Source organism: Salmo trutta, chromosome 14 (genome assembly GCF_901001165.1).
Source record: "Salmo trutta chromosome 14, fSalTru1.1, whole genome shotgun sequence".
Taxonomy (NCBI): Eukaryota; Metazoa; Chordata; class Actinopteri; order Salmoniformes; family Salmonidae; genus Salmo; species Salmo trutta.
Window position 1 is genome coordinate 13980078 of NC_042970.1, and position 144179 is coordinate 14124256.

The 144179-nt window shown below is 42.9% G+C and overlaps 5 protein-coding genes and 2 pseudogenes across 6 annotated transcripts; 1 reads left to right on the forward strand and 6 right to left on the reverse strand.

Moving 5' to 3' along the window:
• Positions 1-529: 529 nt before the first annotated feature.
• LOC115207441 (ras-related protein Rap-1A-like) lies at positions 530-21811 on the reverse strand. 2 transcript variants are annotated; one of them, XM_029774514.1, is made up of 8 exons: positions 21675-21811; positions 16289-16377; positions 14243-14311; positions 14056-14112; positions 13714-13854; positions 3023-3166; positions 2788-2911; positions 530-1368 (listed from the first exon to the last, which is right to left on the reverse strand). In XM_029774514.1, the coding sequence occupies exons 2-7, from the start codon at positions 16343-16345 to the stop codon at positions 2822-2824; spliced, it is 558 nt and encodes a 185-aa protein (XP_029630374.1). In that variant the 5' UTR covers positions 16346-16377; positions 21675-21811; the 3' UTR covers positions 530-1368; positions 2788-2821. The 2 variants fall into 2 exon arrangements, with proteins under 2 accessions (XP_029630374.1, XP_029630375.1); XM_029774515.1 differs by having other exon boundaries at positions 2780-2911.
• Positions 21812-24766: 2955 nt separating this feature from the next.
• On the reverse strand, positions 24767-33387 carry LOC115207443 (mitochondrial import inner membrane translocase subunit Tim17-A). Its single transcript, XM_029774516.1, has 6 exons — positions 33327-33387; positions 31870-31969; positions 28996-29059; positions 28749-28877; positions 25779-25889; positions 24767-25647 (listed from the first exon to the last, which is right to left on the reverse strand). The coding sequence occupies exons 1-6, from the start codon at positions 33350-33352 to the stop codon at positions 25574-25576; spliced, it is 504 nt and encodes a 167-aa protein (XP_029630376.1). The 5' UTR covers positions 33353-33387; the 3' UTR covers positions 24767-25573.
• Positions 33388-39359: 5972 nt separating this feature from the next.
• On the reverse strand, positions 39360-45231 carry lmod1b (leiomodin 1b (smooth muscle)). The gene is made up of 3 exons (XM_029774517.1): positions 44696-45231; positions 40322-42118; positions 39360-40221 (listed from the first exon to the last, which is right to left on the reverse strand). The coding sequence occupies exons 1-3, from the start codon at positions 44954-44956 to the stop codon at positions 40195-40197; spliced, it is 2085 nt and encodes a 694-aa protein (XP_029630377.1). The 5' UTR covers positions 44957-45231; the 3' UTR covers positions 39360-40194.
• Positions 45232-48120: 2889 nt separating this feature from the next.
• Positions 48121-56136, reverse strand: LOC115207445 (protein shisa-4). Its single transcript, XM_029774518.1, has 5 exons — positions 55858-56136; positions 51875-52052; positions 51289-51425; positions 50265-50468; positions 48121-49754 (listed from the first exon to the last, which is right to left on the reverse strand). The coding sequence occupies exons 1-5, from the start codon at positions 55931-55933 to the stop codon at positions 49705-49707; spliced, it is 645 nt and encodes a 214-aa protein (XP_029630378.1). The 5' UTR covers positions 55934-56136; the 3' UTR covers positions 48121-49704.
• A 5341-nt stretch (positions 56137-61477) lies between these two features.
• On the reverse strand, positions 61478-85773 carry LOC115207446 (importin-9). The gene is made up of 22 exons (XM_029774520.1): positions 85552-85773; positions 82979-83040; positions 82741-82827; positions 82401-82602; positions 81995-82290; positions 81764-81864; positions 81495-81553; positions 78858-79009; positions 77748-77846; positions 75919-76025; positions 74266-74405; positions 73837-73999; positions 73366-73592; positions 72862-73010; positions 72374-72502; positions 71952-72227; positions 71277-71443; positions 70940-71073; positions 70660-70779; positions 63021-63137; positions 62618-62694; positions 61478-62399 (listed from the first exon to the last, which is right to left on the reverse strand). The coding sequence occupies exons 1-22, from the start codon at positions 85748-85750 to the stop codon at positions 62289-62291; spliced, it is 3174 nt and encodes a 1057-aa protein (XP_029630380.1). The 5' UTR covers positions 85751-85773; the 3' UTR covers positions 61478-62288.
• A 9363-nt stretch (positions 85774-95136) lies between these two features.
• On the reverse strand, positions 95137-140650 carry LOC115207447 (guanine nucleotide-binding protein G(s) subunit alpha-like; annotated as a pseudogene).
• Positions 140651-142870: 2220 nt separating this feature from the next.
• LOC115207449 (glutathione peroxidase 2-like) overlaps positions 142871-144179 on the forward strand; it is a 1343-nt pseudogene continuing 34 nt past the window's right edge.

Below are 144179 nucleotides of genomic sequence, written 5' to 3' on the forward strand. Positions count from 1 at the left end.
TTTACTACAAACATAGAAACACGCCATTTTCACATGATGTTGGGCTGGTGCTGAAGATGAATATGAAGTTGAAAAATGTCACTTTAAAACAATATTATTGCACACAGTGTGTCCATGCAACTTATGTGACTTGTTAAGCAAATGTTTAGGCATCCCATAAGAAATGGGTTGAATACTTATTGACTCAAGACAATCTAACTTTTCATTTTTAAATCATTTGTAAACATTTCAAAAAACAATCCCAGTGACAAAAAAAACCTCAAATGTAATCCATTTTAAATTCAGGCAGTAACACTAAATGTGGAAAAAGTCAAGGGGTGTGAATACTTTTCTGAATGCACTTACAGGCCAATATGGCGCAGCCCTTTTACACCCACACAGTACCCCCTGGTGGTTGTTGCAGACACAGGATTTGCACTTTTTGTACACATCCGATTTAACCCCATGATTATCATAGAGTTGGTTTTACATGACACTGTATGATTTAAGTCAGATGTGTTAAATCCACAAAATACAATGACCAAAATAATTAAAATGTACTAAATTTAATAATCCATAAAAGCTGGAACATCATTTGACAAAAACACAAGAAGCATTATTAAAGTTGGTTTAGTATATATTTCAGCTTCAAGAGACAGAAATTAATCCTTCCCCCCCATATTTCTTCTATAAAATACCCTTTCTCAAACATTATTATGCAAAAAATGGCATTAGAATATATTACGGGAACTATGAAATCCCAGTGACTGAGTATAAAATTAAGTCACAGAGATATTTGCAGAAGAGAAAGTCCATGGACTTAAGCGAAACCAAAATACATATGGTCCACTATTGACATGACTGGCATGGGGAAATGGGTGTACGGCTATAAAAAAAGTTGTTACTTCCACTTGAAAGTTCTTACTACACTTAATACCAGATGTGATCATGCTGTCTGCAGATATTTATACTCATACAACTAAAGTCAACTTCCATGTCTTCAAATATGATATATTGCAAAGATGTAAAATACTGAAGTATTTTTTTCCCTTCGTAGGTAATCGTTTTTAAACTCTCAAAAAAGGAGCAGGGGGCTCTCGGTTGGCCAGACCATTGACATTTCCATTTCAGAGACTTTCAGAGAGTTTATGGTGGTTCAGCATGTGGGAAATGAAGATTGTCCTTCAGGGCTCACTGATGTCAGATCAGAGAAGTCTGAGTGAGATAGACACCAGTCTTCTCTCTCCTTGTGTCCTGCCTTGATATCTTGATACTAGCGAATCAGCAGGCGTCTGTTTGTGTCGTCACCGTTTATGGCTGATGGGGGAGGCGGGGCTGTCAGAATGCTGGCACGGTCCAATCTGGGCAACAGTTCTTCATTACAGCATTCTATAGGCAGAGAGAGGATTAATGCAGTACATAAAACTTTCGATTTCATTCAAGGAAATGTCCTATACTATATCACCTAGCAAGTGATATTTATCTGCCCTATATACTGGTCACCTTAATAATGGAACACTAGTCACTTTAATAATGTTTAAATACTGCTTTACTCATTTCATATGTATATACTTTATTCTATTCGACTGTATTTTTGTCAATGCCACTCCGACATTGCTCATCCTAATATTTATATACTTAATTCCATTCTTTTACTTTAAGATGTGTGTATTGTTGTGAATTGTTAGATACTACAGTACTGTTGAAGCTAGGAACACAAGCATTTCACTACACCCGCAATAAAATCAGCTAAGTGTGTGTGACCAATAAAATGTGATTTGATGTGCTGCCCTCTCCTGGCCAGTTGGTGCAGTGCATATTTCTGCTTTTCATTCAAATCTAGTTTTACATGCCCCGAACACAACAGGTGTAGACTTTACAGTGAAATGCTTAGTTGCCTGCCCTTTCCCAACAATGCAGAGTTAAAAAGCGAGAAATTTGCTAAATAAAAAAGGAAATAACAATAACGAGGCTATATAGTCCATTAGGCGTGGAGGCAAGGCAAGCTTGGTAAAGAAGCTGGGCCAGGTGTTAGTGAGTAGAGGGACATGGAGACAACTGCCCTAATCGTTCAGAACTGAAGGGACCAGAGAGGAACAGGAAATACAGCAGATGTTCCCCAAGCCCATCAGAGACATTACCATATTGCTCACTCCAATCCAATTCCTTCAGACTTAAACACCTACGGGTAGGTATGGATAACTGTAGGGGTTGTTTTCAGACCAGCCTGAGAGCTACGGGGCCTGACACCGCCCTCCCAGCTCGGCTGTTCTACCCCAGCCTGGCAGCTCCTGTAGTCTGAACAGTGGGTCTGTAATCCCGTTAGTGCCAGTCCAGTGCTCTTGGCGGCGTGGCCAGCCGAGGACAGAGGGGACAGACACTGCCTGGGGGCTGCTGGACTGGCTGGGACCCCTCACTGTGGGACTGAACAACAAATGAAACACAGTCTACAGTTACTGTAGCATAGTCCCAGACCTTTCTGCTTTGACGACTACCCTACAAACTGGATAAAGACTGAGCAATATGGACACAGTCACACCAGGCTACCAGCAGATGTAGCCGTTTCCTTCCAGCTCTAATGACAGGAAGCAGTCAACTCTCCATGAATGCTCTCAGGCCATATCAACTCCATCAATGACAAGACAATGTACTGCCAGAGTTGTAATAATAAAGCGTGTATAAACTACTGATCAAACAAATCCCAAACTGTGTGTCCGTATCGTGAGTTGAGAAGGGGTTTGTGCTCTGCAGCAAGGCCGGAGGCGTACCAGTCAGGGTATTAGAGGAGCGTGTTAGTTACCTACTCACCTGGCTCAGAGCTGCTGCAGGGTGGAGGGGACCTTTAGAGCAGGACACAGTTTGATTTCTTTTTCGCCTTCTTCTTTTCCACAGGTGTTTTACTATTTATCTGTCTGACCAAGTCGTAGAAGATCTGCAGGGCAATACCATTGTTTAGTGCTTTGACACATTAAAAAGCCCAATCTAGCCATATAAATCCAGTCCTTTAGCATCATCGGTCAGCAATTTGATTATAAGTACTCACGTCGAGGACGTTGATCTTTGACTTTGCGGAGGACTCTAAAAAGGCACAGTGGTTCCACTGTCTGGCCAGGTTCTGACCCTGCTCCTTGCCCACCACCCGCTCATCCTCCAGATCACACTTATTACCCACCAGGATCATAGGCACCTGGGAGAGGAGAGAACAGGGATGAGACAGAGACAAGAGAACGGGATAACATCAAAATGTTACTAAAGCATTTCACTGGGACCAGATGAAAAACACATGGATGTGTGTGTCTGTGTGTGTCTGTGTGTGTGAGAAAGAGTCTCTTTCAGACACATCCTGACAGTTTGTTCTGGCTGTCTAGGGAGGTAGGTAAAAGCGGAAACTATGACAACCCCACCCACGCAGGATAGAAATCAGCTTCCTGCCTGCTTCTCTGTGTTTACATTGCATTCCATGCTCCAGCTGCTGCATAGAATGATACCATGGCAGGCTGTGTGTGTGTGTGTGTGTGTGTGTGTGTGTGTGTGTGTGTGTGTGTGTGTGTGTGTGTATGTATGTATATATATATAACGGTTTGGGTCTCACGGTGCGTCCTTTTCAGATGGTGAAGCATTGCACCTGTACTATCATTACTGTACCTCATTTTCACCTCACAAAGTTGCCATTTCCTTCTCATTTAACTTCTCAAAGTGTTGCCATACAGGACTTCACTGCTGTCGCTTGCCTTTCTCTGCCATTTTCCCAACTGCTAATGACGATGACGTAGTAGAGGAGAGTCAATTCCAAAATAATGGATTCCTCGAATCCTTGCACGTCGACTCCCGGTGTCGACTCCCATTCGTGTCAAGATGACTCCTAATATTCAGTATTTTTGGAATGAAGAGACTGATTATGTTCTTTGAAGTACGGCACCTAAACACTTGCATCTTTCATAGCGAGCTAGCGAGGAACAGAGAGGGGGAGAGTATAGGCAGGTCAGCCACCAGGCAGGCAGACAGACAGAAAGAACCGTGCACTAGGCCTATCAGCAATCAAAGGCTGTACCTCGCAATTCCTTGGCTTGGAATGTCTCGCAACTTCAGTAAAGCTGGGGCTGTCATCAATGAACAGTCTAGGATACTGAGATGAGGGAGATGCAACACTTGGCTGTCACCCAGTCACACACAGTATCTGCGCATGTGTACAGGTTTGCTTCATGCTGTTCACAGCATGGTAGCCAGGGCACCAAAACAGTGGAGAAGTTGAGCCTCGCACTTTAACGCTCTTAGTTGTTTCGGAAACTGACCCACTGTTTACTTTCTGCATCTACGTAAAAAAATTGAAATATAATTGGTTAGGGGTTTTTCTTAACATTAAGAATCCCAATTTCGTTTAAAACTTCACACCTCTACTAGAAGAAGCAGCTCTGCGTAGAAGTTGCTATATATAAGCATAGGTCTAGGTTCAGTTTTTCGTTCTCAGATCCTAACTTTAAGCATTAGAGGAGCAGTTGTTGCAGAAATGCAAGAACAGCATTTGGGGGCAACTTCACCCTTTCTCAGGGTGGTATAAAGTGCCCTCTCCCACAGGGCTGTAGGCCAGAGGACAGGAAGCAGATGTTTGGACTTGCTCCATAGAGGTAGCGCTGAAGTTTCAAATCCAAACAAACCCTCAGACTGGGCTGTTGAGCGACGGTTTCCCTAGAGTCCGAGTGGAGCCTAAGGTACGCATTTCCAGGCTAGCAAATGCCAGAGAGGGAGGAATGTAGCTGAAGAATGTCCCCAGTCAGCAGCATGGAGACAGGCACGTTAAGCTGGCCTTGTCCAAGACCCACACTGAGACGTACACATGGAGAAATCACAAGTCAGGTATTAGCCTACTACTCCAGCTGAACAGACGAGGGCTTAGACAGCAGGAGTCACAAGATCTCTTACATAAGTAAGTATTGTGACCAAAGGAAATACAAATGAGAGAAGAGCCTTCACTGGTCCCATCACGTCATTCACCACCTTATGAGACTGGTTTAAATGTTAGGAAATGGCCTGTGGTGTCCAGGTTCATTGTAGTGGCCAGGTTTGCACTGGTCAATTATCTACTGATTAAAACACTTGCAATTGCATTTTGATAAATCGTATGGTTACATTGTATCACATTTAGCCTTTAACAAATCCTACCAAGACTCCTCAAAGCTTATTATAGTGGGACATCTAAGCACCTATTTCAGAGCCTTGCTGTGTTCTGTTTTGTAGCTTGTGTCTTCTCTGTGGACAAAGTGTCTGTAATCGAGTCGGCATAGACCATGAGCCCTCAGTGTCTCCACATTCTCCAACCCTGTGGTAGTAAATGGTGTGTGGCATTCCCATCAAGCACTTGGAGCAGCACTGGACTCACTATGCACAAACTCAACCAAGAATCCATCGAGAGAGAGAGAGCGAAAAAAAGAAAAAAAAACAGAAAGCATTTCCGTTGGTCATGCATTCCTGCAAGTGGCAATGAAGGATTAAAGAGTCTTAAAAAAAGCTTTAAATGCAACTGAAAGCAATTAACAACTTATCTGATAGAACGGCCTGTGAGGCATTGATATTAGTCAAACATTTATTGCGGTTTCCCCCCCAAAAAAGTCAAATTGACTACAAAGTGTAAATAGGAGAATTTTGGTCATAAAGTCAGTCTCGTCCAAAACAGAGGTTTGTAAGTGAGACTTACTTGAGGGTTGGGTTTTGATTGCAACAATGCTCACTTTCCCACTAACACAGGATACACAACTCTATCCAATCCTACCACAGAACACTTAGACAGTGAAACAGACTTGGTCCCAGTTTTCCGATGGAACTTAGGCTTGCAAAGGTTTTAATGATGCATCTTTCCTACAACGTCCGAAGATGTAACACGCTTTTCCCAAAAGCTCACAGAGAGAACTGTCGCTATGTGCGTTGTTGGAGCATGTGTCGATACTGATAGGATCGGGGGAAAGAGACAGCACTTCTTTCGGATCAGCTTTCTCAATTCAAATCTTACCTTAGAATAACTTCACAATACTGACGATGGATATATTACCACCAATATGGCTGCAAATATTGAGGCAGCTTATTCTAAATCTGCCTTGTCACCGATTTGGCACGTCATTGCACACATGACAAATTAGACAGTAGCGAAATATAACTACATTTATTGAACATGAAATATATTTCAATTAGAATAAAATTGACCTATAGCATACTGTAAACTTTTCATATTTTAATGCTGTCGTATCGGTTTTCATTTGAAGCATCTTTTTATTCAGCGCCTTAAGAAAGTATTCACACCCCTTAACTTTTTACACATTTTGTTTTGTTAGACGGAATTTAAAAATGTATTAAATTGAGATTGTCGTCGTCGTCACTGGAACTACACACAATACTCATTAATGTCAACACGGAACAATGTTTCTCAAAACTTTTACAATTGAATTAAAAATGAAAAGCTGAAATGTCTTGAGTAAATAAGTATTCAACCCCTTTATTATGGCAAGCCTAAATAAGTTCAGGAGTAAAAATGTGCTTAACAAGTAACATAATAAGGTGTATGGACTCACTGTGTGCAATAATAGTGTTTAACATTATTTTTTAAATGACTACCTTCTCTTCTACTCCACACACATCTGTAAGGTCCCTTAGTCGAGCAGTGAATTTCAAACACAGATTCAAACACAAAGACCAGGGAGGTTTTTCCAATGCCTCACAAAGAATGGCACCTATTGGTAGATGAGTAAATAAAAAAAGCAGACATTGAATATCCCTTTGAGCATGGTGAAGTTATTAATTACACTTTGGATGGTGTATCAACACACCCAGTCACTACAAAGACACACGTGCCCTTCCTAAGTCAGTTGCCGGAGAGGAAGGAAACCGCACAGGTGACTTTAAAACAGAGTTTAATGACTGTGAAAGGAGAAAACTGAAGATGGATCAACATTGTAGTTACTACAAAATACTAACCTAATTGACAGATTGAAAAGCAGGAAGCCTGTACAAAATATTCCAAAACACACATCCAGTTTGCAACAAGGCACTAAAGTAATACTGCTAAAAATGTGGCAAAGCAATTCACTTTTTGTCCTGATACAAAGTGTTGTTTGGGGCAAACCAATATATCACATTACTGAGAACCGCGCTCCATGTTTTGAAGCAAAGTGGTGGCTGCATCACGTTATGCGTATGCTTGTAATCATTAATGACTGGGAAGTTTTTCAGGATAAAGTTTGGGGTCACTTACAGATTTGCTTGTTTTTGAAAGAAAAGCAAATTTGTCCATTAAAATAACATCAAATTGACCAGAAATACAGTGTAGACATTGTTAATGTTGTAAATGACTATTGTAGCTAGAAACGGCTCATTATCAGGCCCACTTTCAGCAACCATCACTTCTGTGTTCCAATGGCATGTTGTGTTAGCTAATCTAAGTTTAGAATTTTAAAAGGCTAATTGAGCATTAGAAAACATTTTTGCAATTATGTTAGCACAGCTGAAAACTGTTGTGCTAATTAAAGAAGCAATATAACTGGCCTCCTTTAGGCTAGTTGAGTATCTGGAGCATCAGCATTTGTGGGTTCAATTACAGGCTCAAAATGGCCAGAAACAAAGACCTTTCTTCTGAAACACAGTCTATTCTTGTTCTGAGAAATGAAGGCTATTCCATGCGAGAAATTGCCAAGAAACTGAAGATCCTGTACAACGCTGTGTACTACTCCCGTCACAGAACAACGCAAACTGCTCTAACCAGAATAGAAAGAGTTGGAGGCTCCGGTGCACAACTGAGCAAGAGGACAAGTACATTAGAGTGTCTAGTTTGAGAAACAGGCCTCACAAGTCCTCAACTGGCAGCTTCATTAAATAGTACCCGCAAAACACCCGTCTCAACATCAACAATGAAGAAGAGACTCCGGGATGCTGGCCTTCTAGGCAGAGTTGCAAAGAAAAAGCCATATCAGACTGGCCAATAGTCAACTTTGTAGTCAACTTCGTTCTGAAGTTATAGGAGGTCATAGCGATGGATAAACAATGTTAATGCGAGTGTAGCGAAATGCTTGCGCTTCAAGTTCCGACAGTGCAGAAATATCTAACATTTAATCTAACAATTCCCCAACAACTATCTAATACACACACATCTAAACGGGTGAATGAGAATATGTACATGTAAGTATATGGATGGGCAATGGCCGAGCGGCATAGGCAAGGTGCAACAGATGGTATAAAATACAGTATATACAGTTGAAGTCAGAAGTTTACATACACTTAGGTTGCAGTCATTAAAACTCGTTTTTCAACCTACCACAAATTTCTTGTTAACAAACTATAGTTTTGGCAAGTTGGTTAGGACATCTACATTGTGCATGACAAGTAATTTTTCCAACAATTGTTTACAGACAGATTATTTATATTTCACTATCACAATTCCACTGGGTCAGAAGTTTACATACACTAAGTTGACTGTGCCTTTAAACAGCTTGGAAAATTCCAGCAAATGATGTCATGGCTTTAGAAGCTTCTGATAGGCTAATTGACATCATTTGAGTCAATTGGGGGGGGGGGGGATACCTGTGGATGTATTTCAAGGCCTACCTTCTAACCCAGTGCCTCTTTGCTTGACATCATGGGAAAATCAAAAGAAATCAGCCAAGACCTCAGAAAAACCACGCAGCTGTCATACCGCTCAGGAAGGAGACGTGTTCTGTCTCCTAGAGATGAACGTACTGTGGAGCGAAAAGTGCAAATCAATCCCAGAACAACAGCAAAGGACCTTGTAAAGATGCTGGAGGAAACCGGTACAAAAGTATATATATATATATATATATATATCTCCACAGTAAAACAAGTCTTATATCGACATAACTTGAAAGGCCGCTCAGCAAGGATGAAGCCACTGCTGCAAAACCACCATAAAAAAAAGCCAGACTACAGTTTGCAACTCTGGTCTGATGAAACAAAAATAGAACTGTTTGGCCATAATGACCATCGTTATCTTTGGAGGAAAAATGGGGATGCTTGCAAGCCAAAGAACACCATCCCAACCGTGAAGCACGGGGGTGGCAGCATCATGTTGTGGGGGTGATTTGCTGCAGGAGGGACTGGTGCACTTCACAAAATAGATGGCATCATGAGGTAGGGAAATTATGTGGATATATTGAAGCAACATCTCAAGACATCAGTCTGGAAGTTAAAGCTTGGTCGCAAATGGGTCTTCCAAATGGACAATGACCCCAAGCATACTTCCAGAGTTGTGGCAAAATAGCTTAAGGACAACAAAGTCAAGGTATTGGAGTGGCCATCACAAAGCCCTGACCTCAATCCTATAGAAAATATGTGGGCAGAACTGAAAAAGCGTGTGCGAGCAAGGAGGCCTACAAACCTGACTCAGTTACACCAGCTCTTGTCAGGAGCAATAGGCCAAAATTCACCCAACTTATTGTGGGAAGCTTGTGGAAGGCTACCCGAAACGTTTGACCCAAGTTAAGTAATTGAAAGGCAATGCTACCAAATACTAACTGAGTGTATGTAAACTTCTGACCCACTGGGAACGTGATGAAAGAAATAAAAGCTGAAATAAGTCATTATCTCTACTATTATTCTGACATTTCACACTCTTAAAATGTACATTTCAATTTTAGTAATTTAGCAGACGCTCTTATCCAGAGCGACTTACAGTAGTGAGTGCATACATTTCATAAATTTTTTATTTTTTTGTATTGGCCCCCCGTGGGAATCGAACCCACAACCCTGGCATTGCACACACCATGCTCTACCAACTGAGCCACAGGGAAGGCCAAAATAAAAATAAAGTGGTGATCCTAACTGACCTAAGACAGGGAATTTTTACTAGGATTAAATGTCAGGAATTGCGAAAAACTGAGTTTAAATGTAGTTGGCTAAGGTGTATGTAAACTTCCGACTTGTACTGTACATGTGATATGAGTAATGTAAGATATGTAAACATTATTAAAGTGGCATTATTTAGAGTGCATTGTATAAAGTGTCGAGTTATCCATTTATTAAAGTGGCCAGTGATTGGCTCTCAATGTAGGCAGCAGCCTCTCTGAGTTAGTGATAGCTGTTTTTCAGTCTCTGTCCCAGCTTTTATGCACCTGTACTGACCTCGCCTTCTGGATGGTAGCGGTGTGAACAGGCAGTGGCTCGGGTGGTTGATGTCCTACATCAGGTGCTGTAGGTGTCATGGAGGGCAGGTAGTTGGCCCCCGGTGATGCGTTGTGCAGACCGCACCACCCTCTGGAGAGCCTTGTGGTTGAGGGCGGTGCAGTTGCCATACCAGGCTGTGATACAGCCTGACAGGATGCTCTCGATTGTGCATCAGTAAAAGTTTGTCAGGGTTTTGGGTGACAAGCAACATTTCTTCAGCCTCATGAGGTTGAAGAGGTGCTGTTGCGCCTTCTTCACCACACTGTCTGTGTTAGTGGACCATTTCAGTTTGTCTGTGATGTGTATGCCGAGGAACTTAACTTTCCACTTTCTCCACTGCTGTCCCTTTGATGTGGATGGGGGGGTGCTCCCTCTGCTGTTTCCTGAAGTCCATGATCATCTCCTTTGTTTTGTTGACGTTGTGTGAGAGGTTGTTTCTGACACCACACTCCAAATGCTCTCACCTCCTCCCTGTATGCTGTCTCGTCGTTGTTGGTAATCAAGCCTACAAGTTTGTAGACGACACAACAGTAGATGATTGAGTTGGAGGTGTGCATGGCCACAGGGAGTACAGGAGGGGGCTGAGCACGCACCCTTGTGGGGCCCCAGTGTTGAGAGTCAGCGAAGTGGAGATGTTGTTTCCTACCTTCACCACCTGGGGTGGCCCGTCAGAAAGTCCAAGACCCAATTGCACAGGGCAGGGTTGAGGCCCAGGGCCTCCAGCTTGATGATGAGCTTGAAGGGTATATTGGTGTTGAATGCTGAGCTGTAGACAATGAACAGCATTCTTACATAGGTATTCCTCTTATCCAGATGGGATAGGGCAGTATGATGGCGATTGCGTCAGGTCGTCTTTGAGGACGCGGCTGGGCCAGCAGCCTTGCGAGGGTTAACACGTTTAAAATGTTTTACTCACGTCAACCATGGAGAAGGGGGGGGGGGGGGTCCTTGTTAGCGGGCCGCGACAGTGGCACAGTATTATCCTCAAAGCGGCAAATAAGGTGTTTAGTTTGTCTGGAAGCGTGACGTCGGTGTCCGTGACGGGGTTGGATTTCTTTTTGTAGTCCGTAATTTCCAGTAGACCCTGCCACATGTGTCTTGTAGAACTTAGATATTCTACGAGTGGTCTGAAGCAGGTGTTAGATTATGAGCGTTTTCAAGTGCAACGTTAAAAAACGCTGCCTTTAAAAAACACAAATCCCTTTAAAAAAAGGCCTGTGTGGCATCGATACAAGTCAGAAACAGCGATTTGTGTAAATGTTGACTACAAAATGTAAATAGGACAATTGGTCATAAAGCCAGTCTCATCTAAAACTAACTTCGGAACATCATGCGTCACAATGGGTAAATGAAGGTTGGGTTTTGATTTGACGATGTCCATTTGTCCACTAACATAGGGCAAACAGCTGCTGTGAGAGCGCAGACCTGCCCAGCAGCTCCGACTGTTTACATAAGACATGTCGCACATTTTTTTACTTGAGAAACACAGCACCAAACACCTCAGTTAGGTAGAAAATTGCACTACTAAAACAGTAAACTTCCTTGTCAAAATTACAGATTTCTTGAGTCATCTTAGATTCATCCTGGGGATTTTGAGGAAGTGAATTAGGCTTCCGCGTCTACAGTGTCATATGGAGGACAATCCAAATGGGAATCGATCAGCAAACACACCAAGACTGAAATCAGTTTTTTCCCTAATGAGCAATATTAGAAAGTGGCTCTTTAAGTGGCTCAGTGGCTCTTTAATAATGCTGTTTCCCAAAAAGATCTCGGAGATTTAACGATGCGAAGATTCTAGCGATGAACTTAGTCTTAAGACGCTTTAGAGAAAACAGGCCCTGCCCAGCGGATTGGAATTATTATTTTTTTTTACTTGATAAATACTGCACTAAACACCTTAGGTAGATGTACAATTGTGTGAATAAAACCTTGTAAAAAATGTCAATTTATTACAGATTCCTTGAGTTATGTTGGATTCATTCTGACTAGTTTGAGGAAGTCATACTGGCTTTGTTCCTATGGTCTCATGTGGGACAAACATCAGTAACTGCCACATCGAACCACACCCCCAAGGCCAGACCACACGGAACAGCAAGCCAGGGGGGAAACAAAGCCTCAAGCCAGGGGGGAAACAAAGCCTCAAGCCAGACCACAAGGAACAGCAAGCCAGGGGGGAAACAAAGCCTCGGGCCAGACCACACGGAACAGCAAGCCAGGGGGGAAACAAAGCCTCGGGCCAGACCACACGGAACAGCAAGCCAGGGGGGAAACAAAGCCTCGGGCCAGACCACAAGGTATAGCAAGCCAGGGGGGAAACAAAGCCTCAGGCCAGACCACAAGGTACAGCAAGCCAGGGGGGAAACAAAGCCTCGGGCCAGACCACAAGGTACAGCAAGCCAGGGGGGAAACAAAGCCTCGGGCCAGACCACAAGGTACAGCAAGCCAGGGGGGAAACAAAGCCTCGGGCCAGACCACAAGGTACAGCAAGCCAGGGGGGAAACAAAGCCTCGGGCCAGACCACAAGGTACAGCAAGCCAGGGGGGGAAACAAAGCCTTGGGCCAGACCACACAGAACAGCAAGCCAGGGGGGAAACAAAGCCTCGGGCCAGACCACACGGAACAGCAAGCCAGGGGGGAAACAATTCCTCAGGCAAGACCACAAGGTACAGCAAGCCAGGGGGGAAACAAAGCCTCGGGCCAGACCACACAGAACAGCAAGTCAGGGGAGAAACAAAGCCTCGGGCCAGACCACACAGAACAGCAAGCCAGGGGAGAAACAAAGCCTCGGGCCAGACCACACGGAACAGCAAGCCAGGGGGGAAACAAAGCCTCGGGCCAGACCACACGGAACAAACAGCAAGCCAGGGGGGAAACAAAGCCTCGGGCCAGACCACAAGGTACTGCAAGCCAGGGGGGAAACAAAGCCTCGGGACAAACCACAAGGTACAGCAAGCCAGGGGGGAAACAAAGCCTCCGGCCAGACCACAAGGTACTGCAAGCCAGGGGGGAAACAAAGCCTCGGGCCAGACCACACAGAACAGCAAGCCAGGGGGAAACAAAGAGCAAAAGGCAATGAAAAGAGTCAATCACAACAAAGTCCAGGGACCCTATTGGCACACACAAAGTTTAGTCCCGCCCCCAGAGGGAGAGAGGGAACAGGAAAGAGAGAGAGGAAAAGAGAGAGCAAGAGAGGAAAGGGATTCTACAGATCACCAAAAAAGGGCATCCTCCTCCTGAGAGAGTATCTGTTGAGGCCAGTTCTCTCACTATGCTACTCCAAACACAAGGAGGTAATACCAAGACATGGGACTGTGGTTAATGTGGAGGGGTTGCAATAATAATTGTATTACATTTCCTTTTCTCATTCTTTCTGTATGAGCTCAGTTGTGATTACACCGCAAAGACTAGTTCATGGGAAAATGGTATATCGTGCTGTGGCAACTATACTGGTTGGTTTTAACTAGCGGCAGGAGTTTTTACTGATCATCTGGCCTGATTAGGAATAAAGCTAGGTACTTGTTATAAACCAAGGGGAACACTGGGTGATATGCTACGTCATCTCCTGTAGATACTCACATCTTCTGTGTCCTTGACTCTCAAGATCTGTTCCCTCAGGTCTTGCAGGTCGTTGAACGTGGACTGTGCTGTGATGGAGTATACCAGCGCAAAACCCTGTCCGTTCTTCATGTACAGATCTCTCATGGCAGTGAACTGCTCCTGTAGGACGGACAGACACACCATAAGCTCCGCCCTGTCTTTATAGTTCAACACGTCTCTAGCCTCCTCTCAAAGCCTCTTCATTTCACCATAAGTGATGCCTTTCTATAAATTAATTTATCAGCTGCTGATAATTTTATCTAGTCTTGGAAGTTCTGAGAAATTATTAATAAAAACACAGACTGAGAAAAAGTAACTTACTGTGCCGGCTGTGTCAAGGATTTCAAGCATGCACTGCTGTCCATCTACTTCCACTTGCTGCAGAGGAGAAGAAAATACAATATTAGAGGAGGTACAGAGAAAGCACAACACAACATGTTTTTGACGCACAGACCAGCTGCTAGCAATCAGCTTATTCCTGGCCCTTCCTCCCTTACGGGACACATACCTTTCTGTAGGAGTCTTCTATTGTTGGGTCGTACTTTTCCACAAAGATTCCCTGCACAAACTGGACTGTCTGTAAGAGAGGACACGGGCCACAACAAGTCAGATCAACAAATCACAACCCATCACTAGCGCAGGAATATGCAATCATGATGCTGTGGATCTTCAGGCCTAGATTTGAATTACCCTGGCTTGTGCTTTTATTTACTTATTTAACCTTTATTTAACCAGGCAAGTCAGTTAACTTCTCTAGGGTAGGGGGCAGTATTTTGACGTCCGGATGAAAGGCGTGCCCAAATTAAACTGCCTGCTACTCAGGCTCAGAAGGTAGGATATGCATATTATTAGTAGATCTGGATAGAAAACACACTGACGTTTCTAAAACTGTTTGAATGATGTCTGTGAGTATAACAGAACTCATATGGCAGGCAAAAACCTGAGAAAAATCCAACCAGGAAGTGTGGAAATCTGAGGTTTGTAGTTTAAGTGATTCCCTATCCAGTATACAGTGACTTAGGGTTCATTTTGCACTTCCTAAGGTTTCCACTAGATGTCAACAGTCTTTAGAACGTTGTTTCATGCTTCTACTGTGAATATGGAGCAAACAAGAGGGCCTGGAAGTTGATGAGTGAGAAAGTTACATGAGCTCAGAGGCGCGCACTCACGTGAGAGTTAGCTGTGTTCCTTTTCTTTTCTGAAGACATTGGAATTGTCCGGTTGGAATATTACTGAAGATTTATGTTAAAAACGTCCTAAAGATTGATGCTATACATCGTTTGACATATTTCTACAAACGTAAATATAACTTTTTTTGACTTTTCGTCGTGACATTTTCGTGCGCTTCCTGCATTTGGAGTAGTGGACTGAACGCATGAACAGGTATTTGGACATAAATGGACTTTATCGAACAAAAACAAACATTGATTGTGGACCTGGGATACCTGGGAGTGCATTCTGATGAAGATCATCAAAGGTAAGTGAATATTTATAATATTATTTCGGAGTTTTGTTGACTCCACAAAATGGCGGGTTTGGTTTCGTGTCTGAACGCTGTACTCAGATTATTGAAATTTGCTTTCGCCGTAAAGCTTTTTTGAAATCTGACACAGCGGTTGCATTAAGGAGAAGTGTATATATATATAATTCTTTAAATAACTGTTGAATATTTTATCAACGTTTATGATGAGTATTTCTGTAAATTGATGTGCTCATTCACCGGAAGTTTTGGGAGGCAAAACATTTCTGAACATTACACACCAATGTATAATGGGTTTTTTGGATATAAATATGAACTTTATCGAGCAAAACATACATTTATTGTGTAACATGAAGTCCTATGAGTGCCATCTGATGAAGATCAAAGGTTAGTGATTAATTTTAGCTGTATTTCTGGTTTTTGTGACACCTCTCCTTGCTTGGAAAATGGCTGTGTGGTTTTTCTTGTTTAAGTGCTGTCCTAACATAATCTAATGTTATGCTTTCGCCGTAAAGCCTTTTTGAAATCGGACAATGTGGTTGGATTAACGAGAAGTGCATCTTTAAAATGGGATATAATAGTATGTTTGAGAAATTTGAATTATGAGATATGTGTTGTTAGCGTGCCACATACCCCAGAGAGGTTAAGAACAAATTCTTATTTACAATGACGGCCTGACCCCGGCCAAACCCGGACGACGCTGGGCCAATTGTGCGCCGCCCTATGGGACTCCCAATCACGGCCGGATGTGGTACAGCCTGGATTAGAACCAAGGACTGTAGTGACGCCTCTTGCACTGAGATGCAGTGCCTTAGACCTCTGCGCCACTTGGGAGCTAGTTGTGCTAGTTGGTACACAAATAAAAAACAGACAGCTGGACTGAGCACTAAGCAGACAGCTTTATGCTGTCACCCAGACTCACATCTGTTTAGCTATAGCACACAGTGGGTTTTCAAAAGACCATAGAGTTAAGTCTGCTTTATGCTTTCTTTTTTACCAAGGAAAATCTGGTATCGTTGTATCGCGGCAACAGTAGCAGGAACAGAGTGGTCGGGGCCAGAGTAAAATACTCACCAGAGCGGACTTGCCCACGCCTCCCGAGCCTAGCACCACTAGCTTGTATTCACGCATGGCGGGATCTCTTCACGGGACAGCCCAACAGTCTGCACAGACAAGAGAAAAAGACAGAAAAGTATTGTAAAACAGAGTTTTCCCCAGTAAGATCGTAGGCGTTGGTTTTAGTATGGTTGGGACAAGTAGCAACATAACAATGGGAACATCCATTAGTGGAGCTCCAGGGCGGAGGTGGTGAGGAGTATATGACCCCAGATGACCCCACCCTTTAGCTAACACAAACCAGCTGTGGGTGTGAATGGAGATGCTTGGGTTTTAGGCCGCCTGCTCCTATGACACAACCATCTGGCCGTTATGCATGCAGGCAGCACACCCCGTAAGATTCAGTTTATGAATACAGTAACTGAAATCCATTGCCGTACGTCACATGGGCTTGACAACTGGGTCTATATGCAGGCCTATATTTCTGCTAAAGTAAAGCGAAGAGGCTAGCTGGCAAAATCTGTTGGCAGATAGCCTAGCAGTTAGAGCGTTGGGCCATTAACTGAAAGGCTGCTAGTTTGAATCCCGAGCTAACAAGGTGAAAAATCTTTAGTTCTGCCCTTTAGCAAGGCACTTAACCGCCCACAACAGCAGCTCCCCGGGCATCCAACGTGACAGCCCCTGCACCTCTCCAATTCAGAGGGGTTGGGTTAAAAGCGAAAGTTAAGTTTCGGTTGGGCCTTGTGTGCGCAAGATGATAATAATAAATGAATACTTTATTATTGTCAATGTAGAAGCACAACACCACCCATCTGGGTTGCTCCTCGTGGTTTCTTTTGACAGCACAAGCCCTCTAGGACTAAACACTGAGGGGAGGGGAGCTCCTTGACCTTCAGCACCCGTCTCATTGGATATGCAACCAATCATTTAAGGATATACTAAATCCTCCTCACCCTACAGGAGGTACGTTCTTTGGGGGGGGGGGGGGGAGCAAGGGAAAGCGCACACACCTACGCTCAGAAGAAACAGTCTACCCGTCAGTGGAGTTTCTGTTCCACACATTGTAGTCCTCATGAGCCATGCGAAAACTGTAATCCTTATAAAAGCAGAGGGGGACAGAGACTTAGCTATTAGGATTATTATCGCTGAGGCATGCTGAAGATGTGGATTTAATGTCACTGGTAGCGTAATACACTTTTCAGTTCAAATGACGTGTGAAAAACTGTCAACTAACACTAGGCCTACTTTCAAATAGATGTGACCAAATCGAATAAAATTTCATTCGTCACATGCGCCGAATACAACAGGTGTAGACCTTAACGTGAAATGCTTACATGCCCTTAACCAACAATGCAGTTAAGAAAAACAAGTGTTAAGAAAATATAAACTAAATAAATTACAGTAAAAAAACAACAATAATGAGGCTATATACTGGGGGTACCGGTACCGAGTCAATGTGCGGGGGTAAAGGTTAGTCGAGGTAATATGTACATGTAGGTAGGGGTAAAGTCACTATGCATAGATAATCATAAGAAAGTCTGCTCCAGTACTGATGCTTCCTGACTCCACTCCCAGCTTTCATACTGGGACGACCTACTGACTCCACTCCCAGCTTTCATACTGGGACGACCTACTGACTCCACTCCCAGCTTTCATACTGGGACGACCTACTGACTGCACTCCCAGCTTTCATACTGGGACGACCTACTGACTCCACTCCCAGCTTTCATACTGGGACGACCTACTGACTCCACTCCCAGCTTTCATACTGGGACGACCTACTGACTGCACTCCCAGCTTTCATACTGGGACGACCTACTGACTGCACTCCCAGCTTTCATACTGGGACGACCTACTGACTGCGCTCCCAGCTTTCATACTGGGACGACCTACTGACTGCACTCCCAGCTTTCATACTGGGACGACCTACTGACTCCACTCCCAGCTTTCATACTGGGACGACCTACTGACTCCACTCCCAGCTTTCATACTGGGACGACCTACTGACTCCACTCCCAGCTTTCATACTGGGACGACCTACTGACTCCACTCCCAGCTTCCATACTGGGACGACCTACTGACTCCACTCCCAGCTTTCATACTGGGACGACCTACTGACTGCACTCCCAGCTTTCATACTGGGACGACCTACTGACTGCACTCCCAGCTTTCATACTGGGACGACCTACTGACTCCACTCCCAGCTTCCATACTGGGACGACCTACTGACTCCACTCCCAGCTTCCATACTGGGACGACCTACTGACTCCACTCCCAGCTTCCATACTGGGACGACCTACTGACTCCACTCCCAGCTTCCATACTGGGACGACCTACTGACTCCACTCCCAGCTTCCATACTGGGACGACCTACTGACTCCACTCCCAGCTTCCATACTGGGACGACCTACTGACTCCACTCCCAGCTTCCATACTGGGACGACCTACTGACTCCACTCCCAGCTTCCATACTGGGACGACCTACTGACTCCACTCCCAGCTTCCATACTGGGACGACCTACTGACTCCACTCCCAGCTTCCATACTGGGACGACCTACTGAAGTCCCTCAACTGCATACACGTGCACTGCAGGCCATGTAAGGACATCTATTTAACAACCTCAATCTCTCACTCTCTACTCGTCCTCAATATAATCGCTCATCACAAAACAAATAGCCTAAAGATCACAGGTGGTTGGTGGCACCTTAATTAGGGAGAACTGACTGGTGGTAATGACTGGAGCGGAATAGGTGGAATGGTATCAAATACATCAAACACATGGCCTCCATGCCATTCACGCTGTTCCAGACATCATTATGAGCCGTCATCCCCTCAGCAGCTTCCACTGCTTAACAGTCTTTCCCCTCACAGTAACTAAGAAATAAGGAGAGTGAGCCACACACCACAAACATGCTGAAACCATGACATCACCAACATATAACTCACTCTATGGACAGAGGTACGTCTCCATGTAAGGCTTAAACTGGGAAGACGAGTTGCACAGACAATGTCTTAGCCATGTCACAAATTAGTCAAAACAGTATACAGATTATTGGTGGACACAATCCAAATTTCATTAATAGCCACACTGTAGTAGTAGATAGGTACTCTGACATTTAGCCTAGACTTCAGCAGGCTATTTGGAGTGGGGGGGATTTCCTATGATGTCGCTGGTAATCCAGTGACAATGAGAGTGAAGCTGTCACTGCGCCTGACTCAGCAGCACACTGACTGGCAGGTTCCTCTTTCTCTCCAGACCAGCAGAAACCACACTCCTATAATTTGAGGCACCACTTTGCACTTACATAGCAAGTATCTGTTCATTACACTCCCCTCTTACCCTCTGCTAGCAAAGGTAGCACTGAATACAGTTGGAGTCAGAAGAATTATGGTCAACCACTTGTGGTTCAGGAATTAATGGTGCTAAAGAATGGGCAAAATCTACAAACTGATATTATTCAAATTGCCACGATAAGGTCACGTCTTCCATTATTACTCATTCAAACAACTTCACCCTGAAATCCCCCTACTAAGATGTCAGGAAATTACAGAAAAATACCCCACAGTCAGCAGCAGCCAGAGAGACAAAAATCACAAGGTTAGATGAGCAGAGAATTTATCCTATTATGAGCTAGTTTTTATTTGCACAATTCCATACTGGCACTTTGTTTTTGACAAGAGAAGAGTCCCATGGTAATCCTGTGAAAAATGGGATTAGCATAAATTAACATTGAAACATTTGTCTGAAGCGTTAGCCCAGATGTCCTTCTCTGTCGTCTCGGCTACATTCTAATGTGGTGACTATCTTCTGGCTCACAGCAAGTCATTAATTGAATTTAAACCAAATCTGCAACAACTGTTGGAAGTAAACGTTGTGAGTTGAGTCAGAGGGTCTAAGCAAACTGCTGATGCAATCACTGACTGAGTGAAACTGCCAGTTGAAACTACCACAACTCAAAAACCACATGGAAATTTGACATATTTGTACATCACTGGTTAGAGGACAACCTGTAGAACACAGTCAGCTACATTTAGATACAGAGATCCTCAAAACTGAGAGAGAAATGCAACACTCTTGTCATTCACTCATCGATTATCAAGTTGAAATCAATTGTTTGAGAGGGGGAGATGAGGTTGTATGTCCTGTTAAAACTATCACATCTCCGGCCTCCCGAGTGGCGTAGCGGTCTAAGGCATAGCATCGCAGTGCTTGAGGCGTCACTACAGACCCAGGATCGATCCCAGGCTGTGTCACAACCGGCCGTGACCGTGAGTCCCATAGGGCTGCGCACAATTGGCCCAGGGTCGTCCGGGTTAGCGGAGTAAAAGTAGCCTATACATTGAATTATTTTCTAATTAATCTGTACTTAACATGATAGTAAATCAAGTAAACGTACAGATTTATTCAATATTTACACATTTCTCCCTAGTTTAACCATTTAGAGATGTTGAAATAATGCGCTCTAGAAAGAGTTTTCCAAAGGGACCGTGCAGCAGCCCATTCATTAACTTCCCTACTGTAATCCCTTCCAGTGACACACATCTAGCTGTTTTACAGCAGCGAGTATCTTGGCTACATCAGGAGAACCAACAGACATCCACATGTCAACCTAAACATAATTGTTATGATGCTATGATCTGGCCTCTTGCACCGTGGTCAGTTAACATCCCATGAGCGGACAAACAGATAACTAACAAGTCAAGTACTACAGACTAACAATCAACAACTAACAAGGTAATTTCTCTAGCTAGCGTCAACTGTTCGCAAGTCAAACTAACGGTAGCTAACTATTTAGAATAAACTTGATTAACTCAAATTAATACATAACGAACGTTAGCTATACATACGGTAACTAGCAAGCACACTTGTATCGTAGCCTTCAAGTAGGTCTAAAACGAATTCAAAATACAAATGCCAGCTAATGTTACCTAACTAGCTTAGTAATAGCTTGCTAGTACGCTAATAGTTAGCAAACTAGCAGGCGAATGATGACTGGTCGACGCTTCACGAGTTAACGTAGCTAACTGTAGCTCCCTGCATTCCTGTGCCTCTGTACACAATACAAAATATAGTACACATCTTTGGATAAAGTTATTATATTTTAAATAGCTAACAAACGTGTAATGTATCTTATCTAGTAACATATGTTTTCCACAACCCTATAGTTAGCTAGCTACTGACTGTTAGCTACCTGCCCTTCCGCCTGGCCTTGACTAAAATGGGAGTGCACTGCATACAGCTTCTAGTGGGCGTTTAAATTCCTCATCTCAGTAGCTAAATGCAGCATATTCACTGACAATGTGTCATGTTTTTCTTTCTAACTTACATAAAATTGTTGCACCGACATTTTTTACGCAGGTGGCTTTTTTACGGCCAAATAAAGTAAGCCTTTTTACTCTCACCGTTTCTCGCTCCACTCCGCCAGTCTGTGTATATCCAAAGACGTTGGATAAATGAAGATGGCTCACTCAGGCCATTTACCATAGGAAAAAAATGTGTCAGTTCCTGTCTACTTAAAGGGGTGTCTCTTCCATAGAAACCAACGTGTACTTGCTGTCATTGACTTCCATTGAAACAATAAATGAGAAAGTGGGATGTCTCGCTTCCTTTTGCGTCTCTGATATCCCCGGTCCGGCCCTGGTGCGCAGGAGACGTCATTCCTATCTATTTCTCGGTTTTCTTATAATGGAAATGTGAAATGTTGCACGTGTTCCGTTTGTGGTAGCAGTGTATGTGCCATATAAGGAACAAAAACGTATCTTTTTTTATAATCAACATGGCCCCTTGGCCCATGACAGTCCCTGGCAAACCCAATCAGTAAACTCGGCAAAAAGCATTTAAGCAAATATGTCAACCTTATTATCAAACCATCTCTGTTAATTGACCCTCCTTTGACTTCCTCCTCACAGACTGGGTCACCGCACCTATGTAACTGACTGTGTGAACCAAGCTCGTTTTGAACATTGACAATAGAGTCAAATTGGTGCAAGAGGCACACCCACACATTGTGTGCAGATGCATGTTAAACGTTTTTGAGAGAATGGAGATGGCATGTGACAACGGTGACTGACAACTTTCCATAATGCTCCTCCAAGAACAGAAACATTTTTTTCCAACTGTTATTGGGCTGCATTGCCTTTACAGAACCCCATTTCAGATTTCCTGTAGCTGAGGACAGGTTTGTGTTTTGTGTAAATGAAGGAAGAAAAATGCTCACATGAGTTAGTCTCCAACAACCCCTGGCAGTCAATGTTCACTGAAAAGAAAACTGTGAGACATGGGCAACTCTTTCAGGATATCTAGTGTATACTGCCCTCTAGAGGGTGACATGTTTTAGGTTTTATGGTTTTATGCCTTGAGAGTTCTCCAGGCTGAGATAGCAGTCTCTTGAATAACATAAGCAACACAACACCAAAGCAAATGGTGTAAAAAATACATACTGAGGTTACATAAGATCAAGTGGTATGGTGAGGGTGGCCACCACCTGGTATTGAAAACTTAGATGAAAAGCTAGATGATAGCGGACTATATTGCCACTCCTATTTGTCATATCTTTAATCTGAGTCCTGGAGGGAAGCAAAAGTCATTCTGCTACCTAAGAATGGTAAAGCACCCTTTACCTTTGTTTGACCAGATACAATACCATTTCACTGTAAACAAATTAACAACAGACTTTCAGGGTTGCTAACAAAGAAAGGGCACTCAACATGTACTGCACTGACACAAATGGCTGATGATTGGTTGGAATAAATTGATATTAAGAAGATTTTGGGAGCTGTACTGTTAGATTTCAGTGCAGCCTTTGATATTATTGACCATAACCTGTTATTGAAAAAACGTACAGTATGTGTTATGGCTTTTCAACCTCTGCCATATCATGGATTCAGAGCTATCTATCTAATAGAACATAGAGTTTTCTTTAATGGAAGCGTCTCTAATGTTAAACATGTAAAGCGTGGTGTACTGCAGGTGAGCTCTCTTGGCCCTCTAATGTTCTCTATTTTTACTAATGACCTACCACTAGCCTTAATAAGTAAAGCGTGTATGTCTATGGATGCTGATGATTAAATATTGTACATGTCAGCAACCACGACTAGTGAAATCACTGCAACCCTAAACAAAGAGTTGCAGTCAGTTTTAGACTGGGTGGCCAGTAATAAACTGGTCCTGGACATCTCTAAAACACTGTATTTGGTACAAAACATTCCCTAAGTTCTAGACCTCATCTGAATCTCATAATGAATAATGTGACTGTTGAGCAAGTTGAGGAGACTAAATTACTTGGTGTTACCTTGGAATGTAAACTGTCATGGTCAAAACATATTGATTCAATGGTTGTAAAGATGGGGAGAAGTCTGTCCTTGATAAAGAGATGCTTTGCTTTTTTGACACCACAAATCAAGTTTTGCAGGCTCTAGTTTTATCTTATCTTGATTATTGCCTAGTCATATGGTCAGGTGCTGCAAAGAAAGACCTAGCAAACTGTTTGCTGGCCCAGAACAGAGCAGCATGTCTTGGTCTTCATTGTAATCAGAAGGCCAATATCAATACTATGCATGCCAATCTCTCTTGGCTAAAAGTATATAGGCTGAATGCATCGCTTCTTGTTTTTCTAAGAAACAAAGTGTTGAAAATTCCAAATAGTTTGCAGTCAACTTACAACACTGACACACAAGACATGCCACCAGGGTTCTTTACACAGTCCATAACGTACGTACAGTATTATATAGAGCCATGATTGCATGGAACTCCCATCTCAGATTGCTCAAGTGAACAGCAAACCTGGCTTTCAAAAACAGATAAAGCAACACCTCACGGCACAATGCAATCCCCTATTTGACCTAAATATTTTGTGTATATTGACATATATACTGAGTGTACAAAACATTAAGTTCACCTTCCTAGTATTGCCCTCAGAACAGACTCAATTCATGAAGACATGGACTCTACAAGGTGTCGAAAGCATTCCACAGGGATGCTGGCCCATGTTGACTCCAATGCTTCCCACAATTGTGTCAAGTCAGCTGGATGTCCTTTGGGTGGTGGACCATTCTTGATACGCAAGGGAAACTGTTGAGCATGAAAAACCCAGCAGCGTTGCAGTTCTTGACACAAACCAGCGCGCCTGGCACTTACTACCATACCCGTCGAAAGGCACTTAAATCGATTGTCGATCACCCTCTGAATGGCACACATACACAATCCATGTCTCAATTGTCGAGGCTTAAAAATCCTTCTTTAACCTGTCTCCTCCCCTTCATCTACACTGATTAAAGTGGATTTAACAAGTGACATCAATAAGGGATCATAGCTTTCACCTGGTCAGTCTCATAGAGCAGATGTCTAATCTTTTGTACACTCAGTGTATACTATATGTAACTGAGCCTAGACACTACTGATGATTTGTATGGACCCCAGGAAGAATAGCCGCACAATCCACACGATGAAGTTGCACTCCGTGATATTTGGAAGGTTAAATTAAAGCTACAAAATATTTGTATTTGACCAATTTTATTCTTGTTTAATTCAACCTGTCATACAGATACGTTGTATCAACCCCTTGCATGAGGACCATTGAGTAATCGGTGAGGTTTGTCCTGTTCATCATCCTTCTGTCTCAAACATCATTTGCCAGCAGTAATTTGTGCCTCTTGGTGTAAATTTATAAAAGCATATAATTATCAACTACTAAAAAAATAAACAAGTCACTATAAAACCTAAGATTTCAGGGACAGCATAATGAATTGTTTGCCTTTTATACCATTCAATTAAGGCAATTCATAAAATGCCCACTTACATTTTAAATTTCTAAAATGGCGAGCACAAGCACAGGATATGATGAACAACAAGGCAAATAAGCAAAACATGTCAAATGCATGCAGGAAAGCCTATATATACACACATACGAAAAACATGATACAAGTTTGGAAGAGTCCATCTTTGACTTGATATTGACATAACCATGGCAGTGCCCTTGGCTCAACATCAGCTTCAGTGTATCTGGCACACTTGCAGGGTAGGGTATTACATGCATGTATGATTGTACCAACCACAAACTTTTCCCTCGTCTCCAGTTCAGATATTTTAACCAATGTAGGGTGAACTACGCACAACTGACAAGGCTGAGGATGGTAAAAGGCAAATCTGTACAGGCTCCGGGGGGGGGGGTGAATTTGCCATTTAGTTCTGACCCAGTCCATAATGTTAGGTTCAAGTGCGTATGGTGTAGTATTAATCCTCCATTTCACCAGTGTAAATTCAGCAAGGAATTCAAAAAGGCCTAGAGACTGAGAGGGACCTCTCACTGGTACTGTCTGTAGTCTCCTCCAAAGGAAGGGGCAGGCATGGGGGCTGGCTCCTCAGCAAACTGGGGACCTGTATAAAGAGGAGAAGAGGTGAGATCAGGGATAATCTATTGAAAAGACAACTGGGCAGTCATTTGCATTCTCTATAAGCCTTCATTGCAGCCCTGAGAATCATCTATAGCATAGCTCAGTGACACTCACCAGTTGGAAACTGTGATGAAGCAAATCTAGTGAGCAGGATCCCAGCACCCTCTATCAACGCCAGCAGTATACCTCCCATTGCTGCAGAGCCCACCATGGCCACAGGTCCATCTGAAGAGAACAGTAGAGAAATCAGAAAAACAGACTAGCCTTGACAGTAAACCAAAACACAACATTTACAGTGCATTGTGAAAGTAAATCAGACCCTGTTCCCTTTTTCCACATTTTGTAACGTTACAGCCTGATTCTAAAAATGGATTAAATCTTTTTGTTATCTACACACAATACCCCATAATGATAAAGCGAATGTTCGCAAATGTATTAAAAACAAAAACCAGAAGTATTCAGATCATTTGCTATGAGACTCGAAATAGAGCTCCGATGCATCCTGTTTCCATTGATGATCCTTGAGATGTTGCTACAACTTGGTTGGAGTTCAGCGGTGGTAAATTAAATTGATTGGACATGATTTGGAAAGGCACACACCGGTCTATATGAGACCCCACAGTTGACAGTGAGGTCGAAGGAATTGTCCGCAGAGCTCCGAGACAGGATTGTGTCGAGGCACAGATCTGGGGAAGGGTACCAAAAAGTGTCTGCAGCATTGAAGGATCCCAAGAACACAGTGGCCTCCATCATTCTTAAATGGAAGAAGTTTGGAACCACCAAGACTCTTCCTAGAGCTGGCCGCCCGCCCAAACTGAGCAATTGGGGGAGAAGGGCCTTGGTCAGGAGGTGACCAAGAACACGATGGTCAATGACAGAGCTCCAGAGTTCCTCTGTGGAGATGGAAGAACCTTCCAGAAGGACAACCATCTCTGCAGCACTCCACCAATCAGGCCTTTATGGTAGAGTGGCCAGACAGAAGCCACTCCTCAGTAAAAGGCACGACAGCCCGTTTGGAGTTTGCCAAAAGGCACCTCAGACTCTCAGACCATGAGAAACAAGATTCTCTGGTCTGATGAAACCAAGATTGAAATCTTTGGCATGAATGCCAAGCGTCACATCTGTAGAAAACCTGGCACCATCCCTACGTTGAAGCATGGTGGTGGCAGCATCATGCTGTGGGGATGTTTTTCAGCGACAGGGACTGGGAGACTTGTCAGGATCGAGGGAAAGATGAACAGAGCAAAGTACAGAGAGATCCTTGATGAAAACTTGCTCTAGAGCACTCAGGACCTGACTGGAGTGAAGGTTCTCCCTCCAACAGGACAACGATTCTAAGCACACAGCCAAGACTATGCAGGAGTGGCTTCGGGACAAGTCTCTGAATGTCCTTGAATGGCCCAGCCAAAACCCAGACTTGAACCCGATCGAACATCTCTGGAGAGACCCGAAAATAGATGTGCAGCGACGCTCCCCTTCCAACCTGACAGAGCTTGAGAGGATCTGCAGAGAAGAATGGGAGAAACATCCCAAATACAGGTGCGCCAAGCTTGTAGCGTCATTCCCAAGAAGACTCGAGGCTGCAATCGCTGCCAAAGGTGCTTCAAAATACTGAGTAAAGGGTCTGAATACTTATGTAAATGTCATATTATTTTTTTTATATATTATAAATTAGCATCATTGTATAAAAACCTGATTTTTGCTTCGTTGTTATAGGGTATTGAGTGTAGATTGATGAGAAACAAAAGTGTTAATACATTTTAGAATAAGGCTGTAACGTAACAAAATGTGGAAAAAGTCAAGGCGCCCAAATACTTTCTGAATGCACATTGAGTGAAAAAACACTATGCCTACGCAAATGTTCAGAATTGAAATGCACATAGTGGGTATATTTGAGAGGGGAATAAGCATGGGAAAATACATAGCTGTGTTAAACAAGGAACAAACGGTGCAAATGTTCTTATAAGATACCGTACGAGGGCGTTTTGTTGCGAGTATGATGTGGGATGGAGAAAAATATGAAGGTCCTTCACAGAAATGCTGTCGCTTGTGAACTTGAAATTAGAATTATTACGCCGGCGCTAGTCTGTGTGATTAACGGCGGCTGAGCTAGAGCAGTGTTTGTGAGACAAGGGCGGATCCCAAAACCGGGTCTTTTTACAAACATTTCTGTAGAGTCTGAATGGTTTGAGCCACAAACTATTAAAATCTAGCTATGAAAAGAAGAGACATGTTTTGCTCTATGACGCTCACACGCTACACAAGAGTCATTAGAAGGGGTTCATCTACATAAAAGATCATATTAGTGTCTATAATACTGTAATAAACTCACAGTTGCCGTCACAAACTCCTACAATTTGTCACTGACTAGTTGGATATTAATTTCCCAGTGAGCAAACAATTTCTGTACTTACAGCATTCATATAAATTCATTTTTATCAGGTTTTTGCTTTGGTTGACCTTGTTTTTTTATTGACACTTGTTAATAAAACTCATGAATGCAATTATATATGTCAAATTGTTTTGTGTTCTACTTGTAGCCCTGATTGTCCTGTAAAGAAAATGGTAAAACACTTAATTGGGAGTCTAAATATAAGGGCTGGACATGCAGATACCAACTAGACTGTGCGCTAATGTTGAACATCTCTGGTTATGTTTGAGGAGTGTGTGAGATGCCCTGCAAGGCAAATTTCACCCATCTAAATATTAGTTTGAGTTTCCATTGAAATGTATGGACAAATATAAGCACCCACCAAATTATTTTTATTATATACTGTATGCTTACTATTAATGGGTCTTTCGCTTGAATGTCTTTTTAATAGTCTTGGCATATTATAAAAAGTATTTAAATGTTTTATATTGTTTAGTTGTATTATTAGAAAATTGTATTATTATAAAAGGTAGCCTTTGTGTTAAAAATAGGTGACCCATTTTTCCCGTATCCAAGTGCATTGAAATATTTGATATTGATTTATACACTTTGTTCTGTTGGAATTTAGAATTCCCAAACCAAAGCTTTTGTAAGTCAGATAAAAGTGATTTTTGCTGGGGTCTTGGGACTGATAGGGTTAAATTATCACTCACTTCTTGCTGCGAGGATAGCTCCAGTCATGGCCCCGCTTGTGATGGAGTTCCAGGGGTCCTCTTTCTCCCTTACCTTTACCAACCCACAGTCAATCATGGAGAAGAGTCCTCCCCATACTGCAAAGCTACCTACAATAAAAACAGAATCCACATGGTTTCAGACAGAGAAAGCAACAATGCATTACACTCAGAGAATAAAATAAGGACCTAATATGGCAAATACGTTTCAATTTGAATGTGCACTCACCCCCCAACTGTGGGGCTCTGGTTTTGATGGCAGTCATGCTACCTTTCAATCGGTGGCTCATCCCCTGAGAACAGAAAGAAGATGCATCAAAACTCCTCATTCATCATGCCTCACCTAACCCCTTTTCATGACTCCAATTTCATTCCATTGAACCATTTGAGGTCTCCATTAGCCATGTGTGGCAAATGACAGAAGGCTGCACAAATGCTCTGTTTAAAACGCAAATAGAACTAATGTGCAATACCGTTTAGGAAAAATGTGGAACTTCACTCATATAAGCGAGAAACAAAATGTCAAATACAAAAGGCACACTTACTGTAAGCAGTTTAGGAACGTTGCACCCGGCTGTATTTTAAGAAACACAGAAAAGTGGAATGGAACAATAGAAATGCGAGCGCAAGGTGAGAGGATGTGTCATAGTGTAACAGTCGGGTGCAACTTTGCTAAACTGCGCAAAGTATGTATATCTTTTGTATTTGAAACATTCTTTCTCGCTTATATGAAAGTTCCAAAGATTTCCAAACCGTAACTTTAGCACAGATTAACAATGTTTCTAAATGTTAAAACAATGATTTGGGATTGTAGTTCACATGGAGCCAGCTGTCCTCCAAACCATCCATCACCAGAAAACCCAAGACGGGGAACGACTGTATACTAGAGGTCGACCGATTAATCGGAATGGCCGATTAATTAGGGCCGATTTCAAGTTTTCATAACAATCGGAAATCGTTATTTTTGGACGGCGTTTTTTTACACCTTTATTTAACTAGGCAAGTCAGTTAAGAACACATACTTATTTTCAATGACGGCCTAGGAACGGTGGGTTAACTGCCTTGTTCAGGTGCAGAACGACAGATTTTTACCTTGTCAGCTTGGAGATTCAATCTTGCAACCTTACGGTTAACTAGTCCAACGCTCTAACCACCTGCTTTACATTGCACTCCACGAGGAGCCTGCCTGTTACGCGAATGCAGTAAGAAGCCAAGGTAAGTTGCTAGCTAGCATTAAACTTATCTTATAAAAAACAATCAATCATAATCACTAGTTAACTACACATGGTTGATGATATTACTAGTTTATCTAGCCTGTCCTGCGTTGCATATAATCGCTTCGGTACACGTTGCTCCAACCATAAACATCAATGCCTTTCTTAAAATCAATACACAAGTATATATTTTTAAACCAGCATATTTTGTTAATATTGCCTGCTAACGTGAATTTCTTTTAACTAGGGAAAATGTGTCACTTCTCTTGCAACAGAGTCAGGGTATATGCAGCAGTTTGGGCCGCCTGGCTCGTTGCGAACTGTGAAGACTATTTCTTCCTAACAAAGACAGCCAACTTCGCCAAATGGGGGATGATTTAACAAAAGTGCATTTGCGAAAAAAGCACAATCGTTGCACGACTGTACCTAACCATAAACATCAATGCCGTTCTTAAAATCAATACACAGAAGTATATATTTTTAAACCTGCATATTTAGCTAAAAGAAATCCAGGTTAGCAGGCAATATTAACCAGGTGAAATTGTGTCAGTTCTCTTGCGTTCATTGCACGCAGAGTCAGGGTACATGCAACAGTTTGGGCCGCCTGGCTCGTTGCGAACTAATTTGCCAGAAGTTTACGTAATTATGACATAACATTGAAGGTTGTGCAATGTAACAGGAATATTTAGACTTAGGGATGCCACCCGTTAGATAAAATACGGAACGGTTCCGTATTTCACTGACAGGAAAAACATTTTGTTTTCGAGAGGATAGTTTCCGGATTCGACCATATTAATGACCTAAGGCTCATATTTCTGTGTGTTTATTATATTATAATTAAGTCTATGATTTGATAGAGCAGTCTGACTGAGCGGTGGTAGGCACCAGCAGGCTCGTAAGCATTCATTCAAACAGCACTTTCGTGCGTTTTGCCAGCATCTCTTCGCTGTGATTCAAGCATTGCACTGTTTATGACTTCAAGCCTATCAACTCCCAAGATTAGGCTGGTGTAACCGATGTGAAATGGCTAGCTAGTTAGCGGGGTGCGCGCTAATATCGTTTCAAACGTCACTCGCTCTGAGACTTGGAGTAGTTGTTCCCCTTTGCTCTGCATGGGTAACGCTGCTTCGAGGGTGGCTGTTGTCGACGTGTTCCTGGTTCGAGCCCAGGTAGGAGCGAGGAGAGGGACGGAAGCTATACGGTTACACTGGCAATACTAAAGTGCCTATAAGAACATCCAATCGTCAAAGGTATATGAAATACATATCGTACAGAGAGAAATAGTCCTATAATTCCTATAATAACTACAACCTAAAACTTCTTACCTGTGAATATTGAAGACTCATGTTAAAAGGAACCGCCAGCTTTCATATGTTCTCATGTTCTGAGCAAGGAACTTAAACGTTAGCTTTCTTACATGGCACATATGGCACTTTTACTTTCTTCTCCAACACTTTGTTTTTGCATTATTTAAACATGTTTCATTATTTATTTGAGGCTAAATTGATTTTATTGATGTTTTATATTAAGTTAAAATAAGTGTTCATTCAGTATTGTTGTAATTGTCATTATTACAAATAAATAAATAAATAAAATTGGCCGATTAATAGGTATCGGCTTTTTTGGTCCTCCAATAATCGGTATCGGCGTTGAAAAATCATAATCGATCGACCTCTACTGTATTCCACCTTGGGTTCTCCAGAGTCACGCCTCACTATGTCCAACTCATTCAGCAAAGTGCCAAATTATTAGTCAAACAAGGGCTGTAATTGACAGGCATTTTCATAAGTTAAAATGTAACTGTTCCTTCAAATAACAAAGGCTGTATCAAACATAGCTGTCAACTTAATTTTTCACATGGGTGAATTTATTTACATGGCTTTACATACTGAAGGTGAATTTCTGAAGCCCTTGACTGCCTGGAAGATCCCTCCTCCAATGGCCCCCATGGTGAAAGCACCTCCACAGTCGTCCACAATTCTCCACGGACTGCAAAAACACGGTGTGTTCAATAAACACAGATAACCACACCACAGATCTCTACCAGTTTTTCCTTCAGGGTCATGGGTGCATTTAACTTTGATGCAACCAAGATAGTTTTTACACTGTGCTGGAGAGTCCAGCACAATGTAAAAACTCTAAAAACTCTTGGATCGAAGCTAGAGTGCATTTAAAATGCATGAAAAATGTTTCGATTGCCACACTGAGTAAATACCGGTAGGCTAACCATAGATACATACTGCTTTACTCATCTCATAGTATATACTGTATTCTATTCTATTTAGTCAATACCACTCCGACATTGCTCGTCCTAATATTTAAATATTTCTTAATTCCACTTTTACTTTTTAGATTTGTGTATTGTTATACTACTGCACGGTTGGAGCTAGGAACACAAGCATTTTGCTACACCCGCAATAACATATGCTAAATATGTGTATGTGACCAATACATTTTATTTGATTAAGCTAATGTAGTTGCTTGAAACGTAGCTAAACTGTGCTAGCAGCACATACCTTACAAACTACTAATAGCTAGCTATCCCTTACAATTGCTAGCTGGCATATCACATTTTTTTCAGCTTAAACTAGGCAAGTCAGTTAAGAACAAATTCTTATTTACAATGACGGCCTACCGGGGAACCGTAGGTTAACTGCCTTGTTCAGGGGCATAACGACATATTTTTACCTTGTCAGCTCGGGGATTTTATCCAGCAACCTTTAACCACTAACGTTAGGCTCCCTGCCGCCCCACTAGGCTACCTTAACGAGTAGAATAACGTTAGTGAGATAGCTAGTTAGTTACTATTACCCTTAATATGATATATATATATAATATATATATATATATTAGGTAGCTATGCTTTCTCATGTGGATGGAACATGCAGACATTACATCACACACTATGAAATGATTGAGCAACCACAATCCATATTTAGCAGGCTAGTCACGTAGCAGGGCTAGCTAGTTACTTGTGAACCGTGAACGTGGGAAATATCTAAAGCAACTAATTTGTGGTGAATAGTGTGGCTCACACAACGTATGCGTGAAATTATACGATTTTAACGTCGTTACCACCAACAACATTTAAACGTTCAACAAGGTCATTGAAGAGTGCTTCCCAACAACGAACATGGCTTGCTTGCTTGCTAGCTGCGTTAGCAAGATAACTAATTTAATTAGTTAGCTTAGCTGAATATCTTCGGATTTGGGGGTTTAAAATATTCGTTTTGATGAACAATATATTGATTGTATATTTTAACAGGTTATATATGATGTTCGGACACCATAATAACAAGACCGGTAAAGCTGTCTTGTACTTTAGCTAGCTAGCTACAAGACTCACCATGGCTCCCGTGCGTATTCCTCCATTTTGTTATTTCAATGGTCCTCCGTCACTAGTTACCACAGCCACAAAGTCATAAGCCCCGCCCATTTCTACCATTTCTCTTCATAACATGGGATTTTAACCATAACCTTAACCACACTACTAACCTTATGCCTAACCCTAACCTTAAATTAAAACCAAAAATAAATGTTTTACTATATAGCCACTTTTGACTTTGTGTCTATGCTTGTTCCCCCTGATGTAAATGCCAACAACAACCGGAGAAAGTCATCACTAAATAAATTACATTTACCATTACATTACATAAATAATGTAGCTATTGCATTATTACATTTTAATTTAATGTTTTATCACAGAGTTTATAAACCCAGAAGTGCAACATCGCAAAACATCCAGGAACACTTGCGAAGCAGACTAAGCAGACCAGGCAGGGGTTTGAGAAGTCACTCTACTGTTCTGAGAGGGATAGCATCAAACCCGTGATGTATCATGGGTCAATTGTGACTGACTGATCTACAAATAATAATGAGTCATTATTTATGATGCAAGGTGATTTGTATATCAGTCAGTCGGCAGTCACCTGCACTGTCAGCTGCAATACTGTCAGCTGCAATGTCAAACAAGGCGAATCAGAGAAGTGAAAAATGCTTCCCAGCTGTTCATTTTCTCAAAATCTAAATGCACAACTTAGATTTGAGACAATGTCTTATGTAGTTTAACATATTATTACTCCAATAATGCTCAGCGCTCAACACCATAGTGCCCACGCATCACTAAACTAAGGATCCTGGGACTTAACACCTCCCTCTATAACTGGATCGAGGATTTCCTGACGGGTCGCCCCCAGGTGGTAAGGGTAGGCAACAACACGTCTGCCACGTTGATCCTCAACACTGGGGCACCTCAGGGGTGTGTACTTCATCCCCTCCTGTACTCCCTGTACACCCACGACTGCGTGGCCAAACACGACTCAAACACTATCGTTAAGTTTGCTGATGACACAACAGTGGTAGGCCTGATCAACGACGAGGCAGCGTATAGGGAGGAAGTCAGAGAACTGGCAGTGTGGTGCCAGTGTAGTAGAGTGATGTTGTTCCCCTAGATTATGCACCAAGTTGCACACAAGGACAGTTCAAGTAGGCCAGGTCAAGAGGTGATGTTAATAAGTTAATAACAAAAATAATAATTCAATGTATTTTCTTTATTTAATTACAGCTGCATAGTTAATGTTATTTTTCGGTGTACAAACATTTTGTTAATATCTATATTGTAAATACACCTAATTGTAAAAGTTTGTATATTTTGCTTTGGTCCATCGCGGGTTATCCGTACTTACGTACCCTCTTATTGTTCTCTTTTGCCTGACCTTCAACTAGCAAGGTATGTTGTCCTTGGCGCCGTAATTTGTCAATATAAAACTGTGGTAAAGTTACATAAAGTGCTGTTACGCAACTATAGGTTTTGTTACAATGTGGACAATTATAAAGATTTATGTTAACAACTTTCACCGGGCTCGCTAATTAGGGTACCTATTGTAACTCGGGAGTATTTGGGACCGTGTTTGAGTGAGTTTCTATGTGCTCACGCAGGTGCCCGAGAGCTGTGACTGCACCGAGAGCGAACATATTGTGTGTTGTCTCTTCGTGTGCAGGTATGTCTTTTATTTTGTCCGAATATGTTGTATATCATTTTACTTGTATTGTATAGTGTGCTGTTGGGCACTGAATGTGTGCATGCAGTTCCCGCTCTCTTTTGCCTGACCTTCAACTAGCAAGGTGCCCGAGAGCTGTGACTGCACCGAGGGCTAACATATTGTGTGCAGGTCGAATAAAAATGATTCAACCATCAGAATTCCAGTTGTGGCAGTGTCCTAAATAAAAGTGCACAACGCAGAACGAACCACGCTACCCCAGGACAACAACCTTTCACTCACTGTGAGCAAGACAAAGGAGCAGATCGTGGACTACAGGAAAAGGCAGGCCGAACAGGCCCCCATTAACATCAACAGGGCTGTAGTGGAGCGGATCGAGAGTTTCATGTTCCTTGGTGTCCAAACACACCAAGACAGTCGTGAAGAGGGCACGACAAAACCTTTTCGCCCTCAGGAGACTGAAAAGATTTGGCATGGGTCCCCAGATCCTCAAAAAGTTATACAGCTGCACCATTGGGAGCATCCTGACCAGTTGCATCACCGCCTGGTATGGCAACTGCTCGGCATCTGACCGTAAGGCACTACAGAGGGTAGTGCGTATAGCCCACTGGGACCAAGCTTCCTGCCATCCAGGACCTATATAATAGGCGGTGTCAGAGGAAAGCCCATAAAATTGTCAGAGACTCCAGTCACCCAAGTTATAGAGTGTTTTCTCTGCTACCACACTGCAAGCAGTACCAGAGCTCCAAGTCTAGGACCAAAGGCTCCTTAACAGCTTCTACCCCCAAACCATAAGACTGCTGAACAATTAATCAAATGCCCCCCCTCCATTTGTTTTGTACTCTGCTGCTATTCGCTGTTTATTATCTATGCATAGTCATTTCACCCCTACCTACATGTACAAATTACCTCAACTAACCTGTACCCTGCACACTGACTCGGTACTGGTATCCCCTGTATATAGCCTCGTTATTGTTATGTTATTGTGTTACTTTTTATTATATTTTTATTATTTTTAACTTTATTTATTTGGTAAATATTTTCTTAAATTCTTCTTGAACTGCACTGTTGGTTAAGGGCTTGTAAGTGAGCATTTCACGGTAAGGTCTACACCTGTTGTATTTGGAGCACGTGAGAAATAAAGTTTGATTTGATTTGATCTTGTGAACATGACAAACTGACACGTTTACATTTTTCATAAAAAACAACTTTATATCGAAGGAGTGTCTTTGATTTGACAACTTGCACTTGCACAGTTCGGCGCGGAACAACCATTAGACCCTTTTTATAGGGCTTGTTCGACATTGCAGCCGACAGTGCAGGCGGCTGCCGGCTGACTGATCTGCAAATCACCTTGCGTCATAAATAACTACTCATTAATATTTGTAGATCATTCTGTCAGTCACAATTTACCCGTGATACATTACGGCTTGTATGCTCTCGAACACGGCCACAGTCCATGGTTAGACCCGACTACGTTTTCTTCGCACGAGTTTAGCTAGCCAACGTGACGTCGCCATGAAATCGCGATCGGGGATTTCAATTGGAGAAGCAGTTTCTAGCTTCATACTGTACTGTAGTTACTACATACTGTAGTTTTATCTTCATCGATAACTCTTCACTAAAATAGAAAGTCAAGACAAACTCTGGGCCCTATTATGGTCAGAAAAAACTCTTGGCCCTTTAAGATTTTAATAGATTATCTGGAAACTAGTTTGTCATCTAGCTGTCCAAAGACTATTTTTGGTTAAAGACTCCACAAAGACCAAACTCTTTCTATATAATCTAATTTCAATTATTAGTACCCCAAGTTTTTCCTGAGCACGTGACCTGACCAGGAAAAAACGGTCAAATCACATCAAAGACTCTAGGCCTACAGGTCAGATTTTCCATCCAATCTGGGGTGGCAGGTAGCCTAGCGGTTAAGAGCAGTAACCAAAAGGTTGCTGGTTCAAATCCCTGGGAAGACTAGGTGAACAATCTGTCAACATGCCCTTGAGTAAGGCTCTATTCACTCTGGATAAGAGCGTCTGTGTCACGTCCTGGCCAGTATAAGGGTTAATTGGTATTGTAGTTTGGTCAGGACGTGGCAGAGGGTATTTGTTTTATGTGGTTCAGGGTGGTGTTTTGGTAAAAGGGTGTTTGATTTAGTATTTCCGGGTTTTTGGTTTATGGTCTATGTTTATGTATTTCTATGTGTAGTCTAGTAAGTGTGTTTCTATGGTTGGTTAATTTGGATTGGGATTCTCAATTGAAGGCAGGTGTTTTCCCTTTTGCCTTTGATTGAGAGTCCCATATATGAGGGTGTGTTTGTCACTTGTGGGAGATTGTTCTGAGTTTAGCCTTGTGCCTTGCCAGACTGTCTGTAGTTCATTTCGTTTTGTTGTTTTGGAGTGTTCCTTTTGATTTAATAAATGTTCAAAATGAACAACCGCATGCCTGCTACGTTTTGGTCCTCCTTCACCGACGACAACCGTGACAGTCTGCTAAAATGTCAATCTTGTCAGATCATATGGAAAAACTCATGGCCCAAGTTATAAAGTGTAATTACACAAGCTGATCATTTCAGGAATAGCCCACTGTTTGGGCTATTACACAAGCTGATAATTTTCAGATTCCTCCCTACCCCACTCCCCATCAGACCAGCGTTCATGGGGAGAGCCAGACAGACCGCTGGCCCACTTCCCATTATTAGGAACGAGAAAGGAATGAATCACAGTGCAACTCCTCATTGAGAAATGACCAAATATAGGCATTTCATGGATGCAGAGGTTTAGGCCAGGCAGTCGAGATGTAAACTGACCTGTTGCTATCCCTCTCAACCCCAAGTGCACTGGCCAGGAGAGAGCAATGCTTTTCCACTGCCTTGAACATGATGTCCTTAAAGGAGCCATCTCACAACTTCTCAAATGTTGTCAGAGCTAGTAGCAGTGCTTGACTTGGACTGAAATAGGTGCCGGTACTCCTTCGGGTTGCCGTTACTGTTTATATTTAGGCACTTTTGAGCTAATATTCAATAAGAGGTGCAGGAGCTCTAGCAGTAGAAACATTGAGGTGCCGGTACTCCGCTCCAGTGAGCTCCCACCCAAGTCAAGCACTGGTAGTAGACAGTCCTCTCTCTTTTGTTGGTTGTGTGAAGGACATGATCTTGTGGGAGAGAACTTGTAGAGTATACTGTACTGTACTCTCCAGCTAAAGTTCACATTCCATTTAGTCTTGTCCGCCAGCCATGTGTACAGAAATGGAAATCAGATTGACATTACAGTATACACACAACAGTGCATTAGATCATTAGCTTTCTGTTCCCAAGGAACACTTCAGTGCTCTCTGTGTGTGTACACAAACATTTTATTAGGATCCATTTGACATTGTATACTCGGCATGGCACACAGAATGGTCCATTCGGTCACAAAGCTTCGATATCATTGCAGGTTACAGGGCTCTACCAAGACAACATATCTTATATAGATGCTGGAAATGATTCCTGATTCTGTCAACCAAGCAATAGACAGACGTAGCCTACTGAATACTTCTCAAGCAGAAGAAATTGTATTAAGATTAAAAAATGGGAATGTCCCCCTGAAAGGAAAATATTTTTTTAATAGATGTTTAACATTAAAACAAAATACAGTAAACGTATCCCTAGCATTTTCTTTGTATCAGTACTGTACTATCAAATAATGGACAGATATTACCTCATCCTGTATCTTATTATTAGACAAAGTATTTTTACCATTATTCTTGTTGTACTTCATTGCAAAGTTGTTAAAATAAAGTTTATTATATTACACTTTCAATTGCAAACATATCAGTACTTTTTATTAAAGGTATACAAGCTCTGTAAGTAAAGTTAGTGAAGTCCAATATGACAGAGAAACCACATTATGCATACAAATAGTCAATAGTCACTTTTAGAGCAGTGAGACACTCTGTACAACAACACATCCAATTTTTTTAAAATTTTTAAATGTATTATTATTTTGTATTCTATTTAACCAGGCAAGTCAGTTAAGAACACATTCTTATTTACAATGACGGAATACCCCAGCCAAACCCTCCCCTAACCCGGACGACGCTGGGCCACTTGTGCGCCGCCCTATGGGACTCCCGATCATGGCCGGTTGTGATACAGCCCGGGATCGAACCAGGGTCTGTAGTGACACCTCTAGCACTGAGATGCAGTGCCTTAGACCGCTGCACCACTCAGGAGCTAGTATTGCATAGCTCAACAAGGCTGCTCTGACATGTTAATAAAATAAACTGTTTTGACATCCTTAGTCGTAAGACGCCCAGCCTAGAATATATTTGCATTGTTGTTGCTGTAAATAGTATTCTGTGATTTGTTCTCTTTGCTTTTGACAGTGTCATTTTTTTTCTTCTGTTAGAATTATAATTTTTTGCACTTTAAGCAAAATGTATGAAAATAGCTTTATACATAACGTTGTTATTACTAAAAGGGCGACCATACATCCAAATAAGACTGAACTTCCTTACTGAATCGTTCAAAGAAGACTGGGATTATAGGTTGCTTTTTATGTGAAAACTTTGCCTGAGATGTCAGTCTTGAGATTTGGCAATGACACACATTACAAACCACCTTCTCTCCTCCCCCTGTGAATTTTCGAAGTCTAACCCCATTTTAATTCCCTGATAATATACCATGGAGAATCAGCAGTTTTGGCAAAATTCTATGTCACAAGCCACGAGGTGATTCCCTCCACAAATAAATAAACTGTCAAATTACAGTCCAATTTTTCAATGAATGTTAAAGTAGATTTGTATAGAATTTACAGAAAACTGTTTGACCTGCTTATCAGTTACCACGCCCACACATTATACTGTACACATCATGCCACATATGCTTGTCAACATACCATATGAACGACTTCATAATCTAGTGCAAATAACAAGCAAAGTATCAACACAGACAAAGGCAGACATATAGGACCTCAGGGCACGTCCTGCTGAAAAACTCGCTCCACAGGGTCCCTGCAGTCCAGTGTATAGCTTAAGGAGAGAACTCACGGCACAGTGGAAGCCGGGCATCCAATAGAAATCATCTGTTCATTCTCTGCTTGCCTGCCTTATCAACCTCGCAGCACAGTGGTCAGACTGTGTGTCTGTCTATGCATGGTATGTGTAGGAGTTTTGATCCACGTTCAAGACCACCTGTGTGGTTCCTATTTCTTGGGTTATGGTCTCGATTCCAGAGGACTACTGTAACAGCTTTGGTACCGCAACCTGTAGGAAGAGAGGGGATGGTGTATGGATAGGCATATAAATATATACATGTGTTACAACTCTTTCTGTCTATCAGCAATTGATCCTTGCCCCATCTTACCTTCTTCAGTTTCTTCATATTGGCATTCCTAATGGAGTCCAGCAGTTGGTCCCTGGAGTTAACACCGGTTTTGTTGGCCTTATCATCCATCTTCCTCTGTGATGCAGGCGTCAGGGAGTTGCGTAGGGAGTCGATGTCCAGCATGGGGGGTGGAGGTGGGGGTGGTCCTCCAGGAGGAGGGGGTGGAGGAGGTCCCGCTCCTGGTCCTCTTTTAGGAGTCAACTTTGGCGAGGGCATTGGTGAGGGATGTGGGGAGGGTTTAGGGGAAGCCTTGGGGGAACCCCGGAGGAATCCTCCAGCAGTTTTGGGGACCTCTAGTGCCCCTTTCTTCTCACCATTGGCCTGGGCCAGCTTCTGCTCCTGTAGGCGCCGCTGTCGCTGCTTGTCCATGTTGCGGCTCAGGATGTTGGTCATGGTCATGCGTGGGCCAGCAAGCTCAAAGCCATAGCCCAGCTTCAGGAGGGTGGTGTTGTCTTTCAATATCTTGGTCATTTCCATTTCTGTCTTTCCCCCACAGATGTGCCTCTGGTTGTGGAAGCGCAGCTCTGTGAGTGTAGTGTTTTTCTGCAAGGCCTGGATCAGGGCCATTATACCCTTGGGGGTGAGAAGGTTCGAGTCCAGGTTGATGCTTGTGATGGATGTGTTGCTGCGCAAGGTGCCCGCGATGGCGTAGGCCACGTGGTCGTCAGCACGGCAGTTGGCCAAGGCGAATGTCTTAATGTGGGTGTTTTTATTCAAGGCCTCTGCAAACTGGATGAGTGTTTTAGCCTTGATGACCTCAGAGTTGTTGACGTTGAGCTCGGTCATGGTGGGGTCGTTGCTGCGAACCTGCTCCATGAGGTCATCGAACATGCTGGAGTCCTCGTCTTCTTCCTCCTCTACTTTGGGCTTGCTAGGTGTGCTCTTGTTCGCCACAGAGTTCCCACGTTGTTCATCACCCTTGATGGATTTTAGTCCTTCATTCAAATCTTTTCCATGTTTCTCTTCTGTTACCTTATCTGTGATACTCCTATCTTTCGCTTTCATACTGTCCTTGCGTTTTAACACCATGTCTTTCTCATTATCCTTACCATCTTCTTTCACTTTCTCCTTAGGATCTTCCTTCTCCACTTGCTTCTCACTTCCGCTCTCCTCCTCTTTTGGCAACTTTTGACGCTCAAGTTTCAAGTCAAACTTGTCTTTATTGGGCTTGTCCTTCTCTTCCACTCTGGCTTTCTTATCTTCTGGTTTACTCTCTTCAACATGACTTTGCTTTTCCACCAACTTTGACACAAGTCCCCTTGTCTTGTTTTCACCTCTTTTCCTACTCTCCTCCTTTCTTTCTTTCTCCTTGATCTCCTCTTTTTCCTTTTTCTCCTGTAACTTCGAGATCATTTCTTTTGTCTTATTACTGGTGCTCAATCTATTGTCTCTTTTCTCCTTAAGCTTGCTGTCCTCAGTTTTCTCTCTTTCTTTGGCATCCTCTTTCTCTACAATGTCCCTACTCTCCCCTCTCCCGAATCTGTCTCTAGTTGTATCTTTCACGTCAGCGTCGCTACTCTCAACTCTTTTGAAGCTTTCTCTAGTGGTCTCTTTCACGTCTTTTTGTTTGCTCTCCTCTCTCCTGTATCTACTGGACAGGCTGGCTCTGTCCTCTTTAGTACAGTCCGGACCTTTGTTATTTCTCTCCACCATCTTGTTCTCTCGTTCAGTGGAGATACTTGATTGCCTCCTGATCCCTCCTCCTTCCTTCCCCTCCTGACTCAGGCCCATCTTCCTCAGGTACTCTTGTTTCCGGCTCTCCTTCTTGGGTTCTCCCTGCAGGAGAAGAAACATTACATAGGGATGTTTCCAGAGTGAAATTAATCTGAATAGTATACTGTACACACTGACAAGACTTTCAAGAATACACACAACAATCCAAACAGTAATATACTGAACAAAAATATAAACACATCATTAAAATGTTGGTCCCATGTTTCATGAGCAGAAATAAAATATCCCAGAAATGTTCCATACGCACAAAAAGTGTATTTCTCCCACACTTGGAGAACAAATTTGTTTACATGCCTGTTAATGAGCATTTCTTCTTTGCCAAGATAATCCATCCACCGGAAAGGTGTGGCATATCAAGAAGCTGATTAAATAGCATGATCATTACACAGGTGCACCTTGTGCTGGTGCCAATAAAAGGCCACTAAAAATGTGCAGTTTTGTCACACAACACAATGTCACAGATGTCTCAAGTTTTGAGGGAGAGTGCAATTGGCATGTTGACTGCAGGAATGTCCACCAGAGCTGTTGCCAAATAATTTAATGTTCATTTCTCTACCATAAGCCGCCTCCAACGTCGTTTTAGTGGAATTGGCAGTACGTCCAACTGGCCTCATAACCGCAGACCACGTGTATGGCGTCGTGTGGGCGAGTGGTTTGCTGATGTCAACATTGTGAACAGAGTGCCCCATGGTGGCGGTGGGTTATGGTATGGGCAGGCATAAACTACGGACAATGAATACAATTGCATTTTATCAATGGTCTTGAGGCACTGCCCCATGTCGCAAGGATCTGTACACAATTCCTGGAAGCTGAAAATATCCCAGTTCTTCCATTGCCTGTGTACAAACCAGACATGTCACTCATTGAGCATGTTTGGGATGCTCTGGATTGATGTGTACGGTTCCTGTTCCTGGCAATATCCAACAACTTTGCACAGCCATTGAAGAGGAGTGGGACAACATTCTACAGGCCACAATCAACAGCCTGATCAACTCTATGCGAAGGAGATGTCGCATTGCATGAGGCAAATGGTGGTCACACCGGATACTGACTGGTTTTCTGATCTACGCCCCTACCTTCTTTTTAAAGGTATCTGTGACCAACAGATGCATATCTGTATACCCAGTCATGTGAAATCCATAGATTAGGGCCTAATGATTTTATTTCAATTGACCGATTTCCTGCTATGAACTATAACTCAGTACATTTTTCTTAATTGTTTCTACGGTATCATCCAATTCGAATCAAGATATTGTGTTTCATGTGTGTTTAATTTGTCAATGTGCCTTGCCTGTTATGGTCATCCCCGCATGGCCACCATTCTATGATGTCAACTAGCAACAGCCCTATTAAGATGATTAATCACAGGCCTGTCCTCCAGCTCCAGCTCCAAATCCAAATCAGTCTGTATCCTTGATTATGTAACCCTGTAAGCCGTTGTTTACCAATGATTTACACAAAAACATGCATTTGCTCATTCATGTTCTCTAGAAATATTAATATTAAATATTAAAACGAGTCTTGGTAATACCAGTCTACTTTTATTTCAAGGCTATTTATGAAGAATAACATATTGGCTCCCTGAGAGCACAGTATGACATAAACTATGATATAATCCCACAGCATGTAAAGTAAACTTGACATTATATACCATGTGTTTACAGTGTGCATGGGGGAGCCTTTGTATAGTGCAGAATACATTTGCAGAGCAGCTAAGTGTTTGATTTGTGAGCCTTGCTCCATCTGTTTTGCTGTGCAAGGCTGCGGCCCTGGCAGATGTGTCCTTAAAAGGCGGTAAGGAACAATCAACCAAGGAATTCCATCAGGCCGGGATTAAGAAGCTCCACAGAGCCCAGGCTCCATCATCTGAAGTGCCCATTTTTTATACACTTCCAACGGCTACCTCATGGCTTGGTTTCCCCCTACCTGGTAGGGGGAAACATTAAAGCTGTCAGCTACAAAAACAACAAATATTTGACCTATAAACTACAAAGCTACTACAATCTGACATCTCTGTATCTTTAAGCATTTCCTCTGTTTACCAAAAGAGACTTGAGCGAAGAATGTGAAAGCCTCTGAGGGGTATACAATAATGTTTTTTCTGGCATTAGAACTAGCAGCAGTGGAGCATGATTTATGTGGAGCATGAGCTGCTGGAATCTTTTCCAAGGTCCCGTTGGCAGGGGAGTAAATGTCAGAAGTATCATCAAAATACCTGTTCAAGAAACACTAACCTAAATGAACTATTAGACATTTGTGAATTGTAATTTGTTTCTCTTGCTTCCAACAGCCAGTCCTATTAACCAAAATGTGTTTATTATAGTATTATAGTATAACAGTTACGTGAAACGGGTGGAGCTGATGTGAGGGGGTTGAAAGTAGTCTCGATCTGAAAGGATGTGATCAACTTCCACCACTATCAGTTTTGTCAACATCGCTGAGATTCAACAGATTTATCAGTTAAGGGATAAACCAGGTAGATAAACATAGGATAAACACCTAAAGTGACAGATTGTGTCAGTAAAGCATCTCAGAAGGCAGACGTTAGACCGTCTCAGTCTCACACATAATAAACATGAACTGTGGGGGTTCCACTGACTTGATGTTCAGTTATCATACCTCAATAGACTGTTCCCTTTGGCTGAGCTTCCCTGGACGCTCTCGGCTGTCCAGCTTAGCATCCCGGTCCCGGACAACGTTAGTGGCAGGCTGTTCTATGACTGTTCCCTCGTTGGGATCCTGGTCCGGGATCACCAACACCTCCTTCTCCAGCTCCTCCATCTCCTCAGGGGACAGGTTGGACAGCAGGTTGTCCAGATCAGGGTCCTCGCTCACCTGCCTCCCCGTTCGCGTCAGTCCCCTAACCTTCCTCCTGGACATGGTTACCTCTGGCTGGAGAACACTCAAAGAAAATACCCTCGGAGCAGAACAGATGTAAAGGGTTTGTAGCCTATGGTATCTCCTTTAGAATATTGTTCTTTCCTAGTGTAGGAGCTTGCAGAATATCCCCATGGGCCGAAGGTGGTGTCTCTCTCACTGAGACGCCACCAGAGGCATCAATTCTGGTGCTAAGAGGGAGGACTAGAGACTCAGCTTGCAGTCAGGTACCAGTATGGAGTGTTAGCCTATGATGAAAGTTGGTGTGTGAGGCTGGGACATTCTTTGAAATCCTGTGAAACTGCATGTCCATATTTAGTGTAGGGTACATAGTCCTTTAAAGGCAAAGGGAAGGGCGGTGGTTTACAGAAATGCCAAAGCATAGTATAACACAGAGCTACTTCCTCTTTCATGATTACAGCATTACTTCAAGAGGGTTCTGTGTTTAATCAACACAGACTTCATGAAAACAGACTTGTAAAGTTGAATTTGTATTATAAGATGTGTCCATGCTATTGAGGTGTTTTATTACATAGTTTCGTGAGATAACTAATAACGAGCTAATGACTACAAAAACACATATGAAACATTGTTCCAACACGAAAAGTCTAACACTGTGCTGAAATACTGTACATTCAAAAATCGCATTTTGAACTAAAAGAAGAGGGATATTTCACTTGGTGGAAAAGTAACAAATTGAGGACATCTACTGGTCACAATAGTAAACTTCCATCATTATCATGACCCCTTTCATACATTCAGTGATAGATTGACTTAACATCAGTGGCAACCCGTAATTCAGGGCAGGGGCTGCCCACCTTTTTATCTTAAAGAAAAACAAATAACATTTGTGGCCTGTTTGGCATGTTATTTTGGCATTAATACGTGTCACATATCAGTTTGCAAACAGTGTAAAAAGATAATAAATAATCATTGACATAATAAAGCTGCATACAAACATGGTCTCTTTTTTGCTTTTTTGAGTAAGGCAGCTTCAAAATGCAGGTGTTTCAGCCTAGCTCAGTGCTTTCTGCGGTGGTGGGGCAACCAGCGGAAAATACGGAGCATAAGGGTTGGTAATGTTCTCTAGTTGCACCGTGATTGGTTCAGTGTTCTGTCACTCATGGGGATACTACGTCACCACCAAATCTAAGGGTAGAGCTAAAAAATTCAAGCCCCTTGGATGCTGCCATAGAGTTTATTAGAAGTGCACATCCAAGAAGGCTCAAGGTCATTGGCCACAGATACAAGGACGTAAAATCACGTTATATCTACAGTAGCTTTGATTGGACTGATCATGTCAACATCATAGTTTCAAAATCTTAGCTAGCAGTCATCATGAATCAAGTCGACAATCTACTGGCAAATCATTTTTAATCGTTGTCATATGAAGAGAAATAACTAATCGAAAATATACATAAAACATATTGGTGCTCATCGGCCATTGGACATTAACATTACACAACAAGTTGGAAATCACAAATTCAACAATGAGTGGTTTGGAAGGAATCAGTGGCCAACTGCAAGCATTGCAAAGCAATCACTAGCCTGCTATTCAGTGGAGTGGGTGTGTGGTCTCAAGTCTGGGTTTAAGGGTCTCTTTTCCAAGCTTAAAAGGATAAACATTCAATATTGGCCATGCTGTCAATCCAGCATGAATTCTGCTGCACTCAAAACAACTGGAAACTCGGAACTAGGAAATCTGAGTTCAGGACAACTGGGAACTCTGGGGAAAAAAACGAGCTCCGACTGGGAAAATACATTTTGAACAGTCATCCAACTCGGAATTGTAAGTCGGGAACTCAGGCCTCTTTCTAGAGCTCCGACCTGAAGATCACTGAATTCATCATGATTCGACCTTGATTTTTTTCCAAGTTACCAGTTGTCTTGAAAGCACCATAAATCCAGAGAATGCCAGACTTTGATGACAAAATTTGCCCACGAAGGACCGTCGCGCTACCTTCCTGTTCAACTGAGCACAGCACAAGGTGAGTCCAAAAATATATTGTATGCTGCTGATGACGTAATGTGCCAAATTATGTAATATGTAATATGCCAAGGAGATAGTATTACTTTCTTAGCTACAGTATACTTAAGTTTATGTTGTGTAGTAAGATGTTAGTAGCCCATGTGCCTGACCCTAATAATTTGGTCCCTTTCCCCCCCTCTTAATTTTGCCTACTGTTCTGAGTTGGTGGTGCACATGTAGCCTATAGTCTGTTTTAGAGAAATGTAACCATATAATATTTTAAGAGCTTTCATTGCCTGCTTATATGCCCTCTTTATTTATTCTGCGGTTCTGACTTGGTGTACAGGGAGAATACTGTAAGAACGGCCCATGTTCTGAATTCTGTCGCTGTACATTTCAAAAGTGCTGAACAAATAGTTATATTGACTACGTTCGTCCTAGCTCGCTCATTAATGTCTTAATCAAAATTACGGATTGCCTCTTATCCATCGTCATCCCCTTATGTCATAGTTTGTACATCTCAATTGTCAGACCACATTTGTTTAAGCAAGTCAGCCATGTTTTTTTTTTTAAACGCAGTAAATGAGGCTGAATGAAGCGTTTCACTGCCAGACAAGACTCCGCTGATAGCTAGGTATAGCATTGGTAAGCTATCCGGACTGTTGTTGGGACAGCTTTATTGGCTCCTGAGTGGCACAGCGATCTAAGGCATTGCATCTCAGTGCAAGAGGTGACCCTACAGTCACTGGTTCAAATCCAGGTGGAATCACATCCGGCCGTGATTGGGAGTTCCGTAGGGTGGCGCACAATTGGCCCAGCGTCGTCCGGGTTTGGCTAAGGTAGGCCGTCATTGTAAATAAGAATTTGTTCTTAACTGACTTGCTTAGTTAAATAAAAGCTAAAAAAAAAAAAGATTTCTTTTTTTCTTTTTTAAATGTAGGCCCTAACAGTTCGTGGTCACCGTTATAGTGCAATTAATGTATTGTTGAGCGTTGTGGCTTTGCTGGCATGCATACATTTTATTTTTTTACAAATTATTTGCCCTACCAAGATTTATATTCTAAAATCGCCCCTGCTTAACATATTTACTTTTCTGCCTTCCAATCAGAAACAGCCTTGATGGCGTCATCAACAAAACCTCCTAGTAAACTCAAGTTTCACACAATCAAGGTAATGATATCATTGATTGCAAGGCAATGAATCAAAAAGGTTATTTTTTTAACTATGAGTATTTGAAATGCAATTAAAGACAGCTATTACAGCATTTTACATTCCAAAGTTATAATTGATGTTATTAGAAAAAACAGCACTTATTATATATTACAACATCCATTAAACAACCAACAAGTAATATCTGGTAACCGTTCTACTAGTAACAGATTTGATTTACACGCTGGTAAAAATGTTAAATGTACACAATAAAATAAGTGCATTCATTAAGCAAACCCATCAGCAAACCCAGTATAAAGTCAAGTATGTTTTGTGCTGTGCATATTACTTTACATGTTGCCAATAAATACCAAAGTAATCAAGTCATTCAAATTGTGACATAGTAACAATAGTGGTTATAAATAATAGTATGTCATTGTTTTACATTGACACATAAACATTAGCTGAATAGAGAGAATCACTAGATATTTTGCATAATTGTTCCACCTTTTTCATGCCAAGATTCTCAGTGTGCTTTCAAACAACTCGTGTTTTCAATGGAAACCTTATCCAACACATTTGACCTGGATGAGCCATTCACTGGCTGGTAATAATGTCCTACTGTGCAGCTCTAACATCACACAAGGGGCACAACGATGGCTCAGAGAGAAATGTAATAACCAGAAATATAACCTGTAAAACAAATGCTCAAACCATTTAATGGTACAATGTTTTTAAAAGTTGCGATAGTATGTTAAAACGATCATTATTTGTTAATATGTAAACCTTCAAACATAAAATATATTTTACAAAATACATATTGAAATTTTTTATCTTGAATTCACGATGACATAAGGCTCAGATTTGTTATTTAAGTTATTAAATATACATTGACCTGATATATTACAGGAAAAACATTTACACAGATGCCACTAATAAATAAACTTTCTGACAACTGATTACAATGACACCTTGGGACGTAGCAGAACCTGTATAACTGACTCTCTAATATGAATAGAGTTAATGATATTCTATTTGGAAAGACAAGCTAAGCGTGAGAGGGCAAAGAAATCCCCACAGAATGTGAACCTGCACTAAGAGCTGGCTAAAGGGATCCGATAGAGAGAGAGGAGCAATCAACTCTGAGCATTCTGACTTTTATACAACATACGACTCTACAATCAGCTCCCACACACAGTGTTATCTGCAGGCAGGTATGACCTCAGTCTGGCCACTACCAGATTAAAGCCAACATGTGAAAATAGATGTTGACCATTGCTCAAGTCAAACGTCTTAAACAGAGAATAAATGTCAAACAAACGGTAGTGTGTGACTTTATAGAATGGGTTACCCTAATTGTGATGGATGGATGTGAGAGTGAGTGCATGGATGCAGGATGGTTACTTCACTTGGTGTGACATTGTCCAGACTGTCAGTAGGAATCAAGTTCAGTGTCAGGACTGACAGGAAAACCCAACTCAACACATGCTCTGTTCCATTGAAGGATGTAGTAAATAAAGGAAAGTGCCTCTGGTTATCTTTCACTGGACTTTTCACTCGCCTTCTCTTTCTGATGCAGTTCTTCCTTCGTCTTTCTCCTCTCATCTCCCACCATGTACATGTTATCAGCCCATCAGTGACTGGGGTGGGGGGTGTACTGGGGTGGGGAGTAAGGAGGGGGTGCTGTAACACACAACAGTAAAAAGGTCAATTATTATTTATAAACTGGGTGGTTCGAGCCCTGAATGCTGATTGGCTGATAGCCGTGGTATATCAGACGATATAAAAATAAAAAATAAAAATAAATATACCACAAGTATGACAAAACATGTATTTTTACTGTTTTGACTACGTTGGTAAACAGTTTATAATAGCAATAAGTCACCTCTGGGGTTTGTGATATATGGCCAATAAACCACGGCTATGGGCTGTGTCCTTAGCTGTGGTTGTGTCGTGCCTAAGAAGAGCCCTTAGCCGTGGTATATTGGCCATATACCACACCCCCTCAGGCCTTATTGGTTAAATAAAATACAATATCTGGCTCTAGATCTTTATGAATACAACCCATATTAATATTAGCCTCATGATTTTGCTTAAACTTCAGATATTGATATTGTATTAGTCTAAAAATCAATCAACCAATCACAAATTATGTCCGTCAGTATTAATAACAGAGTGTGGTTGTCCTCTTACCTCCCTGAGGGTAGCCAGGGTCTGCCATGGGGTACGGGGGGTACGGGCCGGGGTGCATCATGGAGTACGGCTGTGGCATGCCAGGGTACTGAGGTGCCATTGGGTAACCAGAGTGTGGATAATCAGGATGTCCCATCACCAGCGGCTTGCCGTAAGCGTCATACATGGGCTCCACGGGGTAGGTGGCCATAGGGATGTGCTGGGCTGAGGTTGAAGCATAAAAGTTGTAGTGAGCTTCCTTATCAGTGAGTCAATATGGAAATACAGTACACTGGGATCTCACTAATTCATTGAATCCCCACCCCCATTTTACTTTTTCTCAAATCCTTTTCACATAACTACGCCTGACATTATAATTACACCCACCCCCAACTGCAAATCCACACCCAATTGCAACTCCACCCCCAATTGCAACTCCACACCCAACTGCAACTCCACACCCAACTGCAACTGCAATTCCACTGCAACTCCACACCCAACTGCAACTCCACACCCAACTGCAACTGCAACTCCACTGCAACTCCACACCCAACTGCAACTCCACACCCAATTGCAACTCCACACCCAACTGCAACTCCACACCCATCTGCAACTCCACACCCAACTGCACCTCCACACCCAACTGCAACTCCACTGCAACTCCACTGCACCTCCACACCCACACTGCAACTCCACACCCAACTGCAACTCCACACCCACACCCAACTGCAACTCCACACCCAACTGCAACTCCACACCCACAGTGCAACTCCACACCCACAGTGCAACTCCACACCCACAGTGCAACTCCACACCCAACTGCAACTCCACACCCAACTGCAACTCCACACCCACACTGCAACTCCACACCCACACCCAACTGCAACTCCACACCCAACTGCAACTCCACACCCACACTGCAACTCCACACCCAACTGCAACTCCACACCCAACTACAACTCCACACACACACCCAACTGCAATATACTATATACAGTACTTCATCACATCAACACATTGTGCTAATATCAACCCAACATGTTACCATCATAGTGCGTCCTGCCACGCTGCTGTCGCTGCTGGTAGAGGTAACAGCAGGAGCACATGAAGCAGCTCACCATGGTAGCAATGATAGCCACGAAGAGCAGGATGGAGGAAGCCATGCCGGCGATGGTGGTAGGGCTAGGAGAGGGAGGGATGGATGGGAAGACGTTTGATTCTTTCTAAAAACACTCAGAGTAATAGCAAGAAATGATTTACCTCATTCTAACATTAAGTAGAGAAGTATCAGTGTTCCAATTTCCAACTGTCTTCTTCCAGAGTAACTCTGTGAGCCCAAAGTTTCAGGGTTTATGAACAGCTTTGAAGTCCCATCTCTGCCTCAGCTCAGCTATTCACAAATCTTCTCAGAGTATCGGATTTGCCTTTTAGATCATAATAAATGAAGGTATATGGACAGTGGGGACCTAATCCTAGTTTCTATGCATTTCTATGGGTTGCTGTGAGTTTATATGAGTTGCTATGAGTTTATATGGGTTGAGGGGAGTAATGTAGAGTCAATTAGCAAAATATAACTAACACGCAACTGCTAGAAAAATAACATCTGAACAGAGTCAGTCACACACACACACCTGAACTGGAAGAACATGCAGCGCTTCTGCTCCCTCTCAGTGATCCTCTTGAGGCCATCCAAGCAACAGTAGCGCTTGTGGCAGTTCCCACAACAGAAGGTCATGAGGGGACAGGGGACCCCGTTGTGCCAAGTGCCATTTTTATCCACGTACCACAAGCAGTCATCAATGGCACCCACTGCAGAGACAGACAGACACACTTAGAAGGGTGGGCTTACAGAGGCAATAGAAAGCTGATATTAACACGCCCTGAGACCACTCAGGGGTGTTAATAGATTTAGTTAGACACCAAACAGCCCATCTTCTACAACTCACCGAATAACTACTGTGTAATTACACTTGAAATAGAAGGTTGGAGAATGACACAGTAAAAATGTTCAGAGGTTACAGGCAGCAGGCTGTCCTTTTGGGCCACCTGCATAGAGGTTCTGCATATAGGTCCCTCCAAACCCATATTAATAAATTCCTCCTTCATTAATGTAATTTCCTTCTGGCCCAAGGGACTACAGATTAATCTCTTTGAGCCCATGTCATATGAAACCATGTGAATTGAATTAAGTCAATCCACATTTAGTGCAATATACTGTATATATAATGTCATTTATGTATATATAATGTCAAATTATTAATGAACCCACCAGGTACCACCCCAAAGCCGTAAACACTGGCACCCTCATAGATATCATCCTAACCAATTTGCCCTCTAAATATACCTCTGCTGTTTTCAACCAAGATCTCAGCGATCACTGCCTCATTGCCTGCATCCGTAATGGGTCTACGGTCAAACGACCTCCACTCATCACTGTCAAACGCTCCCTGAAACATTTCAGCGAGCAAGCCTTTCTAATCGACCTGGCCCTGGTATCCTGGAAATATATTGACCTCATCCCGTCAGTAGAGGATGCCTGGTTATTTAAAAAAAAATGCCTTCCTCACCATCTTAAATAAGCATGCCCCATTCAAGAAATTTAGAACCAGGAACAGATATAACCCTTGGTTCTCCCCAGACCTGACTGCCCTTAACCAACACAAAAACATCCTATGGCGTTCTGCATTAGCATCAAACAGCCCCTGTGATATGCAACTTTTCAGGGAAGTTAGAAACCAATATACACAGGCAGTTAGAAAAGCTAAGGCTAGCTTTTTCAAGCAGAAATTTGCTTCCTGCAACACAAATTCAAAAAAGTTCTGGGACATTGTAAAGTCCATGGAGAATAAGAACACCTCCTCCCAACTGCCCACTGCACTGAGGATAGGAAACTCTGTCACCACCGATAAACCCACTATAATTGAGAATTTCAATAAGCATTTTTCTACGGCTGGCCATGCTTTCCGCCTGGCTACCCCTACTGCAGTCAACAGCACTGCACCCCCCACAGCTACTCGCCCAAGCCTTCCCCATTTCTCCTTCTCCCAAATCCATTCAGCTGATGTTCTGAAAGAGCTGCAAAATCTGGACCCCTACAAATCAGCCGGGCTAGATAATCTGGACCCTTACTTTCTAAAATTATCTGCCGAAATTATTGCAACCCCTATTACTAGCCTGTTCAACCTCTCTTTTGTGTCATCTGAGATTCCCATAGATTGGAAAGCAGCTGCTGTCATCCCCCTCTTCAAAGGAGGGGACACTCTTGACCCAAATTGCTATAGACCTATATCCATCCTACCCTGCCTTTCTAAGGTCTTCGAAAGCCAAGTCAACAAACAGATTACCGACCATTTCGAATCCCACCGCACCTTCTCCGCTATGCAATCTGGTTTCAGAGCTGGTCATGGGTGCACCTCAGCCACGCTCAAGGTCCTAAACGATATCGTAACCGCCATCGATAAGAAACAATACTGTGCTGCCGTTTTCATTGACCTGGCCAAAGCTTTCGACTCTGTCAATCACCACATCCTCATCGGCAGACTCAATAGCATTGGTTTCTCTAATGATTGCATCGCCTGGTTCACCAACTACTTCTCTGATAGAGTTCAGTGTGTCAAATCGGAGGGCCTGTTTTCCGGACCTCTGGCAATCTCTATGGGGGTGCCACAGGGTTCAATTCTTGGGCCAACTCTTTTCTCTGTATACATCAATGATGTCGCTCTAGCTGCTGGTGAGTCTCTGATCCACCTCTACGCAGACGACACCATTCTGTATACTTCTGGCCCTTCTTTGGACACTGTGTTAACAACCCTCCAGACGAGCTTCAATGCCATACAACTCTCCTTCCGTGGCCTCCAACTGCTCCTAAATACAAGTAAAACTAAATGCATGCTCTTCAACCGATCGCTGCCTGCACCTGCCCGCCTGTCCTGCATCACTACTCTGGACGGTTCTGACTTAGAATATGTGGACAACTACAAATACCTAGGTGTCTGGTTAGACTGTAAACTCTCCTTCCAGACTCACATCAAACATCTCCAATCCAATGTTAAATCAAGAATTGGCTTCCTATTTCGCAACAAAGCATCCTTCACTCATGCTGCCAAACATACCCTCGTAAAACTGACCATCCTAGCGATCCTCGACTTTGGCGATGTCATTTACAAAATAGCCTCCAATACCCTACTCAACAAACTGGATGCAGTCTATCACAGTGCCATCCGTTTTGTCACCAAAGCCCCATATACTACCCACCAATGCGACCTGTACGCTCTCGTTGGCTGGCCTTCGCTTCATAATCGTCGCCAAACCCACTGGCTCCAGGTCATCTACAAGACCCTGCTAGGCAAAGTCCCCCCTTATCTCCGCTCACTGGTCACCATAGCAGCACCCACCTGTAGAACGCGCTCCAGCAGGTATATCGCTCTGGTCACCCCCAAAGCCAATTCCTTCTTTGGCCGCCTTTCCTTCCAGTTCTCTGCTGCCAATGACTGGAACGAACTACAAAAATCTCTGAAACTGGAAACACTTATGTCCCTCACTAGCTTTAAGCACCAGCTGTCAGAGCAGCTCACAGATCACTGCACCTGTACATAGCCCATCTATAATTTAGCCCAAACAACTACCTCTTCCCCTACTGTATTTATTTATTTTATTTTGCTCCTTTGCACCCCATTATCTCTATTTCTACTTTGCACTTTCTTCTACTACAAATCTACCATTCCAGTGTTTTACTTGCTATATTGTATTTACTTTGCCACCATGGACTTTTTTTTGCCTTTACCTCCCTTATCTCACCTCATTTGCTCACATTGTACATAGACTTATTTTTCTACTGTATTATTAACTGTATATTTGTTTTACTCCAGCAGTAAAGCTTTGCTTGGCCAGGTCGCAATTGTAAATGAGAACTTGTTCTCAACTTGCCTACCTGGTTAAATAAAGGTGAAATAAATAAAATAAATAAAAATAAATTTGATTAAATAGTTAATTGATTGATCAGTTGATTTCATCCAATCAAATTAAAATTAGATGTGTTCCCCTGATCATTTCTGCCAATGATGTATTGTTGACACCATGGGTTCTAATATTGTTAGATTTACAGATTATTTTGTGATTAATAAATTTCACATAAATCATTTTCAATAAACAGGTAAGTCTATTAGAGATAAAATTACGAAATTAAATAACACATAACGTTAGGCCTTTAACAGAATAACAGTTGTCTTCGTAGGCTAGGGAATATTTGGCTATCGTGCGTTTCATATTTGAGACCACCATATCTTGATAGCAATTCTTAAATACAAAAATCCACATTCATTTAATAAAAAAAATCAAAAGGTCGATAATAAATATTAGTACAACAGGCGGAAAACAAAAAATGCGTTAATACGGTCTGGACCATAGAAATAGAATGAATGTATATTATTTCTATGTTTGGACACCCCTTGGAACGTTCAGACATCATCTGGATCCATTTTAGCCCTAGGTGTCGAGTGGATTCGACCGCTACAATGTATGGATGGATACATTCTTGGAACATGTGTAAAATGTATCAAGAAATGTAACCTAGTGCGGCCTGTTAGAAAAACCAAGCAGCATTGTCAATACTTACCCTGCCAGGCGGAGAGAAGGACGGTGATCACCAGCAGAGCCATTGCGATAAGGGACATCTTGCCCACTGTAAACATACTATGCAAAATGGTTCAGCTGCTGATTTTTCCGGAAACCAATGGCAGATTTAACAGCTATTTCGCTCCATACGCCACTTTAAATAATAATCTCTATAATAATGCTCTAGTTACGGAATTATATGACAGTCGAGAATGAGGTGAATTATCAACAAAATCTGGGTAGAATAACATCGCATGTGACGCTGTTCACCCAGTGAGACCCAATGGGATTCCTTAGCGCCACCCTGGCCTCCGGTGGAAGGAATACATTGCACATTATTCCATTTTTAAAGATAACAGACAGAATAACATCCTACAGCACACAGGATGAGAAGCCTCCTGTTGCGTTTAGTGGGAGCTGAGCTGACTGTTATTTTCAGTCTGTACCCTGTATACAAATGCGTCAATTACACCAAGCGTATTTCCAATACAATGGTTGTTCTACATTTCCTATTCATTTATATAATTACTCGTGTATTTTTCAAGTGATTCAGTTTTTACATTTTTCTACTTTTCAAAATATGAATAGAAGTTGCAATCATAAAAAATGATGCCAATAAAAGTCCTGCATTTGCCATTCTCTTGCACAAAAACCCAATTTACAAGCAGGGTAATCTAAGAACCACAAGAAATGTGACTTATGTAATGCATGGCAGCTTTATGTACTTTCAATTTACATTTGAGAAGAGGCACTGTGTGACTGCCAACACTTATGAAAGCACATCAATTTGTAAAAGAAACACTCACCAAATTCTTCCTGAAAGAGATTGCAATGTAGTGTCAAATGAGTCAAGGCCCTAAAGGAAATTTCAACCAAACCAACAGAAATCCAGTGGTGTAAAGTACTTAAGTAAAAATACTTTAAAGTACTACTTAAGTCGTTTTTTGGGGTATCTGTACTTTACTATTTATATTTTTGACCATTTTTACTCCACTACATTCGTAAAGTAAAGAATGTCCAAAGTCCAGGAAAATTGTCCAATTCACGCAGTTATCAAGACAACACATCGTCATCCCTTTTGCCTCTGATCTGGCGGACTCACTAAACACAAATGCATCTTTTGTAAATTATGTCTGAGTGTTGGAGTGTGCCCCTGGCTATCCAGAAATGAAAAAAATGAATAAAAAAATTAACTCAGCAAAAAAAGAAAAGTTCCTGTTTCAGGACCCTGTCTTTCAAAGATAATTCGTGAAAATCCAAATAACTTCACAGATCTTCATTGTAAAGTTTCTAAACACTGTTTCCCATGCTTGTTCAATGAACCATAAACAATTAATGAACATGCACCTGTGGAACGGTCGTTAAGACACTAACAGCTTACAGACGGTAGGTAATTAAGGTCACAGTTATGAAAACTTAGGACACTAAAGAGGCCTTCTACTGACTCTGAAAAACACCAAAAGAAAGATGCCCAGGGTCCCTGCTCATCTGCGTGAACGTGCCTTAGGCATGCTGCAAGGAGGCATGAGGACTGCAGATGTGGCCAGGGCAATAAATTGCAATGTCCGTATTGTGAGACGCCTAAGACAGCACTACAGGGAGACAGGACGGACAGCTGATCGTCCTCGCAGTGGCAGACCACGTGTAACAACACCTGCACAGGATCGGTACATCCGAACATCACACCTGCGGGACAGGTACAGGATGGCAACAACAACTGCCCGAGTTACACCAGGAATGCACAAACCCTCCATCAGTGCTCAGAATGTTCGCAATACGCTGAGAGAGGCTGGACTGAGGGCTTGTAGGCCTGTTGTAAGGCAGGTCCTCACCAGACATCACCGGCAACAACGTCACCTATGGGCACAAACCCACCGTCGCTGGACCAGACAGGACTGGCAAAAAGTGCTCTTCAATGACGAGTCAGGGTTTTGTCTCACCGGGGGTGATGGTCGGATTCACGTTTATTGTCGAAGGAATGCACTTTACGCCGCGGCCTGTACTCTGGAGCGGGATCAATTTGGAGGTGGAGGGTCCATCATGGTCCGGGGCGATGTGTCACATCATCATCAGGCTGAGCTTGTTGTCATTGCAGGCAATCTCAATGCTGTGCGTTACAGGGAAGACATCCTCCTCCCTCATGTGGTACTTTTCCTGCAGGCTCATCCTGACATGACCTTCCAGCATGACAATGCCACCAGCCATACTGCTCGTTCTGTGCATGATTTCCTGCAAGACAAGAATGTCAGTGTTCTGCCATGGCCAGCGAAGAGCCCGGATCTCAATCCCATTGAGCACGCCTGGGACCTGTTGGATCGGAGGGTGAGGGCTAGGGCCATTCCCCCCAGAAATGTCCAGGAACTTGCAGGTGCCTTGGTGGAAGAGTGGGGTAACATCTCACAGCAATAACTGGCAAATCTGGCGCAGTCCACGAGGAGATGCACTGCAGTACTTAACGCAGCTGGTGGCCACACCAGATACTGACTGTTACTTTTGAGTTTGAAACCCCCCTTTGTTCACGGACACATTATTCCATTTATGTTAGTCACATGTCTGTGGAACTTGTTCATTTTATGTCTCAGTTGTTGAATCTTATGTTCATACAAATATTTACACGTTAATTTTGCTGAAAATAAACACAGTTGACAGTGAGAGGATGTTTCTTTTTTTGCTAGTTTAGAAGGAATTAAATTATTTATACTTTTACTTTTAAAAGTTAAGTATATTTAGAACCAAATACTTTTAGACTTTTACTCAAGTAGTATTTTACTGTGTGACTTAATTTTACTTGAGTAACTTTTTATTAAGATACCTATACCTTTACTCAAGTATGACAATTGAGTACTTTTTCCACCACTGAAGAAATCACAACATATGGTATGGGCAGCCATAAACTACGGACAACGAACACAAATCTGGATTTGGTAAGATAAATATTATAGGTCTTCGGCTACGTTGGTGAGTAAAATGGTGAGTAGGGGTGTTCACATATAGTCTTCTTGAATGAAAACAAAGGAAAAGTACTCAGTTGTCTTTGTATTCACACTGCCCTTTCCTTTGAATGTGCAACTCTTTTGCCAGCTCACTTCACCTATTTTGTGGTCTGAGTCCTCTTTGCATTCACATTGCTTTGTTTAGAAAGGAAACAAGATCTTTTTCATACATTAACTCAATGCACTCTGGGCTTTAAAGAAAATTGCAGGACAAGCCATTCCATCAGAACGTGTTCGCTGACAGCTAGATATACCTACTTATATATACAGTTGAAGTCGGAAGTTTACATACACCTCAGCCAAATACATTAAAACTCAGTTTTTCACAATTCCTGACATTTAATCCTAGTAAACATTCCCTGTCTTAGGTCAGTTAGGATCACCACTTTATTTTAAGAATGTGAAATGTCAGAATAATAGTAGAGAGAAGGATTTATTTCAGCCTTTATTTCTTTCATCACATTCCCAGTGGGTCAGAAGTTTACATACACTCAATTAGTATTTGGTAGCAATGCCTTTAAATTGTTTAATTTGGGTCAAACGTGTCGGGTAGCCTTCCACAAGCTTCCCACAATAAGTTGGGTGAATTTTGGCTCATTCCTCCTGACAGAGCTGGTGTAACTGAGCCAGGTTTGTAGGCCTCCTTGCTCGCACACGCTTTTTCAGTTCTGCTCACATATTTTCTATAGGCTTGAGGTCAGGACTTGTGATGGCCACTCCAATACCTTGACTTTGTTGTCCTTAAGGCATTTTGCCACAACTTTGGAAGTGTGGTTGGGGTCATTGTCCACTTGGAAGACCCATTTGCGACCAAGCTTTAACTTCCTGACTGATGTCTTGAGATGTTGCTTCAATATATCCACTTAATTTCCCTACCTCATGATGCCATCTATTTCATGAGGTGCACCAGTCCCTCCTGCAGCAAAGCACCTCCACAACATGATGCTGCCACCCCCGTGCTTCACGTTTGGGATGGTGTTCTTCAGCTTGCAAGTCTCCCCCTTTTTCCTCCAAACATAACAATGGTCATTATGGCCAAACAGTTCTATTTTTGTTTCATCAGACCAGAGGACATTTCTCCAAAAAGTGCGATCTTTGTCCCCATGTGCAGTTGCAAACCGTAGTCTAGCTTTTTTTATGGCGGTTTTGGAGCAGTGGCTTCTTCCTTGCTGTGCTGCCTTTCAGGTTGTCGATATAGGACTCGTTTTACTGTGGATAGATACTTTTGTACCCGTTTCCTCCAGCATCTTCACAAGGTCCTTTGCTGTTGTTGTGGGATTGATTTGCACTTTTCGCTCCACAGTACGTTCATCTCTAGGAGACAGAACGCGTCTCCTTCCTGAGCGGTATGACGGCTGCGTGGTCCCATGGTGTTTATACTTGCGTACTATTGCTTGTACAGATGAATGTGGTACCTTCAGGTATTTGGAAATCGCTCCAAAAGATGAACCAGACTTGTGGAGGTCATTGCTGATTTTCCCATGATGTCAAGCAAAGAGGCACTGAGTTTGAAGGTAGGCCTTGAAATACATCCACAGGTACACCTCCAATTGACTCAAATGATGTCAATTAGCCTATCAGAAGCTTCTAAAGCCATGACATCTTTTTCAGCAATTTCCCAAGCTGTTTAAAGGCACAGTCAACTTAGTGTATGTAAACGTCTGACCCACTGGAATTGCGATACAGTGAATTATAAGTGAAATAATCTGTAAACAATTGTTGGAAAAATAACTTGTATCATGCACAAAGTAGATGCCCTAACCGACTTGCCAAAACTATAGTTTGTTAACAAGAAATTTGTGGAGTGGTTGAAAAACTAGTTTTAATGACTCCAACCTAAGTGTATGTAAACTTCCCACTTTAAGTTTTTATATATATATATATAATAAATAAAGCTAATAGATTATAATTCTCATCTTTTAACTAAATACAAACGAATCTAATCAAGTAAATATTATTGGTAACAGAATAAATAGCAGAATACTGCAGATTAAATAATGCTGTACTTGAAAATTTCACTCATTGTAGGCTACTGCCCCTTTAAAAGCTAGCGTTGATTTTGTGGTTAGTGCTAATTCTTCACACTATTCAAACCCCACAATCAAATAAACAGTTTATGAAGCTCCCTTAGCCTATAGATAACACATCGTAAACAAATAATCTGAACATTGTGTCAAACCCAAACTCCACACATATATTTGGGCATTTCTGTATGTCCTTGACAATTGCTAAAGAATATCCAAAAACAGCACACATCATCTTCTCTCTTTTGTGCCACAAATGTGAGGGGATATGGCAGGGAAACTGTGTTGCAGTAGTCTAGTGTGTGGTGCAGGAATAATGACAATAATACTTTGGGAGCTTTGTGTTCACATTGCCCTTAATTAGGGAACTGGACCACAGGATTAAAGCAAACCGAACATAGACCACCTCGAGATGTCTCCGTCCGGTTCGCTTCAAATGCTCTTTTGAGTGGTCCAAGTTTCTTTGGAGTGTTCACACAACACAAAAAAATTATGTGAACCGCACTGAGTACAGAAAAATTGTCTGAAAGGGACCAAGTGTGAAAACTTGTACTGCCATTTTTCACTATCTGGGAAAGTGACCAAATAACAATAGAAACAAAAATGGTGTCCTATTGGGACTTTTATTGAGAAATTTCATCCCAACTAGTGGGTAAAGGGAAATGAAAAGGCTGTGAGTCACCATGGCAACGGCGTGAATCCCCCATAACCACCCAGGCCCCAGTCGCAACCAGAAGTCCTCAAGGTTTTCATCCCAATCAGAAAAGTCAATGGTTTCTGAAAACAAGGCCACCAAAGATTCTTACGCAGTCTCAAATATATGTTTCTCTTTGTCTGTCCGTCATCATGAAGTCTCTTTTGCCTCTTGGAAGTTTATTTTTTTAATTTTTTACAGAAGCACAAAAATAAGTGGGTCGAGTTACAAATGGGACACAGTAAAGACTCCGTTCATATATCACAGCTGCCCTGCCTGCCTGTCCCATTGCAAAACATCAACCCCTCCATCACATTCCAAAGTCCTCCCACAAGTACAACAGGGCAGAGGAGCGAGGAGACACTAAGGAGGTGTCTCCCACAACTGTCTCTCAGCCCTCCGTGGGAACAAACCAGGGTGTCCCTCATGACCCTCTCTCGAACTTCTTCCGTCACCTCCCTCCACAAGTCCGCAGTCTTTTCCTGGTCATCCTTTAAGTCAGAATAGAGAGACAGGATGTTATGGGTAAGTCATGTCTGTCTCTTCTCTCCCGCTTAGCCTCCCCATGTTCTTCTGTTGGAGATATAGGTAAAGCATCAACAACTGCTTGGCCAATCAGAGCCTCTCCCACACTCAGGGGTTGGTGATTGGTTGGTGAGCGTGAGGGATTGGGCAAGAGCGTTCTAGTAGGGTTGACATAGGGAAGTGGATGGGAGCAGGTTTAGATGCCAATAGTCTGCAGGACTCTCCTCTCAGCGTCATTGAGATGGCCAGAAAACATGCTGTAGCACGGCGACTGGGCAAACTGGGTCAGGAAATCTGTCAGGTAGGCCTGGAACACACAGTACAACAAACTTTATTTAAAGTCAATTTAAGACATTAAAATTCAACCGAAAGGACAAACCGTTGAAATCTGTTCAATACAACTTGATCAATATCCTTAAGGTCAATTAAGAGGGCATAGTTGGAGCACAACCACGTCAGCCCTAAGTAGTCATGTTTTTGTGAACTAAATCTGAATGACAGATCAGTAGATTAGTGAGGCATTACCTGAAGGTCTATCTGATATATGGGGTCCTTCAAGGCATCTGGATCCTCCTCATCATCATCTTCATAGTAGTCTTCATCTGAGAGATTCAAAATACATTTTGATACCTGTGAAACATGGCAGATAGAGCCCCAAAACCAAGATGGTTGCCTACTACACTGATGGAGGAGCCAGACCTCTAGGAGAGCCTGAGAGAGTGAAGTTATTTTGTCACCATGATGAATTCTTTTGTAGCCGCAACGCTTCGGTGCATTTTTCATTCTTACTAAGCATAAGCCATAAATAATAAGGGCTTTTAAATTATTCCACTACATGAGTGCCTTGATTACTTCTGTTCGTTTTTTTGCGCAGTCTTTTTCGGCATTGTTTACTATCCAGCATCAACTTATTTTGGTCTATCCTCACCATATTTGTTGGAAGCGATGAGGTCAGATAGCAGCTGCCCGGCCAGCCCTTCATCCTCCTCATCATCCTCCTCCTCCTCCTCCTCTGCCTCCTGGTCCTCCCACATTCCACCTGAATCTGCAGTGACACAACCAAACAGCTTGGGATTAGATTCAACAGGGCTTACTTGCCTTCACAATACTAAACACACACATACGAAGGCCGTTTGTGGTCCTCTGTAGCTCATTTGGTAGAGCGTGGCGCTTGCAATGCTAGTGGGAAAATTCCCAGGACCAGCCATTTGTAAAATGCATGCACGCATGTCTAAGTCACTTTGGATAAAAGCGTCTGGTATAGGGTATATATTATATTACATACAGTGCATTCGGAAAGAATTCAGACCCCTTCACTTTTCCCACATTTTGTTACCTTAAGACTTATTCTAAAATAGATTAAATAAAAAATAAAGTCCTCAATCTACAATACCCCATAATGACAAAGCGAAAACAGGTTTAGAATTTTCTGCAAATGTATAAAAAATTTAATAAAATCCCTTATTCACAAGTATTCAGACCCTTTGCTATGATACTCGAAATTGAGCTCCGGTGCATCCTGTTCCCATTGAATTGATTGGACATGATTTGTAAAGGCACACACACACACACACACACACACACACACACACACACGTCTATATAAGGTCCCACAGTTGACAGAGCATGTCAGAGCAAAAACCAAGTCATGAAGTCGAAAGAATTGTCTGTAGAGCTCCGAAACAAGAAGGTGTCGAGGCACAGCACTGGGGAAGGGTACCAAAAAATTTATGCAGCATTGAAGCTCCCCCAAGAACACAGTGGCATCCATCATTCTTAAATGTAACAAGTTTGGAACCACCAAGACTCTTCCTAGAGCTGGCCACCCGGCCAAACTGAGCAGTCGGAGGAGAAGGGCCTTGGTCAGGGAGGTGACCAAGAACCTGATGGTCACGGACAGAGCTCCAGAGTTCCTCTGTGGTGGTGGCAGCATCATGCTGTGGGGATGTTTTTCAGCGGATGGGACTGGGAGACTAGTCAGGATCGAGGCAAAGATGAACGGAGCAAAGTACAGAGAGATCCTTGATGAAAACCTGCTCCAGACCACAGACTGGGGTGAAGGTTCACCTTCCAACAGGACAATGACCCAAAGGACACAACCAAGACAACACAAGGATGGCTTTGGGACAAGTCTCAATGTCCTTGAGTGGCCCAGCCAGAGCCCGGACTTGAACCCGATCAAACATCTCTGGAGCACAGAGCTTGAGAGGATCTGCAGATAAGAATGGGAGAAACTCCCCAAATACAGGTGTGCCAAGTTTGTAGCATCATACCCAAGAAGACTCAAGGCCTGAATACTCAAGGTCTGAATACTTATGTAAATGTGATATGTGTTTTTAATTTAATACATTTGGATGGGCTTGGTCCGATTCAATTCGTACCGTGGTACAGTTCGCTGCAAGTGAGAACGTAGTCCAGAACAAAAACAGGGAAAGGGGATACCTAGTCAGTTGTACAATGCGTCTACCGCATTTAACCCAACCCCTCTGAATGAGAGCGGTGTGGAGGGCTGCCTTAAATCGACATCCACGTCTCCGGCGCCCGGGGAACAGTGGGTTAACTGCCTTGCTCAGGGGCAGAACAATACATTTTTACCTTGTCAGCTCGGGGATTCGATCCAGCAATTTTTCGGTTACCTGCCCAACGCTCTAACCACCAGGCTACCTGCCGCCCCAAAGAACCAGAGGCACACATTATTATTGGTTGTTTGACAAGAGCATTTGATGAAATGCACGCAGTAGCCAACTATAACTCGATATCTCTGAAACATTCTATGAGTAGCAGCACATTTATGAGCACATCCGATGCAGATTAAGGGAGACGGGGAAGTAAATATATACACTAAACTAAAATATTAAACTCAACATTTTCAAAGATTTCACTGAGTTACAGTTCATATAAGGAAGTCAGTCAATTGAAATATATTAATCAGGCCCTAATCTATGGATTTCAATAGGCATCAGGATCTCATCATGGTATCTCTGTGCATTTAAATTGCAATTGTGTTCGATGATCAAATCAAATTTGAGCATTTGCCCACTGAAAGTCAGTTACGACACCAAACTGCAGGCAGGTCAAGACCCTTGTGAGGATGACAAGCACACAGATGAGCTACTCGGAGACGGTTTCTGACAGTTTGTGCAGAAATTCTTCGGTTGTGCAAACCCACAGTTTCATCAGCTATCCGGGTGGCTGGTCTCAGATGATCCTGCAGGTGAAGAAGCCGGATGTGGCATCCTGGTCTGGCGTGGTTACACGGGGTCAGTGGTTGTGAGGCCAGTTGGACGTACTGCCAAATTCTCTAATACGACGTTGGAGGCAGTTTATGGTAAAGAAATGAATATTAAATTAATTGGAAACAGCTCTGGTAGACATTCCTGCAGTCAGCATACCAATTGCACGCTCCTTCAGAATTGTGTTGTGTGACAAAACATTTTAGAGTGGCCTTTTATTTTCCCCAGCACAAGGTGCACCCGTGTAATGATCATGCTGTTTAATCAGCTTCTTGATATGCCAAACCTGTCAAGTGGATGGATTATCTTCACAAAGGATAAATGCTCATTAACAGGGATGTAAGCAAATTTGTGCACGCAATGAGAGAAATACGTTTTTTGTGCATATGGACAATTCCTGGGATCTTATATTTCAGCTCATGAAACATGGGACCAACACTTTACATGTTGCTTTTATATTTTTGTTCAGTATCATTTTGTAATTTGGCTGAATTATACCCTCAAAGCCAAAAATAGATATTGACATGTGTGACGTGGTGTGTGACCGTTACATAGCTGTGATGCTTCACCTTGACTAGGGCTGTTACGGTGACCGTGCTACCGTCACACCGGCAGCCAGGAGTCATTACTGCAGTCAAATCCATGTGACAGTTGAGTCACAGTAACTAGGCTTCTCCAAAACGGCGCTGTGATGGCCATTAGTAGAGTACCGGCCGGTACTCAGCGCTCTTTTATTACTGACATCAATACAAAGGCAATCAAAAAATCGAATCAAACATTTCATGAGAGCCCTGGCATTCAGAGTTTGAGTGGCAGCGAGAGCCAGCTCCTCATAGCTGGTTGGTGCATGGAATAAAGTAAGTGTTTCTGTTGCGCAACATTTCTATAGGCCAATGCAATTACATGAGAAAACAGAGTTTTGATGGCCTCAATGAGGAACCCGTCATCTTTCTAAAGGCTAGGCCTATTATATTTATTTCTCAACATTCCATGTTTTAAGCACATCGCTTCTGTTCTGACAGGTGCATGATAATGGACCATTCTAAACTAATTTCACACATTATTTAGAATATGTAAAGACCGGTGCCTAAATTTGTGAAAATCTGAAGGTGCCAGAACAAAAAGTGAGCTCGAGAGGGGGTTGACCTGGGGACCTCTGAGGTACCAGAACACTTGGAGAATAAATAATAATAATAATTCACATTTATAATAAAGCATTGCATACATATCATCGTATTTGCATAGTGGCATAGAGCAGTAGAGTTGAGGCACTTACAGTAGTTGCACAAATGGGGAACATTTTTAGTAGCCTAGTGTCCGGAAAAATGTGTCCTTTTACAAACACATTTCATGCAATTCTAAGTCCTTTTACATGACTGAAAACTGGCATAACCTATTTTAATACTGCACAAATGATCTACAGTGGCAAGAAAAAGTATGTGAACCCTTCGGAATTACCTGGATTTCTGCATAAATTGGTCATGAAATTTGATCTGATCTTCATCTGTCACAACCATAGACAAACACCGTGTGATTAAAGTAATCACAAATTATTGTATTTTTCCTTGTCTATATTGGATACATCATTTAAAACATTCACAGTGTAGGTTGGAAAAAGTATGTGAACCCCTAGGCTAATGACTTCTCCAAAAGCTAATTGGAGTCGGGTGTCAGCTGACCTGGAGTCCAATCAATGAGACGAGATTGGAGATGTTGGTTAGAGCTGCCCCGCCCTATAAAAAACACTCACAAAATTTGAGAAGCATGTGACCCATGCCTTGAACAAAAGAGATCTCAAAAGACCTACGATTAAGAATTGTTGACTTGCATAAAGCTGGAAAGGATTACAAAAGTATCTCTAAAAGCCTTGATGTTCATCAGTCCATGGTAAGACAAATTGTCTATAAATGGAGAAAGTTCAGCACTGTTGCTACTCTCCCTAGGAGTGGCTGTCCTGCAAAGATGACTGCAAGAGCACAGCGCAGGATGCTCAATGAGGTTAAGAAGAATCCTAGAGCGTCAGCTAAAGACTTACCGAAATCTCTGGAACACGATAACATCTCTGACGAGTCTACGATACGTCAAACACTAAACAAGAATGGTGTTCATGGGAGGACACCACGGAAGAAGCCACTGCTGTCCAAAAAAATAACATTGCTGCACGTCTGAAGTTCGAAAAATAGCACCTGAATGTTTCATAGCACTATTGGCAAAATATTCTGTGGACAGATGAAACTACAGTTGAGTTGTTTGGAAGGGGGCCAGTACAAAAAAATGTATGAAATGAAATATATGCATTCACTACTGTAAGTTGCTCTGGATAAGAGCGTCTGCTAAATGACTAAAAAAATGGAAGGAACACACACCACTATGTGTGGAGAAAAAATGGCACAGTACACCAACATCAAAACCTCATCCCCACTGTAAAGTATGGTGGCAGGAGTATCACAGTTTGGGGCTGCTTTGCTGCCTCTGGGCCTGGACAGCTTGCTATCATTGACGGAAAAATGAATTCCCAAGTTTATCAAGACATGTTGCAGGAGAATGTAAAGCTATCTGTCCACCAATTGAAGCTCAACAGAAGTTGGGTGATGCAACAGGTCAACGATTCAAAACACAGAAGTAAATCAACAACAGAATGGCTTCAACAGAAGAAAATATACCTTCTGGAGTGGCCCAGTCAGAGTCCTGACCTCAACCCGATTGAGGTGCTGTGGCATGACCTCAAGAGCGGTTCACACCAGACATCCCAAGAATATTGCTGAACTGATATAGTTTTATAAAGAGAAATGGTCCAAAATTCCTCCTGACTGTTGTGCAGGTCTGATCCACAACGAAAGAAAATGTTAGGTTGAGGTTATTGCTGCCAAAGGAGGGTCAACCAGTTATTAAATCCAAGGGTTCACATACTTTTCCCACCCTGCACTGTGAAAGTTTACACGGTGTGTTCAATAAAGTTCATGAAAACGTATAATTATTTGTGTGTAATTAGTTTAAGCAGACTGTGTTTGTCTATTGTTGTGACTTAGATGAAGATCAGATCAAATTTTATGACAAATTTATGCAGAAATCTAAGTAATTCCAAAGGGTTCACATACTTTTTCTTGCCACTGTAAATGATAGTTTGTTCGTGTCAAAGTAGCCTGAGATCAATAAAAACGATCTTGTCTTGAATCCATCAATAGTCTAGGCCTAGGTGTGTGGAGATATATTGTAGGCTACAATATGAGGAAATTATAGTCCTAAAAAAGCGTTCCAGTTTCATTGCCTCACCCAATGATACGCAGATCCCTCGCTGGTAATGGCCTATGTGTTCGTGCCAAACGCCTGTCTCTAGTTTTACGTAGTAAAACCATATTTGGAAGTTGATCAAATATTTTGATAGACTACAGCATTGTCTTCTCAGCAGGAGCCATTTGCTTTCCAACCTGTTACCCTTCGATTGTATTTGAAATCTTGCAAAAGGCCTGTTTTGTCTGCATGCTGTTCCCTGACAGATTTGATGTGCGTTCTCAGCTGTATGCCATGCCTTATTGGGCTACACACAATACACAGCTAGGCTTTTTTTTTTTTAAAGAAGCTACTGATCCTCTACGGCTAAATTATAGGCCTTCTCATGGTGTAGTAGGCTATTATTAATTATTTAATATCTTTCTGAACAGACAGCAGTAATTCTATAACTTTGGCAAATGTATTTCAATTCAACATACTTTTGACTAGCCACTATACAATACAAGCGGATCCCAGGTTTCTAGTCCCTGCTATATTTATTGCTCAATTAAAAATTAAGCACATTAATCCGCTTTACAAATGGTGTAGCCTACCTGGCATATTAAAAAAAGTATTTGCACGTAACCTCCATTTGCTATTTGAGAGCAGGCTAAGGATGACTTTTTTTGTGGGCCATTCTTAATCAAAAATAAGTCCACACATATACACAAAAATATGTGGACACCCCTTCAAATTAGTGGACTCGGCTATTTCAGCCACACCCGTTGCTGACAGGTGTATAAAATTGAACACACAGCCATGCAATCTCCATAGACAAACATTGGAAGTAGAACGGCCTTACTGAAGAGCTCAGTGACTTTCAACGTGACACCATCATAAGATGCCACCTTTCCAACAAGTTAGACAAATTTTTGCCCTGCTAGAGCTGCCCCGATCAACTGTAAGCTCTGTTATAGTGAAGTGGAAACGTCTAGGAGCAACAACGGCTCAGCTGCGAAGTGGAAGGCCACACAAGCTCACAGAACAGGGTGGCTGAGTGATGAAGCACGTAAAAATAGTTTGTCCTCGGTTGCAACACTCACTACCAAGTTCCAAACTGTCTGGAAACAACGTCAGCACAAGAACTGTTCGTCTGGAGCTTCATGAAATGGGGTTCCATGGCCGAGCAGCTGCACACAAGTCTAAGATCACCATGTGCAATGCCAAGCGTTAGCTGGAGTGCCGTAAAGCTCGGTGCCATTGGACTCTGAAGCAGTGGAAACGCCGGGGGGACCAACTACATATTAATGCCCATGATTTTGGAATGAGATGTTTGACGAGCTGGTGTCCACATACTTTTGGTCATGTAGTGTAGGCTATATGCGAAGAGAATATTAAATTGAAAATACTGCATGAGCATATTATCAAGTCCTTGTCAAATTGTGAATGAGAGACTGATGTGCAGTGCAGCCTGTGCAAGAAACAGAGCGCTTCACTTTCATGCGACTTTTTTCATACTTCGTCACATCATGCAGCCTTAGGCTATATGTTTTGATTTCTAATACATTCTAACGTTTGTATCACAACTAAAGTAGCATAAATAACTCTAAATTAGAAACACATAGGAGGACCTGTTTCTTTGTTAATTGCTCAACACAGAACACTCCCTCGAAAATTGTTTGGGGAAAAATATCCTTTCTATTTTATTCAGCTATGTTCAATTGCATTGTTCTTACTATAAAATAAATGCCACAGGAAATATAAGCAAACCTTGCCTGCTAAAAATGAACTAGTGTAGCCCACAGCCATATGGCCTAGCCAGATCAGGACCTGGCATAAGGATGACTCAGAATATGCTATTCTGTTCTTCTGAAATATGATATAAAGAAAAGCCTGTTTCTTTAGACCTGCCTAAAATAAATAGATTCATTGTGAAGGTGTAGGCTATATTAAAATGGATTTATTCGAGTTTTTAAAATGTATCTGTTTCAAAGGTCTGCATCAGTGGGTTGTAGGCTGTGTGTGGAAGCCAGAGATGCTGAAGGTGTTTATTACCGTGAGACTGGCAGTTATTTGAATGACAATCACCGGCAGACAAAATGTAACGACCGCCACAACCCTGACCTTGACTCCAGTCTGCTGCGGCAGCTCTGGTTGTGTTGGCCTCCACCACTGAAGACAGCTCATTGACAATCAGCTTAAAGACCTTCACTAGCAATGGAATGTTGGTCCACTTCTCTGGATCTGGGGAGAGACAGACAGACCTTACAGCCACACTGTAAGATGTGCATACCATCAAAGAGTTGGGCCACCAACAGAAGCATATAGCCAATGCACCCCTTGTCATACATTAGGCAAGATAATGGGGGAGGATATTTTTTGTGTCCTAAATGCTGGATCGTACTCTTGGCAGACTTGGAGCGTGTGCGGATGCCCTCGTCTGGGCCAAAGATCTCCTCTCCCTTGACCACGATGTCCTGGAGACGCTTGTCATTGGTGTTGAGGCCGTGCTGCAGCAGCTTACACAGGGCTACCGTACTGCACAGGGACAACACAGGAGACAGGGAAACACAAACATTACAAAAGGGAAGAAAAAAAAATAGGATAAATTCCAGGTCATAAAAAGGTGGAAAGGGGAGTACAGAGAGGAACACACCTTTTCTTCACCAAGATGAAAATATTCTACTCTACCATCTATCTTGAGGAATGTGGATGCTCCGGGGACGGCCCTAAGCACTCACCTGACTTTACCCTCGTACTGTCCGTAGAAGAGGTGCTGTCGGCTCATCCACTCAGCCATGACAAACTCCAGGGCTGGTTTCCCCGTTGGACCCGGCAGACTGCACAGGAACTCCAACAGAGGCTCCAGCTGAGAGTGGACCAGGTGGGCAAATACCATGATCAGAGACTGGGGGAGAGGAGGAGAGGAGAGAGAGATGATCAGAGACTGGAGGAGAGATGATCAGAGACTGGAGGAGAGATGATCAGAGACTGGGGGAGAGGAGGAGAGGAGAGAGAGATGATCAGAGACTGGGGGAGAGGAGGAGAGGAGAGAGAGATGATCAGAGACTGGAGGAGAGATGATCAGAGACTGGAGGAGAGATGATCAGAGACTGGAGGAGAGATGATCAGAGACTGGGGGAGAGGAGGAGAGGAGAGAGAGATGATCAGAGACTGGAGGAGAGATGATCAGAGACTGGAGGAGAGATGATCAGAGACTAGGGGAGAGGAGGAGAGGAGTCGAATGTCAACAGGGTCTATATGGGTGGCAATAAAGTAATTGCTGGACAACATTGATGCTAGTATAAACTGAATACCAACAGCTTGGCGTGTTGAAACCTCAACATCACAGAGAACACTGATAGATTTAAAGAGGAAAGTTCCAGAGATGGACAAACAGAATTGTTGCTTCCTACCTGCATGACGCTGAGGGTCTCGGCCTGCTGCATCTTGCTGAGGATGGCTCTGAGGATTTGGTCTAACTGCTCTCCAAGCTCGGTGCCGGCGCGGGCGATCAGCGTGGACACCAGGCGGCCCACAAAGGCAGCGGTGAACTCTGATGTCCTGGGGTCAAGTAGTTGACTGACCACCTGCATCACGTACCACAGACCACTGTGGCCCTCCGTGTCCCTCCACTGGCCCACTTGCTCCAGGGCCACTGACACATACGCCCGCAGACACTCACCCCCGTTCTGGAAGAGAATGGGGTTAGAGTTAATTTCATTTCCATGAATTTATATATACAGGGAGAAAAATATATAATTACAAAGTGTACTGGTGTAAGAACAGTTGGTATTAACATCTTGGAGTCCTTCTCAGTGTGTCTGTATGTGTGTACCTGTATTGTGGTGTTGTCGTCTGTGCGGAGGGTACACTGGGCTACCACAGGGAAGGCCTGGCAGACTAGCATCTCAGAGAGCGGGGGTTTGGTGTGTCGGACCACCGTGGTCAAGATGTCTATGGCGGTCTGTCAGGGTGAACACAGGAGACAACTGTCAACATATGACTGACTAGAACCCTAAACGTTGATAGTAAATAAGGAGGCCAGACCACCAAACATGGTCCTGGAGAGTGCAGGCTTTTATTCCAGCCCAGCCCTAACACACCAGATTTAACTAAGTCAAGGAAATGACTACTTGATTAGTTAAATCATATGTTTGAGTACCTGGCTGGAATAAAAGCCTTCACACCCCTGTAGCCTAGGCCCTGGGTTGGTGACTACTACCAATGGAGTTGAGACCAACTCTGTTAGGCCCCAACACACAGTGCTGCTGTAAATGAACCACTTCCATAGTAGCTAGAGGCACCAGGCCAGTGGTGACTTACTGCACACAGACCGGAGGGGATCTTGTCAGGCGGGGCCTGCATGATGCTGACCAGGGTGGGGATGAGGCGCATCTGCATGGGGCCCTGGCACGCCTCGATCTGGGCCAGTTCCTTAAAGATGTCCTGGGCCAGAGACGCCACCACCGGGTCTGGGGAGAGGAGGGAAAGTATGATAGAGGCACATGGGTTGATCTGTAAGGAATGGATAGTCATAGCAGCAGGTAGCCTAGTGGTTAGAGCGATGGTCCAGTAACCGAAAGGTTGCTACATCGAATCGCCGAATTGACAAGGTAAAAATCTGGCGTTCTGCCCCTGAACAAGGCAGTTAACCCACTGTTCCTAGGCCGTTATTGTGAATAAGAATTTGTTCTTAACTGACTTGCCTAGTTAAATAAAGGTTAAATTAAAAAAATTAGGTAATACCTAAATTATCTATGGGACTCAATGATACACTAATAATAAAATACAAGGGCGCCAACTGCCAAGGTTACTATAGTTACCTACCGTTACTATACTTGAGGAAGATGGCGATGGTGAGGGGGCAGATCTTGTTCTCTGCGCTGGTGGTGAAGGCTGGGTCCACAGTGCAGACGATACACAGTGTCTCCATGACCAGGGTGAGAACCTCAGAGCTGAACTGGGCTGCCAGCTGCACCAGCCCGTCCAGAACAGCAGGCAGGAACGGCTGCAGGACATGGGTACTCTCGGACAGCTTCAACTGGTCACAGTACCTGAGAGCACACACACAGAATTACCACCTGCATACCAACACATTTACTGTTATGGTGTAGTGACGGTTTGTGTTGTATGGCTAGTTGAGTGACAAACTAGAGGGATTTATCCATCTATCTACTGTATGCCATCACTGCTTCTACCTGGCCTAGCTTACTGGTATTATTATGATGACTGAAGAAGTGGAATCTACAGCTTGTCAGAACTATCGAGGTTTAAGTGTTGAACTTTCATCTCCCTCACCCCCAGATGGCGCGTACGGCTGAGATGCGGACTGAAGGGGGCTGACTGTCGTGCAGGCCGCTGACGGTGGCCTGGAGGAACTGCTGGATGAGCTCAGGGGACATGGCTGCTGTGAAGCGGCTGGCCGCCCACAGGGCTCGGCCCAGCAGGAACGGAGAGGCCGCTGGGGGGAGAGAGGAAGGAGGGGTTATTATATAAGAATATACTGTACCGTGAGTCACAGTCCACACCTCCAGGCCTTTGATGTCTGAAGGTTATTGTTTCTCCCTCACTCTTTATTGATCACGTAATCAATTGATCACAAAGTCAATGATTGACTAGTGAGTCCACCCACCAGGGTTCCGCGGTCTAAATCAGACATTTCTTGAAAAAACAATGTAACTGAACATGGCTGCCCGGAGATGAGCTACCGACCCCAGACTGACTAACCTGTGAGATTAAGGTCAGCCAGGATGACGTTAGCCAGGAAGCCGTGCATATCAAACTGAACACGGCCGTTCTTCACGTTCTCTGTGATGATGGTCTTCACTGAGCCCAGAGCTAACATACAGGCCTCATGGATCTTCCACCTGCAGGATGGGACAACACAGGAGTAAGGAGAGAGCACACCTACAGTATGACTGCGTGGTGATGGTTTAGCCATGGGGTGCAACTCAATAGTAGAAAGCAATGTTCACTCATTTTTTTCTGTCACTTAGCAAATTTCAGGTCTATTGAGCGTAAACTTGAACACTGAAAATTCTGTGCAACTTTCAGCGGGCGTTTACGGCAAACACTGAGGCTGTACCCGCTTTAAGTTATAATTTCAGACCGTGGTCAAGTAGACTACTGTGGCTATTTGGACCATAATGTAGACCTATCAGAGTGGCCTACCCTCAAAAAACGGGGAAAAAATGCATCCTATAACATTTTAACAGGGAAATAGCTGTTCTATCATTCAGCCTACAGTAGCGGCCAATGTGTGGTGTTCAATGTAGGACTACATTCCATGAGACTTTTGAAAAAAACATGCAGGGCTTGACATGAATCTGTTTATCCACTTGTCCATCAGACAAGGTGACAGAAAATGTTGTTGTGTTGTTTGACGCAAGAAACCACTTTACAAAATAAAATGCATTATTATTCCCACATTATTACAGAGAATCAGACAAATTATTCTACCCTCTGCCTATTGGCTACTTAGCCTATTCAAACCTGTCTCAAAATACAACACTGCCCCTTTAAGACAATAAAAAAGCTTTACCCGGTTCCCTTTTCCTAAGATGTCTAGAAATGTACATGTTTTGCACTCTTGTAGGAAGCAATCACTCCCCCATTGCTGACTACAAATTATCTATAACTGGGCTAATAACTCCCTAACTAGCAAAGGATATGAACACATGCACACATGGCTACATGCAGCTCTAGCTTTGATGTCAAAACAAACAGTATCTACTCACGACCGCTCATGCTGTAAACACAATCCAGTTCAAAGAGAATGGCACAGATCCATATATGGCAATGGTCTGTTTGCATATAGGCCTACTGCAGCGCTGATTGGTTATGCCGCACCGGTCTGTGTAGAGTAGGGGCTGAGACGTGCATGTCAATGCAAAAGAATCCTACTCCGATGCTTTCTGCCTACAACAAAATCTGCGGCATAGTTAGTTTTGCATACTAAGTCTTGCGTAGTTCGTTTTGTTTCGGTATGTTGCATTGAAAGTGGCTAATATTGCATTGATTCGATCACAATTCCCACAGTAAATCAAAACGTTGTTAGTGTTAACTAAGGTGGAAAAAACGCTACAAAGTTGAGTGAAGTTCAATCTCGTGCTTCTTTCCTCGGGGTGATATTTCTTCTGCGGGGCAGTCCCAGGGGAGCAGAACGCGGGAACACTGGTCGAAAGTAATCTCTTCACCTTGTTTTCAGTCTGCACTGACAAAATACCTGGACAGATTAAAGCAAATTCCTGAAAGGCATCCATATTGCTTTCACCTAACGCGTGTTTTCAGTTCAACGCCAAGGACAAACAGGAGGCAAGGACTATTAATTAAGAGGCATCCACTGTTTGCCATGTCATGCAGCTGGTGTGTGGTCCTCACCAGTGCTCGTTGCCACTGTTCTTGGCCTGCTCGGCATCCTGCAGGTGTCTTGTTGCTGCTGCAGCCAACGCTGCCGCACTCTCATTCTGGAACTCTGTCGCCACAGCCTATTGGAAGAGGAGGGTTGGAGTGAGAAGTCTTCTCTCCAGAAAGGTCACATTGACCAGAACATAAACATGCAGAAGTAACTGTGGAGTTAACCTGTTTAGGATAGGGGGCAGTATTTTCATGGCCGGATAAAAAACGTACCCGATTGAATCTGGTTATTACTCCTGCCCAGAAACTAGAATATGCAAATAATTAGAATAGAAAACACCCTAAAGTTTCTAAAACTGTTTGAATGGTGTCTGTGAGTATAACAGAACTCATATGGCAGGCCAAAACCTGAGAAGATTCTATATGGGAAGTTCCCTGTCTGACCATTTCTTGGCCTTCTGTAGCCTCTTTAACAAAAATAGAGGATCTCTGCTGTAACGTGACATTTTCTAAGGCTCCCATAGGCTCTCAGAAGGCGCCAGAACGTGGAATGATAACTCTGCAGTCCCTGGGCGAAAAACAGTAGGGCTTTTGGAAAGTGGTCGTTCTGAGAACAATGACACTGGTGCGCGCGTGCATGTGAAGACTCCATTTTCTATTTTCAGTGTTTGAACGAAAACAACGTCTTCCGGTTGGAATATTATCGCTATTTTACGAGAAAAATCGCATAAAAATTGATTTTAAACAGCGGTTGACATGCTCCGAAGTACGGTAAATGGAATATTTTGAATTTTTTTGTCACGATACGCGCCGGCGCGTCACCCTTCGGATAGTGTCTTGAACGCAAGAACAAAACGCAGCTATTTGGATATAACTATGGATGATTTGGAACCAAAACAACATTGGGTGTTGAAGTAGAAGTCCTGGGAGTGCATTCTGACGAAGAACAGCAAAGGTAATCCAATTTTTCTTATAGTAAATCTGAGTTTGGTGAGTGCCAAACTTGGTGGGTGTCAAAATAGCTAGCCATGATGGCCGGGCTATCTACTCAGAATATTGCAAAATGTGCTTTCACCGAAAAGCTATTTTAAAATCGGACACCGCGATTGCATAAAGGAGGTCTGTATCTATAATTCTTAAAATAATTGTTTTGTTTTTTGTGAACATTTATCGTGAGTAATTTAGTAAATTCACCAGAAGTTTTCGGTGGGTATGCTAGTTCTGAACAAATCATGCTAATGTAAAAAGCTGGTTTTTGAAATAAATATGAACTTGATTGAACAAAACATGCATGTATTGTATAACATAATGTCCTAGGAGTGTCATCTGATGAAGATCATCAAAGGTTAGTGCTGCATTTAGCTGTGGTTTTGGTTTTTGTGACATTATATGCTAGCTTGAAAAATGGGTGTGTGATTATTTCTGGCTGGGTACTCTGCTGACATAATCTAATGTTTTGCTTTCGTTGTAAAGCCTTTTTGAAATCGGACAATGTGGTTAGATAAAGGAGAGTCTTGTCTTTGTGGTGTAAAATAGTCATATGTGTCTATATTCACAATTCCAAAAGTTGGCCTAACTAAATAGTTTTACACACATATGTGTCATATGTGTGTAAAATATGACTATTACACTATGGTGTAAAATAGTCATATGTTTGAAAAATGGAAGTTTTTGCATTTTTTAGGTGTTTGTAATTTGTGCCACGCTCTACCATTGGATATTGGTGAGGCGTTCCGCTAGCGGAACATCTAGATGTAAACTATGGGGTTCACACACACACACACGTCAAAAGTAGTGCACTATATGGGGAATAGGGTGCTATTTGAGCTTTGCCCACAGACTGAGGTGCTCACCAGCAGCAGGTCCTGGGCTGAGATCCTAACAGAGTAGGAGAAGGTGTCATCATCCTCGTCCTCCACAAACTGCTGGGGGTTGGCCGTCCACACCTTGATCTACAGATACACGACTACTGATGAGGAACACATACAACCATGACATCATAGACTACGGATGAGGAACACATAACCATGACCTCAAATGGGTTTATAAAGACAGTGGGAAATCAAATTCAAGGACTTTAGTACTTTTTCAAGCACTAACATTTATTTTCAAAGACCATCAATTTGTAATAGTTCCTTTTATGCAATTGTTCGTAGTCGTCACCAGATGGCAGTATATCTCCTCAACCTCTTGAAGAAAAAAAAACACGTACTATTCATCACTACCTTACAAGTTTTACTCAATAATATGCATTCACTAGTTATTTACTAAATACATGAGTGGTAAGTCAGTACTGATGTTGTAATTTGAGTAGTGATGAGCAGAGTTTTGCGACAGTGAACACACATTTCCTATTCGCATTACTACAAAATTCCAGCTTAATGACTATATTGTATTTTTATTGGACATTTGGGAATCTACTAATTAATAGCTACGAAAAAGCGACTTCATTCCAACTGGCAGCTTTAGTGTCGCTGGTCGGCAGAAGAGCTGGTGGGCTGTGTGAGGAAAATGGCACGTGAACAGCCATCAGAACGGCAGGAACACAGCTGCCGCTTGATAAAGCGGAATATCACAGGCGCCCCTTGATTGAGGCAAAAAAAGCTCTGGAGAGAAAAAGTCAATGTAGAATTGGTGCTAGTGCATGATGCAGCATTGCGTCTTTCCCCCCTTCAGGGCCGACTTACCAATGCTCGCCTGGCAACCAGAGCAAGAAACAATTGAGGAAATAAAACTTGGTCGTCTGCCTGGAAATTAATTCGTAAGACCAATACATTTTTCTAATATTTTTCATATTAGATCATTTTCTGTTCTCCTCTCATTTTAATTCAAGTACTTTTTAAGTACCAACAAATTCAAGAAATGTAAACATCTCAAGCACCTTGTGCGAACCCTGCATCAGACTCAGCACCATTAAAAAACCGGTCTCTCTCACACATACACAGGAGTGAGGGAGTGTGTACCTGATCCTCCGTGATCTGCATGTAGAGGATGATGTAGTAGATCAGCTCAGGAAGAGCCTTCTTCACTGTGCTCTTGAACTTGCTGTTCTCCAGCAACGTGTGAACAAACTCAAAGATGCTAAACACCAGGTTCTCAAAGCCCAGAACCTCACCTGGAAGAAAAACGCACAGTTGGTAGACCATGGCGCTTTCAATGCCAGGATAATTGGTTTGATTTCCGGAACCCTTCGTATGTAAAATGTACACAATGATGACTTAGTAGCTTGGATGAAAGTGTTTCTTAAAATGGCACATACGCATGCATATACGGTACCAGTCAAAAGTTTGAACACACTTACTCATTCAAGGGTTTTTCTTTATTTTGACTATTTTCTACATTGTAGAATAACAGCGAAGTCTTCAAAACTATGAAATAACACATATGGAATCATGTAGTAACCAAAAAAATGAGATTCTTCAAAGTAGGCACATTTTGCCTTGATGACAGCTTTGCACACGTTTGGCATTTTCTCAACCAGCTTCATGAGGTAGTCACCTGGAATGCATTTCAATTAACAGTTGTGCCTTGTTAAAAGTTCATTTGTGGAATTTCTTTCCTTCTTAATGTATTTGAGCCAATCAGTTGTTGTGACAAGGTAGGGGTGAAATACAGAAGATAGCCCTATTTGGTAAAAGACCAAGTCAATATTATGGCAAGAACAGCTCAAATAAGCAAAGAGAAACGACAGTCCATCATCACTTTGAGACATGAAGGTCAGTCAATGCGGAAAATTAAGAACTTTGAACATTTCTTCAAGTGTAGTAGCAAAAACCATCAAGCGTTATGATGAAACTGCCTCTCATGAGGACTGCCACAGGAAAGGAAGACCCAGAGTGACCTCTGCTGCAGAGGATAAGTTCATTAGAGTTAACTGCACCTCCGATTGCAGCTCAAATAAATGCTTCACAGAGCTCAAGTAACAGACACATCTCAACATCGACTGTTCAGAGGAGACTGCGTGAAATCAGGCCTTCATGGTCGAATTGCTGCAAAGAAACCACTACTAAAGGACACAAAGAAGAGACTTGCTTGGCCCAAGAAAAACGAGGAATGGACATTCGACCGGTGGAAAATTGTCCTTTGGTCTGATGAGTCCAAATATGAGATTTTTGGTTCCAACCACTGTGGCTTTGTGAGACGCCGAGTAGGTTAATGGATGATCTACGCATGTGTGGTTCCCACCGTGAAGCATAGAGGTGGTGTGATTGTGCTTTGCTGGTGACATCATCTGTGATTTACTTAGAATTCAAGGCACACGTAACCAGCATGGCTACCACAGCATTCCACAGCGATACGCCATCCTATCTGGTTTGCGCTTAGTGGGACTATCATTTGTTTTTCAACAGGACAATGACCCCAAAAACACCTCCAGGCTGTGTAAGGGCTATTCGACCAAGGACAGTGATGGAGTGCTGCGTCAGATGACCTGGCCACCACAATCACCCAACCGCAACCCAATTGAGATGGTTTAGGATGAGTTGGACCGCAGAGTGAAGGAAAAGCTTCCAACAAGTGCTCAGCATATGTGGGAACTCCTTCAAGACTGTTGGAAAAACATTCCAGGTGAAGCTGGTAGAGAGAATGCCAAGAGTGCGCAAAGCTGTCATCAAGGCAAAGGGTGGCTACTTTGAAGAATCAAACATGTTATATATATTTGGATTGTTTAACACTTTTTTGGTTACTACATGATTGCATGTGTTATTTCATAGTTTGTCTCTTTACTACTATTCTACAACGTAGAAAAGAGTAAAAATAAAAGCCCTGGAATGAGTAGGTGTCCAAACTTTTGACTGGTACTGTACACACACAAAAAAAGTATTCAGACACCTTGACTTTTTCCACATTCTGTTACGTTACAGCCTTCATCAAAAATGTATGAAATTATTTCATCCCTTATCAATCTACACACAATACCCCATAATGACAAATCAAAAATGGGTTTTTAGAAATGTGTGAAAATGTTTAGAAATAAAAAACTGAAGCACCTTTGGCAGCAATTGCAGCCTCGAGTCTTCTTGGGAATGACGCTACAAGCTTGGCACACCTGTATTTGGGGAGTTTCTCCCATTCTTCTCAGCAGATCCTCTCAAGCTCTGTCAGGTTTTAATACATTCACTCAAATGTCTAAAAACCTGTTTTCACTGTGTCATTATGGGGTATTGTGTGTAGATTGATGAGGATTTTTTTAAATCCATTTAAGAATAAGGTTGTAACGTAACATAATTTGGAAAAATTCAAGCGGTCTGAATACTTTCCGAATGCACTGTAAATACACACACACACACACACACACACACACACACAAACAAACAAACAAACAAACAAACAAACACACACACACACACACCTTTGGACCAGATCTAGAGGATTTGAGGAAATGATATAGTAATAGCTCACTATGTTCTATACTACTATCTATCTATATTCTATCTATTGCTACTGTATGTTATAATGCTTTCTATTTCCATCTACTGTATGTTCTAGATCAGCCCATGTAACATATTGATTTAATCATTTTAAAAGTTCAATTAATCATGAACTATAACAAGTGATCTAAATGCATGAAAATAAGAACAAGACAGTAAGGTTGCACTCACCATCAGAGTCAATTGGATCGTCTACCTCCTCTGTGTAGTTGACCTCTGTTCTGACATAAGTGCACAGCTGGTTAAGGAAACCCCACTCTCAGGACACAGACCAGTGTTTACCTGATCACCCTCTACAGTTAGGTGAATAGCTCACATTCCAAGAGGAACATTGCCAATCTTTATTGACAGATATGAACCAATGCTATGGGAATTAATAGACATTGAGCTAACGTAATATGAAAGTGGAGAGGACATGGTTGCAGCAGTGTGAAGGATATAAAGCGGCACTCTCTGTCAGGGTGTTCCAGACGATGGGCAGGATCTGCTGCATGGACGACACCATGGGTTTAGGGAAGTTCTTCACTAGAGCTGTCACGGCCTGGCGAAGAGAGATATAGGTGAAAAGAAGGTTGGATCAGGACAACCTATAACATCTGACCTACAGATCCCAAAAGGCCAACCTCATCTAGCCTTCCTGGGCGTATAAATCCTTGTGGTCATCTTCTCACCTTGAGGACCTCCATCTTGAGGCCGCTGTCTGAGGAGGGTCCATCAGGCATCTGCAGGGCCAGAATGAACGCCTCAGTGAACTGCTGCACCACGGGGAAGATCAGGGCCTTGGCCGCTCCCTTCTCCAGCTCCTCTATCGCACAGATCAGGTTGGCACAGGTGGAGAAGATCTCCACGGCTCTGGAGCGGGTACGGATGCTGTAGATCTCCATCATGGAGAAGATCTTGTACATCTCAGGCAGGATCACCGGAGCCACCAGAGGCATCTGAGTGTCTGTCACCTCACGGGTAAACTCTGAGAAAAAGCCAGAAGAATGATGTGAATACACTGAGATGCATGCATACAAACAGTTAAGAGTGGGAACGGCGCACAGGAAAAAGGGTCAATTTGGGATGTGCGTGTACCTGTGAGGACCCTCATGGCCCCGTGCACTGCGTTGACGTCGCCACTGACCAGCATGTCCATGAGGATGGTGAAGAGCTGAGGCCAGGCCTCGGGCCAGTCCCAGTGGGCAATGGCCGACACAGCATATGCCACACTGGACCGCACCTTACTGATGGCCTCCCTCAGACCTCCTGGCAACAGCTCCCTGATGGCTGCCTTGGCCTGGAGAGGAGAAAGAGAGAGATTTTAGGCAGCATCAGTGATTTTGTAACTCCTCTTTCTCAAAATATTTTCAAATAGTCAGCCATCAAAAATGATACATTTTGTTTAGTTGGAAGAATGACGTGTCGCTTTGCTTACCCGGTCTGTGGTCTCTGGGGGTCTGAACTTCTCAGACAGGGAACACCAGTGGGTCTCCACATACTGCTTAAGGATGACTGAGGCCAACTGGACAAAACACACACGTATAATTGATTGATATAGTAGAGTAAAGGAGATACTGAGATGTGGTCTCACACACACAATATAAATAGAATTAGAGAGCTAGAACACTTCTAGAGTAAGAATAGAACATGAATGACAGTTTCTGCTTACTAACCTGACGAATGGCCAGAGCTCCCCGAGGGTCCACAGTTAGCTCCGCCAGGTGGACTCCAAACTCTTCAACACAAAAGGAGCAACATCAACACAGTGGACAGATCATCAAGAACACATCAATCATCAGATCACATTAGCCTCACACGATGTGCAATATCGGAAACTATGACGGGCATGCAAGGAAGGGACAAAATGTCAGAAATATTCTTATGATTGGATTCCTGACTTTGACTTGGAGAAAAAAAAACATACATATCACATTTAGTGCTGAGTGATTAATGATTTGAGGTCGGATTAATTATATTAAACACGGTTTTCAATTGTTATTATTGTTTTTTTAGTTTTTTTTTACATTAAGTGCACTACACATTGTGGGTTGAATGCTGTAACAGAATAAAACAATGAATGAAAGTCCCATGATGGTAGTGACTGCCCATTACTGCTTATCACTTATAACCACCATTTATTCACAGTACTTCAATAAAATATTTCAGTTGTTATGTACATTTGTTTGACAACTATTATTTCATTCCAAGTGATCATCTCATCTCTATAGAGCTGCTGCCTATGCTGTGTGACAAAATCACGATATCAAAGTAAATAAGGCATACCTTTATGACTGCTGAATACCAACTATCAATCACTTAGATCATGTATTTTCAGGTAGAGATACTGCGAAGCAACTGCTCTCTATCCCTCTCGATCGCACGTTCTTCTCCCCGGCTCCGTGCCCCACACAGACCGGACAAGTAGGCGTGCAATGGATTATGGTAATTGAAGTTAATTACCAAGTTATGTGCTAAACCATGTAGAATATTGGCCTGTTGGAAACTACAACTCCCTACTACATCGCACAGTTTGGGCTTGATCTGATTTATCTCTAGAGAAACTGCACATTGAGGAAAAAACTGAATGAAAAGGAATTCAAATAATTTAACAGTCGGCCAATTCGTTGTTTAGAACCTGATTTTTTTTTTTTAGGGGGGGGGTTAATCGCTCAGCACTTATGACATTACATCGATTAAGCACCTTTGAGCATTTACAACAAGCACTGGAGAACTCTTCCAATGTGTTTTAGGCTAGTCAGTGAGACTCAGAACCTCATCCCTACAATGTGCCACGCTCTGTCCCAGCTTTAACTGAGAGTGACATCAGAGTCCAAGAGACAATGTTAGTGCTGACAGCTCTAGCTATACATAGAGTAGCTCCCTCAGAAAGAGGCCTGCCGGGCCCATTCTTGCTTCTGTGACACTACAGTGGATCCCGACAGACAGCCTGCACAATCAGCCTTTTAGTCATGCTGGAGGAACGCCACAGACAAAGGCACTGTACACACTGTCCCTATATTCACCCCCCACTGTATTTTGGATTAGTGGCAAGCTGATTTAGGGTAGCTAGCTAGTTACTACACTTTGCTATATAGCTAGGTATAGCTAGAGCCATGTATTTAGAATTGGGCCAATGCGCTTCCTGCATTATGATGATGTATTTACATGACACTTCAACATTCTATGACAGCCATGTTAGCTCCCTATTAACATTACATGGGGAATATTTGAACAATGATATGTAACTGAACGTCTAGAATTAGAACTATATTCACAATTCCAAAAGTTGGCCTAACTAAATAGTATATATGATAGCTATAATTCATTCAACATGCATTGGGTAAAAGGGTAGAAGGGCGTGTGCAGTATTTGACGGATGGAAAATGTATTTACTCAAAGGGGAACAAGGAACAATACGTTGTTGTTTTGCTGAAAAATTAAAACAAGTTGTCAAAACCACTGATGATGTCTGCACAGGGTTAGTTATACAAATATTTTAAGTCAGTGTACAAAGGCTTGAAGTCGCGAGGCGGGAATACTACGGAATCATATTCGCGGGAAAACGTGACATTCCAAATCGAATGGTTGCTATAGCGACCCTAACACGATTTGAGCTTTGATTATAGATTCATCAACACTATGTTCTTCTGTAATTACAAGTGGAACGCAAGGCCCGAGAAAACATGAGACAACTAATTTGGTAACTAGCTAGCTAACGTTAACTAAGAAATGTCTTATCTGCTGTATACAGTCAGCCCATCGAGCTAGCTAGGTCTTTGTATTAGTCAAATTGCCATTTTAATTTCAAGCAGTGTCTTCTTGATTGAATTGGTCCACCACATCATGTGTTGACATACTTCACAGAGAATGGAATCAAATTGCTGCTAAATGTAACAAGCAAGCAAGGATTATGGAGGTAGAGTGCGCTTCACACACATGGTTGTCTGTCAGCTAACTAGCTAGCTGCTAACTAGCTAGTTGGAATAAGTTAGTTAGCTAGCTAGATTAATTTGCCACTTGCTAGCCAATTGAATAGGAGAGAACATCTTAACTAGTTAGTTAGCTACATATTCTGTTTTATCATAGCGAGCGAACGTTAACAGTAATAACATGACAGTAATTGTGTTATATGCTGTGGCTGGCTAGCTAGAATGTATCTTTCCGTAAAGGCCCATATGCATGGAAGTTATCATGCCATTCCACTCTCTTCATCAGCTGGTCTCGCAATGCTAGCATCCATGCTTACCCTCTGTCACTTCCAACACTTTTATTTGCTCCTCCGCGGCTGCTCGCACTTCTTGAACCGGGGACAGGATAGCCGTCAACGTCTCAATCAGGGCTTCTTTAAGTCCTTGTTGAACCGGTCCAGCAGCCGAAGCCGACCCAGGACCCGCTGCACTCATGCCTGCCATGTTTTCACCCACACAGCCTGAGCAGATCAGCATCTCGTCAGCAGCATTGGAAAAAGTACTTCCGGGTCATGTCATTTCTGAAACGTTCCAAATAAAAGTCTCTACGTAATAGTAGAATATGTTCAACCTTTATTTATTCGTGATGTATGTAAAATAATTGTCTAAACAGTAACAATGATTCATATTTGTTCATATTTAAGTGAGATTTGCATTAAATCTGGGTTTTAAAACATGTTCCAATGTAAAAAACAAAATGCCCCAATGCAATTGATTCCTTGTGCCAATGTAACAGAAGGGTAGGGAGTAGTACTCAGTAGGGTCTGTAGAATATTTATATGGTGTCATTTCACGAGGCTCTGAATAATAGTGAGTGTTGCTGGCCTTTTACTGTGGTCAAACAGCTTAAAATGGGGTGCCTGGGCACTATACGGTACAAATATAGCACTGTACAGGAAAAACGATTCTTTGTGCCAATGTAAAAGTGGGGCGGGGAAGACCTCAGTTGGGTCTGTAGAATCGCGGTGGAGAGGGTCAAAAGCTTCAAGTTCCTCTGTGTGCACATCACTGATGACCTGAAATGGTCCCTTCACACAAACAGTGAGGTCAAGGCGCAGCAGCGTCTCTTCAACCTCAGGAGGCTGAAGAAATTTGGCTAAGTCACCCGAGCCACGACCTGTTCACGCCTCTAACCATCTAGGAGGAGACAGTACAGGTGCATCAAAGCTGGGACCGAGAGAATGATAAACAGCTTTTATCTCCAGGCCTTCAGACTGTTAAACACTTACCATTAGCCGGCCTCTGCCCAATGCCCTACCCTGAACCTTAGTAACTGTTACTAGCCGGCTACCACTACCCTGCACCTTAGATACTGCTTAGTCCTATGTACATAGAGTCATTGAACACTGGTCACTTTCATAATGTTTACATACTGTATTCTAGTCATGGCTCATCCTATATAACTACTGCTGTACACACCTTTTCTATTCATATACTGTCTATATATACTGAACAAAAATATAAACGCATCATGTAAAGTGTTGGTCCCATGTTTCATGAGTTGAAATAAAAGATCCCAGAAATGTTCCATATGCACAAAAATGTTGTTCAGAAATGTGTTTACATCCCTGTTAGTGAGCATTTCTCCTTTGCCAAGATGATCCATCCACCTGATAGGTGTGGCATATCAAGAAGCTGATTAAACAGCATGATCATTACACAGGTGCACCTTGTGCCGGGGACAATAAAAGGTCACTCTAAAATGTGCAGTTTTGTCACACAACACAATTCCACAGACGTCTCAAGTTTTGAAGGAGCATGCAATTAGCGTACTGACTAATTTAATGTTCATTTCTCTACCATAAACTGCCTCCAAGGTTGTTTTAGAGAATTTGGCAGCACGTCCAACTGGCCTCACAACCGCAGACCACGTGTAACCACGTCAGCCCAGGACCTCCACATCCGCCTTCTTCACCTGCGAGATTTTCGGAGACCAGCCACCCGGACAGCTGATGAAACTGAGGAGTATTTCTGTCTGTAATAAAGCACTTTTGTGGGGAAAAACATATTCTGATTGGCTGGGTCTGGCTCCCAATTGGGTGGGCCTATGCCCTCCCAGGCCCACCCATGGCTGCACCCCTGCCCAGTCATGTGAAACCTATAGATTAGCGCCTAATTCATTTATTTCTGTTGACTGATTTCCTTATATGAACAGTAACTCAGTAAAATCATTGAAATTGTTGCATGTTTCGTTTTTTCTTTTTTCAGTATAAACATATACTTATATTCCGGACTCTAAGATTGCGCATTCTGATATTTCTTAATTTCTTTCTTTTCACTTTCGGATTATGTTTGTATTGTTTTCTTGGTATTATTACTGCACTGTTGGAGCTAGAAACACAAGCATTATGCTGCACCTGAGATAACATCTGCAATTCTGTGTACACAACCAATAAACCTTTCTTTGATTGGGTGTCATTTCATTGGGCTCTGAATAATACGGAGTGTTGCTGGGTATTTAGACCTAAGTCCCACATTAAATAATACCATATATAGATTCCACTGACCCTACGCCACTTTTACATCGGCACATATAATAATTCTCTATAAGCCAATGTGTAATTTATAGGCCTACAGGGTATTGCATTGGGACCAATATAATGGGTGGAGTAGAAAGTGCTGCTGGGAATTCAGACCAGTGATAGATCAGTAGGGTCCGTTGAATGTTTGTTTTATTAATTTACTCCAACCATTGCTCAACTTGCGCCACATTATCTTATATACAGTAGTAATTATCTTTAGTTTAGATTTTTGTAACATAATTGTTCCATTATACACTATGCAAAGCTGCAAAAAATGATTAATTTCGTATCGTACACATAGCGTTTTACCGCAGATTTTTATTTTGAAGGCAAAATCGGAAAACCGGAAATGTTAATGTTGCTGTCGTGACGCTAATCCTGGGCAGCACGCTACAGTCGCCTGGGAGGGTGAAACACCCGTGAAGCGCGCCAATGCATGGACAATTCTTATCAGCGGTGTAAAGTACTTAAGTAAAAATACTTGAAAGTTTTTGGGGGGGTATCTGTACTTTACTTTACTATTTATGTTTTTGACAACTTTTACTTCACTACATTCCTAAAGAAAATAATGTACTTTTTACTCCATACATTTTCCCTGACACCCAAAAGTACTCGTTACATTTTGAATGCTTGGCAGGACAGGAAAATGGTCAAATTCACGCACTTATCAAGAGAACATCCCTGGTATTGCCTTTGATCTGGCGGACTCACTAAACACACATGCTACGTTTGTAATTATTTCTGAGTGTTTTCGATTTGAAGGCATGCACATGCGCAGTTCGTCGCGAGAGACCTTTTGACGTGTTTCTACGCATGAGCTTTGCTAGCCAACATCGCCTGACATCGCCCACAAGTGTGATCGGGGATTTCTATTGAAGAAGCTGTTTTAGCCTATCTTCATACTGTACCAAATATTTTATAACTAACTCAAGATAGACCAGAGACAGAGCCTGTCGTTTCCAGTCAGGAGCATAAAAATCATAGTGGGCAGAACAAGCAAGGAGGTGGGCAGAGCCAAGCACGAGTTAGCGAGATCCTATTGGCGAGCTCTAGCATAATTTGCATATTTCTGTTTGGGAACGACTACTCTGTGAAGTGCGTGTTTGCAATAACAAAATTCGCCCTTGCAATGCTTCTAAAGAACGCTTTTTTTTTTACTTTGGCAAAGGGTAAAGTCTACCAAACTTAGTCCACTCTGTTCATAACAGACTCTTGTTTTGGAAACGGAAAACTGTATTGAGATTAAATGTTTCATTGATGAGAACATTTGCAGAAAGTCTGCCAAAATCCATCTCGCTCAATCTTCTCTCCCTGACAGCCACTGGGCTTCCTCTCATCACACCGGATGCTTCACATTTATACATCCGGTGAAATATCTAATTGTGACGTAAGGTCTTTGTGACTATATTCTAACTGTACTGTCTTTGACTCAGTGGCATGGACGGCGATGTCCGGACTTCGAAATAATTCTTTACACATTACCTGGGATGAATGTCAATAGTTTAAAATCCATCCATCTCGTTCATCTGCATTAATCTGAACACAGGTGAACATATTGTGTTGGATACCTGCCTAGTGCCTACCTGGTATTTGCTGTGACCTCTACATTTCTTTGAAATCGGTGTAGATGAAGAAAAGGAGACCAGGGAATGAAGTCTCTTTAGATGCAATCTTGGCCTAGTAATGCAATACTATTCAGCTGATCAAATCTCTGTGATATTCTTTGTTTAAGTAATTACCAGGCGAGTAATAAGACTTCTTTCATCGTCCACGGAGTTACGTTTTAAAAGTTAGAATAGGTCAGGCTACTGAATAACTGACCAGTTCCTAAATGTTCCATCTTATGAAACTGTGGCAACATGCAAGGTTTGCGGATCCTGTTTTGAAGCTGACAGCTGATTGGACAAACAGATGATAACTGCCTCACACCATTGATGATCATCTTTACAACATTAATTGAGGAGACCATAAAGCTATAGAGAGCTTTAGTCTCAGAGACTGTCCAAAAACAACTGCTCGCCACTAGCCCTTCTAGGTTTGCAGAACTAAAATAATTGAATAAGTGTAAGCGACGTAACCAGGAAGCTCCCTGCTCAGCGTTCAACACCATAGTGCCCTCCAAGCTCGTCACCAAGCTTGGGACCCTGGGACTGAACACCTCCCTCTGCAACTGGATCCTGTACTTCCTGACTGGCCAACCGTGGGTGTTAAGAATAGGCAACAGCACCTCTGCCATGCTGACCTTCAACATGGGGGCCCCGCAGGGTTGTGTGCTTAGCATCCTTCTGTACTCCTTGTTTTCCCACAAGTGTGTGGCCACGCACGACTCCAACTCCATCAAGTTTGCTGACGACACGATGGTGGTAGGCCTGATCACCAACAGCGATGAGACAGCCTACGGGGCGAAGGTCAGAGAACTGTCAGTGTGGTGCCAGGACAACATTCTCTCCCTCAACGTCAGGATGACCAAGGAGCTGATTGTGGACTACTGGAAACAGGGGGGTTGAGCTGTATCATTGAGAGCATCCTGACTGGTGGTTGTATCACCGTCTGGTATGGCAACTGCACCACCTGCGACTGGAAAGCTCTACAAGACTCCAACCACCCAAGACATGGACAGTTCTCCATGCTAATGTCCGGCAGGAGGTACCGGTGCATCAAGGTGCATCAAGGCTCAGACAAAACAGACTATCCCCTGACTGTTAAATGTTGAGGGGTGGCAGGTAGCCTAGTGGTTAGAGTGTTAGACTAGTAACCGAAAGGTTGCAAGATTGAATCCCTGAGCTGACAAGGTACAAATCTGTCGTTCTGCCCCTGAACAAGGCTTAACCCACTGTTCCTAGGCTGTCATTGAAAATAAGAATTTGTTCGTAACTGACTTCCCTAGTTAAATAAAGGTTAAAAATAAAAAAATGTCTAACAACTACTCCCTCTCACACAGACTCTATGACCATCCACAGGTCTCTACCCACTCAGACACAACCTATGCTGCTGCTAAAATGATTATTGGGTTCTGTGTGGCTCAGCTGGTAGAGCATGGTGCTTGCAATGCCAGGGTTGTGGGTACAATTCCCACAGGGGACCAGTATGAAAATCTACTCTCTACAGGGGACCAGTATGAAAATCTACTCTCTACTCTACTGTAAGTTGTGCTGGAAAAGAGTGTTGACTAAAATGTGATTAGATGTATTATTCCATTACGCTGCTGTCCATTGATTGCCATTACGATTAGTATTTATCCCGCTACTGGTCACTATTACTCCTGTTAACATGTATATTACCATTGGATTTGAAATTGTACAATGACTGTGAGGTTAAAGTGCAGATTGTCGGCTTTAATATGAGGGTGTTGCATCCATATCGAGTAAACCGGTTACAAATTACAAGACTTTTAGTTTATAGTCCCCCCATTTTAGGGAAAAGTATTGGGACAAATTCACTTATATTTGTATTGAAGTTGTAAAAAGTGAAGTATTTGGTCCCGTAGTCATAGCACGCAATGACTACATCAAGCTTGTGACTAGAAATGTTTAATGCATTTGCTGTGCCCAATAGAAATGAACGGTAAATAATGTATTGTGTCATTTTAGAGTCACTTTTATTGTTAATAAGAATATATGTTTCTAAACACTGATACATTAATGTGGATGATACCATGATTACGGATAATGCTGAATGAATCATGAATAATGATGAGTGAGCAAGTTAGTGGCATAAATTCACTATGTGGAATACAAGTATGTGGACACTCCTTCAAATTAGTGGTTTCCTTCAAATTAGGTGTATAAAATCGAGCTCACAGCCATGCAATCTCCATAGATAACATTGGCAGTAGAATGGCCCGTAATGAAGAGCTCCGTGACTTTCAACTTGGTACCGTGCTAAGATTCCACCTTAACAAGTCAGTATGTCAAATTTCTGCCCTGCTAGAACTGTCATGGTCAACTGTAAATGCTCTTATTGTGAAGTGGAAACGTCTCGGAGCAACAATGGCTCCACCGCGAAGTGGTAGGCCACACAAGCTCACAGAATGGGAGAGCAGTGCTGAAGAGCGTCTGTCATTGAATGCAACACTCACAGTTCTAAACTTACTCTGGAAGCAACGTTAGCACAAGAACTGTTTGTCGGGAGCTTCATGAAATGAGTTTCCATGACCAAGCAGCCGCACACAAGCCTAAGATCACCATGCGCAATGCCAAGCATCGGCTGGAGTGGCGTAAAGCTCGCCGCTAACGCGTTCTCTGGAGTGATGAATCACACTTCACCATCTGGCAGTCCAACAAACAAAAATCTGAGTTTGGCAGATGCCAGGAGAACGCTACCTGCCTGAATGCATAGTGCCAACTGTAAAGTTTGGTGGAGGAATAATGGTCTGGGGCTGTTTTTCATGGTTCAGGCTAGGCTCCTTAGTTCCAGTGAAGGGAAACTTAATGCTTCAGCATACAATTACATTCTAGACGATTCTGTGCTTCCAACTTTGTGGCAACAGTTTGGGCAAGGCCCTTTTCTGTTTCAGCATGACAATGCCCCCGTGCAAAAAGCGAGGTCCATACAGAAATGGTTTGTCGAGATCGGTGTTGAAGAACTTCACTGGCCTGCACAGAGCCCTGACCTCAACCCCATCGAACACCTTTGGAATGAATTGGATGCCCGACTGCGATCCAGGCCTAATCGTCCAACATCAGTGCCCAACCTCACTAATGCTCGTGGCTGAATGGAAGCAAGTCCCTGCATCAATGTTCCAACATCTACTGGAAAGCAGGGACCAACTCCATATTAATGCCCATGATTTTAGAATGAGATGTTCGATGAGCAGGTGTCCACATACTTTTGGCCATCTAGTGTATCATATACCCCCCCCCCCCCCCCCCCCCAAATGCTACCCTCTCCTGTTATTGTAATGGTGAGAGGTTAGCATGTCTTGGGGGTATGAGATTTGTGCATCCGTAACTTTCTCACTCATCATTATTCATGATTAATTCAGGATTATCAGTAATCATAGTATCATCCACATTAATGTAATAGTGTTTAGAAACATATTCTATTCTTATTTACAATAAAAGTGACTCCAAAATGACACAATACATTATTTACCACTCATTTCTGAAACTCCACAAAAACAAACAGCAAATGCATCCAACACATTTGTAGAGTCACAAGCTTGGTGTAGTCATTGTGTGCTGTGCATATGGGACCAAATATTTAACTTTTTACTACACATCTATGTGAATTTGTCTCAATACTTTTGGTCCCCTAAAATCAGGGGACAAGCACAGAAAGTGCTGTAGATTCTAAACTGTTGACCCAATATGGGTGAAAATACCCTCAAATGAAAGCTGACAGTCTGCACTTTAACCATAGTCATTGTTTGTATCATTTCAAAAGAGCCAAAACAAAAACAGAAGTGTCACAATACTTTTGGAGCTCACTGTTCATCCCACTACCGATCACTTTTTTTAATATTTTTTTTTTTTTAGATATAAACCCACCTCATCCACTCCAGCAAGGTACTGGCACTGACCTGTAAATACAGTGGATTCGGAAAGTATTCACAACTCTTGACGTTTTCCACATTTTGTTACGTTATAGCCTTATTCTCAAATTGTTTAAATCGTTTTTCCCCTAATCAATCTACACACAATACCCCATAATGACGAAGCAAAAACAGGTTTTTAGAATTTTTTGCAAATGTATTAAAAACAAAACCCTGAAATACCACATTTACATAAGTATTCAGACCCTTTAGTCAGTACTTTGTTGAATCACCTTTGGCAGCGATTACAGCCTTGAGTCTTCTTGGGAATGACGCTACAAGCTTGGCACAGCTGTATTTGGGATGTTTCTCCCATTCTTCTCTGCAGATCCTCTCAAGCTCTGTCAGGTTGGATGGGGAGTGTCGCAGCACAGCTATTTTCAGGTCTTCCCAGAGATGTTCGATCAGATTCTGGCTGGGCCACTAAAGGACATTCAGAGACTTGTCCCGAAGCCATTCCTGCATTGCCTTGGCAGTGTACTTAGGGTCATTGTCCTGTTGGAAGGTCAACCTTCGCCCCAGTCTGAGGTCCTGAGCGCCCTAGAGCAGGTTTTCATCAAGGATCTCTGTACTTTGCTCCATTCATCTTTTCCTCAATCCTGACTAGTCTCCCAGTCCCTGCCGCTGAAAAACATCCCCACAGCATGATGCTGCCACCACCATGCTTCACCTTAGGGATGGTGCCAGGTTTCCTCCAGACGTGACGCTTGGCATTCAGGCTAAAGAGTTTCATCAGACCAGAGAATCTTGTTTCTCATGGTCTGAGAGTCCTTTAGGAGCCTTTTGGCAAACTCCAAGCGGGCTGTCATGTGCCTTTTACTGAGGAGTGGCTTCTGTCTGGCCATTACCATATAGGCTTGATTGCTGGAGTGCTGCAGAGATGGTTGTCCTTCTGGAAGGTTCTCCCATCTCCACAGAGGAACTCTGGGACTCTATCAGAGCTCACCTCCCTGACCAAAGCCCTTCTCCCCCGTTTGCTCAGTTTGGCCGAGTGGCCAGCTCTAGGAAGAGTCTTGGTGGTTCCAAACTTCTTCCATTTAAGAATGATGGAGGCCACTGTTTTCTTGGGGACCTTCAATGCTGCAGAAATGTTTTGGTACCCTTCCCCAGATCTGTGCCTTGACAAAATCTTGTCTCGGAGCTCTAGGGACAATTCCTTCGACCTCATGGCTTGGTTTTTACTCTGAAGTGCACTGTCAACTGTGGGAGCTTATATAGACAGGTGTGTGCCTTTCCAAATCATGTCCAATCAATTGAATTTACCACAGGTGGACTCCAATCAAGTTGTAGATACAGCTCAAGGATGATCAATGGAAACAGGATGCACCTGAGCTCAATTTCGAGTCTCATCGCAAAGGGTCTGAATACTTGTGTCAATAAGGTATCTGTTTTTTATTTGTAATACATTTGCAACAATGTCTAAAAAAACTGTTTTCACTTTGTCATTATGGGTTATTGTGTGTAAATCGATGAGGAAAATGTTTTATTTCATCCATTTTAGAACAAGGTTGCAACGTAACAAAATGTGGAAAAAGTCAAGGGGTCTGAATACTTTCCAAATGCACTGTACTTGCATTCTGGTGTTCTTTAACTCTCATCGTAGTTCTTGTGTGGTTTTTATTCTTACTTTCATTTTTTATTCTATTTTCTCTGATTATCACTGCATTGTTAGGAAAGAGCTCTCAAGGTAAGAATTTCACTGTACACCTGTTGTTTCCTGTGCACGTGGCGAATAAATGTTGAAACTTGAACTCATGATCTATCCAGTTGTTGTACCCGAACAAAGCCTCCCATCCCGTGTGTGTGTGTGTGTGTGTGTGTGTGTGCTTTACTCAGACAGTGTAACACTCTGCTTTTACAGCCATAATGTAAGTCTTTGTACAAAATGTACAGGAAGTGTTAGACACATGGAAAAGCAACATACATTGGAAACACTCAATGTAAAAATTAAAAAAGCCAGGTGTTTTTTGGTGCTAAAATTACACTCACTTTTTGCTGCAGCGAGTTTGGCTAGGAAGAGACCTCTACATAAATATACTAAATGAACGAAATAGCTGAAATCTGGTTTCCCACCACTGTCACAGTACCACCATTTGAAAAAGGCAAGGGCTATGCCTCAAGAGTGAGGCTTAGTGTACTCTCATGTTCAAATCTGGCAAAAGTTGACAAATAAATACAGAAATACTACTATGCATTTGTAAAACACAGAGCCATGGCGGAGCATAGTCATATGGCTGAATGTGTACTGTCATTTTCTGTAGTACAGAGAGGGTCATCTTGGTTGTCACCTGGTAGTAGGGCAAGGCTGCAAAAATAGAAGAGGCTCAGTCTGGTGAATATGGACATTACAGAAAATGGTAGCTTCGAAAAAGAAATGGTACTCAGCCTCTGCAAGGCAGAACTAAAAATGAACCAAACACTAATACATTTTTTCTTATTTTTTTAAGCAAAAATAATTTGGTTTATGTAGAAACAAGCCATGTTTTGCATTTGGATATTATCCTCTCCTTTAAAAGAGTTAAAGCTTAAAAAAAGAAATACAAATCAGTATAAGCTCCTCCCATTACACCCAGATTAAATGTAAACCGATGTTGGTGACAAAAAACTAAGAAACCCTAAAAAAGAGCTCACAATGGAGATACTATAGATAATAACATATAAAATATACACTCTGAAATATATTTTATATATATTAAATTGTGTTAGGGTTTAATATATTTTACTACACATTAGGGTGGGATGTCTGCTTATTTTTCTTCTTAAATTCTATTATATATAAAATCATAGGAAAGTAAAGCAAAACAAATTAATCAACGGACAAACAAATGTGGGAAAATGGTAACTAAGCAACAGATGGCAGCCTCGTCCCCTCGCCCCACCACTACCCAGGGTGCACCAGCACGGGGGACGGCTGACGCCAGCCTAGCTGTACAGCGCAGTGAAACATAACTTGCATCTTAGCTCATTTTACACGTACAGTCGTGATCAAGGCACAGGGATCTTCTACAAGTAATTTTTTTTCAATAAAGTTGTACAAAATAATACATTTTACAGTCTGTACAAGAATAATAGTCCAGCAGTAAAATAAAGACAGACAGACATACTGAATGCTCGGAGGCTGGGAGACAGGAGAGGAGAGGTGGCAGGGAATAACACAGGAATGTGTTGGGGTAAGTGATGAGGGCAGGACTCTGTGTGTGTGTGCGTGCATGTCATGTCTGTCCTTGCTCCCTCAACTTTTTATTTCTGTGTGTTGTGGTTATTCTTTCCTTGTTAAATAAAGCCGGTCTATAATCCCCAGGTGTTGAAAATAGTTCCATGTTTTGTGAGCTGGAGTCGGGTACCAGCGGGAAGGGAGGGAGAAGGAAAATAGACGGGGTGATTTGGGAGGTAGGAAACAGGAGAAACAGGGTTAAATGGTGCACAACGGCAGATTGCACAAACAGTGTACACCAACACACAACATGGGGAACTAACAAACTTAAAAGTTGACTTGTGTTATTACAGGAATATATAATATTTATATATATACACACATATATATCTATATATCTATATATATAGCTTGGATTTTTTTGCACTGTGTGACGTTCACTGTATGCATGAATTCATGTATTATATGTTTAGATTTTCCTCCTCATTGATTCCAGAAAAGCAAGTCATGTGACAGTCTTGTGTCCGAGTCACACTCAGTTCTACATCCATCCATCCATCCATCCATCCATCCATCCATCCATCCCCAGGCAGAACGTGCTCACAACCAGCTTCTTTATTGGTTACATTCCTCCATTTTTCCTTCCCAGAGCCTTCTTCAGTGTACTGTACATACTGTATCTCTCGAGGACATCTCTTGCCAGAGTAACTCAAGACTGTGTGTGTGTGTGTGTGTGTGTGTGTGTGTGTGTGTGTGTGTGGAATATTTCCAAGTAAAAGAATGAATGTGAGACACTGAAAATGAGAGAGAGGGTTTCCTTGCGTGTGTTTTTGAGAGCGCGCGCGGAAAAAAGCCATGGATTGCACACTGCAGTCCTGAGCACAGTGTCAAAGTGCAGTGGCGTGTTCAGCAGTCCTGGCTTGTTACAGGTACAGTACTGTGTTTAGGAGTCTGTGGCTGCACTGTCACTTTCTTTATTTGAAACACAGTGTCCCCAGGAGAAGGTGTTTGTTTTTCAGGATGGAAGGGGAGGGTTGGTTGAGTGACGAGGGGACTAACTGATCAAGGATAGGCAGAACACTGGGAGTCTCTCCTCCCACTCACATCACAAGAGCTCATATTGTCGTAGGTGCATCCTCTGAATGATGTCTCGACAGTCGTTGAAGACGCGCCGGATGTTTTCAGTGTCCACTGCGCAGGTGAAATGGGGATAACAATAGTGCCTTCCATCTCCGCTGGCTGTGCTGATCCTCTGAAAAGGTCACACAGAAGAGAAGGGATTCATTATCACATATGGCTGTGTGCATATTTGGTACTACTAGTCTCACAATATGCTTGGTTTCTTACACAAAAAGGTCAACAAAAAAGTGACTAGGCATTAATGAATGTACCAGAAACTCATCACGTATGAAGTACTTTGCCCTTGTGACACGAGGATCCTCCCCTGGCTCTGGTGTTGCTGGTTGGGAAGGACAGAGACATCAAACTCAGTGGACATCAGTTATATACCAGCATCTGTTTAATCACTGTATACCAGACATTTTCATTTCCATCAGTAAAATAATCCATGTTAACAAGATTCATTCTTCACCAGAGAAGAGTTCGCAAAGTGTTCCGAAGTGTTCAAAGTTCTATTATTACAATTGTTACATTTACAGATAAACTTGAAACGTTGACAGTCTTGAATAGTTACAGTAGAGAGTTGCTCAGGAGTATTACTGTTTCCCTTACCATCATCTGGTGTAGTGTAGCGCCCAAACTCTGGGAAATACTCTTCAATTTTAGATTTCCCCGCAAGCACCTTCTCTGCTAGCAGATCCTGTTTATTCAGGAAGAGGATGACAGAAATGGTCCGTAGCCACCTGAGGAGAGAAACAATAACAAAGGGAGTTGAAGTGGATGTATTCAAATCAATGACATTTTAAATTAGCATAAAAGGTCAACAATCCATATCGGTTAGGAATCACACAAAACAACAGTATGTCAAGGACAGGAGTGGCTTTGTAAGAGGGAGAGAACTGAAAATGGTAGAGGCCAGAGAGGTCTTGCCTGTTGCTCCAGATGTTCTTGAAGAGGTTGAGGGCCTCCTGCAGCCGGTTGGTCTGATTGTCTTCCCGGATCACCATGTTGTAGCTGCTACTGGCCACCACAAAGATAATGGCCGTCACATCTGGAGGGACAGACAGACAGACAAGGAGATAACCACCACTGGGTTAGACATGATACAGGACATGGATGTGAAGGTGGATGCATCCCCATGCCATTTGCTTATACACTAATTGGAAGTAGAAATACAACAGTATTAGATGGTGCAGAGGCCTTACCATTAAAACACTGAATCCACTTTCGGCGTTCATCCCTCTGACCTCCAACATCAAACATACTGGGAGTGGAGAAAAGACAATGAGAGTTATTTACTGCCCAATATATCCACTGATAACAAGTAGTAGAAACACAGAGGGATCAACAATTAACTAAGGTATTCATCTTGAAGAAAAATGGCTGCCATTTCAAACTCACTGAAAATTGACTTTGTCTACTTGGAATCTTGTCTCAAAAATCCCTGAAGTCAGTACTCTGCATCTCAACAGGTCCTGATCAGTAGGAGAGTAGTCACTCTGCTTCACAATTTCAATCTTTTCTAGAAAGCTGTAAAAGAGGATTACACATTTATTGACAGATATTAAAGGACACAATATGATATTTATAGAGTATATTGTACATACAACTGACAGAAATACATAATTAGTGCTATACCCAAATGGACAATACTCCAAGGAATATAACAATATTCTTCATTCCTGAGAGACAGATGACCGAAACCCACACAGTACCCAGAATTACAAAACATCAGCCTACCAACTCTGAAACATTCTCAAACCAGAACTATTGTCAAATACCAAAACCTCACTGGGTGCTGCATTTGAGACATTAGATTTATGTTATCTGTCTGTGAATTCAGCCAACTACATGTTTCACCATACATTTCCTGTCAAACTAACCAGACCGTAAACATTCTCAAGATGGCACTAGCGGTCATTCCGCCTCCGGCAAATTCCATAGCAGGCAGATTGAGACTCGGGGAGGGAGACTACAGTCACCAACCAGTAAAGCAAAAAGATGGATAACACTTCCACAGCCGACCAGCGGAGGGGTGTATTCTTTCTCCACAGCGAGATCAGAGGTTTGCAGTGTGAGTCACCAGCCGTTTGCTCTGTCAGACACTGTAGTCACTGGAGCTGCTGCTGTAGTAGTAATAGTGAGGGGTGAGGGGGGGGGGGACTCTGTAAACGTTATATGCATATAGTTGAACCATTAAATATGTTTAAGATGAATTTAGAGAGCTTATGGTCTACAGCTGACTGACTGTTGTGCCTTTAGACTGATGTGACTTGTTGTGGCCAGCCAGCAGACAGATCGGATCCACCCCTCCCTCTTTTTCTACATGTGAACCTGGACCCTAAGCGTGGACTGCCGTCATTGGTCCAGTCTACTGGGCAGAATGGTGTGACAAGCCCAACCTCACACCATGGTCATAAGCTACACATTTCAATATCAGAGAGGTCCACCACGATCCTGGTTGTTGTGGATCGGTTTTCTAAGTCCTGCTGTCTCCTCCCTTTGCCCGGTCTCCCTACGGCCATACAGACTGCGGAGGCCCTGTTCACACACGTCTTCCGGCACTACGGGGTGCCTGAGGACATAGTTTCTGATCGGGGTCCCCAGTTCACGTCCAGGGTCTGGAGAGCGTTCATGGAACGTCTGGGGGTCTCAGTCAGCCTCACCTCAGGTTTTCACCCCGAGAGTAACGGGCAGGTGGAGAGAGTAAACCAGGATGTGGGTAGGTTTCTGCGGTCATATTGCCAGGACCGGCCGGGGGAGTGGGCGGCGTTCATCCCCTGGGCAGAGATGGCCCAAAACTCACTCCGCCACACCTCCACTAACCTCTCTCCTTTCCAGTGCGTACTGGGGTATCAGCCGGTTCTGGCACCGTGGCATCAGAGCCAGATCGAAGCTCCAGCGGTGGACGAATGGTTTAAGCGCTTGGAGGAGACCTGGGACCTGCGCCCATGTGTACCTACAACGGGCCGTGAGGCGGCAAAAAGCGAGCACCAACCGCCACCGCAGCGAGGCCCCGGTGTTTGCACCGGGAGACCGGGTCTGGCTCTTGACCCGAAACCTGCCCCTCCGCCTGCCCTGCCGGAAGCTGGGTCCGCGGTTTGTGGGGCCATTTAAAGTCCTGAGGAGACTGAACGAGGTATGTTACAGGTTACAGCTTCCCCCAGATTATCGTATTAATCCCTCGTTCCATGTGTCTCTCCTCAGGCCGGTGGTGGCTGGTCCGCCCCAGGAAGCTGAGGTGCGGGAGGTTCCTCCGCCCCCTCTGGACATCGAGGGGGCCCCTGCATATGCTGTTCGAGCCATCCTGGACTCGAGGCGTCGGGCGAGGGGCCTTCAGTACCTCGTGGAGTGGGAGGGGTACGGTACCTGAAACCCCACCTCTTTAAGGAATACCTGGGATAGGATAAAGTAATCCTTCTAACCCCCCCCCCCCCAAAAAAAGATATAGATGTACTATTGTAAAGTGGTTGTTCCACTGGATATCATAAGGTGAATGCACCAATTTGTAAGTCGCTCTGGATAAGAGCGTCTGCTAAATGACGTAAATGTAAAAAAATGTAAATGTCCGGAGGAGAGATGCTGGGTGCCGGTGGAGGACGTCCTGGACCCTTCGTTGTTGCGTGATTTCCACCGTCTCCATCCGGATCGCCCTGCGCCTCGCCCTCCAGGTCGTCCCCGAGGTCGGTGTCGGGCGCTGCTGGAGCCGCGTGTCAAGGGGGGGGGGGGGTACTGTCACGACTTCCGCCGAAGTCGGTCCCTCTCCTTGTTCGGGCGGCGTTCGACGTCACTGGCTTTCTAGCCACCACTTTTCATTTTCCATTTGTTCTGTCTTTGTCTTACACAACTGGCTTCACTCAACCAATTACTTGTTTATTATTTAACCCTCTGTTCCCCATGTAGTGTTTGTGAGTGATTGTTTATTGTAATTCGGTTCGTCTTTGTGGGCTTGTGATGTTACTTTGTATATTTGTCTTTGAGTAAAAGTACGTTGATTACTCATATCTGCTGTCCTGCGCCTGACTCTCTACACCAGCTACACACAGGACCCTTACATACATATTCCTTGAATATGAATGACCTGATCATAATCTGTACAAAAATGTTGATTACAGATTGTAAAATGTATGATAATTAAACCCATTACATTGGATCATCATCATTATTATAACTACATTAAATATATTATTGCAAACCACCCACTATTTCACTATCCCTAACATCCCTCCGTATTTAAAGAAACACACACGCACACACGCACACCCAGAAGTCGCTCTGACACAGAAGAGAGGGAGAAAGGGAGAAAAGAGAGAGAAGACATTACAGAGCTGCTCCAAAAATAGCTCCCTGGCGCCCTGGCCTCCAGCTTGGTTGTTATGGTGACAGAACCACAGGCGCTATAAATAGACTATCAGCTCCAAATCTTTAGTGACTGGAGTCGGGCCAGAGAGAGGGAGAGACAGACACAGAAAAGAAAGAGAGAGAGAAAGAATGAAAAAGGCAGGGAGAGAAGAAAAGAGGGGGAGGGAAATGTGGAGAGAGACCAGCAAAGGGAGGGTGAGATCCCCCCCCCCCCCCCCCCCCAAAAAGGGCTGTTGAGCACAGAATGCTGGAAGTAGAGACAGAAAGGGGTAACGGGCTCTAAACAGGAGAGCATTCTAGAAATAACAACCATCTGGCAACACAGGTTCTAAACAGGAGAGCATTCTAGAAATAACAACCGTCTGGCAACCCAGGCTCTAAACAGGAGAGCATTCTAGAAATAACAACCTTCTGGCAACACAGGCTCTAAACAGGAGAGCATTCTAGAAATAACAACCGTCTGGCAACCCAGGCTCTAAACAGGAGAGCATTCTAGAAATAACAACCGTCTGGCAACACAGGCTCTAAACAGGAGAGCATTCTAGAAATAACAACCGTCTGGCAACACAGGCTCTAAACAGGAGAGCATTCTAGAAATAACAACCGTCTGGCAACCCAGGCTCTAAACAGGAGAGCATTCTAGAAATAACAACCGTCTGGCAACCCAGGCTCTAAACAGGAGAGCATTCTAGAAATAACAACCGTCTGGGATCGCAACAATGTAACTACGTACGTAGACCAGGGGTTTATTCATTAGTCGGAATCTGTTTTGCAACGGACACGTTTACGGTTTACTCTACAAACCAAACTTAAGCAAACAGAGCAAGCAGGACGAAACCGGGAGGGACCTACCTGAAGTTGTCCAGCTGCACGGTCGTAACACTGTGGTGCGTCTCACAATTTTCCTGGAGTGTATTCATTAGTCTCGTTTTCGTTACAAAATGTTTCGTAACAGAAAATGTTTCGCAATGGAATCCGACTAATGAATACACCCCAGGAAAGTTGCGAGATGCGCTACAATGTTATGGCCATGCACCTGGAACCAACAACTGTTTATCTATTCTCATGCTGGAAATGCAGTCAGCTAGATAAATAGGGAGGATTTTATATGCGTGCAGTGTGTACGACTACACGAAAATACACACACAAACAAACTCAGGCCTTTCAGTTTGAAAAGCCCTCTTACGCTCTCCCCCAACCCTGTTTCCAGTGAAACCTCTCACCCTCCCTCTCTATCTCTCTTCATGTGATGACTCAGTTACTCAGTCCCAGCCATTTCCTGCAGAGACACTACTACAAACCGGATGAGGAGAGAGAAAGAGAGAGAAGAGTTTATCAAGGGAACAATATATAGCAGAAGAGTAAAGATAGCGTGGCTTTGAGAGAGAGTAAAACTGACAGGCCAGACTGAATGGTCTTTTGCTCCGTTGATACATAAGTCAGTGGCTAGTCGGCTAGGCCAGGGTTCTCAAACTGGGGTCGCGGAGGTACTGCAACGGGTTTACGTTTCATAAAACATTACTAACAACAACAGATTTAATGAATGTTGGCCAAGGGATCCGTGGAATAAGTTTAGAGGATGTAATATAGTACAATGTATTATTATTGTATTATCTAAAATGTATGTTCTTAACCCTGGGCAAATGGGTCTGGGAGGCTAACAAGGATGTTGATATCCACAGTACTCTACCAATTATACATTTTAGAAGTTAATACTTATTGTAATGCCCTAAAACATTTTCGTTTTTAATTTTACATAAATGCACTGTAATTTAAGCTTTAAACCTGCAAAATGTGTAGAAAATTACAGGACATGAGCTTTAAAGCTGCAAAATGTGTAGAATTACAGGACATGAGCTTTAAAGCTGCAACATGTGTAGAATTACAGGACATGAGCTTTAAAGCTGCAACATGTGTAGAATTACAGGACATGAGCTTTAAAGCTGCAACAACAAAAATCTCTGCCCAAGGACTATACTTTTTTTGAATAGCAGGAAATTAGCTTGAAAACTGCACACATTTCTCTCCGATGCCAAGAGGTGGGCCTTTAAAATGTTCCTTCCCAGGGCCCGAGACTTGGTTCATGCACTGCCAAAGTCAGATTAAAACTCCTTGTATACTATTTTATCTCACTAAAGAAGAATTTGCTATCACATAAGGGGTTCCTAGCTAAAAAGGTTTGAGAACCCCTGGCCTAGCCTACTCCACACAGCCCTGTTTCCTCAGCATTCCTAAAGCTGTCCACATCAGCTCAACAACCTCTCTCTGCTTTGTCTGCGGCATCGCAACTTCACTTCCCAGTCCTGTTCACTGAATTATGTAGTGCGTTTAGGTACAAATCTTAACAGGGAAACTGAGATAAAAATGCAAAATGAGGCCTAGTTTATCAAGTTTGGTATGGAATACAGAATTAGTCCATAGCAAACACAACTTCGACTCAAGGGACACATTGGGCTTTTTAAAAACCAGCGGAGGGCCGATTTGTTCATCAAAAGCAATTTGGGGGCCAGAAAAAGGGCAGTTATTTGTCATTTTTAATTTATTTAACTTTCTATCTAGTTTAACATTCAAGAGTGACCTGGAGTGTTTTTTACACCACCCCATCCATGATTTTGACAGAGCAATGAGCAGTGCTATTGTCAGACAAGACCGTAATCCTCCTAATACACAGGGAAAGGGCTTTTTATTTTGAGATTTATTTCTGTGACATTCATGTAGGACTGAGATTTATGCAGGTTAACCGTGCTCTCAGTAGGTCTCAACCACACATCAAAACTACTTGACATTTTGTTTTGGGTATCTGTTTGGTTTAGTATCTATTCTACCATATCGTCTATACTGTATGTTACTGTTGGCACTCCCCAAATTGACCCCCAATTCATAACGGGATCCGGTAAAAGTTTGCTCTCAAGAATCTGTAACTTAACATGTTTTATCACGGTTGTTAAGGAATGAAAATGTAGCGCTCAGCCAGAGAAAGACATTTTGACAACACAATAAGCAATACTTGCAACAACAGCCATTTCATAACTTCTAGGCGTAATATATGACGCCCATGAGAGGGTGATAATCTATGCGGTATAGAATGAAATGAGGCAGATACATAGAGCTCCCAAGTGGCGCAGTGGTCTAAGGCACTGCATCTCAGTGCTAGAAGCATCACAACAGACCCTGGTTCAATCCCGGGCCAGTATCACAACTGGCTGTGATTGGGAGTCCCATAGAGCGGCACACAATTGGCCCAGCATTGTTAGGGTTTTGCCGGGTTTTAAAAAATGTTTTGTTAACCTTTATTTAACTAGGCAAGTCGGTTAAGAACAAGTTCTTATTTACAATGATGGCCTACCTGAGAACAGTGGGTTAACTGCCTTGTTCAGGGCAGAACGACCGATTTTTACCTTGGGTAGGCCGTCATTGTAAATAAGAATTTGTTCTTAACCGACTTGCCTAGTTAAATAAAACTACGGAGCGTAGGGTTGGTAAATGTGACAAGCCATGCAATCACATGGACGTTGTATATGAAGTGATTGCCTACAGTCTATTTCAGCACCTTTTGGACAGTCAAAATGTCACCCTGTTGCATTGCTAAAATGATTAAGATACAAAACATCCTTAATTGAAAACACAGACAACCAAATGTGACAGGAAGTGCCACGAAAACATCAAAACCTAAGAATCTGATGACAACAGAGCAGAAGTGATTCCATGCGCCTGCCTCCATCCGACTGAGACTCAATTCAATCTCCTCCACAAGTCCTTATCACAGTCCTAATAACAAATTTATCACAGTCCTTATCACAGCCTTATCACAGTCCTTAGAACAGCCTTATCACAGACCTTAGAACAGCCTTATCACAGACCTTAGAACAGTCCCTAGAACAGCCTCATTACAGTTCTTAGAAGAGCCTTAACACAATCCTTAGAACAGCCTTATCAAGTCCTTATCATAAGTCATAGAGAGAAGGGAACATTACCAAGTCCTTATCACTGCCAGAGAGACGTGAGAACACTACCAAGTCCTTATCACCACCACAGATAGGGGGGAATTCTACCAAGTCTTTATCGCTGACACAGAGGGGGGGGGGACTACCAAGTCCTTATCGCTGACACAGACGGGGGGGACTACCAAGTCCTTATCGCTGACACAGAGGGGGGGGGGGGGGGGACACTACTAAGTCCTTATCGCTGCCACAGAGACAGGGGTATAATACCAAGTCCTTATCACCGCCACAGAGAGGGGGGGAATACTACCAAGTCCTTATCGCTGCCAAAGAGAGGGGGGAACACTACCAAGTCCTTATCACTGCCACAGAGAGGGGGGGACACTACCAAGTCCTTATGTCTGCCACAGATAAGGACTTGGTAGTGTTCCCCATCTCTCTATCAGTGATAAGGACTTGATAGTGTACCCCCGGAACACTACCAAGTCCTTATCACTGACACAGAGACGGGGTAACACTAATAAGGCCTTATCACTGCCACAGAGAGGGGGGAATACTACCAAGTCCTTATTTCTGCCACAGAAAGGGGGGGAATACAACTAAGTCCTTATCACCGCCACAGAGACGGGGGTACACTATCAAGTCCTTATCACTGATAGAGAGATGGGGGAACACTACCAAGTCCTCATCGCTGCCAGAGAGAGGGGGAAAACAACCAAGTCCTTATCACTGCCACAGAGAGGGGGAGGACACTACCAAGTCCTTATCACCGCCACAGAGACGGGGTACACTACCAAGTCCTTATCACTGCCACAGAGAGGGGGACCATTACCAAGTCCTTATTGCTGCCACAGAGACTGGGGAATACTACCAAGTCCTTATCACTGCCACAGATAGGGGGAATACAACCAAGTCCTTATCACTGCCACAGAGAGCTGGGCAATACTACCAAGTCCTTATTGCTGCCACAGAGACAGGGGAATACTACCAAGTCCTTATCACTGCCACAGAGAGGGGGGTACACTACCAAGTTCTTATCACTGCCACAGAGAGTGGGGGGAATACTACCAAGTCCTTATCGCTGCCGCAGAGACAGGGGAATACTACCAAGTCCTTATCACTGCCACAGAGACGAGGGAACACTACCAAGTCCTTATCACTGACACAGAGACGGGGGAACACTACCAAGTCCTTATCACCTCCACAGAGAGGGGCGGGGAATACTACCAAGTCCTTATCGCTGCCACAGAGACTGGGGAATACTACCAAGTCCTTATTGCCGTCACAGAGAGGGGGGAACACTACAAGGTCCTTATCTCTGCCACAGAGAGGGCGGAATACTACCAAGTCCTTATCGCTGCCACAGAGAGGGGGAATACAACCAAGTCCTTATCACTGCCACAGAGAGCTGGGGAATACTACCAAGTCCTTATCAATGCCACATAGAGGGGGAAATACAACTAAGTCCTTATCACTGCTACAGAGAGGGGGAATACTACCAAGTCCTTATTACTGACACAGAGAGGGGGAACACTACCAAGTCCTTATCACTGCCACAGAGAGGGGGAACACTACCAAGTCCTTATCACTGCCACAGAGTGGGGGAACACTACCAAGTCCTTATCACTGCCACAGAGAGGGGGAATACAACCAAGTCCTTATCACTGCTACAGAGAGGGGGAACACTACCAAGTCCTTATCACTGCCACAGAGAGGGGGAATACAACCAAGCCCTTATCACTGCCACAGAGAGGGGGAACACTACCGAGGGAGGGTCTTCATTTTCCCTCACTAACCCAGACAGATTTTCATTCCATGCCGACACCTTCATCATTGATGCTAAAGTTGTCTCTCTTTCCCCAACACACTCATTCTTTCTCCTTCTGTAGCAAGCCTGAGTTAAAAATAGCTCTCCCTCTCCCCTTCTCTGCTTCTCCGTTTACATAAGTACACAGCGGGGGAGGGGAGCACTTCCGATCTGGCTACCCAGCCCAGCATCTGATCCACAACACAGGCTGGGCTGCTGGGTGTGGGAGACTGGAGGAGGGCTGACATACATACCCTGCGCATGCAGGAAAGACCTCCATCTCCATCTATATGTCTCTCTCCCTTCAGCCTGCACCTAACTGTCTGTCTACCTGCCTGCCTCTCCGTCTGTCGTCTTCCTGCCTTTCGGTCTGTCTTTGACGGTCCAGGAGCGGGTCGCATCCCCGGGCTAAGAATAACAAACCAGAATCACATTTCATAACAAGGGAGCGATTTCATGATCATCTTGCTACAAGGCTTTAATGCACCTCCCCACCGAGACCCCCCCCCCCCCCACCAAAAGCATCCATTTTCCAAGAACTTTGGATTCATGTGACCAGTGCATGACTTATAACATAGGCGGGTCTGACAGAGACCAAAAACAGATAAGAAACAATTCCAGAAATGAAAAGCTATGAGCCGAGGAGGAAAAGGTAAGCCCTACTGTAAAACTCTCCCTCCCAACACAGCCAACCCTCCCAACACAGCCAACCCTCTCCCTCCCAACACAGCCAACCCTCTCCCTCCCAACACAGCCAACCCTCTCCCTCCCAACACAGTCAACCCTCCCAACACAGCCAACCCTCCCCCTCCCAACACAGCCAACCCTCCCCCTCCCAACACAGCCAACCCTCCCCCTCCCAACACAGCCAACCCTCTCCCTCCCAGCACAGCCAACCCTCTCCCTCCCAGCACAGCCAACCCTCTCCCTCCCAACACAGTCAACCCTCTCCCTCCCAACACAGTCAACCCTCCCAACACAGCCAACCCTCCCCCTCCCAGCACAGCCAACCCTCCCCCTCCCAACACAGCCAACCCTCTCCCTCCCAACACAGCCAACCCTCTCCCTCCCAGCACAGCCAACCCTCTCCCTCCCAACACAGCCAACCCTCTCCCTCCCAACACAGCCAACCCTCTCCCTCCCAGCACAGCCAACCCTCTCCCTCCCAGCACAGCCAACCCTCTCCCTCCCAACACAGCCAACCCTCTCCCTCCCAACACAGCCAACCCTCTCCCTCCCAACACAGCCAACGCTCTCCCGCCCAACACAGCCACAATGAACCTGTATTGAAATATGCACAAATCTCCAGCATATACAAATAAATATATTGTAAAACACAATTTAAACAACAGCCATACAGTACAGTGAATCAACAGCCACACTGTAGAATGTATCAACAGCCACACTGTAGAGTGAAACAACAGCCACACTGTAGAGAGAAACAGCCATACTGTAGAGAGAAACAACAGCCATACTGTAGAGAGAAACAACAGCCATACTGTAGAGAGAAACAACAGCCATACTGTAGATTGAAACAGCCATACTGTAGAGAGAAACAACAGCCATACTGTAGAGTGAAACAACAGCCATACTGTAGAGTGAAACAACAGCCACACTGTAGAGTGAAACAACAGCCACACTGTAGAGTGAAACAACAGCCACACTGTAGAATGTATCAACAGCCACACTGCAGATTGAAACAACAGCCATACTGTAGAGAGAAACAACAGCCATACTGTAGAGAGAAACAGCAGCCATACTGTAGAGTGAAACAACAGCCATACAGTACAGTGAATCAACAGCCATAATGTAGAGTGAATCAACAGCCATAATGTAGAGTGAATCAACAGCCATAATGTAGAGAGAAACAGCAGCCACACTGTAGAGTGAAACAACAGCAATACTGTAGAGTGAAACAACAGCAATACTGTACAGTGAATCAACAGCCATAATGTAGAGTGAAACAACAGCCATACAGTACAGTGAATCAAGAGCCATAATGTAGAGTGAATCAACAGCCATACTGTAGAGAGAAACAGCAGCCATACTGTAGAGTGAAACAACAGCAATACTGTACAGTGAATCAACAGCCATAATGTAGAGTGAATCAACAGCCATAATGTAGAGTGAAACAACAGCCATACTGTAGAGAGAAACAACAGCCATACTGTAGAGAGAAACAACAGCCATACTGTAGAGAGAAACAACAGCCATACTGTAGAGAGAAACAACAGCCATACTGTAGAGAGAAACAACAGCCATACTGTAGAGAGAAACAACAGCCATACTGTAGAGAGAAACAACAGCCACACTGTAGAGAGAATCAACAGACATACTGTAGAGAGAAACAACAGCCACGCTGTAGATTGAAACAGCCATACTGTAGATTGAAACAACAGCCACGCTGTAGAGTGAAACAACAGCCATACTGTAGATTGAAACAACAGCCATACTGTAGAGAAACAACAGCCATACTGTAGAGTGAAACAACAGCCATACTGTAGAGTGAAACAACAGCCATACTGTAGAGTGAAACAACAGCCATACTGTAGAGTGAAACAACAGCCATACTGTAGAGTGAAACAACAGCCATACTGTAGAGTGAAACAACAGCCATACTGTAGAGTGAAACAACAGCCACACTGTAGAGTGAAACAACAGCCACACTGTAGAGTGAAACAACAGCCACACTGTAGATTGAAACAGCCATACTGTAGAGAAACGATAGCCATACTGTAGAGAGAAACAACAGCCATACTGTAGAGTGAAACAGCCATACTGTAGAGTGAAACAACAGCAATACTGTAGATTGAAACAGCCATACTGTAGAGTGAAACAACAGACATACTGTAGAGAGAAACAACAGACATACTGTAGAGAGAAACAACAGCCATACTGTAGAGAGAAACAACAGCCACACTGTAGAGTGAAACAACAGCCATACTGTAGAGTGAAACAACAGCCACACTGTAGATTGAAACAGCCATACTGTAGAGAAACAATAGCCATACTGTAGAGAGAAACAACAGCCATACTGTAGAGTGAAACAACAGCCATACTGTAGAGTGAAACAGCCATACTGTAGAGTGAAACAACAGCAATACTGTAGATTGAAACAGCCATACTGTAGAGAGAAACAACAGCCATACTGTAGAGAGAAACAACAGCCATACTGTAGAGAGAAACAACAGCCATACTGTAGAGTGAAACAACAGCCATACTGTAGAGTGAAACAGCCATACTGTAGAGAGAAACAACAGACATACTGTAGAGAGAAACAACAGACATACTGTAGAGAGAAACAACAGCCACACTGTAGAGAGAACCAACAGACATACTGTAGAGAGAAACAACAGCCACGCTGTAGATTGAAACAGCCATACTGTAGATTGAAACAACAGCCACGCTGTAGAGTGAAACAACAGCCATACTGTAGATTGAAACAACAGCCATACTGTAGAGTGAAACAACAGCCATACTGTAGAGTGAAACAACAGCCATACTGTAGAGTGAAACAACAGCCATACTGTAGAGTGAAACAACAGCCATACTGTAGAGTGAAACAACAGCCATACTGTAGAGTGAAACAACAGCCATACTGTAGAGTGAAACAACAGCCACACTGTAGAGAGAAACAACAGCCATACTATAGAGAGAAACAACAGCCACACTGTAGAGAGAAACAACAGCCATACTGTAGAGAGAAACAACAGCCATACTGTAGAGTGAAACAACAGCCATACTGTAGAGTGAAACAGCCATACTGTAGAGTGAAACAACAGCCACACTGTAGAGAGAAACAACAGCCATACTGTAGAGAGAAACAACAGCCACACTGTAGAGAGAAACAACAGCCACACTGTAGAGAGAAACAACAGCCACACTGAAGAGAGAATCAACAAGCATACTATAGACAGAAACAGCCATACTGTAGACAGAAACAGCCATACTGCAGACAGAAACAGCCATACTGTAGAGTGAATCAGCAGACATACTGTAGAGAGAAACAGCCATACTGTAGAGAGAAACAACAGCCACACTTATACCAGTATGTCTGTTGTTTCTCTACAGTATGGCTGTTGTTTCTCTCTACAGTATGTCTGTTGTTTCTCTACAGTATGGCTGTTGTTTCTCTCTACAGTATGGCTGTTGTTTCACTCTACAGTATGGCTGTTTCAATCTACAGTGTGGCTGTTGTTTCTCTCTACAGTATGGCTGTTGTTTCTCTCTACAGTATGGCTGTTGTTTCTCTACAGTGTGTCTGTTGTTTCTCTCTACAGTATGTCTGTTGTTTCACTCTACAGTATGTCTGTTGTTTCACTCTACAGTATGGCTGTTGTTTCTCTACAGTGTGTCTGTTGTTTCTCTCTACAGTATGGCTGTTTCAATCTACAGTGTGGCTGTTGTTTCTCTACAGTGTGTCTGTTGTTTCTCTCTACAGTATGTCTGTTGTTTCTCTCTACAGTATGTCTGTTGTTTCACTCTACAGTATGTCTGTTGTTTCACTCTACAGTATGGCTGTTTCAATCTACAGCGTGGCTGTTGTTTCTCTCTACAGTATGGCTGTTGTTTCTCTCTACAGGTATACTTAACCTGTCCTGAAGTTTGAGTCTGTGTGTGTGTTTCATAAAGGGGCAAAGAGTGGGTGGGTACTTACTACTGTGCACAGTCGATCAGCTGGTACTCATTGGATCGCTCAAAGCAGGCCTTCACCCCCTCGTCTTGCCAAAGGGTCTTAGCATGCTCATAGAACTCCTGCAGAACAACACAACACAGAGAACTGGATCAGGACAGTACACGGCTAGATAGGTGAACCGGTTGCCAACTTGGACCCAACTCAGATTAGAAACGTCCTTCAACATTGTTTACATTTCAGGTATTAATTTCATTCAGGCAATAGAAAATGTAGATCTAGGTCCTACCCCCGCGGCACTCGTGTACATCTCAAATTATTGGATGATTGAGCGATAGTTCACCTACATACAGTATGTAGGATCTTAATTTCAGCCAGTTTCCTACAGCAGGAAAATAATCCTGCAGCAACAGGAAATGTGAATTATAGACGGGTTGGTTGTTTAGGGAAAGGGATATCTAGTCAGTTGCACATCACGGAAAGCATTCAACCGAAATGTGTCTTCCGCATTTAACTCAAGCCCTCTGAATCTGAGGTGCTGCCTTAATCAATGTCCAAGTCATCGGTGCCCTGGGAGAAGTTGTTGTTCGGGGTTAACTGCCTTGTTCAAGGGCAGAACGGCAGATTATTCCACCTTGTCTGCTCTGGGATTTGAACCAGCAACCTTTATGTTACTGGCCCAGCGCTCTTAACTGCTGGGCTACCGCTAGCAACTACAATACATGCACAGCTATGGGGAAAAACAGAGTGGTTCTCGCGACGGTCAGCCAACCCATCTATAATTAATGGCCATTTTTGTAGTGGTTGATACATTTTTCGTAAGGGAAAATCAAGTCTGAAATTATAAAGTGGAAATTACAAACTTCAGAATCCTTTTTAAACTCCAAATACACTACATGTTCTACATGTCTTTAGCCTATCAGAAGGTAAGATGAAGAAGCAATGCATGTTTAAATCTATCCTATCTAACCTACCCAGGCTTTTGCTCTAGTCATATTATAGCAAACTACACCAGCTAATCCTGAGGAGGAGATAATTAATATGATCATATGTGTTTAGTTAGACTGAAACAAAATCCTGCAAGAGCTGCCCAGGAGGGTTGGCAATCCCTGGGCTAGCATAGAGGCTAATAGGCTGACCACACCGCTCGCGTCGCAAAATATGTTTTTCAATTATTGCTCGCGCGCGTCAACGAGCGTCTGCGTTGCCAAGGGCTAAAATAGAAGTCCTTTCTATTTCTGACGCAGATCGCGCTGCAAGTCCTGCCTCTCCCATCTCCTCATTGGTTATACCCACGTGGGTGATTGAAAGACGAACTGTGTTGCCGGTCGGTGTAGTAATATTAGGAAAGTGTAGATGCCGATCACCATATAAATTCAACGATGAAAAAGCCTGGAAGGAGGAGAGATGACTAGAAACGATTCAGTTGACCGTTTTATGTGTGGATTAATTGTCGGAGTAGAGGACCTTGTGCATTTCAGGTAAAATAACAACTCAATGTTTATATCCCAGGACAAATTAGCTAGCAAGTGCAAGCTAACTAGCTAAATTGCCATAAATGTTTAATGCTTTTCGACCTGTTCCCAAATTAATGTAATTGGTTGAGAGTTTGTTTTGATATTTTAACTTGCGTGTCGTGATCGCGTTTGGTGTGGGGGGACTAAATAAATGTATGCACGATGGCGCATGCGCACAGCCGGTTTGGGTTCCGTGTAAGAGTCAATTGGGAATTCAACACTAAATCAACCAATCAGAAAATATTTTTAAGCTGAAAATGACATATTTGGGGCGGCCGTTGCATGCGTTTTCCTTTAAGTGGTCTCACTGAACCTACAGCCGTATCCGTCGCTTAGTTGACAGTGGAAGACAGAGTGGGCACAAGACACAAGAGATACAGACTGAAAACATTCATCAAATCAAGCAGCCTACACATGAACGATGAGGGACAGCAACACATTACAGAACCTTGTCTTGCAAACTGACAAGGACTCTCTAAGCATCCCCAACTAGGCCTCTGGAGTCTGGACAGTAATATGACTGCCAATGCCTGCAATGCCCAGAAAACAAAACAGAAACGTCAGTCTCACTCTGACCATGCTACAATCCTGACATTCACTCATGTTGTAAATCAATCAACGAGCATTTTAACGCTAGTGACTAATTAGTAGGGTCAAGTGTTTCTCCTAACCATGTGGCAGGTAGCCTTAAGGTTAGAGCATTGGGCCAGTAACCGAAAGGTCGCTGGATCGAATACCGGAGCCGACAAGGTGAAAAATCTGTCCCTGTGACCTTGAGCAGGGCACTTAACCTTAATTGCTCCAGGGGTGCTGTACAATGGCTGTGATCGTACCTTGTGTGTAATAGGACAATATAATAACCCCCCAAAATATTAGAACCAGGTAGGCTAAAACTCCTGTCCCTATTCTTGAGGTATCCCATCAGCGTACATTGCTGAGGACAGAGAGATGGCAAGATGCCTGTCCTGGTTCAAACTGGTGTTATATTTAGAGAAGGACAGAAGAGGAGGAGACAGATGAGGACTACGAACATATGGGTTGAGGAAGTTCACTGAGACATGGACAGAAGTTCACTGAGACAAAAGGCCATTACGTACAGTAGAAGAAACCAAACTCTTTAAGGAAGACACTGGGATGTAGTCAGTATATTCAAGGCTTTGGCTAAGCTCAGGTTTCCTGTCCCAGGCCGTGTCCCTGTTCCCTGTCAGAACCCTAAGCAGAGCGGAGCGAAGCGGCAGGCAGAGTCAGTCTGGTTCCTGGTAGGCTCTAGCCTAGGGCCATGAGATGGGGGGAGGGAGGAGGAGGCGGCAGGCAGAGTCAGTCTGGTTCCTGGTAGGCCCTAGCCTAGGGCCAGGAGATGGGGGGAGGGAGAGAGGGAGGAGGCGGCAGGCAGAGTCAGTCTGGTTCCTGGTAGGCCCTAGCCTAGGGCCAGGAGATGGGGGGAGGGAGAGAGGGAGGAGGAGGCGGCAGGCAGAGTCAGTCTGGTTCCTGGTAGGCCCTAGCCTAGGGCCAGGAGATGGGGGGAGGGCGAGAGGGAGGAGAAGGCGGCAACAGCCAATCAGATAGTCTTCTCTGGTCAAACACACTCAAACCCACGTTAATATAATGAGTTAGATGCTTCAGAAAGTAGTCAGAAGCCACAGACATTCCAATCCAACATATACAGTGCATTCAGAAAGTATTCAGACCCCTTGACTTTTTTCATTTTTTTTTTACATTACAGCCTTGGAATAAATTAATAATAAATCCTCATCAATCTACACACAATACCCCATAATGACAAAGACAGGTTTTTGAAATGTTTGCAAATGTATTCAAATAAAAAAAATAGAAATACCTTATTTACATAAGTTTTCAGACCATTAGATATGAGACTCGAAATTGAGCTCAGGTGTATCCTGTTTCCATTGATCACCTTTGATGTAACGGCTGTCGTAGAGAGGGGACCAAAGCGCAGCGTGTTGATCGCTCATGATGAATATTTATTAGAACTCAGAACACTAAAGAAAAAATAACAAAGAGACAACGAAAGCGCACAGTTCTGTCAGGTACATAAACTAAACAGAAGACAATTACCCACAAACACAGGTGGGAAAAAAACCTACTTAAGTATGATCTACAATTAGAGACAACGAGGACCAGCTGCCTCTAATTGGAGGAGATCACCCCCCCCAAAAAAACACAGAAATAGAAAACTAGACCCTAAACATAGAACTACAAAACATAGAAAAACACAAAACACCCCTGTCACGCCCTGACCTACTCTATCATAGAAAATAACAACTTACTATGGACAGGACGTGACATTTGATATGTTTCTACAACTTGATTGGAGTCCACATATGGTCAATTCAATTGATTGGACATGATTTGGAAAGGCACACACCTGCCTCTATAAGGTCCCACAGTTGACAGTAAATGTCAGAGCAAAAACCAAGCCATGAGGTTGAAGGAATTGTCTCAGAGTTGCTCTTTGGAGATGGTAGAACCATCCAGAAGTACAACCATCTCTGCAGCACTCCATCAATCAGGACTATGGCCAGACGGAAGCCACTCTTCAGTAAAATGCACATGACAACCCACTTGGAGTTTGCCAAAAGGCACCTAAAGGACTCTGACCATAAGAAACAAAATTCTCCGGTCTGATGAAACCAAGATTGAACTCTTTGGCCTGAATGCCAAGTGTCACATGTAACCTTTATTTAACTAGGCAAGTCAGTTAAGAACAAATTCTTATTTACAATGACAGCCTACCGGGGAACTGAGTTAACTGCCTTGTTCAGGGGCAGAACGACAGATTTTTACCTTGTCAGCTCAGGGATTCGATCCAGCAACCTTTCGGTTACTGGCCCAATGCTCTAACCACTAGGCTACCTGCCGTCACGTCTGGAGGAAACCTGGTACCATCCCTAAAGTGAAGCATGGTGGTGGTACCATCATGCTGTGGAGATGTTTTTCAGCGGCAGGGACTTGGAGACTAGACAGGATCGAGTGAAAGATGAACGGAGCAAAGTACACAGAGATCCTTGATGAAAACCTTCTCCAGAGCGCTCAGGACCTGACTGGGGTGAAGGTTCACCTAACAACAGGACAACGACCCAAAGCACACAGCCAAGATGACTCAGGAGCGTCTTCAGGACAAGTCTCTGAATGTCCTCGAGTGGCCCTGACAGAGCCCGGACTTGAACTCAATCAAACATCTCTGGAGAGACCTGAAAATAGCTGTGCAGCGACTCTCCCCATCCAATCTGACAGAGATTGAGAGGATCTTCAGAGAAGAATGGGAGCAACTCCCCAAATACAGGAGTGCCAAGCTTGTCATGTCATACCCAAGAAGACTCGAGGCTGTAATCACTGCCAAAGGTGCTTCAACAAAGCACTGAGTAACGGTTCTGAATACTTATGTAAATGTCATATCTTTGGTTTGTCATTATGGGGTATTGTGTGTAGATTGATGGAGAATTATTTTTTAAATCCATTTCAGAATAAGGCTGTAACTCAACAGAATGTGGAAAAAGTCAAGGGGTCTGAATACTTTCCGAATGCACTTTATTTAGTGTAGATTGGCATAGATTCCTTTGGCACAGCAACAGACCATATATAATATCTCCAAATCTATAGAAAGCATCAGGGCAAATTCTCACCAAGTTTCACGTTTTAGTCATATGTATGGGATGCACGTGTTATACACCGTCCAATGAAATGCTTACTTGCAGGTTCCTTCGACAATGCAACAACAATAACAAATAATACAAGACAAGAATACGAACAGTGGCTCAGTAGAATAAACATTTAAGCATCAGTATAATACATGAAGTCACAATTTAAAGTCAATATTTACAAGTTTTACAGAAGAGGGAGATTGGGGGCAAACTCTCACCTAAAGTTGCAACTGATTCAGAATAGGAAAACTGCTTATCCTGCCTGTCTGCCTATCCTGCCTGTCTGCCTATCCTGCCTGTCTGCCTATCCTGCCTGCCTGCCTACCCAGCCTATCCATCTGCCTGCCAACCCTGGGAACGGGCAGTTTGGAAGGAATCCCTGAGGGTCCTGGTGTTTCAGAGGGGAATTCCCATCAGACCCATTTAGTGTTATTAAACACAGTGTTAACAGGCACAGGCCATGCATCTCTCAGGTGAGAGCCTCATTCAATTGTGAGCATCCCAAGGAGAGCACACCTGCTAATTACTGAACCACAAAACAGACAGACACCATACTGTAGTAGCTTCCATGGCTGATGTGATGTTCCTCTAGGAACTTATTGGCATATTCCTCCATTCACTGACTGGGTCTATTCCATCCTGCCTTAAATTCAAACACATAGACCTATATCACGTTAGCAGCCAGTTTGACTAATGTTCATAGTTTCAACAGTTTGAGGTGGTGTCATCGTCGTGTGTGTAGGTGGCAAGGAAGTCAGGTGCAGGAGAAACCAACTTGGTATAACTGCAGTTATTTAATAAAGAATAAACAAACACGAACTCCAAAACCAACGTATTTAAAAATAACATGGGTAAAAAATACCCGTAGCTCACCAATACAAAATACACGAAACCGATAACACACGAAACCGATAACAAACAAAACAATCTCGGACAAGGACATGAGGGAAAACAGAGGGTTAAATACACATGTAATGAATGGGATTGAAATCAGGTGTGTAGTAAAACCAGACAAAACCAATGGAAAATGAAAAATGGATCTGTGATGGCTAGAAGACCGGTGACGTCGACCGCCGAGCACCACCCGAACAAGGAGGGGCCTCGACTTCGGCAGAAGTCATGACAGTACCCTCCCCCCGATGCACGGCTCCAGCAGCGCGTCGACACCGGCCTCGGGGACAACCCGGAGGACGAGGTGCAGGGCGATCCGGATGGAGACGATGGAACTTTCGCAGCAGGGAAGGATCTAACACATCCTCCACCGGAACCCAGCATCTCTCCTCCGGACCGTACCCCTCCCAGTCCACGAGGTACTGAAGGCCCCTCGGCCGACGTCTCGAATCCAGGATGGATCGAACGGAGTACGCCGGGGCCCCCTCAATGTCCAGAGGGGTGGAGGAACCTCCCACACCTCTGCCTCCTGGAGCGGGCCAGCCACCACCGGCCTGAGGAGAGACACATGGAACGAGGGGTTAATGCGGTAATGGGGGGGAAGCTTTAACCTATAACATACCTCGTTCACTCTCCTCAGGACTTTAAACGGCAGGGCAGGCGGAGTGGCAGGTTTCTGGTCGAGAGCCAGACCCTGTCCCCTGGTGCGAACACCGGGGCCTCACTGCGGTGACGGTCTGCGCCAACTTTCTGGCGTCGTACGGCGCGCTGAAGGTGGATGTGAGCGGCGTCCCAGGTCTCCTCCACGCGCCGGAACCAGTGGTCCACCGCAGGAGCCTCGGTCTGACTGATGCCAAGGAGCCAGAACCGGCTGATACCCCAACACGCACTGAAAGGGAGAGAGGTTAGTGGAGGAGTGGCGGAGCGAGTTCTGAGCCATCTCTGCCCAGGGCACGAACATCGCCCACTCCCCCGGCCGGTCCTAACAATAAGACCTCAGAAACCTACCCACATCCTGGTTAACTCTCTCCACCTGCCCGTTACTCTCAGGGTGAAAACCTGAGGTAAGGCTGACCGAGACCCCCAGACGCTCCATGAACGCCTTCCAGACCCTGGGCGCGAACTGGGGACCCCGATCAAACACTATATCCTCAGGCACCCCGTAGTGCCGAAAGACATGCGTAAACAGAACCTCTGCCGTTTGTAGAGCCGTAGGGAGACCAGGCAAAGGGAGGAGAGGACAGGACTTAGAAAAACGATCCACGACCAGGATCGTGGTGTTACCTTGTGAAGGTGGAAGATCTGTTCTGAAATCCACTGACAAGTGCGACCACGGCCGTTGTGGAACGGGTAAGGGTTGTAGCTTACCTCTAGGTAGGTGTCTAGGAGCCTTGCACTGAGCGCACACCGAGCAGGAGGAGACATAAACCCTCACGTCCTTAGCTAAGGTGGGCCACCAGTACCTCCCACTAAGACAGCGCATCGTCCGACCAATCCCAGGATGACCAGAGGAGTGTGACGTGTAAGCCCAGTAGATCAATCGGTCGCAGACAGCAGACGGAACGTACAGACTCCCAGCTGGACACTCAGGGGGAACGGGCTCTGCACGTGACGCCCGCTCAATGTCCGCGTCCAACTCCCACACTACCGGTGCCACCAAACAAGAGGCTGGGATTATGGGAGTGGGATCCATGGACCGCTCCACAGCCGGGACAGTGTGTCTGCCTTAACGTTCTGGGAACCTGGTCTCTAAGAGAGGGTAAACACAAAACGGGTGAAAAACATGGCCCACCTTGCCTGACGAGGATTCAGTCTCCTCGCCTCCCGGATGTACTCCAGATTGCAGTGGTCAGTCCAGACGAGAAAAGGGTGTTTAGCCCCCTCAAGCCAATGTCTCCACGCCTTCAAAGCCTTGACGATAGCTAACAGCTCCCGGTCCCCCACATCATAGTTTCGCTCCGCCGGGCTGAGCTTCTTAGAGAAGAAGGCACAGGGGCGGAGCTTAGGTTGCATACCCGAGCGCTGAGAGAGCACAGCTCCTATCCTAGCCTCAGATGTGTCCACCTCCACTATGAATTGCAAAGAGGGATCTGGATGAGCCAAAACAGGAACTGAGGTAAACAGAGCCTTCAGTTTCCTAAAAGCCCTGTCCGCCCCAGTCGACCACTGCAAGCGCACCGGACCCCCCCTTCAGCAGTGAGGTAATGGGAGCAGCTACCTGACCAAAACCCCAGATAAACCTCCGGTAGTAATTGGCAAACCCTAAAAATCACTGCACCTCCTTCACCGTGGTGGGAGTCGGCCAATTACGCACGGCTGCAATGCGGTTAGTCTCCATCTCCACACCTGACGTGGAAATGCGATACCCTAAGAAGGAGACGGACTGTTGAAAGAACAGGCATTTCTCAGCCTTGACATACAAGTCATGCTCCAACAGGCGACCTAGCACTCTGCGCACCAGGGACACATGCTCGGCGCGTGTAGCGGACTAAATCAGAATGTCATCGATATACACCACTACACCCTGCCTGTGCAGGTCCCTGAAAATCTCGTCTACAAAAGATTGGAAGACTGATGGAGAATTCTTCAACCCGTACGGCATGACAAGTTACTTATAATGCCCTGAGGTAGTACTAAATGCTGTCTTCCACTCGTCTCCATCTCGGATACGCGCCAGGTTGTACGCACACCAGACCCCGATCTGGACGTCCGCGAGCAGTCAGCAGGTTGTCCAGCCGGATGGACAGATCCACCAGCTGGTCGAAGGTGAGGGTGGTGTCTCTGCAGGCCAGCTCCCGACAGACGTCCTTACACAGACTACAGCGGTAATGGTCGATCAGGGCCCTGTGATTCCATCCCGCACCGGCTGCCAGGTTCCTGAACTCCAGGGCAAAATCCTGGACGTTCCTCGTCTCCTGCCTCAGATGGTAGAGGCGCTCACCCACCTCTCTGCCCTCGGGTGGATGGTCAAAGACTGCCCGAAAACAGCAGGTGAACTCCTCATAATGGTCCAACGCCGCATCTCCCCCTCCACACACAGCGCTGGCCCACTCCAGGGCTCTCCTGGTGAGGCACGAGACGAGGGCGAAACTCTTCTCACGGTCAGATGGAACTGGGTGGACCGTGGCCAGGAAAAGGTCTAATTGGAGTAGGAAACCCCGGCAGGTGGCAGCACTTCCGTTATACCCCTGAGGCATGGATAGACGAATGCCACTGGATTCAGGTTGAGAAGGGGTGCTCAGGATAGACCCCGGTTGGGCTATTGGAGGCGCTGGAAAAACTGTCTCTCCCAGTGGTCCATATTCTGGACAACGCGATCCATGGCGGCGCATAGATGGTGAATCTTCTCCGCATTCTCCTGGACACGCTCCTCCACCTCCATGTCCGGGGTACCCTCTCCTGCTGACTTCATATTTTGGTCCGAGATTCTGTCATCGTCGTGTGTGTAGGTGGCAAGGAAGTCAGGCGCAGGAGAAACCAACTTGGTATAACTGGAGTTATTTAATAAAGAATAAACAAACACGAACTCCAAAACCAACGTATATAAAAATAACATGGGTAAAAAATACCCGTAGCTCACCAATACAAAATACACAAAACCGATAACAAACAAAACAATCTCAGACAAGGACATGAGTGAAAACAGAGGGTTAAATACACAACATGTAATGAATGGGATTGATATCAGGTGTGTAGTAAAACCAGACAAAACCAATGGAAAATAAAAAATGGATCAATGATGGCTAGAAGACCGGTGACGTCGACCGCCGAGCACCACCCGAACAAGGAGGGGCATCGACTTCGGCAGAAGTCGTGACAGGTGAACATTTTTCTTTGGGGCAAGAACTCAGAATGAGACTGCAGTATCCAATTAGGGTTTGAACTAGTCTGTGTTAGCCCACTGAGCTAAACGTGCACCATCAGAGAACAACCCGGAAACATGCCAACATGACAGGGAGAATAAGTAATTATTAATTAGAAAAATACTTACCGATGTAAATACAAAATCCTTCTGATTTACTAGGTTTAGGATGTATTCGATTCGGAACTGGTGTGCTGGGTTGGCTAACCGGACTGGGGGCGTCAGTGTACTCATGGCTGTCACTATAGTCTGGAATGGAGGAAAAATAGAAAACCTTGATTTACAAAATCTACAGAAAAAAAAGTATGTTTTTGTAAATCTTGAAATGTATTAAAGATTTCCTCTATTGGGATACTAGTACTGATTACTCATGTAAACAATGTAACCAAGAGGGAGAAATCAGCAGTAAACAGCACCAATTACTGACCTCTATAGCTTCTTTTATGTTGTTTTTAATGTTTTGAATTTTCTGTTTTTTCTCCCTGTGAAGCATGAAAATAAATATTTAGAATCATGATAATGAGGAAGTCAGTGTATAACAGCATACCACCTTAATGTCATCAAAATCACCATAAAGGTGTAGCAATGCTTGACATGGAAAAGAAGAATGGCAGATTGGCAATCTTTACTCATTGACGAAGTCTGCAAACCCTAAACAAGGGCCCGACCACACAGATTTTGCATCTAGAAAAAAAGTTTGCCAATGGTTTTTCTATGGGGCTCATGCATTGATGGACGATAGAGAGACAATTTAATTTGGATAGATAGATAAATAGTGCGTTCTTCATGCATTTCATCAGTCTGTGTAGCTGGGCTGACAGAATGTAAGCGTTTCAGTGACAGAGTAAAAGCAGTGCACTGTACGACTGAGAGGAGGCTCCACTACATTCCTCACACTAAGACCCCGAAAACGCCCCATTTAAAATAAACTGCCATACCAATCTCTTCTCACCTCTGCCATTCCACTCCTCTCCCTATCATTCTGTCACTCCCCACCTCCCATCGCCTTCTGTCCTCCTCATCCCACTCTCCAGCACCTTCTACTGACTGGCACTGCCTGTCCCACTTCCAGTAGGTAGGTACAACATTCTAGTCTGAGGGGCAGGCTGAGGCAACAACACGGAACTGAAGCAAGAACGATAGAGATCCCCTCCCTCCATATTTATCAGTAGGCTACACCAGGGTGTCTAGCTGTGGAACACAAACCTGGACAACATCTGTCCTGAATTGACCATCAATACAATCTGTATACAGTCCCTGCTATGGACTGACTGACTGGTGTGTGTGTGTGTGTGTGTGTGTGTGTGTGTGTGTGTGTGTGTGTGTGTGTGTGTGTGTGTGTGTAATTTTGACCTACTATGTTTTTAAATTGCACTATTTCTATGAGGTGATCAGTATTATATGTTGCGTATGTCATGTAGGAGCAGTGGTTCTTGTACGTCCAACAAAAAAGCCCCCTCTGGGACAATAAAGTTGATCTTATTAAGACCTGTCAACTGTGCCATATGTGGAAGCCAAGGCCTTTTGACCGGGCCATGATCGTTGTGGAATGGTCAGAATCATGACCAGTAAAATGAACAATACAGCCACTGTACGTAACCTGAGAATCCACGGAAATGGAACCTGAGTGAAGTCATATTGTTGGGAAACAAAAGCTTAAGGCAAATGACTGTTTTTAATGAGAGGTCCTACAGTATTGATGTTGGCATACTGTATGTCATACTATACTGGCTATAAAAAGAAGTTAGTGAAACCAAAACGGTCAGCATTTTCTCTCGATGAGCAGTGTTACAAGAAGACCCACTAGCCTGAACGCAGTAGGCTATGCATGTGATTTCAAACGATTCAAAAACTATTTCAAGGATCTGTTGAATAATTGGTGCCATCTAACCATGTTTAAAAACCATCTGTCATCTGTTTAAAAACAGTTTATAAAATAGGCAATTCATAGAGCAATACACTTTGTAAATATTATCAATTAACTCAAGCATTTTCACCTATAGGCATAACAAACACCCAGTCTCTGGCGACAAACATTCATATACTCTCTGGGGTAGGGTGGAATTGCACACCCAACATAATTGAAAATGTTTGCAAGAAACAGGTGAATATGTATTAGCCAAAGTTCGCCATCACACTCGCACATACCATCACAGTGAATTTATTGTTCCTTGCTACCTTGTCACTTTTATATTTATTTTGTATGCTAGAGTACGCATATCATTTCACAACAACACTTACAATGCCTCTTACTTCAGGAGATCTCACTGAAGATATCAGTATGTGTAATTCTGTTGTCAAGGTAACAACCTGTATCTGCTGCTACATTGACATTTTAGTCATTTAGCAGACACTCTTATCCAGAGCGACTTACAGTAGTGAGTGCATACAATTTCATTCATACTGGTCCCCTGTGGGAATCGAAGCCACAACCCTGACGTTGCAAGTGACATGCTCTACCAACTGAACCACACGGGACCATGGCAGGTACGCTTTCACCCCTAAACAAGCTGAACCCCAATATTTATGAAAAGACATTTGTACGTTTTGACTGTGGTCCTGAACCTGGTCGACCCGGTATGAAAATGCAACCCCCAGGTTAAAAGGAATTGTGAACCCTCTTGTCTATTCAGCCTGATTGGGGTGAATGCCAGTGTGAGATTGCCATTCAAGCCATATACTACAGTATCTATTTATTTAATAAGCCACGGGGGGGTGTGGTATGTGGCCAATATACCACGGCTAAGGGCTGTTCTTAGGCACGACGCATCACGGACTGCCTGGACACAGCCCTTAGCTGTGGTATATTGGCAATATAAACTCAGCAAAAAAAAGAAACGTCCCTTTTTCAGAACCCTGTCTTTCAAAGATAATTCATAAAAATCCAAATAACTTCACAGATCTTCATTGTAAAGGGTTTAAACGCTGTTTCCAAAGCTTATTCAATGAACCATAAACAATTAATGAACATGCTGTGGGTTAGGGTTAGGTCTTAATGACCTGTGGAAAGGTCATTAAGACACTAACAGCTTACAGACGGTAGGCAATTAAGGTCACAGTTATGAAAACTTAGGACACTAAAGAGGCTTTTTTACTGACTTTGAAAAACACCAAAAGAAAGATGCCCAGGGTCCCTGCTCATCTGGATGAACGTGCCTTAGGCATGCTGCAAGGAGGCATAAGGACTGCAGATGTGGCCAGGGCAATAAATTGCAATGTCCATACTGTGAGACGCCTAAGACAGCACTACAGGGAGACAGAACGGACAGCTGATCGTCCTCGCAGTGGCAGACCATGTGTAACAACACTTGCACAGGATCGGTACATCCAAACATCACACAGGTACAGGATGGCAACAACAACTGCCCGAGTTACACCAGGAATGCACAATCCCTCCATCAGTGCTCAGACTGTTCACAATAGGCTGAGAGAGGCTGGACTGAGGGCTTGTAGGTCTGTTGTAAGACAGGTCCTCACCAGACATCACCGGCAACAACGTCGCCTATGGGCACAAACCCACCGTTGCTGGACCAGACAGGACTGGGAAAAAGTGCTCTTCTCTGACGAGTCGTGGTATTGTCTCACCGGGGGTGATGGTCGGATTCGCGTTTATCGTCGAAGGAATGAGCGTTACACCGAGGCCTGTACTCTGGAGCGGGATCGATTTGGAGGTGGAGGGTCCATCATGGTCTGGGGTGGTGTGTCACAGCATCATCGGACTGAGCTTGTTGTCATTGCAGGCAATCTCAACACTGTGTGTTACAGGGAAGACATCCTCCTCCCTCATGTGGTACCCTTCATGCAGGCTCATCCTGACATGACCCTCCAGCATGACAATGCCACCAGCCATACTGCTCGTTCTGTGCGTGATTTCCTGCAAGACAGGAATGTCAGTGTTCTGCCATGGCCAGCAAAGAGCCCGGATCTCAATCCCATTGAGCACGTCTGAGACCTGTTGGATCGGAGGGTGAGGGCTAGGGCCATTCCCCCCAGAAATGTCTGGGAACTTGCAGGTGCCTTGGTGGAAGAGTGGGGTAACATCTCACAGCAAGAGCTGGCAAATCTGGTGCAGTCCATGATTAGGAGATGCACTGCAGTACTAAATGCAGCTGGTGGCCACACCAGATACTGACTGTTACTTTTGATTTTGACCCTCCCTTTGTTCAGGGCCACATTATTCCATTTCTGTTAGTCACATGTCTGTGGAACGTATTCAGTTTACGTCTCAGTTGTTGAATCTTGTTATGTTCATACAAATATTTACACATGTAAAGTTTGCTGAAAATAAACGCAGTTGACAGTGAGAGGACGTTTCTTTTTTTGCTGAGTTCATCACAAACCCCCAAGGTGCCTTATTGCTATTATAAACTGGTTACCAACGTAATTAGAGCAGTAAAAATAAATGTTTTGTCATACCCGTGGTATACCTGATATACCACGGCTGTCAGCCAATCAGCATTCAGGGCTTGAACCACCCAGATTATAAAGATGTAAAATCTAAACAAATAATCAGCCTGAGAGAATCGTAGGACCTCGGATAGCAGTTTAAAGTCTGTGTAATATAAAAGCAGTAAGAATCCTATGGGCTTCAGTAAGGCTGCGACGATACCAGCATCGCCACACTCATTAGTCTCGTGCAAGTAAACAAAACACGAAGTGGATTAAACTTCTTTAAGAAAACAGCCCTAATGTTGGAAACAAACAATTATTTTGTCATCCAGAGTCACATTTATTTAAAAGGACCAAAAACTTTGACCTGCTTCGGTTTTTCATTTTTTCCATGAAAAGAATATTGCTATACTGGTATCGTCCCGGCCCAAGCCTTCAGTGGCACCTACAAAACAATTAGTGCTTGACACGGTTCTGCAAAGATTTATGAAATGAGGGGAAATAATACTTACTCTGCATTGAAGCCATTCACATGCAATATCCGCATCTGTTTGACTATCGTGCTCTTCCCAGATTCACCAGCACCTGCAAACAGAGAGAACAGGAAGATAAATCTAAAGACCTTTCAAAAAACACCTCACTTGACAGTGGTCTCTTTAGGGCGATATCAATTCCCTTGAGCTAAATTCTAGGCATGTAAATCACACATTACTTCAGTGTTCAACCAAGTTATAACCTACTACAACTAGGTCCCAGAGTGTTTCCTGGTCAGATAACATGGTCAGGAAGAAATCCTAACCTCTAGTGATGACTGTCCACTAACCACGGGACATGGAATGCTGGGAACATTCTGGGATATTCGGAACAGTCCTTCTCCACACATTGAGGAACGGAGAGAACAAATGCTGCTCCTTTGTGCTAACAACATGCTACTTGCTAAATGAAAATGAAAAGCAAACAGACCACATCCTAACTTGGGCCTGAGCATTTTTTACTTTTTTAAATTTTTTACTTCTCTCCAAGGGAAAAACACACCAATAATGTAGCGAGTTGACTAGGTAGACTTGTCATAAATACCTAGGCCCCTATAAAATCCAAAATGGTAACCAGGTTTCCGGGATCCGGTCAAACACATTCTTACTGTGCAGAAGAAAAAAAATGAATTGAAATAAATATGCAGCTTTTACATTTATTTTTGTTTTGTATGGTGAACATGGTTTTGTTGAATTAATGTATCCAAAGAATGTGAATTATTTTAGTGAATGAAGAATGTTGTTTTTGGATAAGTTAATAGGGACCCTAGTCATTGTCACTTCAGACAGGAATCAATGTCTGCATTGTTATTAGGCCTAATACTGTAAGGTCAAAAACTTAGAACGTGACTTCATGTTGTTCGTATGCCAATGAGGATTAAATTGCTCCAAAGATGAGCCTACCAAATCAAGCCAATTAAAGGAAAAGATCAGTAGTTAGTCTAGCCAGCTATCCAAACTTGTTGAAATCATGGCCAAATACCGGCCGGGCACGTATGGCATGTTGCCCAGAGGTCCTGACCTCCGGAGCCACCATTTATTTTGTTAGTCACTTTCAGTCAGATATCACATTAAGAAACATTTTGTAGAATTGCAGGAAATTTCTCTGTCCCATGGCAAAATGTGTAGAATTGCAGAAAACTTGCTAACTATACAGCCGTTTCTATCTCAAAATCAAATAATTTCTGTGTAACAATTAACTACCTTACTGTGATTGTTTTCATTTGAATTTTTTTTTTTTTTAAATAGCTTCTTAGCAAAGAGCAATTTCTCAAGCAATTTTGCTCGGACTGTTTGGGAGTGGTCTGAGTAGGGAGGGGAAAAAAGAAAATGAGCTGTTATTGGCAGAGAGGTTTGGAACTCTGTTTTTTATCGTTCTTATTTACCCCAAAGCCCAATCCCACCAAAACAGGTTGAAATTTCAGGGAGTCTTTTCAAACAGTAAAAGGGCCATTATCATCATGTTCACAATGTCACAGTATTATTCTAACCTCAGTGTGGAAATATATATAAAACACTAGAAAATCATGTTTTTGACTGCACTGGGCCTTTAAAACGGCAACATTTATACCTCCATGGCAAAATGTGTAGAATTGCAGGATATGAACTTTAAAACTACACGTTTTCCTCTCCACTGGCAAGAGGGGGGCTTCTAAAATGGTTTTCCGTGAGGTGGGGGGGTCACCCAACCAAATCTTGCTTAGGGCCTTCTAAATCCTAGAGCCAGCCCTGTGTAATTGGAATAACTCCATTACTATACAATTATAAAGCAATTACTATGAAACAACACTCTAATACAATGGTGTCACTTGAGTAATTACAGTGTTATTACATAGGTAGGACTAGGAACAACTTGATTACTCTAGGCCTACTGTCAAATAAATCAGTCCTGGTATTAGCAACGATTATGATTAAAAACACCAAGGAAAACGTAGTCCATGATGATGAAAACTCACATTTCTGAGGACTATAATATGTAGGTTACTCGTCCTAAATCAGGCATATAGACAACACATTGCTCGGCTTACACCACAAGCAATAATTCCACTAGTCAGGTGGCATCATATGCAACAATGTTGCTCTGGAAAAAGAAACAATGTTGCAAAATAAGGGCTTTTCATGAACAGCTGCTTGAAATGACAGGTGTGCATTGACACACGTGTTGTCAGTGTAAGCCTTTTACAAGAACAAACTCCAATCGAAAATGACAGCACAACCACACGTAAAACCCATTGCAATAAAACAAATGGAAGAGTCTTGGTTTAATGGACTGCCTAGGAAGAACATGGGCCTACATACAATACTGTCATTTACCATGTCAGACCCTTGTCATCCTCAAATGCCACAATAGGTATATGGCTGAGATACCCACATTAACATGGCATGAAACACTTAACCGATGTCAGAAACCTACCTAATAGCAGAAGCCGGTGAGTAGCTCGGTATATCTGCTTGTCTTTTTGAAGCTGTTTCTCTATCTTTTTGTTAGCTTCCCTCTGTGTCTTCTCATTGCGTTGGTCTTCGGATTTACTACTGCCCAGACAACCCATCTTCCCAAAAACCCAATAAAAAGGTTCGGGGGAGGGGGGGATTAATATAATAAATAATTTCTAGATTCCTAGATCGGGCCAAGGGAAAGACACCTTGCTCAAGATGGGGGACATTTGTATTGCCAGTTGCAGACTAAAACCAGTGAAACCTGCGGGAGATCAAGACCAACCCAAGCCGTAGCCTTTATCACAGTTCTGAGTGTTAAATATCTATCGGCTACAATAGATCACTCAGTGAGAACAGAGTGGTGAGGCTAATCACGACACTCAGGCCGCCCTCTCAGACACTTGATTCCTATAATGTTTTCACTGCAAATCCGCAATATAGTCATCAACATTCATTTCAGTGTTGAATTGTATCCTTCAGTGTTACAATGTACATAAATGATCTATAGTCGGGATTCCCAAGACGTGTTGCCGTAGAGCTGAAATCCACACTGAATTCTAGAAAACGTCTCATCTAGAATCCATCATTGGTTTCACTCGTAGAATTCTGACTCCTGCCATTCAAAACATTTGCGTATTTCCCTTTTTCTTGTTCAATCCGTCCTCAACCCCAGAGTGACAGGCAAAGCAGATACACAGGGTGCATAAAAAATATTCATATTTCCACTAAAATGACGGCATGTGGATAATTATGCAGGGTTTCCTTCTTCATCCGAATGTATTTTAAATCCAAGACAAAACGTTTTTGTTGTAACTTTGTGAAATATATCCTGTTTTAGTCAATGCTATTAATTTAATTCCCCTCCTCGTCACAGATGTTGGTTGCTTTTGGGGTTTGTCCAGATCAAAAAGGCCCTTCTCTCGGTCTTTTTCTTTACCGCTGTCATTTGTATTTCTCCTCACATCGGTAAGCTTTTCTAGGCGAACATTGCCTTCAGTAGGTTTTGTTGTATGCAATGCAATTTCCCCGATTCAGGTATATTTATGAAAATCATCCGTTATTTTCTTGTTTTTCTCTCGGGTAGAGCCCGCTGTCAGTCTAAGCTTTGTATTCCTTTTGAATTCGTATGGTAGCCTAAGCCTGGATATATATGCATATCGATATATGAACATACCGCGGTAGGCCAATATAACAATTAATCCAACGATGACAGTTATTTTTTCATGTAAAGGCCAGACCTGCTCTTGCATAAATGTGAATAGATTCGTTTCTTTGAAGTATTTATGTGCATTTTTTCCTTTTCTCTGAGAATTGTGCATTGAGATAGAAAGCTTAAAGAGATGGGGTGGGGCAAACAGCTCTCACTGAACCCTGGGAAAGACCAGAGTGGAATCACATGATTGCCCAAAACGTCATGAAGTTGCTATTCCGAAGAGAAAAGGCGTCCTCTTTGAAGAACTGATCGTCCATACAGGGCAAGTGGACTACTGTAGCACAACAGATGCATCGTAACCATTATAACATGGATACACAGAATGTATTAATACTTGCCGGATCTTTATTCCCTCTAAACCTCTGAATGTTTTAGTGGAAATAAAATAAAAAACATAAAAGGATTTGTAAAGGGGTAGTTTAAAACTGGTTGAAACTTCTCACTATTCTGCAAGCACTAAATAAGTACACAATTTTAACCATTTGTATAAATGCATTATAAACCATCTTTAAATTAATAATAACCTAATTATAAACCACCTCTTTATAAAGAATGCAAGTATATTAATATACATTTGTTTATGGATTAATTTGTAAATAATGAATTATAAAAACACATTGCACTTCTTGCCAGATATAGGCTTACTAAATGTACTGCTTTACTGGGTCTTGCAATTTTCAAATATGTGACATATCAGCCCAGCCTTAAAAAATACCAGCCTCTATTAGTGTGCTTGAAAAAATTGTGCCCACATTGTGATCAGATTTCCCACTGCATTTAACAACATTTATCTACACTTGACCACAGCACAGACTGTATGAGTATGTAGCGTGAAGACACCAGGGGTCTGTTTCTGAATCACAGCAATATACAACAATATATGTCTTCCCTGTGGCTCAGTTGGTAGAGCAGGGTGTTTGCAACGCCAGCATGGTGTGTGCAACGCCAGGGTTGTGGGTTCGATTCCCACGGGGGGCCAGTACAAAAAAAAAATGCATTGTATGAAATGTGTGTATTCGCTACTGTAAGTCGCTCTGGATAAGAGCGTCTGCTAAATGACTAAAATGTAAAATGTACAATCTATGCAAGTTCTCTAAAAAATTACTATGTCTATGGTTATTTGATAGTTACCCAATTATCATTTGTGTAACCTATTGTCATGTGTGTTGTCAATAACAATGAGAGACAAATATCAGAGCTCAAACTCTTCCGTTAGTGTTTTTGAACTTATTTTGTAAACTAGGAAGTCCTTCAGCTCATATGGTCGGATGACTATCCCACTGTTTTGTGTAAATAAAAAAATGTAGGCCGGTATATTTCCATTAACCATCATACAGGCCGGTATATTTCCTTTAACCATCATACAGGCCGGTATATTTCCTTTAACCATCATACAGGCCGGTATATTTCCTTTAACCATCATACAGGCCGGTATATTTCCTTTAACCATCATACAGGCCGGTATATTTCCTTTAACATCATACAGACCGGTATATTTCCTTTAACCATCATACAGGCCGGTATATTTCCTTCAACCATCATACAGGCCGGTATATTTCCTTTAACCATCATACAGGCCGGTATATTTCCTTTAACCATCATACAGGCCGGTATATTTCCTTTAACATCATACAGGCCGGTATATTTCCTTTAACATCATACAGGCCGGTATATTTCCTTTAACCATCATACAGGCCAGTATATTTCCTTTAACCATCATACAGGCCGGTATATTTCCTTTAACATCATACAGGCCGGTATATTTCCTTTAACATCATACAGGCCGGTATATTTCCTTTAACCATCATACAGGCCGGTATATTTCCTTTAACATCATACAGGCCGGTATATTTCCTTTAACCATCATACAGGCCAGTATATTTCCTTTAACCATCATACAGGCCGGTATATTTCCTTTAACCATCATACAGGCCGGTATATTTCCTTTAACATCATACAGGCCGGTATATTTCCTTTAACATCATACAGGCCGGTATATTTCCTTTAACCATCATACAGGCCGGTATATTTCCTTTAACATCATACAGGCCGGTATATTTCCTTTAACCATCATACAGGCCAGTATATTTCCTTTAACCATCATACAGGCCGGTATATTTCCTTTAACCATCATACAGGCCGGTATATTTCCTTTAACATCATACAGGCCGGTATATTTCCTTTAACATCATACAGGCCGGTATATTTCCTTTAACCATCATACAGGCCGGTATATTTCCTTTAACATCATACAGGCCGGTATATTTCCTTTAACCATCATACAGGCCAGTATATTTCCTTTAACCATCATACAGGCCGGTATATTTCCTTTAACATCATACAGGCCGGTATATTTCCTTTAACATCATACAGGCCGGTATATTTCCTTTAACCATCATACAGGCCAGTATATTTCCTTTAACCATCATACAGGCCGGTATATTTCCTTTAACCATCATACAGGCCGGTATATTTCCTTTAACCATCATACAGGCCGGTATATTTCCTTTAACCATCCCATCATCGTCACTATTTCACCATGGTGTGAGTAGTTCATCTCCAAAGGCCTAAAAGTAACAGATCAAGATGTCAACCTTCAAATCTGCAGGTAACTGCCAAAATAAAGGAACACCAACATAAAGTATCTTTATAGGGCTTTGAGTCACCACAAGCCGCCAGAACAGCTTCAATGCACATTGGCATAGATTCTACAAGTTTCTGGAACTTTATTGGAGGGATGTGACACCATACTTCCATGAAAAATTACATAATTTGGTGTTTTGTTAATGGTGGTGGTGGAAAACACTGTCTCATGCACCTCTCCTGAATCTCCCAAAAGTGTTCAATTGGGTCGAGATCTGGTGACTGAGACGGCCATGTCATATGGTTTACATTGTTTTCATGCTCATCAAACCATTCAGTGACCACTAGTGCCTTGTGTATGGGGGCATTGTCATCTTATGGTGGAATAGCCATGGTAGCCAAAATAATGGCCAGCCCAGCATTTTAAACATGACCCTAAGCATGGGATGTTAACTGCTTAATTAACACCTGTATGGAAGCACGTGTTTTCAATAGAATTTGTATCCCTCATTTACTCAAGATTTTACATTATTTTGGCAGTTACCTGTACATTATGATGAGGCTCTGAAAGATGCTTACATTTCAGGTGGAAACACCTTCAACATTTGCAACAGAATTGTGCAAATAGCAGATACATTTTCATCCGCTGAAAAGTTGGATGTGTACTATACATACAAGGTTAAATGTGAAAATGTGATTATTTGATTCCACTTCGCATTAAGAAGCATAAAACCCATATACTTACATTGTAAACTGTTACAATGTGTACCTACACTGTAATTACACATGTAACTGCATAGGTTTTAGGCTACTTCATGCATGAAATATGACCACTGAAAGAGAGCAAGGAGTTCACAAAATGCAGCTTCTGTGGCTAAGGTGTGGTTCAAATGTTTTACTACAGAGCATTGCTGTGTGGAATTCCTGTGCCTTGATCCCCATGTTCCTTTAATGGACGTTTCCCTCATAATACAGGGCAATTCTCTGTATTGTGTATGTACAAATTATTTGTGTTCAGGGTGACCATAACAACAAGAAAATGTCTAAGCCCTTCAACCTGTGTCCAGTTATTTCGCAGCAAAACTAATAGAATAGTTACAAATGATTAACTGATAGTCCAAATTCCGAACTGAGGCGAAAAGTAGGAAAAGACTGTATGGTAATATTTTTTGTATATTTTTTTATCGATGAGCAAAAAAGATTCAGTATTCTACATTCAAATGCAATGCCCAACTCTTGCCAGTACGGGGCAGAATTTAGTTACAGTTGTATCACACCTGAGGCTTCTCAGCAATCACACTGGATTCTAGGATTTGAGCAGTGGCGATTTTAGCATGTAAATCTTGATGGGGCAAACTCAACAAAAACAATTATATGCATGGCAGCAAAGCCACTACACAAGAGAGCAAAACACTAAACAATACATTAATTGCACTATAACAGTGACAAACGGTGTCCGCAAACTGTTAGGGCCTACATAAATCTGTCCCAACAGCAGAGCTTTCTTTCAGCACAATGGAGTGAATCCTACCACTGCTACACCTGGCTATCAGTCGGAGCTTTGTCTGGCAGCGAAACAGTTCATTCAGCCTCATTTACTGCCTTTTTAAAAAAACATAGCTGATATGGCTGACTTGCTTAAACAAATGTGGTTTCTACTGACAATTGAGATGTACAAACTATGGCATAAGGGAACGATGAGCAGATAAGAGGCAATCCGTAATTTTGATTGAGACATTAATGAGCGAGCTAAGACGGACTTAGTGAATATAACTATTTGTTCATGTAACAGTGTAGGTTCCGTCCCTCTCTTCGCCCCAACCCAGGCTCGAACCAGGGACCCTTGCACACATCAACAACTGACACCCCACGAAGCATCGTAACCCATCGCGCCACAAAAGCCGCGGCCCTTGCGACGCAAGGGGAAACCCTACTTCAAGTCTCAGAGCGAGTGACGTCACCGATTGAAACGCTATTAGCGCGCACCACCGCTAACTAACTAGCCATTTCACATCGGTTACATTCAGCACTTTTGAAATGTACAGCGACAGAATTCAGAACATTGGCCGTTCTTACAGTATTCTCCCTGTACACCAAGTCAGAACAGTAGGATAAATAAAGGGGGAACATAAGCAGACAATGAAATCTCTTACAATACTCGATGATAACAATTCTCTAAAACAGGCTATAGCCTACATGTGCACCACCAAGTCAGAACAGTAGGTTAAGTTATGAGGGGGAATGGGACCAAATTGTTAGGGTGAGGCACATGGGCTACTAACAGCTTACATGTATTTTGTTATTTAACCTTTATTTAACTAGGCATACACTTAGTATTACTTTCTTAGCTACAGTATACGTATCTCCCTTGCATATTACATAATTTATGCGGCAGAATACAATATATTTTTGGACTCACCTTGTTGTGCTGTGCTCACTTGAACAGGAAGGTGGCGCGGCGGTCCTTCTTGTGGGCAAATTTTGACACCGTTCTCTGGATTTATGGTGCTTTCAAGACAACTGGGATATCGGAAAAAAACAAGTTTGAATCATGACGTCAGGGATCTTAAGGTCGGAACTCTAGAAAGAGGCCAGAGTTCCCGACTTGGAATTCAGAGTTGGATGACCGGTGCTCACCCAGAGTTCCCAGTTGTCTTGAAATCACTGAAGTCTGAGATTTCCCAGTTCCGAGGTTCCAGTTATTTTGAAAGCGGCAGAAGTCATGCTGGATTGACAGCATGGCCATTGTATTCAACATTCAACCTTTTCTGGCCCATAGTGTTGCATGTGACTGTTTATCTTTTTAAGCTTTGAAAAGAGACCCTTAAACCCAGACTTGTACCATCCCCCCCCCCCCTCCCATGAATAGCAGGCTAGTGATTGCTTTGCAATGCTTCCACTGATTCCTTCCAAACCCCTCATTGTTGAATTTGCAATTTTCAACTCATTGTGTAATGTTTATGTCCAATGGCCGATGAGCACCGATACGTTTTATCTATAATTTCTCTTCACATGACAAGGATTTGCCAGTAGATTGTCGACATGATTCATGATGACGACTGCTTGTCAGCTAAGATTTTGAAAGTATGATGTTGACATGATCAGTCCAATCAAAGCTACGGTAGATATAACGTGATTTGATGTCATTTGATCTGTGGCAAATGAACTTGAGCCTTCTTGGATGGGCACTTCTAATGTAAATCTATGGCAGCACCCAAGGGGCTTGAACTTTATAGCTTTCCCTGTAGATTCTGCAGTGATGTAGTGTCCCCATGAGTGACAGAACACTGAGCCAATTACGGCGCAACTAGAGAACATTACCAACCCTACCCTCTGTAGTTTTATTTATTTATTTAACTAGGCAAGTCAGTTAAGAACAAATACTTATTTACAATGACAGCCTAACGCGGATGACGCTGGGCCAATTGTGTGCCACCTATGGGACTCCCAATCACAGCTGGTTGTGATACAGCCTGGAATCAAACCAGGATCTGTAGTGACACCTCCAGCACTGAGATACAGTGCCTTAGATCACTGCGCCACTCGGGAGCCCCCAAGCACTCTAAAAATGATGGGTTCAGCAAGGGTTCTTCTAAGATCCTGAAAGTTCTTTGAAGAACCTTAGGGTTCTTAGCACAGAAAATGGCACCCAAAAGGTTCTTCCAAGAACCCCATAGGAGGTGGGGTTCATCGAGAAACCTCCTCAGTTAGTGGGGGTTCTTGCAGAAACCTAACTGCCCAACTGAAACATTTGAATTTGAGCGGACAGCGCTTAACTGAAAAAGGTAAAGATCTCCTCAATTTAAGGTAAGGTTTGTACCTTGTATAATCTAAATTGATATGGTTTGATGATGATACCATCTATCTGTTCATATTTGTGCAAATCTTTCTAAAACAGAAAATGGACACAATTCAATGGATATCAATCAACAAAGAGGTAAGAATATGTAGGCTATAAGAATATGTTGAGGGCAAGCTGTAATGGGTGTAGATGACTGAACTGCTCACTTTTGTGTCTGTAGGTATACAGACGAGGAGGCATACAAAGGTATGTCAATTGTGGTATGTTATGCAGATCACATGTACCATCCTCCTCCACTTACCTCTTCAATGAAAATCCCATAGTCCTCTACATTATGGACAAACTATGCGTATGAAAACCATTATCAAAACAGTTTTTTTTCATGAACATTTACCACAAAAACCAAGGTATGAATACTGTTGTGTGTATGTTTTGTTAATCATCTGTATAAGTACTATTTTTTGGATTCACAGACTTTACCCTCCCTACAGCTCTGATGCATATAACAGGAAACCTGTTCGTTCACCATGCACTGCAAAATCATTCAGGCTATGGATACGGAGAACATCAACACATCAACACAACATCAACACACGCCAGAGGATATACCCATTGGACGTGGGACTCTGCTGGGAGTTTACCTCATATTTGGCTTTTTTAATTTTGCTTTGCCACTAAAATCATAATAAACACTGACAACTAAAATATTAGGTTATTTTTGTTATTGTTATGCATATTATTATTAGTAATAATAGGGGAGAGGGGGGGTAGTTAAAAAATGTACCCCAAAAGCTTATTTGAGGATCCATTAAAAGGGGTTCTTTGAAGAACTTATAGTGGTTCCCCCACAGTTTCAATTTGAAGAACCTCTAAAGGATACTCCTGGAAGCTTTTCTTTTTTGAGTGCACCACCACAGAAAGCACTGCGCACGCTGAAACACCTGCATTTTGGAGCTGCCTTACTCAAAGCAAAAAAGAGACCATGTTTGTATGCGGCTTTATTAACTCTATTATTTTATTTGTTTACATTGTTTGCAAACTGATATGGGACATGTATTAATGCCTAAATAACATGCAAAAATAAATACATAGTATATATATATATGTATATATATATATATATGTATATATATATATATATATGTATATATATATATATATATATATATATATATATATATATATGTATATATATATATATATATATATATATATATATATATATATATATATATATATATATATATATATATATATATATATATATATATTTTAGCTAAACAGGTGGGGCTCTGCCCTACCTGCCCTGTCGCCACCGGATTTGAGTTTCAAAATAATTCATCTGGCTAAGAATAAAGATGTAATAAAATTAAACAAGGTAGCTCCTTTTTTGTTTTCTACAAATTAGCATTTTAGCACAATCATCTGTTTTTCTAAAAACAACATTTCAAACTCCAACAAGAGGTCCCCTAAGGACACAGAAGATAGGCTTAGCTAACAGGGTGGAGATTATCAGCAGAACAACGAAGAGAAGCAATGATTAAGATAATAACTAACTAACTCACACCTGGCTGGATTACAAGAGCATTGTTCACAAGCATAAGCAGGTTCTCATTCTGCCCGTGTCCAGTCTGTTCTTAAACCTACAGCCCCGCATGACTGGTGTATTTTGGTCACAGAGCCCACACAGTTCTTCCACTTGTGTCTGCAGACTGGCCTCCTTTCCTTGTGTAACGTAGAAAAAAGGGGCAGCTTCTATAAAAGGCAAAGGAGCTAAGGGTCTCCTTGTGATACAGTCAATAACTAGGCTGTATCAAGGCCTTTGCTAGCACTTTTAATTCCATTTTTTTATGAAACCTGTTCTTCTCCTTCACTTGAGCAAATCAAAACAACGCCTTCCACAAGAACTGGCATAAGCAGTTACAAGCAGCCATAAGCAGTTATTACTTGTCCTTATGGATCATTTTGTGCATATATAAGTGTGTGTGTGTGTGTGTGTGTGTGTGTGTGTGTGTGTGTGTGTGTGCATAAGATACATATAATGCCACATTTAGCTTATACTGTCTGCTTTTCAAATTAATCTTGTTTTTGTCTCTATTCTCAAAAAGCAAGCATGTGAGAATCTGCCTGTTCTCATATACCCTCAAAGCAGCAATAGCCACTGAAAGCTATGATAGCATGTCATTTCTTAATTCACTCACTAAATAAACTATAGGCTGCAATAAGTCTTGTGTTTGTAATAGCAAGCAATGAATAGGGCTGTATGTTCTGCTGTTGCATATTTACACTTACAACAAACAGTCCCTCAAAAATAACGTGTTGTTTGGACATCAATAAGTATCACCCACAATGGTGTAGAGAAGGCAGCTGAGATATCAGTGTAGATAGCCAGTTCGATATCCCAGGGAACTACAGCGTATATGTCTTGACTCTTGATATATTGGTAAAATGACATTAGTGATTTATCAAGTGCAGGGCCTAGCCTATATAGGGTAACTATATCCAATTTCAGTGTGAATATTCTGCTGAATAAAAACACAGAACTAGCTTATAAGCAGCCATAGCAGATCGGTTAGGTTACTTGTCCAGTTAGCAAATGATCACAAAGGTGAGATCCTTATGGACATATGGCCAAATATACAGTACAGAGCACAACACTTTAAATTAGGTCGTTTAACAGTTCAATTAACTTACCCAATAGCAGAAGCCTGTGGGTTTGTTTGTACTCCCTCTTCTCTGCTTTCAGACTCTTGTCTATGTTCCGACTTCTCTTTATCTCTGCTTTGATCCGTGCTTTCTCCTCCAATCTGCGTTGATCCCGAAGCTCCAGGTCGGAAGAATTATCCTGCTGCCCGGGCTCGCCATCTAGCCCAGCATTAGCACCCGTTCGCCCGCTGTAGGTTATTGATGAGTGCGGTCCTATAATCCTAGATCTAAAACTATGACACATCCCCATAACGAGCCGCCAGGTTATAATTCAATTAGCTAACACTGACTGAGCGTGGAAACACCATTATAACAGTCTCGCTGTTTATTTTCACATCCCGTTAGCGGACATGGGGTCCGTGCAAGGACCAAGGCGTCCCCTTCTCGCACTTCAATGTTTCTTCTGAAAACGTAAAAGCCACTCACAGTATCTGATGAATATGAAACTGAACGACTCACAGTTTCAGTGCTTCTAGTGTGATATATTTAAGTAGATAGCTTGTTGGTTTGCCCTATTCTGATATCGAAGTGCTTCCTCATCCTTCCTCTTTCCTGTTACCATTTTTAGGAGCAACAGGGGGAGGCAGAAGAAAAGCCACGCTTTTGAGTCACATGATTTGCGTCATTCATAGCCTACCTTAGCACACCTGATTCATTCTCAAATCAATCACTCTCACAGAATATACATACAGTACTCTCAATATACATACTGTAGGTTGGGTTATAGCTTCAAGGCTCTTTTCAGTGTCAGAGTACTTTCTGTAAATCACCGTATTCTTATCGGCAGACTCAACAGCCTTGGTTTCTCAAATGACTGCCTTGCCTGGTTCACCAACTACTTCTCTGACAGAGTTCAGTGTGTCAAATCGGAGGGCCTGTTGTCCGGACCTCTGGCAGTCTCTATGGGGGTACCACAGGGTTCAATTCTCGGGCCGACTCTTTTCTCTGTGTCAATGATGTCGCTCTTGCTGCTGGTGATTCTCTGATCCACCTCTATGTAGACGACACCATTCTGTATACATCTGGCCCTTCTTTGGACATTGTGTTAACTAACCTCAAAATGAGCTTCAATGCCATACAACACTCCTTCCGTGGCCTCCAACTGCTCTTAAACACTAGTAAAACCAAATGCATGCTTTTCAACCGTTCGCTGACCGCACCTGCCCGCCCGACTAGCATCACTACCCTGGACGGTTCTGACCTAGAATATGTGGACAACTACTTAGGTGTCTGGCTAGACTAAACTCTCCTTCCAGACTCATATTAAACATCTCCAATCAAAATAAAATCTAGAATCGGCTTTCTATTTCGCAACAAAGCCTCCTTTACTCACGCCGCCAAACTTACCCTAGTAAAACTGACTGGTATATATACAGCAGGTATATCTCACTGGTCATACTTTGCTACTATGGCCTATTTATTGCCTTACCTCCTCACGCCATTTGCACACACTGTATATAGACTTTCTTTTTTTCTATTGTGTTATTGACTGTACGCTTGTTTATTCCATGTGTAACTCTGTGTTGTTGTTTGTGTCGCACTGCTTTGCTTTATCTTGGCCAGGTCGCAGTTGTAAATGAGAACTTGTTCTTAACTAGCTTACCTGGTTAAATAAAGGTGAAATAAAAAATAAAAAAATTGGCTAAATAAAACTGATAGACCGCAATTTACCCTAATAAAACTCACTATCCTACCGATCCTCAACTTATATATCTCACTTGTCACCCCCAAAGCCAATTCCTCCTTTGTCCGCCTCTACTTCCAGTTCTCTGCTGCCAATGACTATTTATTTATTTATTTAGCTCCTTTGCACCCCAGTATTTCTACTTTGCACATTCATCTACTGTCAAATCTACCATTCCAGTGTTTTAATTGCTATATTGTATTTACTTCGCCACCATGGCCTATTTATTGCCTTTACCTCCCTTATCTCACCTCATTTGCTCACATTGTATATACTTATTTATCTACTCTATTATTGACTGTATGTTTGTTTTACTCCATGTGTAACTCTGTGTTGTTATATGTGTCAAACTGCTTTGCTTTATCTTGGCCAGGTCGCAGTTGTAAATGAGAACTTGTTCTCAACTTGCCTACCTGGTTAAATAAAGGTGAAATAAAAAATAAAAAATCTGAAAATGTCAATACCTTACTTTGAAAAGGGGGAAAAACTGTGTATCGCTCTATATTTAGATGAAGATTGATTATATTAACACTACTGTTAACTGTTGGGTTATTGCTATCATGCGGTGCCTTTCCTGTCCCCAGGAAATATCACTTCTTATTTAGTGTATAGTAACACTCAGTTGTATCTATTTTACCATGTTTCATGTTGTTAGTATGTATTTCCCACTCATACATTTACACCTTGTTAGGCTAAATTATATATACAAAAAAAATCGAAATGTTAAACTATGTTTGATAGAGCAGTTAAAATCCTGTTCAAGTGTTTACCATTATGCTAGCTGAATCTTGGTCACTCACGGAGCTATGGCTAATTTAATCTCCAAATGTCCACCTGTTAAGACCTTTTTCGGCTAGAATATACATATTATTTTTAATGATATATTTTCCCCCTTAAAATTAAGAGGTCCAAAAGGCACTGCTGTGTATGTGTTGTAGATTTTTCAGATTGGACCATAGAAATCGGATTAGGGATTTTTGTGATTGAATAGAATTCATCCCGCGCCAGGTGGCAGAGGAACCTCTCTAAAATTGCCAATAGATGGCAGCAAATTCTAACTGTAGCTTGATACAGCCAGAGACAGCTTCATAATAATGTTTTGTATTTACTCCAACCTTAATATATGCTCAAATTAAGGACATTCGTTAGATGGATAATTCCATATAATATTAATTTCTCCCACATTTTTCACCATCTGTGGTTCTCGAAACTGCGACTTCCTCAAACTTTGAAAAGTCGCACCTCCCCTTTTCAGTAGCTGTACAAAAGCTAAGAGACCGGAAGGCATCCGAAAGTTAGACGTCGCTGCTTCATGAAATGGCTGGGAAAATAAAGAAGTTTTACGACTTTTCAGCTAAATTGCTGTCTGGAGATTTGCTACATTTCTCCTCCCTAAAGGATAAAGTTGTGCTTATTGAAAATGTGGCGTCACTCTGAGGAACAACAACCAGGGACTACACTCAGATGAACGAGCTCCATTCGCAGTATTCCGAAAAGGGGCTCGTGGTTCTTGGGGTGCCCTGCAACCAGTTTGGCCATCAGGTAGGCATTCACTTATTTTTCTATATGAATTTCAATTTCAATATTGCAGATTATTCAGTTTTATCTTTGAAATGTGGTGGTCAAGTAGTGGTCAACTCTCGGACTTCGAGCCCAAATGTAGTTTGGCGCAGTTGTTGCAACATTGTAGATTGGTAATAACAACAATTGTTAAACTCTTGTCTGTAATACTTTTGGGACTCATCATTGAGACATTCTTAGTTTTTTCCCCCATGTTGTTAACATGCTTAAATTAAGATCATTTCTGAAACAGATTTATTGTTTATTGATTCTGATTCTGTATAAACAGGAAAATTGTAAGAATGATGAGATCCTGAGGTCCCTGAAGTATATCCGTCCAGGAAATGGCTTTGAGCCCAAATTTCCACTTTTTGAGAAGATGGATGTGAATGGGAAGGATGCCCACCCCTTGTTTGTGTATCTCAAGGATAAATTGCCATTCCCCTCCGATGACTCCATGGCCCTCATGAGCGACCCCAAGTTCATCATGTGGAGCCCTGTCTGCAGGAATGACATCTCCTGGAACTTTGAAAAGTTCCTGGTCAGTCTTGATGGAGATCCTTACAAGCGCTACAGCAGAAGGTTCCCGACCAGTGACATTGAGGCAGATATTAAGGAGCTACTCAATGTGAAATAAACCGTCCAGGCAGAGCTCTCACAGGGGTACAGTGGTGGTGGTGATAAGGATGTAGAGGGCCACAGGGACAACACAGAATGTCTTCACTCTCCTGTTAATCAGCAGTCACACATTTTCTTAATCACAATCACAATATCCCTTCACCAGTACCAACGGCTTTTGCTACTAGCATCTGCCTCTGTAGGAATACGCCTGCTGCATTATTTTCAATTAGCTTTGCTCTCCTGTGCAAGATACTCTTGTTTTTTTAGACTCTTTACTGAATGAAGACATTCCTTAAAACCTTTTTTGTGGGGGGAGTTTCTGATAAAGATGTAAAGTCCTGAATCTAACAGTAGTGTATTACTCATGTATAGCAAA

What these genes read in the sequence shown, in the direction of transcription:
- lmod1b (XM_029774517.1), bottom strand. Translation starts at nt 44,956, where the DNA reads ATGTCCAGGAGGAAGGTTAGGGGACTGACGCGAACGGGGAGGCAGGTG. An exon ending in AAAGGGAACAGTCTATTGAG is followed by an intron (nt 42,119 to 44,695) that starts GTATGATAACTG and finishes CTTCTCCTGCAG; the next exon opens with GGAGAACCCAAGAAGGAGAG. An exon ending in ATATGAAGAAACTGAAGAAG is followed by an intron (nt 40,222 to 40,321) that starts GTAAGATGGGGC and finishes CTCTTCCTACAG; the next exon opens with GTTGCGGTACCAAAGCTGTT.
- LOC115207445 (XM_029774518.1), bottom strand. Translation starts at nt 55,933, where the DNA reads ATGTTTACAGTGGGCAAGATGTCCCTTATCGCAATGGCTCTGCTGGTG. An exon ending in CCTTCTCTCCGCCTGGCAGG is followed by an intron (nt 52,053 to 55,857) that starts GTAAGTATTGAC and finishes CTGTCTCTGCAG; the next exon opens with TGGGTGCCATTGATGACTGC. An exon ending in TGCATGTTCTTCCAGTTCAG is followed by an intron (nt 51,426 to 51,874) that starts GTGTGTGTGTGT and finishes TCCCTCTCCTAG; the next exon opens with CCCTACCACCATCGCCGGCA.
- LOC115207443 (XM_029774516.1), bottom strand. Translation starts at nt 33,352, where the DNA reads ATGGAGGAATACGCACGGGAGCCATG. An exon ending in GCTTCAGAAATTCACCTTCA is followed by an intron (nt 29,060 to 31,869) that starts GTATGTAAAGCC and finishes TTCTGTTCTCAG; the next exon opens with GGGATGAGCCACCGATTGAA. An exon ending in TTCATCACAGTTTCCAACTG is followed by an intron (nt 25,648 to 25,778) that starts GTGAGTGTCACT and finishes CTCTTTATACAG; the next exon opens with GTCCCCAGTTTGCTGAGGAG.
- LOC115207446 (XM_029774520.1), bottom strand. Translation starts at nt 85,750, where the DNA reads ATGCTGATCTGCTCAGGCTGTGTGGGTGAAAACATGGCAGGCATGAGT. An exon ending in AGTGTTGGAAGTGACAGAGG is followed by an intron (nt 83,041 to 85,551) that starts GTAAGCATGGAT and finishes TTTGTGTTGAAG; the next exon opens with AGTTTGGAGTCCACCTGGCG. An exon ending in CGCAGCAGACTGGAGTCAAG is followed by an intron (nt 63,138 to 70,659) that starts GTCAGGGTTGTG and finishes GTGTCACTGCAG; the next exon opens with ATTCAGGTGGAATGTGGGAG.
- LOC115207441 (XM_029774514.1), bottom strand. Translation starts at nt 16,345, where the DNA reads ATGCGTGAATACAAGCTAGTGGTGCTAGGCTCGGGAGGCGTGGGCAAG. An exon ending in TAGAAGACTCCTACAGAAAG is followed by an intron (nt 14,113 to 14,242) that starts GTATGTGTCCCG and finishes TCTCCTCTGCAG; the next exon opens with CAAGTGGAAGTAGATGGACA. An exon ending in TCCTTGACACAGCCGGCACA is followed by an intron (nt 13,855 to 14,055) that starts GTAAGTTACTTT and finishes TCCGTCCTACAG; the next exon opens with GAGCAGTTCACTGCCATGAG.